The sequence below is a fragment of the Podarcis bocagei genome (genome assembly GCF_964188305.1).
Source record: "Podarcis bocagei genome assembly, chromosome: 15".
Lineage (NCBI taxonomy): Eukaryota > Metazoa > Chordata > Lepidosauria > Squamata > Lacertidae > Podarcis > Podarcis bocagei.
Window position 1 is genome coordinate 28,428,624 of NC_138141.1, and position 136,346 is coordinate 28,564,969.

The following is a 136,346-nucleotide window of genomic DNA, read 5'->3' on the forward strand; positions in this document are numbered from 1 at the left end:
GCGATGCTCGTACAGCATGAATGCAAAATAACTCCCATTGTTGCCAGCACAGCGAACACTTTATACAGTGCTGAGGGCTTCAGGGTGTGCAAAGCCCTTTTGCCTTGGATAAAGCATAAGGACATTTACAAGCCACTCTGGAGCCCCATCTCTTCCAGAATTCTGTTTGCACGAATGGCCACTTGGCTGCTCCAAAGGTGCTGACAAGCCATCAACCCTCTCCTGTTGTTTCTCTCCAGCACCTGCCATTCAGGTGAGGTAGTATTCGCATCAGCTGGATGCATTTCAATCTCAGAGTCATCGTCTTTTTGTAGGTTGCAATCATCTACATATGTCCATGCGTTAGGTGCCTCTCCACCTTCCCAGCTCATAAGGGTGGGCAGCTGGATTCTATTAGTTGACTTGAAAAATCATTTACTCTCATCTCTCAAGTTTGACTTTTCTCTGCCGGTGCCAACTTCCTTGCCAATCTCTGTTAATCTACAAAACTGGGTCAACTTCTCAAGTACGTACAGTATTGTCTTCCTTGAATATCAACTCAGCATACAAAATAACCTTTGGGGGCAGGGTTAGGTATCAGTGCCTATAAGCAAATCTTTTCCCATCTATGGGACAACTATTTAACTAGGGATCAGCATGAAGTTCTTCTCCAATTTTTTTGGAATGAACTTGGGAGAGTTCTAAGGGGTGGAAAGCTTCATAAAATTGATCTCCCCAACCCCCTGCCCCTGTCTCACCTTTTCTTGTTGCTGCCATTGCCTTTTTCATGGTCCTGAAGGTGGCAAACATAATTGCAGGAATTCTGGTGACTGCTAACCACCACTCCACCCCTTGCCCACAGCTGACTTCAGGGTGAAGGCAGGAATCAATACCACCGCTCAGGGCAAGGGGGTGTCTGAAATTTCTGGTGAAAATGGAAGTAGAAATTGCTCGTGATTGCTTATTTATCTGAAACAGAAATCATTTGAATAAATATTCACAAGTGATACAAAAAGATATGTAATCGATGGATGGGTTCCTCCTCTAATTTGCATTGTGTTTTCTTTACACGGAAATGAATGGGCTGGAATAACATAATGACAATGTGGTTTAGATAATTAATTAAGTTACACAATTTTGCCACAGTAGACAGCAATACGAATTTTGCAGTATTCGGTGGAAGACGAACTGCAGCAGAATGGAAGCAGCGCTGCATGTGGTGAATACAGGGCAGAACGGAAAGGGATGCCTGCTTACCTCCTCAGGGCACGACCAAGAAATTTTGCTGCCTGAGACAAAGGACAAGATGGCACCTTCCCATTCTACATGAAGCATCCAACGAGACCAGCATATGGATCTTACTTCAACACTAACAATGCAGGAGGTGGTTCTCCACCACATCTGGGGCATCAGGCTATCTCAAGCAGTGTAGAGTAGGCTAGCTTAGGGGGCTCTGAGAAATAGTGCAAGAAGCATAAGCTGCCTGGGGTGGCCTCACTCATCCAAATGATAGGGCTGGCCCTGCTCACACTCTGATTGGCTCCATGGTGATGCAACAAGTGCAGTTCTTCCTGTCCTCAGTGCACCGCCTGATTGGATGGGGCAGAAAATGCTGCCCATGCGACTCATAGGAACATGATGACCACTGGTGAATTCCAAGCATGCTTTATTCCACCATGCTCAAAATTATCAAAAGCTCCCCCCCCCAAAAAAAAGAAAAACACTTCAACTTTGCAACATGCATAAAGGGTGGCGAAATTGCAGCAAACATTTTGGCTCTGTCCTAGCACACGCGTGGTCATTGCACCCTCCCTAGCTCCATTTCTAAGAAGAAATATATACATCATCAGCCAGGCAGGGCAAGTGATTTGTTCAGCTTTGATTTCGGTTGCTTCCAGGCACAGGCAATTTAGCAACACTCCATCATTGCTATTCTGTTTGAAGTTCCAAGTGCAATAGCAACTCTAGTTCCAGACTTCTGGAATCCAAATCACATTCTGTAGCCAAGTGAGCAATCTCCCTTTCCCCAGCTCTAAATGCTCAAGGGAGGGGAGGCCCTAATTTTCATTGGGTGAAATGACCCCCACCACTGCCACAAACACTAAACCTGCAACTATGGATGTCTTAGGGTGAGGAGAAAAGAAATACTTATAGGTAGGCATGGAGGAGATGCAATAATTCACAGCTCTCAGACTTACATGCAGATCCGTTATCAAGATTTCCCACGTTTTGAAATTTTGTAATGCTGTTTCATTTCGTTCTATGGAGGAGATGCATACAAAAAAAAATGTATTTCAGGCAAAGGGCATTAAAAAAAAACCTGTTTACAAATTGCATACAATACATGCATACTTTTTGCTGCATTAAAAAACAAACAGAATTAGCAGAAAACAGGAAAGACCTATGCAGTGTGCCCACTCCAGGAGAGCTGAGGCTCTTCCCTCTCTCCCCCTCACACACTAGCTATGAGGCAGCTCCAAAGGTTTGACAATACATGATTTTTGCATATACATGTAACCCTTGTAACCGAACCCCTGCATAAGATGAGGGATTCCTATATATTTGTAAACATCTTAGGCAAAAGAGCATAAAGGAATGTGTCTATCAGGAGAAATTCATATTAAAAGGCGGATGGGTTTTCATTAGGATTTAAAAGGAAATTCATCAGCTAAAGTGGAAAACTGAAGTTTAGCTTTGAAGAAAGAAAGAGAAAATGAGAGAAACCTACATTGACATATTCGCCTATCCCCACCTATGAGATATGCGTATAGAATCAGTCCTCTGTTGTCAGGTTGGCAGGCGATTCCCTGTTATTTATTTACATATTTTAACAACCCCCGCCCAGATGATAAATTGCGAGAATTTGATTCCTGGCTGCATTACAGATAAGGAATTAGATGCAGGATAAATACTGGGCTGTTTAATGCTTTGGGGGAGGGGAAATCACTAAAACAACCCCAAAACGGCTGGAGTGACTTTGCTCAAACAATAAAACGCACTCTTGGTTTCAGTCCAAACATGGAGAACTTTTCGCCCCAGAGGAATCCGATGCAAACAGTTTATGAGCCACTTGAAAAGAGAAGGTAGTTAAGAAAAAAGCAGATGTCAAAATTTCTCACTGGCGCAAGAGAGCTCTGGAGTTTTAAATCTCATAGGCTTGCCTTGCAATCCCTGAGCCTGCTGCTATCTGCAGCGAGTGGAATATACCAATTTTTAATGGGGTGATTTTTTTTTGGAGGGGGGACGTCATTCCTGAGGCTGAACCGCTAATGGTTTCCTGGGCTTCAGCCATCACTAAAGGAGGGTGTTCTGTTATCTCTTGACGTTTCTGCCATTAGCTCCTGGCATCGGAGAGATGACTGGCAAGAGCAGACATTAATGCCAAGAGTCTCAAGGGCTGGGAATTCCTTTCAGGCCCCAAACAGCCAAATAAAGGCATGCTCCTATAGTCATTAAGGCCAGTAGGAAGAAGTGTTGGATTTACTAGAGACAGGGAATACAATCTGCCCATAAGCTTTCTTGTTGCAAACTTTCTGTTTCTGAATGATAGCTTTAATGGGTGATGAGAAAGGGGGTGTTTTCTTTCTGCATGAAAGGCATCTCACCCTCCCTGAACACACCTTTGTATCTGGGATATGTTGTTCATCATGCAGTGACCAAGATTGGTTGGTTGGTTGGAAATTCATTTGTAAACCTGCTCCCAATGTGCCTTATACACAATCGGTTTAAGGCAAGGCAGCCCCCCCCCCCGCACTGTAAAAGACATGGCACACAAGGAAAAGGGGATGAGGAGGGAGGAGGGGGTGGGGTGAGGAAAGCAACCCCGGGCACCAATTCTTGAAGTGGAATAGAAGTTCCCGTAATGACCAGCTGTGCTGGAAACAATCTCAGCAGCAAGTGCTGCCCAATGGAGCTGGACTTTTTGGCCTCCTTTCCATTGCTGCAATGGTTGCTGATGAATGACAAATACACAAGCTGCACAGTTCTGGAGGAGAAAATATGAAGCATGTACAGAATTCCATCAAACTGTCCCATGTAGTGAATCGAAACCCAGCCATACAAAGATATATTATTATTATTGGAGGAGGGGAAGAGCAGGGGAGATTAGTCTGTTGGTTTAACTCACTGCCCTGCCAAAATTCAGCCCATAAAGAAAAGCCTTGCAATATCAGAGAATAAGAAGAGCCCTCTTGGATCAGGCCCATGGCCCATCTAGTCCAGCATCCTGCTCTCTCACTGACCAACTAGATGCCTCCATAGGAAAACAGCAAGCAGGATTTGAGTGCATGAGCCCTCTCCCCTTCTGCAGCTTCCAGAAGCACTGCTGCCTCCAACTGTGTAGCGGAGCATAGCCGTCGTGGCTAGTAGCCATTGATAGCCTTGTTTCCCATGAATTTTTCTAATCATCTTTTAAAGTCCTCCAAGTTGGTGCCCGTCTCTTATTCCTGTGAGAGCAAGTTCCATATTTTATTTTATTTTATTATATAATTTTTATTGGTTTTTTAACATATCATTTTCAACAGTAATTAAACATACTTTTACATCTTATACAATTTTTGGACTTCCATCAATCATATCTGAAAATTTTCCAATCTAATCACTTAGTATACATTTCTTACTTTCCCTATTACATTTAAATTCTCATAACTAATATCTCTATTCTTTTTCTACTTTGTAACGTTTCATATATTTCTCCTTACAAAACTTGCGTAATTTGTTGATTACAAATGCTCTTCAAATAGTTCATATACTTATTCCAATCTTCTGTAAATCCCGCAGGTTTCAAATCCTTCCTGTCATTTTATCCAATTCTGCATAGTCCATTAATTTTGTCTGCCATTCTTCTTTCATCAGAATTTCTTCTTGCTTCCATTTCTGGGCTAAGCAAGTTCCACATTTTAACTATGCACTCTGATGAATGTTGGAGCATTGGTGTGTTGCACTCCCATGTCCCTAGTGTCAAGCCTTCCAGGGCACCACTGAAAAGGAATAAGGTCACTGCCCGATACTGCCAATTCCACCAACACAAGCCCCCACCTTCTGGACTCATCACAGACCGCCTAACAGTGCCTTTCAAAGGCCCCATCAACCCAGAAAGCCTGAATTTCACCTGACCTTTCCTGACGAATGGGTGCAAGGTTCTGTGCCTAGTTTTCCTTGCAATTCCCCTGTTGACCACAGCCAGGTGTGGAGCACAATCCTTAACTGCCAATCCTCAGGTCACTGATTCGATATTTGCCTCGGGCTCCGTTCCTGATAGCACCCCCCTTCCCATATTAGGGGCCTCCCGAGATGCTAAACGAGCAAAATTTTAAAGAACATTCTGTATCCTTAGGAAGTAAAATATACAGAAATAATAAATGGCAATAGTATGTAACCATCTGGTGCCTTTGGAAAAGAAGCAGCTCATTCAGCTGCAGGAAGCAGCCTGCTAAGATTCTTCCAGGGAAGACCCTGCAAGATGCCCCACCCAGTGAATTGCTGAGATTTCTATGTCAAAATATACACTTCCCTGCAAAACAGAAAACATATTGCAACGTTTTGACACCGCCAAACATCTGTCAGCCCAGGATTTCAGAAGGCAGCACTTTAAGGTTGCCTTTTTCAAAAAGTGACAATTTCTTTGGCAAAGGGCTTTTTATGGGTTTTTGGCCAAAGTTATGGAGCTTTTTAAAGTTTTGCCCAAAGCCTTTTTTTTTTTTTGCAAAACAAGAAGAAGAAGAGGAAGAGGAAGAAGAAGAGGAAGAAGAGGAAGAAGAGGAAGAAGAAGAAGAAGAAGAAGAAGAAGAAGAAGAAGAAGAAGAAGAAGAAGAAGAAGTTGGTGAGCTATTTTTGATGAAAATCACCAAAATCTACACTTCTGACATGGGCTGCTATATGTCCAGGTTTTCCCAGACTTTTCAGCGATTTCCACCCAGACACTGTTTCTGACCACCAAATCCCAGCTATGTCCGGGAAATTCCAGACACATGGCAACCCTACAGCACTTTTAAGAATTAGCAATGTCTACCCAATCCCCATTGCCTTTGTTTTTAAAGGAACCTCAGTACTGCCATCTATGAAGCATTTTATGCTTGGAAATGACTCCCAGCTCTAGGACTGCTTCACATGCCTGGCTTTGCACAGAGAATAATCCCTTTGATAGAAAAGAGCCAGGTGGCCCATCCTAGATATCAGGCATGTCCAACCAGTAGATCACGATCTACCGGTAGATCCCCGGCTGATCCTGGTAGATCGTGGGACCCTTATCGGTCATGGGATAAAATTAAGTTTACCAAAAGTTAGCAAATAAAAGCTGAAGAACTCTGGGCAATCCTACCCTGAAAAAGTTCAACAACTCTGGGCAATCCACCCACCCCATGCAAAATATTTGCCACCTTGAGCTCCTTGGAGGAAAACTGGATTAGAAAGTGGGTTATGTGTGACAAGCACACATGCAAGAAAAATATGTGTAACCTTTGTTTGTGTGATTGAGGAGGACTTGTGATCTTCAGTAGCTCCTCTGTGGTCTATAAACTGGAACAGAATGTTCTCTCATTTGTTAAGCGAACACCATTCGAATACAACAGATTTTTGTGTGATAACACACTGTGTTGTGTTACACGTACAAGTTTAGCAAGTGCATGGTTAGTTCATGGGTGAGCTTCTATTATTGATACCCATCATTAGGATCTTAATATGATCAACGGGTACAAATATTACTGTGTTTATTATTAATGTAAAAATGAGGTTGCACATTTATTTTATATCCAAAGTAAAGATTAAAATAAGAAACCCACTTGATGGTCTATTTGTGGAAGAATGGAAGCGCTTTTTGGACTATCTGGTGGGAGGGAATACCATAATCAGATGAACTCACTAACAGGATTTGAAATATGAGCAGCGATGGGAAATTGATAATATGTGAAAAAGAATATGTATTAAAAATGTTTATTGGAAAGTGTTATGTAAATGGGATGGGATTAAGAACAGCACGGAGGGGAAAGTGGGAAGTCAAAATTTAAAGAGAAATGTATAACAAATTTGGAATGTGGAATTTACAGTATATAGAAAGATTTTAAAGATTTGTTTTGTTTTTTTGTTTTTTAAAGATTCATAAAAATATTTTTAGCCAGTCAGCCCTTGCTGAGGGGGGACCACAATTATTATTTTTTTACCAGGGTCCAAAGCCACTGTAAGTAGCCCTACCCAAGTGGAAAAGAAACCCCCAATCTGTATACATAGGCCATATCTCTTTCCTCATATACTTGTAGCCTCAAATAATAATAATTTTTAAAACCCACACTCTCTCTATGTGTCCAGGCCTTTGAATGTGGAAGAAGGCATTACGAATCTCTTTGCCAGTTGCCCAAATATGTTCTGAATGCAATTTCTAACAGGAAACTCTGTTCTCCTCTCTTCCCTCCGCCCCCTTCCTTTGCTGTCACAAAGGTGGCAAAACCAGTTCCCACACTGAGATCACACTGTATCAAATGCAACACTCGGGGTGATAATGCAGGATTGGCAAAACGGTCTTCCCTCTGCTCTATCTGAAGGCTGGGAACAGAACTGTTGTGCCAAAAAAGCAACGGAAAGGATTTAGAGGTGGGGAGAATTTATTATTATTATTTATGTGTGTGCGTTTTTTTAAAACAATCACAACTCCCCATTCTCTGTATCAAACTCATTCTCTGGCCTGACTTATGACTGCTTACATAATGGCGATATTATTTATTAGATGGCAATGGAAGGGGTTTTGCTCTCTCTTTTTTTACAGGGATTCGGGAATGCTGGCTTGGGGCTCGTAATTGTTTTGCGATCCTTGCATAGAGAAAGAAAGAAGGAAACACATAGGGAAGCTCCCATGGGAACCCTTCGAGCAGAGAAAGTCCTCTTTGTTCACAATCTCTGTTCAGTCCAGCAGGATCATAAAGTGAGGAACAGCCTCAGGGCTCATCCAGACTATCCCCCTCTGGTGGCAAAATTCCCTATATTCTGAGGCCATGAGAAGAGCCTTCTGGATCAGGCCCAGGGCCCATCTGGCCCACCATCCTGTTCTCACTGTGGCCAACCTGACGCCTATTGTGAGAAACCCACAAGCAGGAGCTGAGCACAAAAGCAAGTCTCTCCTCCTATGGCTTCCAGCAACTGGCATTCAGGAGCATGGCTACCTCCAGTAGCCATTTTGTCTTCCCAGAAACTGGAATGTTTAGACATTTTTAAGAGACATCACCTTGCCAGCAAAGGTCCGTATAGTAAAAGCTATGGTTTTCCCTGTACAGTGGTACCTCGGGTTAAGTACTTAATTCGTTCCGGAGGTCCGTTCTTAACCTGAAACTGTTCTTAACCTGAAGCACCACTTTAGCTAATGGGGCCTCCTGCTGCTGCCGCACCGCCGGAGCACGATTTCTGTTCTCATCCTGAAGCAAAGTTCTTAACCTGAAGCACTATTTCTGGGTTAGTGGAGTCTGTAACCTGAAGCGTATGTAACCTGAAGCATATGTAACCCGAGGTACCACTGTAGTGATGTGTGGAAGTGAGAGCTGGACCATAAAGAAGGCTGATTGCCGAAGAATTGATGCCTTTGAATTATGGTGCTGGAGGAGACTCTTGAGAGTCCCATCGACTGCAAGAAGATCAAACCTCTCCATTCTGAAGGAAATCAGCCCTGGGTGCTCACTGGAAGGACAGATTCTGAAGCTGAGGCTCCAATACTTTGGCCACCTCATGAGAAGAGAAGACTCCCTGGAAAAGACCCTGATGTTGGGAAAGATTGAGGGCACAAGGAGAAGGGGACGACAGAGGACAAGATGGTTGGACAGTGTTCTCAAAGCTACCAGCATGAGTTTGACCAAACTGCAGGAGGCAGTGGAAGACAGGAGTGCCTGGCATGCTCTGGCCCATGGGGTCACGAAGAGTCGGACACAACTAAACGACTAAACAACAAATGTCTGGAATTTTCCTGACATTGCCAAAATATGGCAGTCGGAAGCAGTGTCCGGGGGGAAATTGCTGAAATGTCCTGGAAAATCAGACTGAGAACAGTGAAATAAAATAAGTTTCTTTTTACCCCCATGGCACAGGGGAAGAGAACCTGTGAGGGCCCTCAAGACACTGTTGGACTCCAGCTCCCATCAGCCCCAGGTAGCATCGTCAGTGGTCAGAGGATTATGGGAGTTGGAGTCCAACAACTTCAGGAGAGTGATACTCCCCACACCTGCCATAGCATGAGGTAACGAATTTCAGAATGGATGAATTGTGAAACATAGGCCACATCCACGTGACATTTCTTTTTAATTCAACATACAACAATGTTATACGGATAAGTAATGAAATATTGCACCCTAACCCAGAAGCTGGTATTTAGGCAATACATACACAATAACAGGCAGATAACCTAAGTTCTTATCCCAAACTTATTTTTGTACAGCAGGCGATAAACAGTTGATGTTAACCAAAATGTTTTATCTTGGGGGGGGGGGGAGTCCTCCATTTTCATTTTTAGCCACATATATAATAAAGCTGTTCCATTCCATTACAAAGAAATCTCTGTGTTTTAGGCCTTGCAACAATTTCTTTTTGTCATTTAATTTTTCTACAAGTACTATTTGTCACACTTTGTTGTGCCAATTTGCCAAGGAAGCACCTTCTAAATTCTTCGGGTACAAAGGACCCCTGACCGTTAAGTCCAGTCGCAGACAACTCTGGGGTTAGAATCATAGAATCATAGAGTTGGAAGAGACCACAAGGGCCATCGAGTCCAACCCCCTGCCAAGCAGAAAACACCATCAGAGCACTCCTGACATATGGTTGTCAAGCCTCTGCTTAAAGACCTCCAAAGAAGGAGACTCCACCACACTCCTTGGCAGCAAATTCCACTGTCGAACAGCTCTTACTGTCAGGAAGTTCTTCCTAATGTTTAGGTGGAATCTTCTTTCTTGTAGTTTGGATCCATTGCTCCGTGTCCGCTTCTCTGGAGCAGCAGAAAACAACCTTTCTCCCTCCTCTATGTGACATCCTTTTATATATTTGAACATGGCTATCATATCACCCCTTAACCTCCTCTTCTCCAGGCTAAACATGCCCAGCTCCCTTAGCCGTTCCTCATAAGGCATCGTTTCCAGGCCTTTGACCATTTTGGTTGCCCTCCTCTGAACACATTGTGGCTTTCATCTCACTTTACTAGCTGAGGGAGCCGGCATTTGTCTGCGGACAGTTTTTTCCGAGTCATGTGGCCAGCATGACTAAGCCACTTCTGGTGCAACAGAACACCGAAACCAGAGCAGCGCATGGAAACACCATTTACCTCCCCACCAGAGCAGTACCTATTTATCTACTTGCACTGGTGTGCTTTCGAACTGCTAGGTTGGCAGGAGCTGGGACCGAGCAACGGGAGCTCACCCCGTTGCGGGGATTTGAACCGCTGACCTTCTGATCGGCAAGCCCTAGGCTCTGTGGTTTAGACCACAGTGCCACCCACATCCCCTAATTCTTGCGGTATCTGGTTATTATGAGCCTGGCTGCTAGTAGAAGAGAACGCCGCACAGTTAAAGCACCATTCTACCACTTTAGCAGTTATGGCTTCCTTGAAATTGCAGTTTGTTAAGGGCGCTGAGACCTCCCTATTCCCCTCACAGGGCTACAGTTCCCAAAAGAGGGATTGGTTGTTAAACCCCCTCTGCTTCAAAGATTTGTGAATGCATTTATGTGTCAGGTGTTCTGGGTTGTCCACAGTTAACCCCTACACAAGAGTAGACCCACTGAGATTAAAGGGTGTAAGTTGGCCATGCCTTTTCATGTCAATGGGTATACTCTGAGCAGGGCTAGCATTGGAAACAACCCTCAGACCTTGCATACTGAGGCGTTCCTTCGCATTCCCTTCCCACCTGACCACTTGACTGGCTGATATTGGGCGCCATGTTCCATTTCATTCAATACATTTTGCCAGTGAATGCTTTTAAGGGCAAATCTATGCCTCCCTCCTTTTCCCTTTAAGTTTCTGCCTGATGTCATTCTGTCTAGCATCCAAGAGCTCAAAAACAGAGCTGTCCCCCCGGGAACGATTTCTGAAATAAACAGCCAAAAGGGCTGGGCTGGGGGAGGCACATAATACCCTGTTAAAAATTAATAAAACATAAGACCCACAGAGCCTTCTTAATAAACTCAAAAGCAACACACAGCCCCAAGACTTCAGAGGCATAGTACGGGACTCTGACATGCCACACCCCACCTAGGAAGTGTGTTACTTACTGCAGAAAGCACCACAAGCTTCCATTTAGCAATTAGTTCAATTTTTCTATTATTGTACTCATAACTGGGACCAGTCTTATCATTAGGCAGAGTGAGGCAGTGACCTCAGGCAGCAAATGCTGGGGTGTGGATAGGTAGTGGTTGCAGCAGCCTCCCCACCATAGCCATTGTTTCAGAGCCCCCCTGGACACTCCTTTCTGATGGAAGACGGAGTGGTGTCCACTATATGGTGAGACCTCTGCTCTCTGAGATGGTGGAACAGGCTTCCTCAAACTCGGCCCTACAAATCCCATGATCCCTAGCTAGCAGGACCAGTGGTCAGGGATGATGGGAATTGTAGTCTCAAAACATCTGGAGGGCCGAGTTTGTGGAAGCCTGTGGTGGAAGATGCTATCCCACCACCAGTGCTGAAGACAGAATCAATGACCAGCCCAGTTGGCTTAAGAATGTGGGATGGGAGCCACCATCTTGTCTTTCAACTCAGGTGGAAAAATACCTTAGGTCAGCCCTTACATGAAATCCAGCTTGACAGACACTTAACGATTTCACACTTAGTTTTACATATCCCACCTTTCTCCCATAATGAAACTCATCTCTTGGGTGGAGTATTTTTGGCAATGGAACCATATTCTGCAGGAGCTTAGCCCAGGATTGGGTTAAACCTGGTTTGAATCTCAATCACAGTTTCATCATTTGCTTCAGGCAACACCTTCCACTGAAATCAGGTGCCACCACACTAAAATATCAATTTATGACAGGTGTGTGAAGAACATTATTAAAACATTTGTTTCAAAGCAGTTAAGTGGGCACTTCTTCCATCGTGTTTTGTTTTTACTATAAAATGAACAATCAAACAGGAGATCCCACCCCAAGCTGAAATCTGGTGTGGTACATTCCAGCAACAGTTACTTCCAATGAGTCTGCTGACCATGAAGCTCAGCTGTGTGAATGTGTTCCAGAGAAAATGAAGGTGGGTCAAATTCTCACCCTCCATTTATTTTCATAAATCATGCTGGAAAAGGCAATAGATGATGCAACTGTAATGACTCCCCTTTTGTTCTCCTATAACTCATTGCAGCAGCATCTAGAGTTGTCCAACAACCAGAGAAGCCCCAACTGCTCCTATGCATTTATCAGCAGCTTGATTTATGTGCAATGGAGAGTGAAGGTTTTTAATGGACATTAATAGGGATATAAGCAGACAATCCTCCCCACTAATTGCAGTATTCATTGCAATCAGTACTGTTTCCATTTTGCTACAGTTCAGTTTCCACTAAAACCTATATTATTTTTCTCGCTATACGGTTTTAGCAGTAATGATGTATGGAAGGACAGATCACGAAGCTGAGGCTCCAATACTTTGGCCACCTCATGAGAAGAAAAGACTCCTTGGAAAAGACCCTGATGTTGGGAAAGATGGAGGGCACAAGGAGAAGGGGACGACAGAGGACCAGATGGTTGGACAGTGTTCTCGAAGCTACGAGCATGAGTTTGACCAAACTGCGGGAGGCAATGGAAGACAGGAGTGGCTGGCGTGCTCTGGTCCATGGGGTCACGAAGAGTCGGACATGACTAAATAACTAAACAGCAACAACAACATACACTATGGTCAAAACTAAGTTATTCAATTACTCAGTTAATTATGTAGTCGATTTCAATGCATTTCAATAAAATGCAAATGTCAACAGCAATGTAGAAAATAATGTAATTATTTATGCAATATGTTGCAAACTAAAAAAAAGCTAATACAGTGATTTGCATAAGCATTCACTTGCATGATTTCCAGGCAAAGATGCAAATCACAGCAATTTCAGCTCCCGTTTCTGAGTGACTTCCCCCAACATCTGTGCCTCCTAATCTTGCACAAGAGTAGACATTAGTTAAGGATGTTGGCTATGCCCGCAATGTCATGTTTACCAGAGGGAATCCACTGGAGACAGGGAAACATCAGCTTGCGGGCATCGATCAAAGATAATGAAGCTGTTGTCTTTGCCCACATGAAACTGGCAATTGAAAGAGTTGGGAGGACTGTCTGCTAGACGTAAACACTGTTTAAAGCAAGACAAACAAGAGAGTCACAAAATACTTTAAGTGAGATCCCGACCCCAGGGACACACTGGCTGTTATTCATGGCAGAAAAGTAAACGGAAAGACCTCTTCTGGATCTTAGGCAGGCTGCTTAACAACAATAGAAACAGAGTTTGCTAGTTTTCATTTATACACGTGGGACAGAGTCCTGCACTTTTCTATCAGGTGAAGGGCCATGAGTCAGTAGTGGAGCATCTGCTTGGCATGCAGAAGGCCCCAGGTTCAATCCCTCCAGGTAGGGCTGGGAGAGAACCCTGCCTGAAATCCTGAAGAGCCTCTGGCAGTCAGTGTAGGCACTATTATAGAATCATAGAATTGTAGGGTTGGAAGGGACCACAAGGATCCTCAAGCCCAACCTCCTGCAGTGCAGGAATCTTTCGTCCAAGGTGGGGCTGGAGACCAGAACCCAGAGATCAAGAGTCTCCACCGACTGAGCTGGGCTGCATTTGGATAGCACTCCGTTCCATTTTCTAAAATGCCCACATTTTATGTGATTTATCAAATGACGTAAAAGCCACTTCTGGATGTCTGGATGAAAAACGAGCAGAAATGTAATACTGCAGCTATGTGGGCTTTCTTGACAATTTTCTACTCAAGCATGACTCTGAATTGGGCAACATGGCTACACCTATGGTCTAGAGCAGCCTTTCTCAACCAGTGGGTCCCCAGATGTTGTTGAACTACAACTCCCATCACCCCTAGCTAGCAAGACCAGAGCTCAGGGATGATGGGAGTTGTAGTCCAACAACATCTGGGCACCCACAGGTTGAGAACCGCTGGTCTAGAGGAACATCAGAATTAATATATAGTGTATCATGCCACATCTCCCTCACAGAAGTGATAAGTTGTGCCAACTGTTCATCTGTTCTGATTTCTGTTCTTGGTAAAATTGGATCTCTCTTTTTTTGCCTTTTGGGGATGCCCATTGTTAGGGTGAATAATAATAATATACCCCGCCCATCTGGTTGAATCAGATGAGTTGCAATTTGGCAGGCTCCGCCTCTCTTGGGATCTCTTGTATCTAGAATGGAAGAACAGGAAGGTCCTCATGGATCATAGAGCCTGCCACTTCACACCCATCCACCCTGGAATATATTGAACACCTATTGTTAAGGCAATACTGTGTCCCTCCATAACTGAAAGAACAGATCCCTACCTGGCTATTAAACTCATGGGACACCAATTGCAAAGCAAGAGAATGCAACACATACCAGCGCTAGAATAGAGCCTTCAACAATGTGTAATAGTTGGCAGCATAAAGCTCTTGGGGAAAGATCCTTCAGTTTGAGAACTGGGATGTTAAAAGCATGTCCTATTTTAATGAACTTACTAAGTCATGCTGGCACAGGCAACATGACACAGTGAGTTTATTAAATTTTGCTAAAACTAGGAGAAGAAAAGAGAGGTCCAATTTCAGGTAGGGACGGGGGAGGAATTTGATTCAGCACACATTTAAAGACAAACCTAAATCATTCACACTTTCTGCAACAATACGCGAACACAGCAATCCTTCGTAATTCACACTTCTCCGAATTTTGCAATGCATTCTCCAGCTGAGTAACAAATGTGTATATACGGGGCAAAATGACATGCAAAAATGTGTTATATCATTGAGTAATTAATGTCATGAAAATGATACACTGCTTGAGTGTAAAAAAAAAGCAACAACCTCAAAACGGTTTACAAAAAAGATTTGAACCAAAAAATTATCAATGAGAAAAATTAACAACAGTAATTTAAGACTTCTGAAAAGTTAAAAAAAGCAATAGATTTTTTAAAAAAACTTGAATCACCTTTCCAAACATCTGGGAGGTATTCCTTCGGAGGGAGGAATAGGTATTATTCGGCAAAATTGTATACAAATGTGTTTTAGGAGAACTTCACACTAAAATGCTGGTGGGTTTTCCTGAGGAATTAAAAAGAAGAAGAAGAACTATGGAAACATGGAGATCTGAACCTCAGATTGGAAAAATGAGAAATTGGAGTAACCACAATAGGATTGTCTGTTCCTAATCTCTGAAAAGTTCCCCTGGTCATATAACACACCATTCAGTGCTAATCGATGCAGCTTTGATAAGGAAGCAGGACTGGTAGAATGGAGACCTCTAGAGCCATTGAGGGCCCCGCTCTGATTTCATACAGTAGGAAAATGTTGATCCAGCACAGAACTTGGCAGTTCGGCACAAACTCCAAATGCCTCCTAACACCGAGCCGTGTCACCGGATTATTCGCCACTACTGTTGCGCTGGCAGACAAGGTGTTTTGCAGCCGGTGGGCAGACTACCTCACACATAGAGACGCTAAGATGGAAAGTTGGACCCCTCACCCACAGTCCCAGCCCCACACAACTCTCAGGCAGTGTGAGAAATGAATTAGCTTCAGGAGGAGGAAAGTGGCCATCTGAAATCCCCATCTTCAGCAGCGTGATCCGCTTCCTTCGCAATGTCCCTCTGGACACAGTGCTCCCGTGTGATGGCAATATCAGAGGGACAGAGGTGACATCCGTCTGCCTTAAGCCAAGTTGGTGAAGGTTTCGGCAAGATGCCACCGGAATGCAAAGATGCTCCGTCATCCGCACACCAGGTTAATCTCTGTCGCAGGGGGAGCTGGCAAGCAAAATCGTTTGGAAGAGGAGACCTCCCTTCGCCCTGTCCCTCTCCTTCTCGTGCTGCACAAATCCCTTTTCCGACACGTGCACCAAACCCAAGCTGAAACGTTAGCACAGAAAACAGGTGATAAATCATGGGGCAATTGATTCAAACCCTTCCAGGGAATGGGAAACATATGGCAAAGCGGTTCTAATTAACTGTTTGATATGGCTTCAGTCAGGCCAATGTTTCACGTTTGGCTTGTTCCAGGGGCCTTCTCCATGGCAACTGACATTTACCGGAAAGCAAGAAAATCCTTCGTTCAAGAGACTTAAAGACACCAGTTGCAGTTCAGCTAAACCACAATTTTTTAAAGAATACTTCCCTCGAGGCGGTGCTTCCTTCAAGAAAGTACTCAATTCCCCATTTGGGGGGGAAACTAAACACAGTAAACCAGTCTTCTCTCTTATCAGTTAAACCTCCAGAGTTTAGTTTTTCTGGCGAATTACATGGATCCATTATGGAGGCTCTGAAATCCAACTGCATTGTGGTTTGGATGGAGCAGAGGAAAGCTGAAATCGAAGCAATGGGGTGGAGGGAACGGGGAATCCTGCACCCTGTTCCTCAGGAAAAACTGAGGGAATATCTATACCATGGACTTAAATGGGGTTAATGAATGAATTTCCCCAAAGTACCCTGGGAGTTGTAGGTCTTTAAGGGGTAGGTTAGAGGGATCTAACACAGGCGTAAGGAATTGTTTCCCTTATCGCTGTAGAATTAGCTGCATTCCAGCCATGAAGAAGTCAGCAATTTCGACACTCCCTATATACACTAGTGGCCCAAATGGTGGGAACTTTTTTGGGGGGGAAATGTATTTCTGGGGTTTGATGGCTCATAACACCACTTTTTTGGAGTAATACCATAAAATTATATATCAATGGAAGGATAACTTTGTTTGTTGCATTACATTCTTCATTAAATTATATTTAACACCACACACACACACACACACACACACACACACACACACTCCATCTATGCTGGCAAGAGGACACATTCCAGCCTGGCAAAAGCTTTTGAGGAGGGTGTTGAGCAGAGTCAGTGAGGTGCGTGGTCTAGAGAGAGTCCTGAGGGCCTGTTGGAGAGCCGTGGGGGACCACATTCAGGCCCCAGACTTGAGATTCCCCAGCCTTGGTCTAAAAGAAAGTTTACCACTCTGACCACATGGCATACAACAGCTTAACCCTTATAGTTCACCCCTCCACACACACCAAGTGCCTTGGGAATGTTAGTTTGAGGATAGTGTTCGAAACTTTGGCCATCGCCACACCATACATTTAAAACATGTGGCTTCCCCTAAGAATCCTAGCAACCGTAGCTTAGCCTTCACAGAGCTGTAATTCCCTGCCCCATTAAGAAACTACAGTTTCCAGGAACCTTGGTGCTTTAAAAGTATATACAGTGGACGCTCAGGTTGCGAACGTGATCCGTGCAGGAGGCACGTTCACAACCCGCAGCGTTCGCAACCAGCAGTGCCACACCTGCACACACGCGGGTTGCGTTTTGGTGCTTCTGCGCATGTGCAAAGCACGATTTAGCGCTTCTGCACATGCACGAGCACTGAAACCCAGAATTAACCTGTTCTGGTACTTCCAGGTTTGGCGCAGTGCGCAACCCAAAAACACGCAACCTGAAGCATCTGTAACCCGAGGTATGACTGTAGTGTGGATGTGATTCCTATTAGAGATCTCATGCAGAACTCTGCTGTCTGGGGAGGGAGAACGACCTTTTGATAAGTTGACCTGTGACATAGATATGCACTAGTTTTATAAATTTCCCAAGAGAGTGGCTGTCCCATGCTCCATATTGGTTTATCGGGATGAGCGCCATGCACTGATGGTGGCTAATGCCCCTTGGGACTGGTAGGGCAGAAGGCATGGAGCCCACCAGTAGATGGCGCCAGAGCCCATAACAGGCAGAGCCAACTCATTCTTGTTTTGTCCCCAGCTGCCTCATCCCTGCTGAGTTCTCCAAGGGCAACACCAAGACTATGGAGGAGAAACATAAGGACGTCAGAAGAGCCTCCTGCCTCCTGGATCAGGCTGGTGGCCCATTCAGCCCAGCGTTCTATTCTCACTGTGACTGCCAGGCAGATGCCAATGGAGAGCATGTAAGCAGGACTTGGAGGCAACAATCCTCTCTGCTCCTGAGGTTTCCTGCCAATGGTGTTTAGAATCACCCTGTCTCCAACAATGGAGAAAGAAGAGCAGGCTGACAGGCAGTGCCACACCCCAGTCGACTTATAAGTAACCAGGCAGGTGGGTGAGAGCTGGGTGAGGGTAGGGTGAGGTTGGTGGGGCAGGGCCTACTTCACCCTCAGGCGAAGCGCAATTGCTTTCAATTATTTATTTATTTCCAGTCTGTGCTGGCGGGATGCCCAGTTGCTCCCACAATGGGCAATGATTCCCGTAACTCAAGTCCCAAATACAGTTCCTCTAAGCTCGTGACACACCAAATGGCTGAGATTTATTCTCATCTGAATCACCGCAAACGGTGATCTGGGAAATGAGGCAGCGTGAGCGAGCGAGGAAACGCGGTCTTGTTCCGACTGCCTAGGCAAATGCAATGGCGCATGCAGCTCCCTCTCAAATGGCAGATGATTGAGATGTGGCGCACAGATCTTTGGCTAGACGGATCTCCAAAGATAAACACTTGCCAAATCGCGGAGCTTTGTCTGTCTGTCGGGACCACATTGCTACATGCACAAAGTTTTATAAATAGGTAGCAAAGATTGAATTCCGGGGGTGGAATTTTTTCTGGCTAAAGACTGTGCTCCACCATGGACAACCTTTCAGGGGATAGATGATAGTGGTGGGTGGGGCAAAAGCAAAAGGGGGTGGGACAACAGAGCTGGAAAGAGGGTGGGGCCAGAGAAAAATGGGTGGGGTCACGAGTGCAACTGCATTTGGAATACTGTGTACAGGATTCCACCTCGGAGATGATTGTAGAGTTGGATAAGGTTCAGAAAAGGGCAATTCCTTTTTTATAGGGAATGAATTAACATTGGAACTAGTTCCTTTTCAAAATGAACTTTCCATGCACAGGGACAGGCCATTTCCAGCCGCCTTGGAATGCTGTCTGACTGTGGAGTGGACAGAAAATATGGGAGGGTGAGGGTAGAAGGGCTGAAACCCTGAACAGAAACGCTCTGCGCTGCAAAATTTTGTTGCAGTTTCCCCTTTTGTTTCCACTAATTTTGAACATCTTGTCAAGGTGTGGGGGGGGGGGAGGGACTGAGCAGCATTTCACTGGAAGAAGCTTGTTTCGTCCTGTAAGGAATCCTGAGGACTGCCAAGAAAATATAATTGCTCTTAACTGTTTTCCACAATGGCTTGGGAAAGTGAGCCCGTGGCAGCGGCGGCGGGGGGGGGGGCTGTTTCATTTTCTTGGGGGGGGGACTTTGCTGATTTTTTTAAAAAACAAAAATTATTAACTCCTCATGGAGATTATAAATCATTATATGTTACAGGTATTTGGAGACTATAAAGTATATTATGGATATTACTGACCAGCTTCCAAGAAGAAAAAACTGCTCAGTTGCTTCAGCAATCTTTGCAGGGGCTGCTGTGCACATCGCTGGGGTTAGTGGCGTGGCAGCCTTAGAGGCGTGTTGGGTTTCCACATGGGGACATCCAGCTGGGCCAGATGGATCCTTGGCCTGATCCAGCAGGCCCCTGACACTCTTGTTTCTCAGTATCTTTTTGGCTAACTTCCCAAAAAAGTGGGGTGGAGGGGGGGGGCTTTGCTTCCTCTCCCCTCCCCCCTTCACTGGGAGAGCAGGTGCAGGAAGATAAGCTTCCGAAACGGGTAAGATTCTCTCTGGGAGAGGTTCCCACTCACTGGCCTCTGGGAGGTTTTCCCTGGCACTGGCATGACGGAGGAGGCGGGAGGGAAGGAGGGAATGTGGAAGTGTGATAATGCAGGAATGTGGCTGTTTCTGCACTGCCCTCTGAGGACAAGGGTTGGGAGAGTCTGGAGATAGGAAGCCTGGGAATTAACTCTGCGCAGGAAACTCCACCTCCCCCAATCCCTTTTTCTGCCTTTAAAATTAACACAGGCATGCTGGATATGCTGGCAAAGCACAGGTGTGGTGGGGTGGAAGGGCAGAAGTGGCTTTGGAGTGGGTGTGGGTCAGGCGCCATTGCTGGCCTCCAGAAAATCTGCCATTTGTTCAGGGCTGGTGGGAAAAAATGCCCAGCCCACTCCATTCACACACAAGCACATAGACACATACCATATTTTTCGCTCCATAAGACGCACTTTTTTCCTCTTAAAATCTATGGGGAAATGTCTGTGAGTCTTATGGAGTGAATGTGTGGACCTTGCGGCTGGGGGGGGGGACCCGGGCTTCCCCCCCAGCCCCGACAAGCTCCTGAGCAGCTCTGGGGTAGCCTGCAAAGCCTCCGCAGGGCAGGGGGGCCCTTCATCCCGCTGCCCTGGGGAGGCTTCGCGCTGCTATCCCTGGCTTTTGCGGGAGGTGGGGGAAGGGACAGAGTGAGGCTCTCTCACTTCCCCCACCTCCTGCAAAAGTCCCCAAGAGCTGCATATGTTTTTCTTGAATTCCCCCCCCCCAAAAAAAAGTAGGTGCACCTTATGGTCAGGTGCGCCTTATGGAGCGAAAAATACGGTACATACTGTTGTGAGTTTGGAAGGGGTGTGTAAGAGTCTGCACCCCTTCCAATTATTGTGATCCTGTATCTGTGGGGGGAGGGTTGTTTGTTTGTTACCTGACCTTCGCCATAAAGTCCCAGGGTGGGTTACAGCATTAAAAACAACACTAAAAGCCATTTGAAACAACCCAGAAAAACAAGGTGGGTCCCAAAAACATACACCTCGGACGTCAAAAGCCAGGGTGGAGAGGTGTCTCTTCAGCACTCGCCAAAAGCAGTCCAGTGAAGGCACCAGACACACCTCTGTGGGAACAGAGGTCCACAACTCAGGAGCCACCACAGAGAAGGCCCTCTCTGAGGGCAGAGAACTCTGATTTACAAATACGCAGGCTGAACGTGGTTAGACATACAGCTTAGACATCCAATAGGAAATCGAAGTGTCCCCTCCCTCAAATATTTACAAAGATAGGCAGTACGCTAAGTTGCTCTCAGAGCCAAAATTCAGCTCCTTGGGTTCCTCTATTGAGTACTGATCCTGACTTGCTTGCTCAGAGCCTACGAGGAGATTAGACTATGGGCACTTCCAGACTGTCACTGTTTTTGGGGTGGGATATTCCATCACATGCAAAATAAGCATGGGGGGCACCCCAGAAATTTTCCATTGGCAGATTTACCATGTATGATATGGTGCAGCTGAACAAAAATGCACATTATTTATACAAATATAGACAAATAAACATTATTTTCCATATTACTGTAGGTTTCGTTTCATTTTTTTTAAAAAAAGAATAATTTTATTTTTACACTTTATTACTGCTTATATTTTGAATTAGATAACTATGCGGACCCCAAAATCTTTTAACTGCTTATGGCCTCTATAGGTCCCAGTAGTGATGGGGAATGTCAGCTCCCTCATTATTGGGGGGGCTGGGCCCCCTGATTCAAGATATTGAGGGGGCTGGAGCCCCTAGTGCCCCCTATTCTTGGTGCCAGTGAGTATTCAGAAACATTGCTGTCTCCAACTGTGGCAGATTTAGGAGGCACAATTACAGTTAATGGGAGGCCTTGCACAAAACTCCCCACTTCCCTAAAAGGTTGGACTTTTTGCATGAAGGAAAAACAACAGGCAGATGCAGTGGAAAGTGTGGGATAGCACTCGTTTTGACACACCAACATCTAACCTCTCTGTAAGCAAATCAGAATAAATGCCTCTTAAGTAGCCAGCGTAATTTTATATCCCAGAAAAGCAGAATGAATGCTCAATCAACAGGTCCTCTGGAAGTGTTTGAGGTTTTTGTGGGGGGGGGGAGGTTATCCAACAGTGTGCATCCATTTTGATTTGCTCATGGGGTGTTTATACGCCTTCCTGTTCTCATCATTCCATACTTCTCAATGAATTTCCCCATCACTTTCCTAAACGCAAAAAGTCACTTTCTTTTTCAAGGTGGGTTTCTGGTGCCAGAGCAGCAGAGCACTTTACCTGTGCAAACCTAAATGTCTAGCATGCATTGGAATTCCTCCTGCAAAATTCTGACCGTCTTCAAGTGCCCTCTGTGTCTTTTTCTGCCTCTCTCCATCTGCCTCAAACTGTTATTTTGCTTCACAGACGAGACACCTGCATCACATCCTCTAGAACTCCAATCTAAGATAAAGTATTCTGGATTAGAAGAAGTCTTTGCACTTTGTAGAACTTTCCCCTTAGCACCAGATTCTTCCGCTCTGATTTTTTTTCTTTAAAAACATCATTGTCTTCTGGGAAAACATGTGTTTTCACCTCTAAGCCCCTTTCAGCCAGTGCTTCCTTTTTACACAAATACACAAACATCCTTTTTGGGAGGGTAGGTTGTTTATGAGGAGGCTTTAGTTTGGATCATGCAGCTCAAAGCAGCTTTGTAATAACCCTGTTAAAGCCTGAAGTTGACAAATACACACAAGCCTTCCACCCATGGAAGACGGGGGAAATGTATGGAGGAATAAAGATGAGCAGACACCCAGTTTTCACAGTCTGCTTAAAATGTTCCTCCTCTGAAAACAAAAATCAGAGTTGGTTGGTTTTGTTTGCAACGCAGGTGGCGCAGTGGTCTAAACTACTGAGCCTCTTGGGCTTGCCAATCAGAAGGTCAGCGGCTCAAATCCCCACAACGGGGTGAGCTCCCGTTGCTCTGTCCCAGCTCCTGCCAACCTAGCAGTTCAAAAGCACACCAGTGCAAGTAGATAAATAGGTACCACTCTGGCGGGAAGGTAAATGGCATTTCCATGTGCTCTGGCACTCATCATGTGACTCGTTGTACCAGAAGTGGTTTAGTCCTGCTGGCCACATGACCTAGAAGGCTGTCTGTGGACAAACGCCAGCTCCCTCGGCCTGAAAGTGAGATGAGCGCCACAACACCACAGTCACCTTTGAGTGAACTTAACCGTCCAGGGGTCCTTTACCTTTACCTTTTATATTTCTTTTACACTGCCTCTTTTAGATTTTTGTTACTGTGATAGCTTTTAATACTTGTAAAAACTTTATATGCTATTCATCCATTAGAAGCCCACTAGAGAGCCGCTGTGGTGTAGTGGTTAGAGTGTCAGATTAGGACCTTGGAGAGCAGAGTTCAAATCCCCACCCTGCCATGAAGCTCGCTAGGTGACCTCGGGGCCCAGTCACTGCCACTCCACCTGACCTACCTCACAGGGTTGTTGTGGGGAAAATACAATAAGGGGAATAATTATGTACAGCACTTTCAGTTCCTTGGAGAAAAAGGTGGGATATAAATGCAATGAATAAATAAAACATTTTGTTATTATTATAAATAATGTTATTATTATAAATGAAAAATAACAACACCTAGGGTTGCCATATTTCTAAAAGTGAAAATCCGGACATAAAAGTTGTTGAACTTTTCCCAGACATTTAAGCGATTTCCACCCAGACATTGCTTCTGACTGCTGAATCCCATGTATGTCTGGAAAATTATCGACGTATTGGGCAACCCTACAACACCAGCAATATTTCAGCATAGATAGGTGCCAGAAACATTGTTACATTACAATTACATTGCTGTATTTTATGACAACAGCCTTGCTTCACTATACAGTGGTACCTTGGGTTAAGAACTTAATTCGTTCTGGAGGTCCATTTTTAACCTGAAACTGCTCTTAACCTGAAGAACCACGTTAGCTAATGGGGCCTCCCGCTGCTGTCGCACCGCTGTTGTGCGATTTCTGTTCTCATCCTGAAGCAAAGTTCTTAACCTGAAGCACCGCTTTAGCTAATGGGGCCTCCCGCTGCTGCCATGCCGCCGCTGCGTGATTTCTGTTCTCATCCTGAAGCAAACTTCTTAACCCGAGGTACTATTTCTGGATTAGTGGAGTCTGTAACCTGAAGCATCTGTAACCTGAAGCGTCTGTAACCCGAGGTAGCACTGTATTTTATTATAGTCTGCTTATTTAAAATCACAGAATTGTAGAGTTAGCAGGGACCCCAAAATTCATCTCGTCCAACCTCCTGGGCTTTGAAGACACTCGAACTCAGGACAAAAGGGAGAAACATGCTAAGGGGAAGGCATGCTTGGCAAACTCTCACCATGATCAACTCCTGCCCGGAAACCAATGTCCCCACTGTGGAAGGATGTGTGGATCCAGAATTGGCCTCCACAGTCACTTATGGACTCATTGTTAAAACTGTGTTTATGGAAGACAATCTTACTCGGCTACGAGTGATCGCCAAAGAAGAAGAAATGGAGGAATCACAGCTATTGTATTTTATTGACTCCCTTGGGAAGAATTTTATGCTTAAAGGCAGTGTGGAAATTACTGAATTGTAGGGCAGAACATGGGGAAACCTCTTCAGGGTCAAGGGCTGCATTCCCTTTGGGGAAATGTGGTTGGAGGCGACAGACATGTCAAGGACCCAACTCCCCTCTCTCACATTCATATACACTCTCACCCTGTCTCTCCTTCCTCCGTTCAGCCATTTCGGATTCATTCTCCCTCCCTTCCCCCTCCTCTCCCTTGTCTTTCAGGGGCCACAAAAAAGAACCTAGAGGCTCACATGCTCCTCCTGGCCAGCAGGTTGTGCTCTCCACCCCGCTGCAAGCCGTGAAGTAGGTTCACCAGCTATCAGTTCAATCAATATGAACATTGGAAGCCGTCTTCTACTGATTCAGACCACTGGCCTACGCAGCCCAGTATACTGGCTGTCTGAATTGGCAGCAGCTTTCTGGGGTCTTTCCCAGACCCGAGATCCTTTTAAACTAGGTCTCCATCCGCACTGTAGGTGTAAAACAGTATCATACCACTTTAAACAGTCATGTCTTTTCCCCCCAAGAATCTGGGTGTGGTTTTTGTTTTTGTTTTCAAACAAGTCAGAGATGACAGAAGCTGCACATTTCCCCCAAGCTTTAACAATGCATTTTTATTTTATTTTTATTTTGCAGCAGATAATAAGATTAACACCCCTTCTAAATCTCCCTCCAAGTCTGTGTTTTTCAGCTAGCCTAATAGAATTATTCAGGGATCCTGTGGCATTATAATATCAAATGGTTTCACTAATAAGATTACATGTAGCATTCCAGAATATCTGGATTATTGGACGAGGCCAGAATGTACGCCTTCTCGGATGGTGTTACAACTCCAACAATCGCTTTGTGCATTGCGGTACATCTGACCTGCAGCAGTCTGTGAACAGCATAGCAAGCAGAGCCCAGCTCCTCCTCGTGTGGGGAGGGGGGGTGCTCCATTTGTCAAAATATTAGCTGGAAACAGAGTGTGATTGTTTGATGTAGATTTATTGGCCAAAGGAACAAATCAGCACTTCTCGCGAACTGGGGGCTCTCCATCTCTGCCGGTGATTTACGGCGACAGCTACCCACACGCCTTACCAAGCCGCAAGCTGGATCCAGAGATCCTTAGAGGGAGTTTAAAAACATTTGGCTGATTTATAGAAGAGGAAACAGCTTTATGTCCCTCTCCAATGGACTCTCAAATTCTGGCAATAAAGGCTAACGAACCTTCTTCAAAACAATGTGGTTTTTACTTTGCATAAGGGATAGACACTCTAAGGCTGATCTGCAAATGGCGGGTAGTGGGGGAAAGGTTTGGAAGTTTTCACAGTTGTCCTCAGGTTTGTATGTGCTGGAAAGGCTGAGCATAGCTGAGCCTCCATTTATTATTTCAGTCAGGAAGTGCCTTCATGCAGACTTCATAGTGACTGGAGAACATAAGATGAGCTGTGCTGGGGCAGATGAGAAGTCCACCTTATCCAGATTCCTGTTACTAACTTGAAGCTGGTATTATTATTATTTTAGTTTTTTAAAAAAACCTTTTTTATTTGTTTTCAAATAATTATGGACCTACAGAGACAAGAAAACAATAACACAAATTTAATAATATATCCAGTTAAAGGCAGGGCATATAAAAACAAAACATATTAAATTATAACACCCAAATAGGGATTCTTTCACTTCAATTCCTGCATTGCAGGGGGTTGATCTAGATGACCCTTGGACACCCCTTCCAACTCTACAGTACTTTGATTCTGTAGTAGATGCAAAAAGGCACATGCTGCTTTGCATTTCATGTGTGTGTGTGTGTGTGTGTGTGTGTGTGTGTGTGTGGTGGTTGACAAGCTGAACATCCCACTTTCCCCCTCTCTTACCTATCCTTAATGGATAGCTCAGATCTAAAAAATACTAATAAAGTTTATGTACTTTATTCAGTAAATTTCTGTACCACCCTTCATTCAAGGATCACAGGGTGGTTTACAAAATGAAAGCAAAAAATTATAATTCAAATGAGCACTGAAATGGAGAGAGTCCCTAAGTTGCTGGTGTCAACGTAAAACGTAACATGACTATATATTACAGAATGTGGCAGGTATGTAATACTCAGCCTGTTTAGCAATCTAGAAAGGCAATATACAAATTAAAAATGAAATGAAAATGAGAGGAGAGAGAGAGAGAGAGAGTCCTGTCTTTGTTTGTCTGCTGCCCACCAGTCCACTAAAGTCCATTTCTCCTAATATGTTGCAGTTTTGTATGTTATTTCTATGAACATCTTCATTTTTAGGCACGCTTCCCCCTAACATATGCATTTGGTCAACGTTGTTCGGATGGAGAACAGCATTGCAAAACTTGGAACAGTGCAGATTTCGAAGATGGCCGTGTGCAATTTGGAAAGATTTGGGTTTAAATGCATACCAAATCAAATTTCTCCTCCACCCCTACTCAGAAGACATGCACCATATTGCATGGTTAATAAACCTAAACAATGAACCCTGGGACCTGGGGACATTTATCAGATTGAAAACGCACAGTCAGCTCTCTGCCTATTAAGCTTCCATGCACAAAGAACCAGCCCATCTTGACAGTAACGAAATGTGTTTTCCTTACTTTTTAGGGAGGGGCCAAAGCTAAGGCCAAATATTAAGTACGAAGATCAAATACAATCAGGGGCCAAACGCTGACATCAGTTGTTTAATGATTATTTGGGTAACATCCGAATATCCAGAGAATATTTGATGCACGTACACACCCAAAAAAATCTGCAGACAAGAACTCGGAGGACAATCCACATTCACACTGCCTTAGAGCCACTATTTCAACTGGGATTCAGTTCTAAAACCCCTACATGCCTGCACTGGCTTAATGGAGTCCCTAGCACTGGTCTTCAGCTGGTGGTTTGGGATGCACTGGTGGGTTGCAGCCCGATTCAAGGTGCATCACAACAGTACCAACTTGCAAATGTGTGGTAAAGATGAAGAAATAGGGTCCCTAAATGCATGTTTGGGTTAAAGAGTCCTGGGTCTGAAGATACGTGGTCTTACCCTAAGGACATAAAAGCCGGCTGGAGTGCCAATGGGGCTTCCCCTTCCACCTCATTGTAACAAGCAACACAGCACAGCACATGGCTACCAACATACCTGAAGCCTTGCAACTACAGTGGTACCTTTGGTTAAGAACTTAATTCGTTCTGGAGGTCCATTCTTAACCTGAAAATGTTCTTAACCTGAGGTACCACTTTAGCTAATTGGGCCTCCCACTGCTGCCACACCACCGCCATGCAATTTCTGTTCTCATCCTGAGGTAAAGTTCTTAACCCGAGGTACTTCTGGGCTAGCGGAGTCTGTAACCTGAAGCATTTGTAACCCGAGGTACCACTGCACTGAAGAACCTCAAACTCGACCCTCGGCCAGAATGGCAGTCGATAGACCAAGGGACTGCCATGATGAAACAACAGCAAGCGACTGGACGACAGTAAAGAGGAAGACGAAACCACAGAAACGACATGACAATGCAAACCAGTACAGTCAAGCACCGCTCACAGAACCATCCCACCAAACATACACCACATGATGGCAAGCCAGCCTCAACCAAACCGACATACCATAGATTGACAACCCGGCAACAACAACCCCAGCTGAAGGAAGCAACCGGAAATCACCTCAAACTGATAGACTTGTGACCCCACTTCCCCTTTTCCTCTCCCACCCCATGCCATTAATAAGACCCTGCAGGATTAGGCCACTGGCCCACATACTCCAGCATCCTGTTCTCACAGTGGCCAGCCAGATCCCTATTGTAGGAAACTCACAAGCAGGACCTGAGCACAAAAGCAAGTCTTTCCTCCTATGGTTTCTAATAACTGGTATTCAAAAGCATTCCTACCTCCACCTGTGGAGACAGTGTGTGCCCATCATGGCTAGAAGCCATCGCTAGCCCTTTTCCCTTCCATGAAATTGTCCAGTCCCCTTTTGAAGCCATCTCAGCTGGTGGCCAATACCGTCTCCTGTGGGAGCCAGTTCCATTGTTTACCTTTGCAGACAACTTTGAGGAAAGAGAACCAAGGGCATAGTGATGCTGTAAAATGCAAGCATATGGATGCATTGCCTTGCATCGAAGCCTTTCCTGCATGCTTTGTGATATGATTTGCTTTTAAGCCATGAACTCCAGAGAAAGAGAGATGGCAGGGCAGGGGAAATGATATTGCATCATATTCCATGTGGTTCGTCTTTGCAACGGCTCCCTGTGAGCTTTCAACTAAGAGTTGTTAAGCAGATCACACGACATTAATGATAAAAGTATGGTCTTTGTAAACAAGGGCCCCCAGCCCAAAGCTTGGATCAAATCCCTCCCCTCCACACACACAACTGTGTTCGGTTTCAGAAGAGTTTAGTTTGGACATTTATTGGGCGAAAATGTAGTTAGGGTGAGGCGAATGAGCAGCAGGAGGAAACGAGCTTGAAGCATTCCCCTCAACAGTCCCGGAAAAACCGGGGCAGTGAACAAAATGGCCGCCACAATCTCACATGATTTTGGGCTGTGATCTCATCCCCCCAAAAGTGCTGGGGGACCCATGATTTTACTCAGGTCATGTGATTTGCATGGGGCAGTGACCCCAAAAGATGGAATCCTGGCTTTGGGCCATGTTGTGTTGGAGGGTATGGCTTGAAGATGGAGCTGCTTCATCTTGACTGGATATGTAGGCCTCTCTGCCTCCTGCAGTCCCACCAAAGGGTGTTAAAAGAACAGAAGGGTGGGCTGTGTGGAGAATTTAACATGCAGCATCTCTTTTCTAAAAAAGTTATCTTTCTAAAGACCCTGATGTTGGGAAAGATTGAGGGCACAAGGAGAAGGGGACGACAGAGGACGAAATGGTTGGACAGTGTTCTTGAAGCTACCAGCATGAGTTTGACCAAACTGCGGGAGGCAGTGAAAGACAGGAGTTCCTGGCGTGCTCTGGTCCATGGGGTCACGAAGAGTCGGACATGACTAAACAAAAACAACAACATTAATGCACTGCTTCATAGCCAAAAATGGCTCCCAGAGAGACTTGAATTGCATATTTATTCAAAATGCAACCAAAGCTATTCAGTTTCATTAATTCAAACAAAAGTGATGAACTTGATCCAGGGATACCAGTTTTTCAAAATCTGATAGCCATTCACACTGCCAGCCCCTCCCCCCTTCCGGCTGCCCCATAGTGTCCCCCAGGTGATCCCACTGCCCCACAGGGGACACTGCCATCCACTTTAAGAGCCACTGGATTCAACCAGGGATAGGGAGCCAGACATTGCTGGTCTCCCATCTCCCGTCAGCCTGAGGCAGTATGTCAAATGGTCAGGGCTGATGGGAACTGCAGTCCAACAACCACCCGAAAGCCTCCATTTATCCTGGACCTCCGATGACCCGGCTCTCTGAGGACAATTCTGCGAGGAGCGAGTTGTGAGATAAAACGGTTTTTTGAAAAAAAATAAAAATAAAAGCAGCTCAAGGACCAGCAAGAAAGAGGAATGTATTTTTGGAAAGAAGGCGTGCCCTGCTTGCCAGGAAAAACGACATTGTCCTGGGGGACTAGCTGCCTTTTGTGTAATTAGCTCATTTCCCATCAGCACGAGAGCCAGCCCCAATGCAAACCAAGTGTTGAGCGAGGTGCCTGCCAAGCGGCTGCAGAGAGTGCAGGCCGAGGAGGAAGAAAGGGGGCAGAGCTCGGCTCAGCCCACCACCCTCCCAACCACCCCGCTCCTGTGTCCTTGTGGTCTCGCTGCCACCCCTCAGCACCTTCCCGGGGCACACGAGCCGCCTGAGGAAGAACCAGGCTAGCAGGTGCAGGAAACTGTTTATATGGGAGTTAGGAAAAGATGAGGTTCCTGGCAGGTCCACGCAGCCTTTAGGTTTGGCTCAGGGCTCAGCAGTGTAAACTGTGGGATTAGAGGAGGGAAAACCACACACACCCCTGAATGCCGCAGCGAAAGGTTTGTGGCCTGCGGCAGGGCATTTGGTTTCAGGGTTTCTCCCCGTCCTTCCCTTCCCCTCCTCTCCAATGGTGGGTGGTGAGTGCGAGGGAGGGGAGACCAATTCAGTGGGGGGAAGGGACAAGTGTGCACCACCTTCTGCCTGTGAGAAAGCAGGCACCCTCCTAGGGAGGCCTGCAGAAGCGTCACCGAAAACGAGCAACGATATGAGGGACAAGAACAGGTCTCGGAAACCTGGCAGGCGCAAACATGGACACAAGCTTCAGGTACTTAAGAAAGGGGCGGAGAAGCTTTCTCAGCTTGGGGGGCCACATTGCCTTCTAGGCAAGCCCCTGAGGGCCATGTGGCAGTGGTGGGCAGGAGCAGAATCAGCAAATCCTCCTCTGTTTTCCTCCTAGGCAAGCAAGAAGCTTTATCAGAGTTCACGGAGACATTTTAGGCAGGGCGAAACCGTCAAGGTTAGTGCAAAGCAGGTGAGGGGCATGGCTTGGAGAGAAGGCTGTCCCCAGAACCAGGCAGAGAGGTCTGGAGGGTTAGGTTCTTATGGATAATGCAAGGATGCGGGATCAGGAAGGTAAAAGTGAGGAGAAAGAAAGAAAGAAAGAAAGAAAGAAAGAAAGAAAGAAAGAAAGAAAGAAAGAGGGGAAGGAAGGAAGGAAGGAAGGAAGGAAGGAAGGAAGGAAGGAAGGAAGGAAGGAAGGAAGGAAGGAAGATTCCCCATCCAGCAAAAAATAATGGATATCTGATTCTGAACTAGAGGCAAAAATGGGCTGGTGAAATATGCAACCTTATCAATTTGTCGGTTTGAGGTGCCTTAAATTCATCTCTTAGGGTCACTATTTAGGGGGGTGGGATTCAATCACACCCTGACAAATTCAGGCTGCACAGTTAAAGCCACTCTGAAGCTGTTGCAAAACAAACCCGATTCCCCAAAAGATCAAACTTTTTTTTTCCAGTAAGCAAAGTGACAGGGAAATGTTTGGGATGGAAAGTGTGGGATAAGAGCCCTTGTTTTTCTGCAAAGAAGTCTGGCCTCTCCGCAAACAAATCAGAACGAGGGTTCACTACACAGATTGCCTGAACTCGATTGTGATCCTGACCCAGTTATTTCACATTTTAGCTGGAAACAGATACTGATCTACTGGCGAAGCTGCAAAAAGCTACAGCTGTTTGTATGATTAAGTTCCATGTTTTGGAGTGAGCATTTTTATAGAGGCATAGGAAGAATCTGGGTGATTCGCCAGAGAGTTAGGTCCCTTGGAAGGTGGTGGCCTCCCCTCTATTGGAGGTTTTTAAACAGAGGCTGGGTGGCCATCTATCAGGGATGCTTTATGCAGGGATGCAGGGGTTGGACTAGATGACCCTTGGTGTCCCTTCCAACTCTACAATCCTTTGATTCTTTGGTTCAAAGCAACAGCCGCTTGTCTCATCCCTCTTTTTTAACAGCCTTCACTGCATCTTGTGGCTGTGAATTCCATAAGCAGTTTAGGGTTGCCATGCATCTGGAAGTTGCTGGACGTAACTGGAATTTGGCCGCCATGAACAGAAGTTGTTGAAATGCCCAGGAAAATCTGGATGTATGGCAACCCATGTCAGAAGTGTAGATTTAGGCGAATTCCCTTAAAATTAGCTGAACAACCTTTTTGTGTCCAAATTTTCACTTTTTGAAATATGGCAAACCTATATTTATATGCCTTCTGTTGTCTGTCCTTAACACACTTCCTATCAGGATCTTTGGGTGATCCCTTAGCTATATGGACATCTTTAGCAATGCCACCAAAAGTTCTTCCATAGCACTTTTCCGCTACCCAAGGCCTTTCAGACTACAACTCCCATCATTCCTGAGAATTGGCCATGCTGGCTGGAACTGATGTGAGTTGCAGTCCAAAAAAAATTGAAAGGGCATCAGGTGGGAGGAAAATCTGCCTTATAATGTATCTAGTGGCTTGGGAGAGGGGAAACAGAGCTGAGTGACCTTCCTGTTTTGCCCTCCAACCTGCCAAGACATCTTGGAAACCCCCTCTGCCATTTTCTTTGCAGGTATTAAGGGAGAAGCACTCAAAGGCACTGGGAACAGGAAGTCAACCAGACATGGGGAACTTGCAGTCCTCCAGATGCGCTTGGACTACAGTTCCCATCAGCATTGACCATGGGTCATTCTAGCTCAGGCTAATGGGAGTCATAGTCCAAAACTTCTGGAGGCCACCAGATTGGATAAGGCTATCATTCTATCGCTTGCAAGACTTGATATAGAGAAATGGACAGACCCATGTTTGGAATATTGTGTACAGTTCTGGTTATTATAAGGATATTGTAGAGTTGGAAAGGATTCAGAAAACAGCAAAACCAAAATTCGCAAATCCCCTGCGAGGGAAGATTGCAGTGTTGAGGACTTATTAGTTTAGAGAAAAGGCAAGGAAGTGATGATGTGACAGAAGTTTAAATGTTTTGCGTGGCATGGAGAAAGTGGAGAGAGAAAAGATTTTCTTCCTCTCTCATAACACCCAAGCTCGTGGGCATCCAATGAAGCTGGAAGCTGGAAGATTCAGGACAGAGACAAAAAAGGACTTCTCCTTTTTTGGACAGTACACAGTTAAACTGCGGGACTGCCACAGGATTCAGTGATGGCCACCAACCTAAATAGCTTTAAAAGAGGATTGGACAAATTCATGTGGGAGAGGGCTATCAGTGGCTAGCCTTGCTGGCTGCACTCTGCGTCCATTGACAGAGCTAGCAATGCTTCTGAATACCAGTTACTGGAAACAGCAGCAGAAGAGGGCTTGTGTGCCCGGGTCCTTCTTGTGGGTTTCCCAAAAGAGGCATCTGGTTGACTGCTGTGAGAACAGGATGCTGGACTAGATGGGCCATTGGCCTGATCCTGCAGGCTCTTCTTATGTCCTTATGTTCACACACCAAGTGGGTTGCCCTAATTTGCCCTTTTCTCTCTGCTCACAAAGGTTGTTTTTCCCCCCTCCTCCTCCTCCCATAGCTGGTTATTTTTGTTGCTTTCATAGATTTCAATCTTGCACTGAGCTGACCTCTAGCTGTTCCCTTTTCTTCATCGTCATTATTATGGTTTGGTTTGCATTAGCTCTGCTTCGTTGTTTATGGATGTCCTCCGCTGCTACTTACCAGGGCTGGGACACTGTGGCTTTTGCAAGGAAATCTCTTCAGAAAGAACAACATGAGCGAAAGACAGAGCACAGGGTCTTCATGTTCTCTCTTATCGGGGCCCCAGCAGAATCTCAATGCTGTTGAAGCTCTGCAGATAATTTATAGCAAAATTACTCCCTATCTCTCAAACAGGATTGTTAGGTAGGGGAACTGGGAGCAGCGACTTTGGTGAGCTTGGCTGAAGCAGCCGCCAAAATTCATTTAAAAATAATAGTTCCGTTCCATTTATCACCAAGTACTTATAGTTGGTTGCAAACAATGGGAGTTAGAGATATTCCAAACCATCACTATATCAAGTGTACATCTCTGTAATTTTCAGAGAGGTCTTGTTTTCCTTGTGGAGAGGATTGTATGACTTCCATGATCTTACATGGCAGGAGACCCCTGACTGTGGGTATCTGCACACAATGCAATGCCTTTTACAGTGGACACTCGGGTTGCAAACGTGATCTGTGCAGGATGCATGTTCGCAACCCGCAGTGTTCACAACCCGCAGTGGCACATCTGCACATGCGTGGGTTGCGTTTTGGTGCTTCTGCGCATGCGCGACCTCCGAAACCTGGAAGTAACCCGTTCCGGTACTTCCTGGTTTTGGAGCATCCATAACCTGAAAAAATGCAACCTGAAGCATCTGTAACCCAAGGTATGACTGTACTGCTTTCACAATGAAGTAAGGTCAGCAGCCGGGAGGGGAAAGAACAAACTGGCTCAAGGAGGTTGACCTTGTTGCTAAAAGCACAAGATGCTTATTCCTTCAAGAACTCCGAGTCCCAGAGGTGTCTCTTCCGTCACTGGCGTGTTGCAGCAACCACCCCCCATGCCCATTTGATAGATGGTCACATTGTAATGGAAAGCTTCAAATATGCATCAAAGAGGCCTTATGCAGGCAGACCATCCTTCTAGGTCAGTGGTGGTGAACCTATGGCACTTGTGCCAGAAGGGGCACTCAGAGCCTTCTCTGTGGGCACACACACCATCGCCCCAGCACAGAGTTCGCCAGACATTAATTGTTCAGAAGCATGCCAAATGCAAACTTTTACCTTTCAATAAAAAAAAAATTGTATCATTGAAAGCTCTGTTATTGTGTTTTTCTTTTAAGACAAAAGATGTTAATGTAGGAGTTGTTTTTTCTAAACTAAAACCTCAGTATTCAGGTTAAATTGCCGTGTTGGCATTTTGCAATAAATCAATGGGTTTGGGATTGCAGTTTGGGCACTGGGTCTCTAAAAGGTTCGCAATCACTGTTCTAGGTCCACATTCTGTTGCCAAGAGAGGCTAGTCAGAGATGCCTCCAGGGCCCACAAACTGGACAGGACACTGTAATGAGGAGGACTGCTGCATGCAGAAGGCCCTAGGTTTGATCCCTGGCATCTCCAGATAGGACTGGAGAAAACTTGAACAGAATGGCCTTAGTTTCTTATCATGCCATGAGCCATTTGAAAACCAAACCTTGCTCGTCAAGCCAGGCAGCAGAGTGGGACCATAGCTCAGTAGCAGAGGAGATGCTTTGAATGCAGAAGGTCTCCAGGCTCAATCCCCAGCATCTCCAGGTAACCCTGCATGAAACCCTAAAGAGCCACTTTGAGTTGGTGCAGACAATGCTGAATGAGAAGGACCAATGGTCTGCCTGGGTGTAAAGCAGCTTCCCATGACCCTCCTTGGTTGTTTGCCTGGATAGTTGGAGGTCCAGTGCATCTCAATAAGGCAGCACAGTCCTATGCATCTCTCAGCAGCTGTTAAGCCCCAAGAAGTTTAATGAACTTAGTTCCAGGTCACTGCATGTGGAATTGACATTTTAGCCCACATTCACCCCATACATTGAAAGCGCTGTGATGCCAGCATACACATTTATGGCTCCCCCCCCCAAGGAATTCTGGGAGCTGTGGTTTGTTAAAGGTGGTGAGAGTTGTGAGGAGGCCTTCCTATTCCCTTTGCAGGGATGCAATTCCCAGAGTTCCCTGGGGAAAGGGATGGATTGTTAAACCACTCTGGGAATTGCAGTGACTGGTCCAAGCTTCATGGCCAAGTGGAAATCTGAACCCAGGTCCTAGATCGGCATACCCTTCAACATTTCTCCGATTAAAACAGGGACGTCCCATTCCATAATGATAATTTTACTATTTATACCCCACACATCTTACTGGGCTGCCCCAGCCACTCTGGGCAGCTTCCAACATATACAACATAAAAAAAAACACCTTCCCTATGCAGGATTGCCTTCAGACGGCTTGGGGGTTGGATAACTCCATACTCTGCAAGATTTCACCAATGAAAATAGGGGCGTCCTATGGAAAAGCAAAAGGACACGGGTGGCGCTGTGGGTTAAACCACAGAGCCTAGGACTTGCCAATCAGAAGGTTGGCAATTCGAATCCCTGCGATGGGGTGAGCTCCCGTTGCTTGGTCCCTGCTCCTGCCAACCTAGCAGTTTGAAAGCACGTCAAAGTGCAAGTAAATAAATAGGTACCGTTCCGGCAGTAAGGTAAACGGCGTTTCCGTGTGCTGCTCTGGTTCGCCAGAAGCGGCTTAGTCATGCTGGCCACATGACCTGTACGCCAGCTCCCTCGGCCAATAAAGCGAGATGAGCACCGCAACCCCTGAGTCAGTCAAAACTGGACCTAATGGTCAGGGGTTCCTTTACCCTTTACCTATGGAAAAACAGGACTCTCCAAGATCAAATCAGAAACCAGGACAGCTTCTCTAAATCAGGTACGTCCCTGGAAAATAGAGACACTTGGAAGGTCTGGACCGTATTGGCTTTTGTCCATTAGGAAACAGGCATGGAACCATTCTATTTCACCCAGGAAATGACTTAAGTTGGCTGTTACTCAAGAGGAATTGGGCAAAGGGAAGGGGGAGAATGTAGCAAACTCTGTGGATGGTCAAAAGCTCTATTTTAAAAGACTGCCCCCAATCCTTGTTGCTTTGGGAACAACTGAGACCATTTTATAGTTTGTGGGAATCAAGTTAAATCCTTTGAGACAACCAAGCAGGATGCATTGGCCATTGTATGAGATAAGACCCCGGTTGGAAGCTTGTGAACATTTTTTCTGGTCTTTTTACAATGCCCTTGTGGGTTTTCTGTTACGTTCTGTGTTTTCTGTGTTTTTGTTTTTTTAAAAAAAATGAAGAAGAAACTCTTAAACTCTTTAAAAAAAAGTGAATGAATTATTGCCCTTCGATGTGGGCATGACTTGGCCCACACACCGACTGTAGTAAACATGCATGGCTGTGGTACTCTGTGACTTTTCTGTCTGGTGATGGAGAAGGTGAATTAAAACCCACGCATCCCTTTTTGTCCTGATGACCTGTTTTGACTCTCCACTTTGTCTCACTGTATAATAGACTGCCTGCTGTTCTTTGCAGACAATGAATGATTGGCTTTGAGAAGAAGAAGAAGGGAGCTGGTAAAAGCTCCTTTTGACATAGCCCGGGGCCCTGAACCACCCATTCAAAATGCCTCTGACAATGAATTTAATTGTGTGCTTCAGATCATCCGTCCAGCAAGGCTGGAGGTCCAGGCAAGGATGAGCTCTTGGAGTCTTAATACAGAGGGAGGACAGGGGCTGCTTTCTCCTTGAGGAAGCGATCATTAACCACCTTTGGTATTTCAGTTCAGAAATTCAAAACTGGTTTGGGCTGGGTCTCGATAAAACATTTTCACATTCTTAACTCCTCTCCCCAAACGTCTTTTGATTTCATACTCTCAAGAACGACTGGACCAGAGCTAAAATTGAAACAAAATTCTACTTGCTTATTTTTTTTGGGGGGGGGGGATGCAGAATTTTGGCCTTGAGACTTGCCCTCAAAAGTCAAGCCTATGATTCTGGAGGTATTCTTTTTCATAATCTGGTTATTGTGTCGGCAGGTTTCAGGGGTTATAACTGATTGATTAATTGCCTTTTGGAAGACGACAAAGGCCAGAAAATCCAGGGCAAGAAAGGGGTTGGTGTCATGACTGAACAAGCGAGTCTTCATTTCTGACCGAGTTCAGCCACAAATGACATTTCTCCTTTCTGGAACTGTTCCAGATCAGCCCAGAGAAGCAAAAAAAGAAAAGAAAAAAGAAAAAAAATCAGAGGGAAAGCCTCAAAATGGTCCAGGGGAGGGAATATATTTTTTTATAAAATGTCGAACATATTTCACTGCAGACCTTCTTGGGGGGTACTGAAAGAACAACAATCCTATGAATAAATAAATTTCCAATCTACAATTCAGACCATTATATACATAATAACTAATTCTAAGTATTAAACAACCCATTATTACTACACATATATCCCAGCTTCCCTTCCCTTCAAGGAGCGCAGTGTGGGACCCATGGTTCTCCCCTTCTTCGTTTAATCCCCACAACCCTGTGGGGTGGGTTAGCCTGAGAGGCAGTGACTGGCCCCTAGGGTGACCCAGTGAGCTTCATTGCTGAGTGGGGATTTGAACCCAGTTCTCCACAACAGTGGCGTAGCGTGGGTTGTCAGCACCCGGGGCAAGGCAAGTAATTTGCGCCCCCTAACCCATGGATTTGTGCCCCCTAACCCGTGGATTTGCGCCCCCTAACCCGTGGATTTACGCCCCCTAACCCTAACCCCCAGATGTTGCGCCCGGTGCGGCCGGACCCCCCTGCACCCCCCACGCTACGTCACTGCTCCACAATGCTAATCCAAATCTCTAACCACTACACCCCACTGCTGATATGCCTAGAATAGGACTGTGGAACCTCACAGGACTCTCTATGTGCCCTCAGGACTTGAGAGAGCCATGACCCTCCCCAGTTCACATATTCCCTCCGCAGGCCCTTTTTCCTGACTAGAAGGCAACTTGGAAATGTGAATGGCTCTGGTGCTCACTTCGGCAGCACATACACCAAAACTGGAACGATACAGAGAAGATTAGCATGGCCCCTGCGCAAGGATGACACACAAATTCGTGAAGCGTTCCATATTTTTAGGGCAAGACCTGCCAAGGAAAATAAAGAACTTATTTATGTATGCAACAACAGCGGCAAAAGCCTTGATAGCACAAGGATGGAAGAATGAGGAAATCCTGACTAAAGAACAGTGGCAAGAGAAATTGATGAACTATGCAGAACTGGCTAAACTGACATACAAACTGCGAGATAAGGACAACTGTGACTTCCAGGAAGGATGGGAACTTTTTACAAATTACTTAAAAACAACAACAAAATGAATTGGACTCCTTGGCAGGTTTTGAATAAACATACACAGATTTATTGATTGTTAACATAGTAGACAGATAATATAAGGATTTAGACAATTTCAAAGTATGCAGAGAACAATATGTGCTGAGAAATCAGAGAGAGGACCTGAGGGAAGTCTCAGGGAGGGGAGGAAGGGTTCGATGGAGAGGTGGAGAAAAAAAGGGGGAAATAATGAATACGATATGTTTTGATATTTTGTTATGATGAAATTGTTATATTTTTTTTAAAGGAAATGTGAATGGCTCTGGGGTTGCCTGGAAAAGAGGGGTGTTTGTATATACAAAAGTAAAATAAATCCATTGCTCTGCCCAGTTTGGTATCTGGCCTTGCCCATCATTGACATGTGACCCCCCCCCAAAAAAGGTTGCCCCCCCAAAGGACACACCTTTGTGCTGAAAAAAAATCCCCCACCCCAAAACCTAGAATATCCTATCCTGCAAGCTGGGGTGGTCTATAAATAGGCAAAAGAAACAAACAAGAAACCCTAAATCTTAACTAAGCATAGTACAAACCAGTATCAATTACATTAAACATTAATTGCTTTTCACTACAAAACTCAAGCCCTCTACATTTCCCCATGAGAAAGTCAACGATAAGCTTGCAACTTGCATGCATTCCACTTGCATTCCACTTGTGCACATTCAGCTTTACAGGTGTGATAAAAAATAAAAAGGGGGCAGAAAGGGGGCAGGGTTCTGGGGGGAAATGACATTAGCAATCCCACCTATCATCAAACCCGATGTGTTTTGACTATATGCTACCTAATGCTATATGCTATCTAACGTGCACCTGAATTTTTGAAACTTTGAAACCAAAAAAATGTATTTGGTGGCAAATGTAAATGCGCCATCAAATCTAATGTGCACCGTAATTTTTGCTATGTAATTTGGCCCCAAAAGGTGCACATTGTTTTCTAGTAAATATGGTATCTTGGCTTTAGGCGTGATCCCTGGAACGTAACCCCCACATAAATTGTGGGATTGCTGTAATTGTGGATCCCTTTTTAGGTATGTAAAAATAGGCATATACACAACGGATAAGAAAATGTTGACTTCGTAGAACAGGGCCAAGAGACTGTGGTCCTCCAGATGTCAATGGACTACAACCCCCATCATCCATGTGGACTGTGGCTGGTGGGAGTTGGAGTACAACATACAGTGTTTGTTCTGAAACCACCAAAGATCACATTATTTGGCATCCCAAGGAATCCGTATCTTAATGGTGTTACTGATCATGAGCTCAGAAAGGTGGGAAACCTTCACCACAGCCCTGCAAGATAGGTTAGGCGGAGAGAGAACGTCTGGCCCAGAGGCATCCAGTGAGCTTCATGGCTGATGCAGAAGTTTGTTCTCCCCAGCCAGAGTCCAGCATCCAAACAACTGCATCACCCCAGCCATAAGTGTCTGTGCAAGGTTGTGTTTTTGAAATGCCAGCCCAGTGATTAGTGTCCAATAGTGTTGGGGAAGAGGGCCTGGTATTCACCCTCTTCCCCAACACACACACACACACAGCCCTTCATTTCTCCTCACTTCTGCAAATCGCACATAATTTCAACCTTGCAGCCGATCTTCGTTTAAGCAAAAACATCTGCCTAATGTATATAAATCTCTCACCCTGCAAAGTCCTGGCAATCGAGTCTCCCCACCCCCATGTTTACTCACATCAGGCTTGTTTAAAGTCACCTTTGACAGTCGAACAAATGAATGCATTTTTCTCCCTTAGCGTTCAGGCAAATCTCACGTTTCCCCAAAGGAGACCTGGCACGGCCGATTTGAAGGTTGAGAAGCTAAAGGCCCGGTCAGCAGAGCAGGTTGGCGGTACCCGTTTTTGAATCACATTAAAAGCAGGCATTGACCTAAGCCCAGGCTAAAACCTGTAGGATTTCAGGTGAATTTTGGGGTGCTTGGTGGGGAGGCAGGAGGAGAAATTCACTTACCGCTTTCCCTCTGCCAGATGGCACCACCTGCTTTACAGGTTCACTAGTGGCTCCCATTCTCTTTCTTTCCCATAATGTCTGTGTGAGCAAAGCTACCTCACCCCATAGTGCAGGAAAGCTATTTCTGCCTGGGGGCCACATTTCCTTCTGGGCAACCTTGTGAGGGCCACATGTCAGCAGTGGGTGGGGCCAGAAGCAAAACGGGGTGGAGCAACAAACAAAAGCTATGTAGAGCAGGCTAGTTTCTACATGCACTCATCTCCGACTTCCATCCAGACAAGGAAGAGGCATGATCAGAGCTCAGGGACATTTTCCAGCCAGGCAAAACACTCTGAGTGTGAAGCAGGGTTAGGGAGGGGTGTGGCTTGTGGAAAAGAAATGTGTCCTAAGGACCAGACTGAGAATTCTGGAGGGCCACACTCAGTCCCCAGGTCTGTGGTTTTAGGAACAAATGGCAGCCATCAGCGAGGATATCATTTCTTCACCCAGAAGGCTCCAGTGAAACCTAAGAAACTTAGGTCTACAAGATCAGGGCAGAGATATAACCACCAGCCCATTGTCCCTGACTTAGACACTGGTTCCTGGGGGGCTTGGCACTTCGGGCCCCCAATATATTTCTTCTGAGAGGACCAGACCTTCTCAATGTCCAGAGGGAGTCATCAGGACATCGCACGACGTCAAGCAGGGCCCCCTCAATCAACTTGAGAAGCTGGCACCTCTGGCCCCTGAACATCCCTGTATGCTGTTGAGTTCTCTGAGAGAAACTGAGGCACTGAATTGGAGGGGGTGCCACTGAAATGGGAGGGGGGAAACCCTATCACCAGCACCATCTTGACTTGGCTGACATTTGAGAGGAACGTCTGAAAGAGAGAGAGCTGCATGAATGCATCTTTTGCCTAAAAACACTTAAGTTTGGCTCATACTTTGGTCAGCTCTGGGTATTTACCCTCCATTTTGCTTGCCAGAAAGCAAGGAGCCAAACCAGAGGTGGGAACACCTAAGGGACCAGCTGTAGGACCACCGAGAACACAGAGCTCAAGCTGGTCAGGCGAGGTGGTTAGTGATAGAAGCTGCCTTTCGAGGGCCTTGTTTGAGTTTCCATTTATTTACCTTTCCTGGAGTTAAGTTCTGGGCTGGAGCCATTCTCTGAACTTCTAATGAGAGGCAAGATTGGATCCAGAGATTAGGTTTCCTCCTGCGTTTCCTCAAAAGACAACCCACCTTTGGCAGGTCAAGACGGTGCCAAGATTCAAAAGCTCAGCTGATGAGGTGAGGAAGCATTCGATTGAGCTGGGCTTCAAAAGCATGAATGAGAAACATCACTTTGAAGAGCGTCTTGAAAGAGAAAGTGGCCTGCAAGTGCTACAGAAACACCTCCCCCCCCCCCTCTCTTCCTGAACCTGAAGGGGATTCAGGTTACCCAAAGGAAGGAAGGAAGGAGACCGCATCAAAAGGAAACCTTTGGACATCTTCATGTGTAAACTGGAGCCTGTAATGTTTTGATTCAGATCCATAGCGAGGCGCCTGACGTGTCATGAACTTCAGCCATAACCTGGGCTGAAAGCGATCAGGAGATTTTTTGCTGCTCTCAGTGAAAATAAATTTCCTTTCTCACATTGTGTTATATGCAGGGAAGGTAACTGTGTGTGACAGGGTGTAATCCCAAGGGATTTATTAATTACAACCCCCATCACAAAAGTAGTCTGCATACACTCACAAAAATTAGGAATAATAATAATAATAATAATAATAATAATAATAATAATAATAATAATAATAATAATAATAATAATAATAATATACAGGACTCTTTTTCAGCCGGGAATCACCGGAACTCAGTTCTGGCACCTCTTGGTTGGGTGCCATTGCCATTATAGGAGAACCAGCGAGGTATTTGTGGTGACTTCCAGCACCTCTTTTTCTAGAAAAATTGTGCTTTATAGGGGTCGCGGGTGGCGCTGTGGGTTAAACCACAGAGCCTAGGACTTGCCAATCAGAAGGTCGGCGGTTTGAATCCCCATGACGGGGTGAGCTCCCATTGTTCGGTCCCTGCTCCTGCCAACCTAGCAGTTCAAAAGCACATCAAAGTGCAAGTAGATAAATAGGTACCACTCCAGCGGGAAGGTAAACGGCGTTTCTGTGCACAGCTCTGGTTCACCAGAAGCAGCTTAGTCATGCTGGCCACATGACCCGGAAGCTGTATGCCGGCTCCCTCGGCCAATAAAGCGAGATGAGCGCCGCAACCCCAGAGTTGGCCACATCTGGACCTAATGGTCAGGAGTCCCTTTACCTTTACCTTAGTGCTTGATAGATACCTTGATACAGTATTACATTTATTTATTTATTTATTTATTTATTTATTCATTCATTCATTCATTCCCACCCCTTCACCCTAAAGTCCTGGGGCAGATCACAGCATTCAAACACAATATAAAAACAATTGAAAACAACTAACACAAGAAGAGCTCTGCTGAACTGTTTCTTTGTGACTGCAATGGGAGCCCATTGTTTGAAAAGGAACTTGCGGGGGGGAAAAAAAAATGCCAGCGAGATCCCCATTCCAGAAATGCACATATCTGTAGTTTTCCAAGCCTGGAAGCTTAGTTGCGTTGAACCTCTTTCCACTGCTGGGACTTGGATGAGCTTCCCCTCACCCCAACCCTCCTCCTTGCTTGTACTCTAGGCCCCCGGCTGCCTTGCTATATAAGGGAATGAAGAACGAAACGGGAACTGCATTTTCACAAATAAACACACCGAAGGATGGTTCTCAGGGAGCAAGAGCACTGACCGGGGGGATGCTGACATTTCCCAGAATCCTTTGTGCCTGGAACTTGGACCGTTCTTCTGTGTCTGCTCTGTCTATTAGGAGAAGGTTTTCCGTTACTTCTTACCGCATGCTTAGGACTGGTCCAAGTGTGTACATAAGGGAGAAATGTTTGGTTTGGTGTCACTCAGAACCTTTTAACTTTTGGGGGAGCGGGGAGCTTCAAAAAAAAAAGCAGCTTTCGGGAAAATACTTTGATGTAAAAATAAATATCTTTATTTATTTTTTAAAAAAATACCGTTGAAAACACAGCTTTCCCAAGGACTGGTAAATATAACCCGTTCAGAGAATGCATTGCGACAAAATGTAGCAATGGTCATTAGCAAATACCCCTTTGAGAAATGGGATCCATGAAGGATAGCCTTCCATGGGTCATCAAAGTTTTTCTGCAGGGAGGCGACTTTGGGCAAAATGTCCTCAGTGAGATCCCTTTCCCGCCCCCCGCCCCCACCTTAGCATGGACCCATATCCTTCTCAACACTGTCTCCATTACCCTGTCTGTCTGTCTGTCTGTCTCTCAGAGGAAGAGTAAGCCATGCAAGAGGTACATGCTGCATTATTTCCTCACTCTTCTCACCAAATTTTGTAGTGCAGGCCCTCCAGCCAAGAAATGTGATCACAAATGCATACACCAGGGCAAAGTACGCCTAGAGATTGCCTGCGTTAGTGAAAACGGCATACAAGAGTGCCTCACATACGAGAAAATTGCTTTGCAAAAATGCACATGTAAGTCAAGATTCCCTACAAAAATATGCATTTGAGTAGAAATGCCTGTTAAAAGACTGATGAATTTTGATGAGGACTTAAAAAAAGGAAACCACACACAGAGACCGATGTGGAAATGTAGAGAGCTGAACTTAACATAGGAAAAAATGAGACAAAGAAGCCAAAACTGCCAGGTTCACGCATCCCTACTCATCGGCCGTTAACTTAGCTGTGTGTCCCTTCTGACTCTAGAATCCCAAGAGTCTATGAACTTAATTGAATTTGCTAGCATGAGGCCGGGTGATGGTCACTAGACAACAGGTTGAGTTGTATCACACCATTTCAACAGTCATGTCTTCCCCCAAAGAATCCTGGGAACTGTAGTTTGCTATGGGTGACGAGGGTTCTCCCAGAGCTACAATTCCCTTAACAGACTACCAAAGGGGAAGCTATGGCTGTCCAAGTGGTATAAGAGCACTTTAAATGTATGGTGTGGACAGGACCATGGTTAGCATCGGGTCTTTCCTGGTCCTTGTTGGAGCTATGAATTGACCTTCTGTATGACCTTCTGTTCTATTCTGAAGGAAATCAGCCCTGAGTGCTCACTGGAAGGACAGATCCTGAAGCTGAGACTCCAATACTTTGGCCACCTCATGAGAAGAGAAGACTCCTTGGAAAAGACCCTGATGTTGGGAAAGATGGAGGGCACAAGGAGAAGGGGACGACAGAGGACGAGATGGTTGGATAGTGTTCTTGAAGCTACCAGCATGAGTTTGACCAAACTGTGGGAGGCAGTGGAAGACAGGAGTGCCTGGCGTGCTCTGGTCCATGGAGTCATGGAGTCGGACACGACTAAACGACTAAACAACAACATGACCTTCTGTATGCAGGGACTTGGACTAGATGACACTTAGGGGTCTCTCCCAATGCTACAATTCTAAGAGTGACAGCCCCTACCACTTCAAGTCTTCACTTTCCAACAAAAATCCTATACAACTGATTTACACATTACCCTGCAACCATTCTGGCTTTACCCCTGAATGCAGCTGTAGCTAATTCCTGTTCTTTGATGGGCAAACCCGTTCTATAACCCAAGGATGGGAGACCTGCATCCCCTGCAACCACTTTCTGGACTCTCACCTCCCATCAGCCCTGACCAGCATTGCCGACAGTCAAGGAGGATGGGAGCTGTAGTCCAGCTTCTGCAGGGCCACAGATTCTCCCCCATGCCTGTCATAACCTAAACTGGCATTCGTACGGACTTCTTCGCAACTTATGCATTTGAGGTGTAACAAACAGGTGAGTCAGACACTTGCTTGTCACCCTTTTAAAAGCGCAGTGTGGGAAGTCTCAAAGAGCACCTGAGATGATGGGAACCATCCACAGAGGACTGAGGTTTGGGTGCATTCACAGAGTTAAAGTCAGCAAGGCCAATTTTTGTATTGTGACTCATGCAGAGTTTATTATTATTATTATTATTATTATTTATTTATTTATTTATTTATTTAGGTCAGGTGGAGTGCTGAACAACGGCCAAAAAGACTGGATAGAAATTGCAAATCAGAATGGAAAAATAATTACATCTTGCATGATCCATAAAGTTACAGGAGAAGCCTCCTAGCTACCACTTCCTTTAAAGTCTTTTTTATTATTATTTCCTTTTATTGTGAGGAGTATTTGTTTCCTGGCAGGGGATCAAGCTAGCCAGTTTCATCCTTCTGCGGAATTGTACTGGATTCCCAATGAGAAGACACCCTGCCTCCCTTTTCCCAAACGGCTGAGCGTTTCACCCAAAAGGGAGGCTAGATTTCCTCCCAAATTACATTTCATTAATAACTGCCGTTGTTATTGCAAACCGGGATTCTGCAAGGCATTATTTCTTAATCTGGAGAAGCAACATTTCAGAAGCAGTGGAAAAGTTCCCCGTTATCAGCCCTGAGGAGGTTCAGAGAGGAGAGATTAGCCTGAACAACACAGAGATCTTTTGCTCGGGAAAGAAAAATAGAGAATTGCTAGGCTGGAGTTATGCGAAACGGGCCCTGGAGGGGACAAAAAGAAAACAGTTGCATCTGGTTGAAAGATCAACAACAGTCAGGTGTTTATCTTGTAGTCAGTCCTGATATACTTTCATGTGAATTCTTAAAAAGAAATCAGCTGAATCTTTTTCTCAACAAGCCATCATTGGACTAGCACATATTTACATCTAAATATGATGTGCATCAGTCTACAAGGCAGAACTCTTTCCTAAAGTTTGGAATCCAAGCAAAACACTGAAAAAAAGAGGAATGTGGGGCGTGGGCAGGCTCACATTGCTTTGCACGCAGGAGGTCCCAGATTCAGTCCTTGGCAGCTCCAGGTAGGACTGGGTGAAATCTCTCTCTGAAACCCTGAAGACACACCTCCACTAATGATGCCCAATGTTCAGCTAGATGGACCAACAAATAAACACAGTTGCTAGCTGACTGCTTGAGGGAGGAAACCCAAAAAAGTGTATGGGAGGGCAGTGGCAGAGCTTCATGCTCTGGCACCGGGGGGGGGCAGAGAGCAGGCGGGAGCGGGGGCGGGGCTGTCACGCGTCCTGGGGGCAGGGCATGCCGCCTGCAGTGGCGTGGCGCCCAGCACAGGCGGGGGGGCAGCCGCGATGACACCCTACTGGGATAGCGCTGCCGGGGCAGTGCGCTCCCCCCACATTCCTCTTCCTCCGCCAGTGCGGGAAGGAGGCATGGAGCAGAGGACTCTCTGAGGAGGCGCTGCTGAACAGGAACGTTCCATGCTGCAACATTTTGTTGCTGGTTTCACTTGCGTCAATAACAACTCGTTTCAAGATGTAATCCCAAGCACTTCAGTAACATTTCAGTTCCAGTTTCTTGGCGGTTGGAGGGGGGGGAACATCAGGCTGAAAATGTTATAGGGTATCCAGCCAGCCAGCACTTTACTGGCACAGCCAAAATGTTATCCTCTTGGCCAGTTGCCAGATTTAGAGAATGGAAAGAATGGCTGCAATTTCAAGCCGGGCCATTCTTGAACATGTGCACGCTATGCTGTAGCTGAGCATGCTTCTGCACTGAGACATCGCCTGGGGTGAAGGGGATGCACAGTGCATTCATGTAATCCAATGGTTCCCAAATTAGCAGTACTGCCCCCTGGGAGGGCTGGGTTACCTAGGTGGACTCTTAAGAGGCAAGGGGGCAGCAGTGGGGCACTGAAGATGCAAATGACGACCAGACCCTGAAAAGTTGGCCTCACTGCATCAAGTTCACCCATTTTAGTTTTAATTGGATTTTGAATAAATGTGCAAATAATTGTTACTGGTTCCTTGCCCCACCCAAATAATTTTTATTGATTTTCATGTAAATACAAGAGCAATATACAACTACAATAACTTGTCCCATCTTATTCAGTTTCATATGCGGTACACAGTACACAAGCAATACATTTATTTATGCTTTATCAATTCAGCTACCCTCTCCGCAGATATTTTGGAATAAAAGTATCTTCTGACTCATTTCTAAAGGAAAAGACAGGAAGCCAAGTCTCGACAAAAGTGTCTATCCTTCAATTACCCATCTGTGGCGAATAAGGCATTCCAATGGAGCCACATTCCAAATATTATTCAACCAGATTTCAATGGGGATTTCTATAGGTTGTTTCCAGTATCGGGCTATTGTTAATTGGGCTGCTGATAATAGAAGAAATACTAAATCTCTGCATTTAAGGTAATTGTTTAAATTTGAGTGTAATGATAACAAGGCAAGAGCCAAATTGGGATTGCTGTGGAATTTTAGAAATAATGTGAAACACCTTTTTCCCAAAAGGAGTATATTTTTACAGTTTTGAATCTTGCTGTGTTTTTTAGATTTTTTAGAATCTTCTTTAACCGCAATTCTGAATGGTGGTTTTGATAGGGTAGGAGGCACTTGGGATGAATTCCTGGAACCAATGGGGGAAATGCCCTGAAAAGGCCTGGGAACCAATGAGCTCATGGCCTATCATTCCATTCCCTCCCCTCCCACCTCCTGACAGCAGCTACTGGCAAAGATGTGGTACAGACACTTAGGCCACAAACACACCATGCATTTAAAGCACTGCAAACCACTTACAATAAACTTAGCAGGCACACAGGTCACTTGGTCACAGTCTTCCCCACTATGGTGAAATGTATCAGAGTGCTAGTTAATTCTGCACCTAGGAATTAGGATATGCAAATATTATGCCATTCTGTTTTGACCAGTTTTAGAGTAGGGCTTGCCTAGGACTTGCCGATCAGAAGGTCAGCAGTTCAAATCCCTGCAATGGGGTGAGCTCCCGTTGCTCCGTCCCTGCTCCTGCCAACCTAGCAGTTTGAAAGCATGTCAAAGTGCAAGTAGATAAATAGGTACCACTCTGGCGGGAAGGTAAACGATGTTTCCGTGTGCTGCTCTGGTTCACCTGAAGCAGCTTAGTCATGCTGGCCACATGACCCGGAAGCTGTACGCCGGCTCCCTCGGCCAGTAGAGCAAGATGAGTGCCACATCCCCAGAGTCGTCCATGACTGGACCTAATGGTCAGGAGTCCCTTTACCTTTTAGGACAATGCAGAAGAGCTTGCCCAGGATGCTCTGCTTGGGTCCATCAGTATTTCTTGTAATAACTTCTTTCCCTTTGAGCAAAGCAACTCTGCAAATGCTCAGAGGCCCTTTGTCCTAGGTGTGCAAGTTTCTTTAAAGCAAGAGGGCAGGTTGCAGATTGTTGAATCTTCAGAAAAGGACAGAGGGAAGGCCAAGTCTCATGCATCTTTGTAGATCACACAATATAGGTGTCCTTACAGTCTCTGCTTCGTGTTCTCCCCGAGACATTCACTACCATCTCCATCTGCCTTTCCTTGATTTTGCCATACCTAGGGGCAGAGGAAGGGGGCCGTGGGGGTGGTGCACCCCGGGTGTCACCACTGTGTGGGGTGACGAAATGCCGGGTGGCACTCATCGTGGGGCCTGCAGCGCGCCCCAGCCACACGTCTCTCCTGGGAGAGAGGCAGTGGCTTGGGTGCATGTAGGCTCCACACTACCCAAACGGTCCACCCACTGCCTCCCCCCACAGCTGTAGGGCGGCTGAGTGGGAGGAGACAGGCAGACTCCAGAGGCCCTGTGGTGCGCCCCACCCCATGGCTTCCTCCGAACGGCTTCCTCTTCTGCTGGCCATACCCTGGAAAACCAAGGTAATTTTTTTGACCTCATTGCATGCAGCACTGAAGGCTGGTAGGGAATGGAAGCACCCAGCTTCTTCTTGCTTGCAACACTATGACGCAGCACGAGACGAGTGTTTTTGCAGATGCTAAGAGCCAAATCTGTTCAAGTGGCAGAAATAGATTGCATTTGGGCACTGTGCAAAGTGCGGAGACTCCCTAGCAGGCTCAGCCCGCCTCCTCGACTTTCCCCAACGCCGCACCAGTCCTTTCCAATCTGCTAAACCACTGAATTGCACTTGATAGCTATTACATGTGCAGCCCTGCCAAAATCAGCTCCCGAGGGTGACCAATTACACACACTTTCTCAGACTCGCAGAAACTTTTTATCGGTTTGACCTCGCTTTAACAGGCCTGGCCCAACCTTTCCCTTAATTCTCCAGAGTTTTCCGCAACCTCCTGTATCCCCTTTCCCCCAGACCTACATGTTCCTCCTCTCAACAAGCCTCCCAGTTTGTGCCCCCTTCAGCCCCCGAGAAAAGCCTGCGCCTTTGGCCCGCTAAACGCACGAAGGGTCTCTCCTCCCTTGTAAAACAGCTTCCTCCACCCTCTCATTACTCATTCCGAGCTGTCTCAGGCGTCACCAGTGAGGCCATTTAACTGCTCCCAGTTGAAAGCAAATTAGGCAACCCAAAGTAGCTGGACTTTCTGACACCCACAACAAGGTCAGCACAGCTTACAAATCCTTAGATGTGAGACACTCTTCCTGGAGCTTAGATTTTGGAGGGTTTTTGGCTTTGTTTTAAAAAGGTGGGTCTCACCTTTCATGGGGTGGTCGTGTGTCCTGCTTTGCAGGGGACAGTCCTCTGTCTGAAGGGCTGCCCAGTGTCCAAGTCCAGTTTAAGGTTAATGAGCTGAAAAATACTCAAGAGTCGGGAGTGGATTTCATGCTCTTTATTCAGCTCAAAGTGGTGAGGAGGAATGAAAGTCCCCTCAAAATATCTGCTTTTTATACATTATTTACACAATGGGCTGCACATGATTGGCTAATTCCGGAATTCTCCTGTAGGCCAATCAGGTTGTGGATTCACTTCCATGTGGAGCTGGATTGGGTGGCTCCTGCAGACCAATCGTACTGCTGCATTGTTCTAGGACCAATCAGTCTGCTGCATTCTGAATCCTATTGTTCTAGGACCAATCAGACTGCTGCATTTTGGATCCTATTGTTCTAGGACCAATCAGACTGCTGCATTTTGGATCCTATTGTTCTAGGACCAATCAGACTGCTGCATTTTGGATCCTATTCAACTCAGTACATAACATGAGCCCTGTTAGGAAGAGAGAGAAAAGCTAGGAGCCTTGATGTTGCCCAGGTGAGCAGCACCTGGGCAGCAGACCCAGCATGTTTCCTAGGGACAGACGTGTTTGCCACTATGGCGAGATGCATTTTTATTTAAATGGCAGTCATTATTTCCAAAAACTGGCATCTTTTTATTAGATTTGCATTCCAGTCTTTGTCCCAAAGGAGACCAGGACAGCACCTCTACACCTGGTTGCGTCTGTGCAATCTCCAGAGTGGTTTAACAATCAATCTCTCTTCTCAGGAAACTCTAGGAAATTTAGCTCTGTGAGAGGGGAATCAGAATCTCCTAGCCATTCTCAGCATGCTTAACAAACTACAATGCCCAAGATTCTTGGGGGGGGGGGGGCGGGGAATCATAGCTGTTGATAATGGTATGGTACTGCTTTAAACATATGGTGGATCAGGCTACCAGTGGCTCCCAACCACAATGGCTTTGTTCTAAAGTGGTATAATAGTCTTGTTTTGTTTTTAATATTTTTTATTTGTTTTTCAAAAAGAAATAACAGAAAAAGATGATATATATACACCCAAAAGCATATCAAATCCAAAAAAATTGAGATTCTATGAATGTCACAACTTCCCTCCATCTCGTCCCTGGGTCCTTCAAATTTTCTTTTCAACTGCATATCAATACTATTCCAGATTTCACAACCCATATTATCTTTAAAGCCTCCTTAAATTACAGTGGTGCCTCGCAAGACGAAATTAATTCGTTCCGCGAGTTTTTTCTTCTTGCGAGTTTTTCGTCTTGCGAAGCACGGTTTCCCATAGGAATGCATTGAAAATCAATCAATGTGTTCCTATGGAGACCGTCCGGGGACAGAGGGGAAGCGCCGCGCGCCTTCCCCTCTGTCCCCGGACCTGTTTAAAGCAAGGGGCGGCGGGGAGAAGATTGCTTCTCCCCGTTGCCTACCCCGCAATCTCCGGGGACAGAGGGGAAGGCGCGCGCGCCTTCCCCTCTGTCCCCGGGCCTGTTTTAAAGCAAAGGAAGGGGCAGTGGGGAGAATCGCTTCTCCCCGTTGCCGCCCCTTGGTTCAAAAGGGGTCCGGGGAGAGAGGGGAAGGTGCGCGCGCCTTCCCCTCTGTCCCCGGAGATTGCGGGGCTGGCAACGGGGAGAAGCGATTTTCTCCCCACCGCCCCTTGCTTCAAAAGAGGTCCGGGGACAGCGGGGAAAACGTGCTGCGCTTCCCCGCTATCCCCGGAGCTTGCGGGGCAAGCTTCGTTTTGCGAAGCAAGCCCATAGGGAAATGCGTCTTGCGAAGTGGCTAAGAAAACGAAAAACTCCTTCGTCTAGCGAGTTTTTCGTCTTCCAAGGCGTTCGTCTTGCGGGGTACCACTGTACAAGTGTTCCTAAAATCCTACTAATGTTTCAACCTGTTTACAATAATTTTGTAAATACATAATAAACATTTCCCATTCTTTTTTGTATTGGTTGTCATCTTGATTTCTGAGCTTCCCAATTAATTTTGCCATTTCAGCATAGTCCATTAACTTGGTTTGCCGTTCTTCTTTTGTCTGGACTGCTTCTTCCTTCCGTTTCGGGACTAACAGCATCAGGGTGGCTGTTGCAACATACATAGACAGCTTCCTTTGATCTTTTGGGATCTCTGTACCTATAATTCCTAACAGAAAACCTTCTGTTTTTTTTAATAAAAGTTACTTTAAGCATTTTTTCCCCATTTCATTATAAATCATTTCCCAGAATGTTTTGACTACCTTACATTTCCACCACATGTGGTAAAAGGTTCCTTCTGTCTTTTTACATTTCCAACATATATTCTATATATTTTTGCTAACTCAACCGGGGTCAAGTGTCACCGGTACATCATTTTCATGTAATTTTCTTTCAGTAAAGTACATGCCGTAAATTTCAAACCTGTCTTCCATAGCCTTTCCCAATCTATCATTTGAATATCTAAAGTGGTATAATAGTGATTTACATCCATGGTGCAGATGTGGCCAGATCTGAGCTTTCTGGACGCATCCCATATCATAAACTCCCATTGCTTTTCTGGTTGTTCTGGCCTTTTGCCCTTCTGGTATCTGTCACAGGAGTCTGAAAGATTTCTGTTTGCCTCGTTGATCATGCCTGGATTTTTGCTTTATTCTCTTTATCACCGGTTCCTTTGTGTGTTGCACAGGCCATGTGGGAAACCGTGGCTTTGAGTCTTATCTGCTCCCTGCATTCACTTGTGCTTGCTGAGATAGTTGCCAGATGGATATGGGATGCCAATGCCAAGATTCCTGCAGGCCACTTCCGGGAGGTGTTGGGCGCTCCCATACGGCAACAGGCGAGAGGAGCCCCTCACGTGTGCACTACAAACATGCAGTGAAAAGCTTTCTCCATAGAGAAATCCATCTCTGGTAAGTGTCTGGACCTGTATATAAGCCAGCCTTCATAGCAAGGTGATATGAGGTCAACGCACTTTTACAGGAATCAGATAGCATTGTATGACCTCCCTATTTCCTTCAGAGGCAGGTAGCTCCAGCTTTTCTACAATCCTTTCCCTCACAATTCTTTTCCTATCAGCCAGGCAACAGGCAAGCATCCAGAACAGGTTCAGAAAAGGTCAACCCAAATGATGAAAGGGATGGAGCAGCTCCCCAGAAGGAAAGGTTGCTGTTTTGGGGACTTGGAGGGGGGGCAAGTAAGAGGTCAACCAGGCCATCTGCTTGGCCGCTGTGAGAACAGGATGCTGGACTAGGTGGGCTACTGGCCTGATCCAGAAGGCTCTTCATATGTTCAGTCCATGCAGACAGTACTCATCAATAGTATGACTGAGTAAAAGGTGGCTTCCTGTGGCTTTTTAAAAAAAAAACTTTTATTGATAAATGCAATACTTACAAGCACAAACCAGAACACTAAACACACTTATTATACATAGATACATTCCTGTGACTTTTTAAGGTTTGTGTCTAGGTTGCAATTAGGCCATCCCAACTGCAGAGCAGAGGGCTTTTGTGTTAACTCAGTAGTGCAAAAGCAAGACTTTGTCCTCCCCTTCTTATCTTTTTCTTCCCTAAACAAATGACAACGTGGGGGACTATTTCAGTGGCATGAGGTGCAGGTGTAAATTTATGAGGTGGAGCAACCAGGTGCTCCCATGACAGGCTCCCTCCGCAGGGAGGCAAGCTGCATCTGGGCCGGGTCTTTGGGGCTGGGAAGCTACCACCACCTCTTTCTTCTCTTTGTGGCCGGCGAAGGGATGCCCACTTCCTTGGGCTGGCTGAGAGGGAGGGAAGCTGAGGCCATTGCCATTGCCCCCCCCCCATGGACAGAGGGAGGAAGAAGAAGGCAGGAAAGCACTGCTGGAGCCACATGCATTGCCAAAGCACCTTGCTGCAAGGACAGGAAGCTGAGGCAACACCACGGCGCTCCTGGCTTGGTGTTTGCCTGTTTTATCTCTGCTCCCAAGTTTGAGCAATTTTGGAAGGAGATGCTCCCTTGATTAGATGCTGGTCCCAGTGAAAGGACTGACTACCGGCCAGCCCCCTTGCCCCGCCCTGGGCACAGGCAACCCACGCTATGCCCCAGAGCTGGCTGCTTGCTGGTTCAGATGCCCATCTACCATCAAAGATTCCAGGTCTCATTTATGCTCCAGGCCTCCCTGGTTCTTTGTAGTCTTCCATCTGGCACCTCTTGGGAGTGCTGAATTCATTTACACTCCCTCTCTTTATCTTCCCCCTCCCAATATCAAACATTTCAAAAATAAATGGCTGAACCAAAATTAAATTACTCTCACGCCGCCTTTACATGCATTTAACAGCCTCGAGGGCTCGGCATCTCTCTGCTGAGGTCAGTGTTAATTACACTAAATGGAAACCCCCGGCAACCACATGGCAATGGGGGCGTCCATCAAAAAACCTACCACAGTCAGCCTTGACCACAACAGCAGGAAGATTTACCTAGCTAAAAGAGTTATAATCTTTCACAGCTGCTTGCTTTTCTCCAGTCCTTTGATTCCCCCAATATGTATAAACTTTGGAAGCATGTAATAATCTCTTATCATGACAACAGTCACTCGTTGATCAAATCCTGGTCAACAAACCAGGTAGTTTAGTAGTAGAGCACGTGTTTTGCATGTAGAAGGTAACCTTTCAACAGTTTGTTTTCAGCCCCAAAGGCACATTCCTCCATTGTCTCCCGAGACAGGCAGATGCCAACAGTAGACCAACAGGATCACAGGATCATAGAACTGTAGAGTTGGAAGGTACCATGAGGATCATCTAGTCTAACCCCCTGCAATGCAGGAATCTTTTCACCCAGAATGGGTCTCGAACCCACAACCCTGAGATTAAGAGTCTCATGCTCTACCAACTGAGCTATCCATAGACCACTTGATTGTAATAAAAACTTCAAAGAGGTTTACATAAAAAAATAAAACAATAAAATTATTGGTAAAAACAGTTAAAACAACTACAGTGGACCCTCTAGTTACGTACCGCTCTGTATATGAAACTTTCAGGTTATGAACGTGTATACTTCTGGGTTTTGCCGCGCGCTCATGCGCAGAAGCACTCAACAGCACCATGCACATGCGCAGAAGCGGCGCCTCTGCCTACAGACTTTTCAGGTTGCGGACGGACCCCCGGAATGAATATAATTCGTATCCGGAGGGTCCACTGTATTTAAAACATGTTGAATACTTAAAATCAGCAATAAACAAAAAAAAAATCAATACAACATCATCAGGCTTAGGAAAAATACATGAACACGATATCATTTAAAACACACACATAAATATTCGCCTTACAGGACAAGGATGGAGCAAAGTCCCCAAGAGTGAGAAAGAAGATGCTAAAGACTGGTCCTCTGAAACAACCTTTGCAGCTTCTAGCATTGTCCAAAAGACCAGGGTCAAATTACTTAAACATTCCAGAGTGACCAGCCAAGAGGGTGGTAATGAATGAGAATAGGAAATGAGAGTTGAGGGGGAGCTGGGGCACTCAGCATCTTGGTGACTCCTATGAACTGGGCCCAGTTTGCTCCCCATTTCAACTTGAAGTGTTTTCTCCTCCTTACAGCTCATCAGGGGTTACATTGGACGGATGGGTGGGATTCAGGCCAGATCATGTTGTGACATTCCCCCTTCAAACACCACCACAATTGCCAACCATTAATAGCTTTCTTGGCTGCTTCAAGACCAAGTCTTGTGCAGGCCAAGAAGAGGTCATCTTTCTTGCCCAACGTCAGGTTTTTCCAGGTCATGAACTAAGCTGCCTTGTACGTAGGGACATCCAACTTACTACTGACTACTATATTGACCAGCAGCATCTCTCCAGGGCTTCAGAAAGGGCGTCTCTCACAGCTCTACCAGGAGATGCAGGAACCTGGGGCCTTCTGTGTGTGAAACAGATGCTCCCCCACTGAGGAAATGCAAAACTCCCCCTGAGGAAAGTAATGGGGCTGATTTTGGAACTCTTTTGGCTTCAGTTATTCCATATTTGGGTCAGTGATTCACTTGTTGCAAAAACTATTGACAACCTGAGACTTTGTGGACAGTCCTTCTCTACCCACCTAGGGAATTTCACCAGGCAAGTGGAAACTCTTTCAACTGCCCTTGAAGTTCCTCACATGCTTCTCTTACAGTGCACTTCCTTAAACTTCCTCCTTCCATGAGGCTCATATTTTAGTGGTGAATTGTCCTTATTCATACTCTGTTTTACTGAATGAGCATTTGTTCTGGTTTTAAATTGCTTCAGTTTCTTGCATTTTATCTTGTCAAGTCACTTTAATACTTTTTCTTTCATAAATGGTAAATGTAATCAGTATTAAGACTTTTTTAAAAAAAATCCAGTACATATACGAGTGCAATCTAAATTTTCACATTTTGCTTTGAAATTCGTGTTAAGCGAACTTTCAGTGACAATTCTTTGATCCTTACAGGGAGGTTTCCTGTCATGGATGAGAACACAACTGGAAGGTATGAGGCACTGCAAGGGGATACATCTGAATATATTCTGTAGCATGGGGTTACTTGGGCCAATGTTTTATTTTTTGGTGTGTGAAATTTAGAATAAGTGCGCAGAAATTCTCTGCATCTGGTTGTGCCATGTGGAAATCATGGCAAGGGGGAGATCAGCCTGGCTTCATCCACTGACCAGTGAAGGAGTAGCTGCTCCTCTGCTTGCTTTCCTCTTCCCTCCTCAGTCCTCTTTTCCTTTTGTGTCATGTCTAATCAATTGCAAGCCTGCATGTCAACAAGAAATGACTAAATTTGCACTTCTTGAAGCAATGAGAGAACTAAAAAAAAAGCTGCCCTTTGAAATTTTTATTTTTAAAAAAATGCAATGCAGTTCTGCAACCAGTATGCACCAAAATAAATATATTAGGGGAAAGTGTACATAGAAATGCATATATCAGTGAAAATAATATACAAAGGGGAAAACCCTTGCAAAAATGTGTTTATTATTCAAAATTGCATTAAAAATGTGCTGATTTGATGAAATCAGTTCTAAAATGCTGGTGAGTTTTCATGGGGATTTTAAAACCGATGGAAAATTGCTGCAGAACAGTGGAGAACTGAATTTAATATTTTTTTTTTTAAAAAAAGGAAGAGAAAAGTGAAATTTACAGATCATCGCTCCCTAGTCTATCGACAGCCCATTTGACTTTCACGGCATCCATTCCCATTTTTTGAGATGCCTGAAGGCCTAATGTGCAAAGTAATCAAATTATGGTGCTGTAGGTATATAATAATAACAATAATAGTAATAGTAATTTATACCCTGCCCATCTGGCTGGGTTTCCCCAGCCACTCTGGGCAGCTCCCAACCAAATATTAAAAACACAGTACAGCATTAAACATTAAAAACTTCCCTAAACAGGAACATCATATTTTTTATTTTAAAAATTGTTTAAATAGAAAGGTTTATAGCTGCCAGCAGTGGCTTCTCCCTGCTGTGTTTTGCCTCCAGTTTGCTGAACTATTCAAGTGAAATAAAACAGCAGAATAAGAAAGCTGGCCAGACAAATATGGCCACCCGAGCTTGGCCTGGGTAACAGCAGCACAAACCTTTGGGGTTACTCTGACCTTGGAGTGGAAGAGCAGTAGAGGAGGTTCTGCTTTTTATGATAAACAGATTGCATTTGCAAAATTCGCTCCACCCAGAGGAATTGCAGCAACAAGTTTGACTCTGGGAGAGAGAGGGGGGCGAGATAAGGCTTTCTGAAGATATGCACGCTGTCAGAGCTGCTTGAAGATCCTAGCTCACAGAGGATCACGCTAGCCAGCGATCATTAAGTAAAAGTCTTTATTGAATTACAGTTTCCATTCTCACGCTGCTGCGCGCAAACTCTACGTCTAGTAGCTAGATCGGCGAAGCTCCGTCTGAGTCTCCGCCCCGTGAGCACCAACTTAATATCCTAGCCTTGCTCCACCTTTTCCGCCTGACTGTCCTCCTCTGGGTCCCTCTACCCCCCGGGGCCTCCTCCTTCCGGGATTCTTCTGACGCTGACCCGGACCCTCCTGCCTCCTTGCGCCGGGCTTTAGGACCTGGTTCCCTTTCGGGGCTGCTTACTGCGCCGCCTTCCTCTGCATTTGAACTTGGCGCGCGCGCCCAACCTTCCACCTTCCTCTTAACCGTTTCTTCGCTCCCCGATGGAGGTGTGGCCACTCCTGACTCATGCCCTCCCTCCTGTGGTGAGCTGCCAGCGCTTCCCCCCTGGCTCCCTTCCTCTTCCCTGCTTCCTGGCGGTGACGCTGGTCCCGATTTCCAGCTGCTCCCCCCTGAGTCCCTTCTGGCTCTATCTTCCTGGGGTGCCCCCCTTGCCCTGGCCACTGGTGCTCCTTTCTGTGAATCCTCTGATTCACTGGAAAGACTAGGAGATCTCGGGTCGTCGTCATCACTCATCTTTTCTTCTGCCTCCTCCCCTTCGCTCTCTGTTTCCTCCCTTGCCCGTGCCTCTGCTCCTAAACCCCTGACATCCATCCCCCCCTCGAAGCCCCCCATTCCCCCCTCCCCTCCTTCCGGTGCTGGAGCTGGGGGCTGCTGTTGCAAAGGGACGAACGTCGGATATCGGTCGCTTCCCGTGGCGGGCCTCCATCTGAAGTCTTCCGGTTCTTCCTCCCTGCTCTCGTCGACGACGGTCACCTCCGCTTCCATCTCTGTGCCGCCGTGCTCGAAACCAGGGTCGTCCCCGAAAATGTCCATGTCCGTCTCTCCCTCACTTCCTCCTGGCGGCGTTGCTCGTCCTGAGCATTCCAGCCACTTTCTGCGGAACTGCTCCTCTGGCCTATCGTCCCACCAATACGAGGGTTCTGAGGCGGATCCCGAGGGTGACCCCTCCGGGGAACGGACGTCTCGTGTCGGTTCCTCGTCCGAGTCGAACCCCCGGAACGTGCTGGCCGAAAGCGTGGGCGTGAAAAGCCAGTCGTCGAAAAAGTCTGCTGGCATAGGTCTATGTGGGAAGAGGGCATGAAACTCGTCTTTGAGCAGAGGTTCGTCTAAGGCGTAGCCCGGCACCCAGCTGTTCGCACTGGCCGGGGTGCCCTCCTTGGCGAGAAAGTATTCTACCCCCTCTTCCCCCCATCTGGAGTCCAAAATCTCCGTGACTTCGTTGATGCGCTCCTTCTGTGCCACTCCCGCGTGCCCTGTTCTGTCTCTGGCCGGACTCGGCGCCGTTCCGGGTTCCTGGAACCTGTGCGGTGCCTTGTAGGGAGTGAGCACCGATCTGTGGAATACCGGATGCATTCTGGAACCCTCCGGAAGTGCCAGTCTGAAAGCTACCGGGTTGACCTGCTCTTCGACTTGGTAGGGCCCCAGTTGCTTATGCCCTAGTTTCTTCTTGGCCAACGACCTGGCCGGCACTGCGTGGGCTGCTAACCAAACCCAGTCTCCCACGTGGAGCTCTTCTCCAACCCTTCTGTGCTTGTCTGCTTGTACCTTGTATGCGTGCTTGACCAGCTCCAGGTGGCGCCTCAGCTGATCGTGGACTTCCTGCAGCTCCGACGCGAACGCATCTGCTGTCTGCGGCTCCCCCTCCCCCATTCTTTCCAGTCCCGGGAAGGTTCTGGGGTGCCTCCCGTTGTTGGCGAAGAACGGCGTGACCCCCGTGGACACGTGCTTCGTGTTGTTGTAGGCGAACTCGGCAAGCGGCAGGTAATCCACCCACGTCGCAGGCTGTTGATTTGCATAACATCTCAGGTACTGCTGCATGATGGCATTGACCCGCTCCGCTTGCCCGTTGGTCTGCGGGTGTCTCGCCGACGCCAGGTTGATCTTGACGTTCAGGAAGCCCATCAGCTTCTGCCAGAAATTCGAGATGAACTGCCGCCCCCGGTCGGACAGAATAGACCGTGGCAGACCGTGAACCTTGAACACGTGGTCTATGAACAGTTTGGCGGTTTGCTCCGCCGTGGCCACCTTAGCACACGGAATGAAATGGGCCATCTTGGAAAACAGGTCCACCACCACCAGCACTGCCGTCTTGCCCCTTGAGCTGGGCAGATCCGTGACAAAGTCCAGGGCCACCCTTTCCCAAGGTTCGACCGGAGTTTGCAGCGGTTCCAACAGTCCGGCCGGCGGTTTGTGCACTGGTTTGGCCCTCTGGCAGGTGTCACACCTCGCCACGTAGTCTGCGACCTCCCCTCTCATTCCAGGCCACCAGAAATCCCTGGCTACTAATTCCACCGTCTTCTCCTTGCCAAAGTGCCCGGCCGTGGGCGCGTCGTGCAGCTGCTGCAGCACCTTGGCTCGAAGTTCGTCTCCCGGCACGTAGATGGCCCCTTTACGGATGAGCAATCCATCTCTTAGCTGGAAACCGTCGGCCGCTGCCTTGCCCCTTTGCACCTCTGCCATCTTTGCTCGTGCGAAGGAGTCCCCCTGCAACGCTCGTCGCACCGCCTCTAGGTCCACGGTCGCCGCGGCGCACGCCCACACTGTCGGTGCGAAGATGTGCATGGCGGCCGCTGGTGTTGCGTCCTCCAGATACTGTGGCTTACGGGAGAGAGCGTCTGCCATGATGTTGGTGTCCCCCGGGACATACTCTATTCGGAAGTCGAAGTTCGCAAAGAACTCAGCCCAACGTATCTGCCTCTGATTCAGGAACTGTGCCGTGCGCCAGTGCTCTAGATTCTTGTGGTCCGTGCAAACCTGCACCGTGTGCTTGGCGCCGATCAGAAAGTGCCTCCACGCCTTGAACGCTGCGTGAATGGCCAGCAACTCCCTGTCCCATATGGTGTAGTTCTGCTCGGACTTGCTGAGCTTCCTGGAGTAAAACGCTCCCGGTCGCCACACCCCCTGCGGGTCTTTCTGCAGCAGGACCGCCCCCACGGCTCTGTCCGAAGCGTCTGTCTCCACCCTCATCGGCTTGCTGGGGTTGACATGAAGCAGCTGCTCTTCCGACGCGAAGAGACGCTTGAGTGCCTGAAAGGACTGCTCCGCCTGCTCTGTCCAAATGAACTTCTTTTTCTTGGAGCTAAGCGTGTCAGTGATGGCCGCCGTCTGCATCGCGAAGCCCTTGATAAACTTGCGATAGAAGTTCGCAAAGCCGACAAACCGTTGGACCTCCTTCCGGTTGCGCGGGCTCTTCCAATCCAACACCGCTCGAACCTTGGCGCTGTCCATGGCGAGCCCCTTGTCAGACAGCTTGTAGCCCAGAAAATCCACCTCCGTCACGTCAAATTGGCACTTCTCCAGCTTGGCGTAGAGCCTATGTTGCTTTAGCCTGCTCAGCACTTCCTTGACGTGCTTGTCATGCTCCTGCTGCGACTCCGAAAAGATCAGGATGTCATCTAAGAAACAGACGCACGTCTTGTAGAGAAGTCCCGCCAACACGTGATGCATAAATGCTTGAAAAACGTGGGAGCCATTTTGCAATCCAAAAGGCATAACTCTATATTCGTAGGTCCCCAGTGGCGTGAACATGGCTGTCTTCCACTCATCACCCTCCCGCATGCGAATGAGGTTGTACGCCCCCCGCAGGTCCAACTTGGTGAACACTCTGCCCTTCCGTACCTTCGCGAGGAGGTCGTCAATTCGGGGCATGGGGAAGTCCGATGGCCTAGTCACACTGTTCAAAATCCTGTAATCCACTACGAGTCTCTTTTGGGGCGTGTCCCGCTTCTTAACAAAGAATACGGGACTGCCCCCCACTGCCTTGGACTCCCGGATGAAGCCGCGCTGCAAATTATGATCAATGAACTCCTTGAGTTCTTGCAGTTCGTCCTCTGACATGGAATACAGTTTCCCTTTAGGCAGCGCCGCCCCCGGCAGCAGGTCAATTTTGCAGTCATATGGTCTGTGAGGGGGTAGCCTGTCTGCCTCCTTCTCGCAGAAAACTTCCAAAAATTCAGCGTACTTGTGGGGAATCGCTTGCAGCGTGCCTAGCAGCAGCTGTGACTCCTCTTCCTCTCCTTCCTGCCTGGGCACGATGCAGTGTTCAGCACAAAAGGAAGAGCCGAAGGTCAGCTGCCTCTGGTACCAAGCCATCGTTGGGCTGTGCTTGTCCAGCCAACTCATGCCCAATACAACGGGCGTGTCAGATAGTTGAGTGACGTTGAAGCTGATGATTTCTCTGTGATTCCCAAGTCGCATCACCATTGGTGGCGTCTGCTTCACCACTTGCCCCCCGAGCAGCTCCCTGCCATCCACCGTGACAACCTGCAGGGGCAGTGTGGCTGGCAGCAACTGCACAGCGTGCCTGTCGACAAAGTCCTGCCCTATAAAGTCCGCATTGCTGCCTGAGTCGATGGTGATTGGCACGTCTATGGTGATTCCATTGGGCAGCTGGAGAGATGCTGTGAGCCGCACTACTGGTTTGGGCGGGAGGGGGTTCACGGGCTGCAAAATTTCTGGGGACTGCGTCACTAACACGTCTGGCTGGGCCCCAGTGCCTCTTCCTCCAGCCAGACTGCGTCGTTTCCCTGCTGTGGTCCTCCTTGCTGCGTTGCTGCAGTCACCATTGCTGAGGCTGCAGTGAGCTTGTGGGGCCTCTGGGGACACTCTTTTGCCATATGCCCTGGTTCCTCACAGACGTAACACTTCCTGTTCCCTCTAGGAGGCTTCGCTTTCACTGCTGCCGGTGCTAGGGCTCTGGTTGCTGACTGAGCCCTTGCACCTCCAACCTCCATAGGTTCGGCTCCTCCTCCTGGCGGAGGCGTGGATTGCGCCCGCGCTGCTTCTCTGGGAAGGAAGGAGGGGCCCCCGGCTGGTTCGCGCCCTCCACGCCCTTCGTCCCTGCTCCACGGACGTCCTTCCAGCCTCACCCCCACTGCCAGTGCCCTCTGAACGACCTCCTGGGTGGTTCGGGGTCTCTCCCCCCTCGCGATCTCATCTTTAATCGAGTTGTGCAGCCCCTCCCAAAAGAGGTCTCTTACAGGAGCCGAATCTCTGTCCCATTCCAGGGCACTGACCAAGGCGAAAAAGCGGGCATGATACTGCCTGACGCTGGCCCTCCCTTGTCTCAGCCCATGCACCTCCTTCCGTGCAAGATCCACGTCAATACTTGATAAAAAGCACCCATCCATCGCTTTAATAAAGGCATCCGCATTCTGGAGCGCCGGATCCTTATCTCTCCATAAATTGCGTAGCCATGCTTTCGCATCCCCATGCAGATGGGACATGATGAACCCCACTCTCTCTTGTTCATCTCTAAAGTCTTTATGCAGCAGTTGCAGTGCGCACAGTACGTCGGCTCTAAAGTTGGGATACTGTTGCAGGTTCCCATCGAAGTGAGAGACTAGCCCGCCTGCCCGTCTCGCCAACCCAATTCCCTCCTGCCGGGGTGTCTGCTTTGTCAGCACGTCTAACCTGACCTGGAGATCCCTGCAGGCGGCAGCTGCCTCCTCCTCTCTCTTCCTGGATGCGAGAACCTCGGCGTTCAGTTGTGCCACTGCTTTTCTGAGGTCCTCTATCTGCTGCTCAGCCGTCATGTCGTCTGCCGTTCGTGAGCTCGCTAGTAGGCACCTGTTTCTCTCCCCTCCTCGAGGCTGTAGATGCCCACAATGATGAGACGGAGCTTACTGTCAGAGCTGCTTGAAGATCCTAGCTCACAGAGGATCACGCTAGCCAGCGATCATTAAGTAAAAGTCTTTATTGAATTACAGTTTCCATTCTCACGCTGCTGCGCGCAAACTCTACGTCTAGTAGCTAGATCGGCGAAGCTCCGTCTGAGTCTCCGCCCCGTGAGCACCAACTTAATATCCTAGCCTTGCTCCACCTTTTCCGCCTGACTGTCCTCCTCTGGGTCCCTCTACCCCCCGGGGCCTCCTCCTTCCGGGATTCTTCTGACGCTGACCCGGACCCTCCTGCCTCCTTGCGCCGGGCTTTAGGACCTGGTTCCCTTTCGGGGCTGCTTACTGCGCCGCCTTCCTCTGCATTTGAACTTGGCGCGCGCGCCCAACCTTCCACCTTCCTCTTAACCGTTTCTTCGCTCCCCGATGGAGGTGTGGCCACTCCTGACTCATGCCCTCCCTCCTGTGGTGAGCTGCCAGCGCTTCCCCCCTGGCTCCCTTCCTCTTCCCTGCTTCCTGGCGGTGACGCTGGTCCCGATTTCCAGCTGCTCCCCCCTGAGTCCCTTCTGGCTCTATCTTCCTGGGGTGCCCCCCTTGCCCTGGCCACTGGTGCTCCTTTCTGTGAATCCTCTGATTCACTGGAAAGACTAGGAGATCTCGGGTCGTCGTCATCACTCATCTTTTCTTCTGCCTCCTCCCCTTCGCTCTCTGTTTCCTCCCTTGCCCGTGCCTCTGCTCCTAAACCCCTGACACACGCACATAGAGAATTTTAGGAAGGGGCAGAGAAGTGAGAACCATGGCCGGCCCAAGGCATTTTGATGCCTAAGGCAGAATATTCCCCCTGGCAACCCTTTCTAGTGGGAGCTGGACGTCCCCCCAGACCAAATGGAGCGCAAATGATGTGACAAAGCACACTATTCAAAGTAACTTGTTGTGCGGCCTTTCTGTTCGTTAACCACCACCCCCAAGCTTGTTTAAACATCTTGATTCATTATGTTTAGCAAGAATGGTTGCAGCAGCATCTATGGAAGATCTTAAAAGGAGTATTAGGTAAAGATAAAGGGACCCCTGACCATTAGGTCCAGTCGTGGCCGACTCTGGGGTTGCGGCGCTCATCTCACTTTATTGTCCGAGGGAGCCGGCGTACAGCTTCTGGGTCATGTGGCCAGCATGACTAAGCTGCTTTTGGCAAACCAGAGCAGCGCACGGAAACACCGTTTACCTTCCTGCCAGAGTGGTTCCTATTTATCTACTTATATTTTGAGGTGCTTTCGAACTGCTAGGTTGGCAGGAGCAGGGACCGAGCAATGGGAGCTCACCCCGTTGTGTGGATTCGAACCGCCGACCTTCTGATCAGCAAGTCCTAGGCTCTGTGGTTTAACCCACAGCGCCACCTGCGTCATAAACTAGAAGCCAGTTGAAGATCAACCTCTATGCATGTTCCAAGACAAAGTGATCAGACTGAGGGTGGAAGGAAGCTCCCCTCCTGACCCCATCATCAACACCACCTTTGTCACTTGTCATTCCCTCTGTTCATTCCTTATCCCAAGGCCCCTTTCCCCATCTCTCCTAACTAAGGCTGTGAGACCACTCCCATGGCTCACTGAAGTCTCAAGGTTTCCTTGCCCCTCCCCTAGTTGGTAGAGGGAGTGTTTGAATCTGAAGGGGGGGAGATAACTTTACAATTATTGGTGGTGGTGAGGATGATGATGCCTGCAGCTTGCAAATTATTGCAAAGCCACTCTGAGGTTCCTGATGGTGATTAATGCTTAATGTGTTGTGATTAATGACATCAATGGGACCTACGCCTGTGAAATCACCAAAGGCCACTTGTAGGTCTCAGGTTTAGGTTCTGAAATCTTTGGGATGCTCCTGACCTGGGAATCCTATACCTGACCTCAGACCCCATCATCCTACGCCCTCTCCAATCCTGCAAACAGCCCCCCCCCCGCAATGTTCCATGAAAATATACTTTCTCTTGCACCTCTCTCATTGCTCTCTCAGATACGTATACTGTTTGAGCCTCAATAAATAGAATAAAATACAAAACTCCAGCCTGTAATAACAGCCAAATTCTGCTGCTAGAGACCTCTGCTTCATATTGCCTCTTGTTAGGGCCGGCCCCTGTAGAAGAAAGCTCAAAAGGCACAATGCAGAAGCAGTGGCACAGTCTCCTGCTGATACATGATCACGGCCAAGTTGGCAATCAGCGAAACAGGGGAAATTCTCAGTCAGAGGAAATGGCAGTTTGGGGACCACATCACCTGCTTCATCCATTGACAACAATGCCTACTGAAAATAGCCACTCTCACTTGAGTCATTCATAATCCCCATTGTTTCACAGGAACACTGAGCACACCGGCTTCCCAAAACCATGGGCAGCTGAGTCACATGTGCCACACACAGGCAATCCGTTCTCCTTGCTCTTGCTGGTAAATTTCCTCATTGGCACCATCCTTTTCCTTGACCCCCCCAACCTCTGTGGAGATTCAGGCTTCCTGTACATGATTGTTTATTATCCTTGCAGCCCACCCTTCCTCTAAGGAGTTCTGCCTGGCACAAAACAATTTCTCCCTTTCCATTTCTAGATTGTTCGCCAGTTTGCTTTGCCCAGTGTCTTCCAAGACCATCCCTCTGGTTTAACTAGGAGAATTTTTCCAAATTCCAAATTCACTTTGAAAGTGGAGTGTTTCACTCCTGCAAGTTCATTTGCAACTTCGCTTTTCCCTGCAATGAAACACTACAAAAGGAGGTATCTTTGGTGACTTTACAGAAGAGTGCACCAAGATTCTTTCAGTGCAATGTTTTCTCTAATTGCAAATGCTCACCGCTCCCCTCCCTATGTGTTGGTAAAACACCACACAAAAGGCATCTTATTTAGGATGCCATTGCAAGGAAGCCTTGTTCAAACTGTCTTCAAGGGCACCCCTTACAAAGCACATTACAGTAATGAAACCTGTAATCAAGGCACATATCACTTGCAATCATCAGTACAATCGCACCAGATGTTGCCTAGCAACCACTGAGATTGACATGATCCTTGCGAGTAACTCAAGCGCTGATTGGCTGTGTGGTTCTGAGGGACTTCCCCCCCGCATGTTTAGTTGTTTAATATCTTCTTGCAATGAATGAGGCATGAATCCTGTAAGAATGACAAAACCTCTTAATTATATATATATATATATATATATATATATATATATATATATAGCCTTAGCCATGTGGCCATAGCATGATATACATTAAAATAACAACATAAAATGGGGGTGGGGAGGTAAAGGTAGATATCGTCCTGGGCGATTACTTAGAGAAAGAAAAAAAAAACTGCTGAGGCTGGAGGAGGACCGTTAAAGGGTCCTTCAGCTCCTCAGATTTGTCCTAACTCGATTGTCCTTGTACAATAAGGCTACTTGGAATTTCATTCGATTGTGCGGCGTGTCGACTGCAGCTGTGGTGTTAAGGAAGAAGTTAGTGCCGCTTTCCTCTTCATCACACTAAGCAGGAAGTTAGCTGTCATCTCGGTAATCCAACAATCAGAATCCTTCAAAAAGAGGGACACTATCCAAGGCTGGATTGGTAGATGGAATTTATTCACGAGAGGAGTTTTTCTCCTCGCATTATGTCCTCATTTTGTTCAGCCTATCCAGTATTATCCTTTCCTCTCTGGACTCCACCTGCATTGTTTAAGTGAATACAAATGATCCTATAGGCTTGTGAAAGAGTAAGCTCATTGTTATTTGGAGGGAACCTCACAGAAAAAAAGTGGGAAATTACCCATTGATATTCTCATGACACGAAGAAGTGCAGAAACCACCAGAGATTGGCTGAGCTGCTCTGATGTCATGGAACAGAAGGCAACAGTGCCTCTTGTGTCATTGGCTGAGCTACATACGTCCCTTTGTGGGCTGGACGCAGGTGACGCTGTGGGTTAAACCACAGAGCCTAGGGCTTGCTGATCAGAAGGTCGGCGGTTTGAATCCCCACGACGGGGTGAGCTCCCGTTGTTTGGTCCCAGCTCCTGCCAACCTAGCAGTTCAAAAGCACGTCAAAGTGCAAGTAGATAAATAGGTACTGCTCCGGCAGGAAGGTAAACGGCATTTCTGTGCGCTGCTCTGGTTCACTAGAAGCAGCTTAGCCATGCTGGCCACATGACCAGGGAGCTATACACCGGCTCCCTTGGCCAATAAAGTGAGATGAGCGCCGCAACCCTAGAGTCGGTCATGACTGGACCTAATGGTCAGGGGTCCCTTTACCTAAGCTTAGGAAAGATGGGGCAAACAAAGTCCAAGCACAAGAAGGCAGACAGAAAAAGAGATTAACAGTAATCCTTCAAGTGAGTTGATTGGTTTGGCTATGTGTTAGTTAATGGGTTAATTGGTGAGTTATGAGGTGAAGGGGAGGGTCAGATGCCTTGTCAATCAAAGAATGCCTTGTCGAAAGGAATTGCTGAATTAACTAACTGAATTGGAATACAAAAAAGGGAGGTGTGAGGAGGTCAGGGAAGCAAGGAAATGAATGTAAGGTGGAAAGATTGATGTATTTTTTTAAGTGTTTTTTATCTGTTTTTTGTATTTTGTATTTTTCTTTTATTCTTATTTCTGTCTTTTTTTCTTTTTTCTTTTTTATCTATGTAATATTTTTTTCTTTGAAACCTTAATAAATATCATTTAAAAAAACACAAACAAACTGAGAAACTTAAGAAATTAATAGTGGGGATTTGAAAAGCGAAAACTCCAGGGGGAAAAGCTGGAAAGAAGGGTCTGGGAAAAGAAGGAATACAGAGAGGAGAGTTGTGCATGGCCAGGACAGCTGCTGAAGAACTGAGGAATGTTCAGGTTCCATACTGACTAGGGGTGGTAGCCAACTATCACACCACATCAGCACAAGGATTTCTGGTCATGCAACAGGACCTCCCCCCTGCGCACTCCCCACACCCTCCCCACATCTGCTCCAGAGGATTGGGGGAACCCCAGAACTGATAAAGGGGACATATAGGGGAGGAGAGGGGGAGGCAGTCCCATTGTGCAAGCAGAAAGCCATGTACTGGTGGAAGTCTAGTGCTCCTTCAGAGACAACCCTCAAGAACCCAGCTAAATCTTTGACTGCAAGCCTCTGCTGATATATATTATGCTGCCTGAGGATGAATTCCAGTGTCACATTTTCCCCACCACAGAGGAACACCCGTGGAGGAATGCATGGGAAGAAACAATGTTGACAAATGCAGAAATCCATGTGCTCAACCACACACACAACAGGGTGCAGACATCTAATCTCCTGCCCACAGATCTTTCCCTCCCTGTCTTGATGTTGCATCTGAATGTAAGATTTATCCATGAAGGGAGAGGAAAACGTCTCATTAGATCCAGCTTTGGAATAGTTAGAACCAAGCTTGCATTTTTCTTGCTGAACTTTGCTCAGCAGAAAAATGAGGGCTGCTTTTGAGATTCTCCTCATCCAAATTTCTCATCTCACTGTCCTTTTGAATAACCTGGTCTTCTTTCCAAAATGGAACAGATGTATCTGCTGATTGTCTCCATTGTTGTTTTTCCTGAACTATGCTGACAGGTGCAGTTTGCTTTCAGATTTTTATAGAACTGTAGAGTTGGAAGGATCCCAAGGGTCATCTAGTCCAACCCCTTGCAGCGCAGGAACCACAGCTAAAGAATCCCGACAGATGGCCATCCAACCTCTGTTTAAAAGCCTCCATCAAAGTCCACCACCATCCGAGTTAGTCCGTTCCACTGTTTAACAGTTCTTACCATCAAAAAGTTGTTCCTAATGTTTCATCAGAATCTCCTTTCTTGCAACTTGAACAGGCTCAGGTCCTATCCTCAGGAGCAGCAGAAAAGATATTTGCTCCATTTTCCAGTTGACAGCTGTTCATATATTTGACTGACTATCATATCGCCTCTCAGTCTTCTCTTCTTCAGGCTAAATATTCCCAACTCCCTCAAATGTTCCTCATAAGGCTTGGCTTCCAGACCCTTGATCATCTTGGTCTCTCTCCTCTGCACAAGTTCCAGCTTGTCAATGTCCTTCTTAAATTGTGGTACCTAGAACTGGACACAATATTCCAGGTGTGGGCTGACCAAGGCAAAACAGAGTGGTACTGTTAGTTCCCTTGACCTGGACCCTATTCTGTTGATGCAACCTAGAATTACGTTAGCAATTCTGTTTCTTTATTAAGTGCCTTTCTTATGCAATGAATAAAACAATCAATGTATGCAATGATAAAACACTGCAGAAAAAGGTAATCCTGATGCAGTTGTACATACATTGAGGCTATTTTTGGAGAGACACCTGCCTCATCTGACTAACATTGGCCCTCCACAGACTTTCCAAGCCTTGTAATGGGCAACACCACGGGCTTCTACATTCTACATGCAAGGCACATGTCCTGTCACCATGCAGGGGCCTTTCTGCCTAATGGTTTGCTAGAAGAGAAGGCCATATGTTCTTAATAAAGCTTGTTTGTCACAGCAAAATGGAACATATGCAAGACCTTTTTTGGCTGAAGACAAAATTATCAATCATTTTCCGTGAATGGTTTAAAGAGGATTTTGGTAGAGGGTGTTGCTATTGGAAAAGGATAGTGGTTTTCCCACCCCCATCTTTACGCAAATAAACCTTTCTGTCTCTGCCACAAAATTGAGAGGCCCTCTAAATTTGCCAAATTTTGCAATAAAAAAAAGAGAGAGTCTCCTTTATTTTGGAGCGGAGTACTTTTTTTCCTAAGAGAGAACAGGATGAAGAGACTCCCCCTCCCCTTGTTCTGTTTCAGATAAACTTCTCATCACAAACACATTCTGAAGAGAAATGTGATGGGGCTGAAGCCCTTATCACAAGGCTGGAGCCAATTTTGTTTCCCAAGAATAGACTGTTTCATCCAGGATGTGCTGGGGGGAAAGGTGGCAAGAAGCTGGTTGAGTCATCTTCCATACCTTCCAAGTGTTATGAATTTCCAGAGACTATCCCAGAATTACAGAAGCCATCCCAGTTTCTGATTTGATCTCGGAATGTTTTCCTTTTTCCTCTCCTCCACATTTCGAAGAACAATTAAAAGTGGTGTGTGTGTGTGTGTGTGTGTGTGTGTGTGTGTGTGAGAGAGAGAGAGAGAGAGAGAGAGAGAGAGAGAGCGCAGGTGCAAAAATGGAGCTCTGTTTATACTAACAGTAAAATACCTGCACCAGACGAAGCCCTTCCTATAATTTTGAAGGCAGATGTCACCAATCCGCTTTAATTGCAATGCTTTTGCCTGGCTAGAATGTATCCTCGAAGCATGATGATGTCACCTTGATTATCTGACGGGAAAAACATGGGTGGGTGGGTAGGTGGGGCTGGCACCTTCATTCTGCAGTTTCTATCGTTTGCTGAAGGCACATCGGTTTACACTGGCCTTTGACACTTGAGAGAGATTTTTTAGAACCTACCTTATTCTTGTGACTAACTGGTTTACAACTGCTTTTAATATTGTATTTTAATCTGATGTAGGCTGCCATGGGGCCTTATGGTGGCGGAAGAATGAATGGTGGCCTCCAATGACATTTCAAATGTTGCATCTCTCTCAGAGATGGCATTCAAACCTGTGAATCTTGCATGGCTAGCAAGTCGTCTGCAAAGTTAAGAGCAGCATCCATTGATGCAGCCAGTTGCCAGTGGCACCCAGAATGTTATGCAGCAGGGAGTGAGGGAATCTTGCTCTTGCATGGAAAAGGGTTGCGTGGCAAGTCCCCTCCCCCATGTGAAATGAAGACACTGGACACAGTATTTAAGGTTAATGGGCATAAAAGGCCACAACTTTATTGATTACAGAATTGGAAGGTATTGGCCTTAGGCATTGGCTCCTATCGACTACCCGGCATGGGGACCGGGAAGGGTTGTCCACAAGCCGTGGGAGTCCTGTTGAAGTACGCCAACTAGGATCCCAACAGGTGTCACCGCTCTGGGGCGTGCCAGAGGCCCTTACCTCCCTAGGTTTCGGATAAGGCAACGCCCCCCGGAGTCCTCTACCGGACTACCCTTTTCTTTTGGGGAAGGTGATGGTGTTTCCTTCCCCCTTCATTTGCATAACAATTGACCCCTGCCAATGCCTAACCGCCAACACTGAAAAGTTGTGACGTTTGCCACGAGGTAGGCGGAAAAACCAAAAGGCTCGAAGAGTGCCAACTTGGAAAAATTCCTACCAGGCCCCTTGCAGCGACCAACCGAAGTCCATAGCAAGGTCAAAGCTGCCTAACCTAAGGGGTGGGTGGGATGGGAAAAACCGCTCAGCTGGAAGGGGCAAAGAGGGCAGTCCCCGGGCGTGCCTAGCCTTAAATAGGCTAGTCCACGCCTCCCCGGTCCGCTGATTGGCGGGCCGGGTTGCCGACACGCCCGGGGATTCCCTAATCTCGCGGGGGCAAAGGCAAGCCCCCGCGTGGGATGTGGGAGGGATTTCTGCCCGCAACCCCCTCTCCTCCCAGGTCGGAAATGGCTTTCCTCAACCCAGCATGTAAAAACCACAGGGCTAATGTTTATGGGGACAGAATTATGCCAGCATGTAACTCCAGTGCTTCAAAGACTGTGCAGGCTGCCCACACTACTGGGACAGATTCAAGGTTCTTGTATTGATTTGTAAGACCCTTAACAATTTGGGCTCAGTATACCTCAAGGGCCACCTAATCCCTTATATCCCTTCCTGGTCACTGTTAGTGGTCCCACAGTAGGGACGCGGATGGCACTGTGGTCTAAACCACTGAGCCTCTTGGGCTTGCCGACTGGAAGGTCAGTGGTTCTATTCCACATGTTGATGGTGAGCTCCCATTGCTCTGTCCCAGCTACTGCCAACCTAGTGTTTGATAGCATACCAGTGCAAGTAGATAAAGAGGTACCACTGCGGCAGGAAGGTAAATGGTGTTTCTGTGTGCTCTTGTTTCTGTCACAGTGTCCCATTGCACCAGAAGCCACGTGACTCAGAAAAGCCTATCTGTGGACAAACGCTGGTTCCCTCGGCCTTTGACTGGACTTAACCATCCAGGGGTCCTTTACCTTTTTTTTTTTAGTGGTCCCCCATGGCTCAGATGCACAACCCATATCCACCGGAAGCCATGCACGTTCAGTCTTGTGAGTCCAATTTAGTGCAACTCCCAGCCAGCTCAAGCTGTTGAACTTCCAGTGCCCACTGAAGACATATTTTATTCCACCCAACATTTTAATTGACGTTACAATGTTGGACTAGGATCTAGGTGAGAACAAGGTTCAAATCCCCACCCCCTTGGGCATGATGGTCACTGGCTGACCCGGGGCCAATCCTTGCCTCCCAGCCTTACCCTGCCTCATAGGACTGTTGTGGGGATTTAAAAAGGGGGGAGAAAACCATATACTGCACTTTGAACCCCTTGGAGGAAAAGGTGGGGTAGAAATGCAATGAATGAATGAATAAATAAATAAATAAATAAATAACTGGGTCTGATTTTAGAGTTTTGACCAATTTTTACCTTTTCTGTAGTCCGTGCCATGCACACCACTTGTAGGAAATCAGAATATAAACAGTATAGATAAATAAAATACAAACTTTTTGAAATCTGAAAGTTCTTAATATAGATTATAGAAGATGCAATGTGCCCTTCCGTGATTATATGTGCACCAGGACCCAAAAAACTGTGCAACAGCCAAATTGTTTAAATACTTAACAGTTTTATTTTAGGTTTGCTATCCACACACAAACAGCAGAGACCAACACATAGTATACATGGTATACACAAAGCAGCCAGTACAATAGGCATTTCCATCCTTTTGCTGTATATCTTGCAAAAGAATCATATCTTTAACAAAAATTAAAAGCCCCTCCCTTCCCAAACACACTGCAATGGGCAAGGATGTCAGTGCTGCATAGTTGATGGAAACCAACCGTTTTGATAAAGGGAAGCCTCTGAAGCCATCAAAGGCTGGATTACTGGGCATGGGAGAAGACAACAGTTTAAAAAAAAACCCAACACAAATTAAAATGCATTTTCAGAGAAGTCAGAAAGTCAGTTTGAAGTCTGTACAAGTCACAGATGTGATATCTGCATTACAGAATTAAGAGCACATCCTTCTGTCTCCCCCAGAGAGCTGTAGTTCTGCAAAAGGGTGGGATTTCTATTCAAGGCTCCTCCACGCCAAACTACACCACTGCAAGTAAATTTGCAAGGTGTACTAACCCATCATACCACATGTAACTCTGCTACCCCTTTGTGGTTCTTTTCCTTACTCTTCACTGGCAGACAAGGCAAGCAGCTACTTGCAAGCCTGGTAAAACTGGTATAAATGCAATGTACACCTGTGGTGTACAAAGACCTAAAGGTACATGTGGCCTCTAGATGTTATTGGCCCCTATCTGTGATTATCCTTGGCCACTGGCTAAGCTGGCTGGGACTGATAGAGTCCATCAACATCTGGAGAACTACAGGTTCCCCATCTCTGTCATCTAGAGCTCCACTAATACGTTTTGACAGGTGTAACTGGTTGCCCAGAGGAACTGCCAAGACTAGAATTTTGAAGGCATGGATCTAGAACTTTGGCCACATGGTGCTTTTAGAGAAGAATGTCAACTGGGACCATTTTGCCCCACCCAGTGACTTTCCCAATGTCCTCCATGTTGTAAATATAGCTATATCTATCAACTTGATACCTTCACAATTTTTTTGTTCTCACCATCTATAGAAGAAAATAAATAAACCCAGAAGTTCTGATTCCATTCTCAAGTTCTTCGAATATTGCTGCAGATCTCTTGGTTTCAATGGAACACACCAAGTGTGGGTGGACAAGCAGACTATCAGGCCCAGCGACCTGAATTCACAACCTCTCTTAATATATAATTCCATTTTACAACCTTGTAAACAATCGGTTAAGGAAGAAGTGGGAATGCCACTGGTTTTAGTCAACAGAAATCCCCATCCCCAAATACCATAGAATCAGCACCATTTTGAAATCAAGAGTGCCTCTATTTGCTACATGTGGCAGAGAAACAAACAAAGTGGAAGGGACTCTATCAAGATGATGAAGGGTATGGAAATGAAGCCTTATGAGGAACACTCCCATGAGGGAGTTGAGCATGTTTAACTTGGAGGTGACTGAGAGGTGATATGATAGCCATCTTCAAATATCTAAACGGCTATCACATGGGAGAGGGAGGCAGCTAATTTTCTGCTGCTCCAGAGAGGAGGACCTGAACCAATTGATTCAAATGATAAGAAAGGTGATTCCAACTAAACCTCTGGTGCTAAGAGCTGTTCAGCAGTGGAATGGGCCATCTGGGAACATGGTGGATTCTCCTTCATTGAAGGTTCTTAAACAGAGGTGGAGGTGGGGCTATCTGTCAGATCCTTTCACTGTGGTTGCTACATTGCAGCAGGCTGGACTAGATGAACTTTGGGGGTCCCTTCCAACTTTACAATGCTATGAAAGCTATTGACCACCTTACATCCAATGAAAATAACTTGGAGAGAAAGGTGGTGTTGATTCACCCATTTGCAGACACATGAAAAGGCACTAGCAGAGTTGAACTGAAGGGCATAGGGGCACTAAGACATGGGTGGGCAAAAGGCAGATTGACTGGGAGATCTCTGGCTGATTTGCTGTTTAACAGCAGCAACATTTTTTTATTGGGGGGGGGACTGCCATTCCCTAGAATTTCAAACCAGGGCTTCTCCCAGTCCAATTTGGAGTTGCCAGGGATTGAACCTGGGACCTTCTGCATGCCAAGCAGATGCTCTACCACTAAGCTATGGCCTCTCGTCCAATGGTGGGAACAAGCACGCGATTCTCACTATAAGGGAACAACCATAGCATTCCAGCCTGGAGAGTAAAAGACGAAAACCTTAAGGTGCAATATCACACTAATAAACTCCATATATCAGAAGTGGAGTAATGGGGACCACCTCTTCAGTATATCCTTAGTATAATGGTTGACTTAGCCCCAGGCATCAGAGCAGCCGTAAATATCCACCTGACCGTATGATTTCCCCCTTCCCTGCAAATTGTTCAAGTAGCACACAAGGATGGCTGCAGGAAACTCAATTTGGCCCTTAAAGATTTTTCATGCACAGTACAAAGTCAGCTTGGCAAATATCCAGAGCACTTCAGAGAAAGAGGCGTTCAGATTCACAGGTATTTTGCAGAGGCTTACTGCAATCCCTGGAAATACTCATAATACAGCAATGAATTTGGAAGAGGTGTGGCTTATGAATAACTCCTAAGAAGAGAAGAGAAGAATCTGGGTTTTCTCACTCCCTTGTGCATGTGTTGGAGAGATAAAATGCCCCCTCAAACTGCTATAGGGGTTGTTCCAAGGGAAATAGGCAACAAACAAATGGTTTACTTCAACCAAGAAAGACAAAAAAGAAAAGAAAAAGAGGTCAAGCACCATTTAAACCTACACGTTTGGCCCGTAAACATGAACAGAAGTAAAGCAACCCATCCATCGTCAGCCCTGCACAGAAGCCGGAAAGCAACAAGGGGGTGGGAATTTCTAGAGACCCACAACGCATGTTCAGCCTTGGAGGTACCTTACTGTACCGGTTGGAAAGCCTTGCATTTTGCTGTGGGTGCAATGGTAATCCCTTATGGTCCTTTACAATGGGAGGGTGTTGGGGTCCCCAATAGGAGATAACCCCTTTGTATTTCGGAATAGGCTGGGGCCATGACTCTAAGGAACGGCCACCATTGTCTCTGGTCCATCTTGGACGGCAATTTCTCTCAATCTCCGATCTTGCCTTTCTACTTCATGACTGCAGGTTGTGCCATGCGAGGCAGAGATTGGGTGGTTTGGCAGCTTCGAGGTAGTTGTTTATTCCTGCTTCACCACTGAGCGCCCAGATCATCAAACCCTCCTACTCAGCCCCTTCTCATTGGCACTCTCCCTTGCTTGCTCTCATTCTCTCTCTCTTTTGGCCCATTCAGAATCCTTTAGTTCGTCCAAATGCACTATGTAACAGATCCCACTCCACTCAGTCGACTTCCTTTTCCCTCCTTCCCTCCCCCCGGAGGCTATTTTTGTTTCTTTTTTTTTTTACACTTTCAGCCACTTGATCATCAAGAGCCAGAATTATGCTCATTAGGCCTTGGTCAATACGAGGGTCCAGCCCGGTCAGCACGGCCTCAGGGTGCAAAAGTCCAGCTCCTGTGGCTTCTTCCTGAGGTTGCAGCGGTCGCGGGGCAGCAGGACGGCCCCCCTGCCCATGCACTTCAGCATGCGTCGCTTGAAACCCCGGCCACATGTTTTCGAGCATGGTGACCAGGAGGAGGCCTCCCACACCGGGCAGGGGTCCCCACATATCCTGATGTCAGTGGGCCGCTGAGTGGCATCACACGCAGAGGCCGCCTGGCCAAGGGCATCGCGACACTGCACCATGCGCTTCTGCAGCCCATTGCCACAGGTGACCGAGCAGTCTTCCCAGCTGGTAGTGGCCCACTTGTAAGAGGGGCGTTTGTAATCCGGTCTGCCAGGATCAAGGCGGTTGGAGAGCGTGAGGATGCTGTTGGTGAGGACTGGCGGGCGCTTCCCATCTTTGCGGTATGAGGACTTGTCCTCCCTGCTTTCTTTGGGCAAGTAGAAAGAGTATCGGACGCGAGGCGGGGTCATCTTCCCCACGGACAACACTTCCACAGTCAATGGTTCCTGGATGGGCATAAAGGCTTGGAGGCTCTCCACAGCTGTCCCGGTTCCACTGTAGCGCAACACGCTCCCCTTGACCATCAGGTCCCTCTCTACTGCTGAGACGATGAAATGCCCGTTCAAGAGGTATTTGCCGTGCCCGTTTTTCACAGCCAGGTAGTTGTCATCACTGACCAAGCCCTTGTAGCCCCGCTGCCGGATGTCAATGCTGGAAGCTCCAGCTGGGATGAGCACCACAAAGTTGTAGCCATGCCTGGATGAGAAGGGAGGGGGGGATTAGATGTGATACAAGTTAGCAAGTTTGCACATCATAGGGCTTGCATAGAGTGCAGAACTCAGTCTCAGAATACCTCAGGATGGAAGTTTATGAGCCAGTTGGGCCAAGAATTAGCAACCGCATCCTCAAGCAGTTGATGGGAAGACTACATCCTAGCACCACCACCGCCCCACCCCCCCAGGCCTGCTGTGAGCCTTTGGTGTCAGGAGGCTGACATCACACATTTAGAGCACTATGATACTACTTTAAACAGTCATGACTCCTTCCCACCCAAAGTTTCCTGAGAACTGTCCTTAGTTAATGGTGCTGAGAGTTGTTCGGAGACCCCGTCACAGATCTGCCATTCCCAGAGTGGTTTAACAATCATTCCCTCTTTGCAGGGAACTCTGGGAACTGCAACTCTGGGAGGGAAATAGGGGTTTCATAAAAATGCCTAGCAAACCACATATCCCAGAATTCCCTGAGGGAAGCCATGACTGTTTAAAGTAGTATCATAGCACATTAAATGTATAGTATGACTGTCATTCTAGGGCATTGTGGGAAATTTAAATGGAGGCTCACCTTCCAGTGCTAATCAAAGGGCCACTGCCTGCCCTCCAAGGGCCCCATAAGAGGACATCAGCTGAAACTGGCCTTGAAACCAGCATTTCCATTCTAAACTAGATGCCGATAGTCATTCTGCAACATAAATTGCGCCCTCTCTAAGAAAGCTTAAAATAAACATACAGAAGATGTCTTGAGCTGGGCAGCAATAGTAGCCAATGTGGCTTTGCAACTCCCACCATTCCTGACTGGATGCAGCTGGTGGGAATTGGAGTCCAACAGCATCTCCCCACCACCACCACCCCACTCTAAATGTTGATGCTTATTCTCCATTATTCCAATCTAGCCTCCTATGGACTGAATCAGACATTTGTTGGGTGTAGCTCTGTAATGTCTACAGAAAGCCCCCCAGGATCTCAAGCAGGGCTCTTTCCCAACACTTTCCCACAGCTCAGGGACAGAGCATCTGCTTTGCATGCAGAAGGTCTCAGATTCAGTCCCTGGCATCTCTGGGTAGGGCTTGGACAGGTGCTGCCAGTCAGTGTTGACATCCCTGAGCTAGATGGACCTATGGTGAGACGTGACATAAGGTGGTTTTCTACATTGCACGTCAGAGATCTGACCTCAGGCTTTCTGGACACAAACTGGGTGCTGCCGCACTTAGCTGTGTCTGCATTCCTCTCCATGGAAGAAGGCAGAGGTTTTTAAAAAAGAAGCTCACTCACATGGGTTTGGTGAACAAGCCAGAGACCTTCTTGCAGGTCTTGTTGTCTCCGCCACACACGCCACATTTGTCATACTTCTTTTTGGAGCCCAGTCTCCCATCGCATCCAGCCTTGATACATTTGCCCTGGACGCACAGCGAGGTGGAATCTGGAGAACATGGCGTGCCATCCACCACCTGGGCAGATAAAAGTACGTACTTATTCGTGCAACACCTAGTTAAACAGGAGGCAGTAGTGGCCACCAACCTAGGTACTACCTAGTACTAGCCATGCTCTACTTCCCGGTTGGGGTCACCAATGCTTCTGAAGACCAGTTGCTGGAAATCACAGGAGGGGAGAGAGCTCTTGTTCTCTGGTCCTACATGTGGGTTTCCCACAGACATCTGGTTGGAAGGCAGGTATGCTATCATACTCCCCTTGAAAGAATGGCACCATGACCAGAACTAGTCCTGAACAATAGCAGAACACAATGCACACTTGTACTGGAATGCAGAATGCCGATCTTCCACCCATGAAGATGGAATGGTTTGGGACACACCCTTTATGTTGTGTTTGCATTCCACTCCAGCTGTACCAAATGTGTGGGGTTAAGGGCAAGTGAAGCATCACTAGGTTGTAGGTAAGGTAAAGGTAAAGGTACCCCTGACTATTAGGTCCAGTCGGAAACGACTCTGGGGTTGTGCGCTCATCTCGCTCTATAGGCCGAGGGAGCTGGCGTTTGACTGCAGACAGCTTCCGGGTCATGTGGCCAGCATGACTAAGCCGCTTCTGGTGAACCAGAGCAGCGCACGGAAATGCCGTTTACCTCCCCGCCGGAGCAGTACCTATTTATCTACTTGCACTTTGACATGCTTTCGAACTGCTAGTGGGCAGGAGCTGGGACCGAACAACGGGAGCTCACCCCGTCGCGGGGATTCGAACCGCTGACCTTCTGATCGGCAAGCCCCAGGCTCTGTGGTTTAGACCACAGTGCATGATTCACGCTAATCCAGATTACGATCCACATCATTCAGGTGATTCCAGAGTATCTCCATTTAGCTCAACGGGGAAAAATTTATTTCTATTTCAAGTAACATTTCATTAAAACAACTTCATATGTTCTTTCTCTGATGACAGTTCTTTCCAGTTATTAATTCTCATTGGTTCTTAGTTGAAAGTTTGCAGAAACACATTATCGCTGATTAAATTTTGCACTGCATATAATTCCCCTTCTGCAAACAGCCATTGCCCCCACATCGGCCTTCCTCTCCCAATTTACCAAAGAGACCACGGTTTGGGATCTCAACTCACCTTAGGAGCCAAGACGTAGAAGTACCCGGTTCCATTCGCTCTGCAGATCAGCTTACACTTGTCGCGAGGAGACACTCCGGAATACTTGGGGACCCAAGAGACTGTGGCCGTGAGCCGGTTTGTGCTGTGGTTGTAGCCATTGAAAGCCTCACACTGTTCTTCCCGAAAGCTCTTCCCGGGGACTGTGTGGAAACAATTTCATGCAGTTAAAAAAAGAAAAAGAAACAACCCTTTGGGGCTGATTCACACATGCAAACAAGTTATCAGGTTATGCCATCATGTAGCGACTCTCCGCTGAGTGTCAGAGCCATCCCCAGTGTTTGACCTGCCATGTCTATTTCACACATGCTCACGATAGTAGGCAGTGGTTGAGAAAAATCTTTGAGGCCTGTGGCCCTCTAGATGTGGTTGAACTACAATACCCATCATCTCTGGCTATTGCTATTGCTTGCTTGAGCTGATGGGAGCTGGAGTTGTCCAAAGGAACATAGAAAGCTTGGCTTATATTAACTCAGACTGTTGGTCTATTGGGTTTAGTATTGCCTACATGGCTCTCCAGGGTTCAGACAGAAGTGTTTCCAGCCCAGCCTGGAGTCTCCAGGGGTTGAACCCGGGTCCTTCTGCATGCAAAGCAGATGCTCTGTCACCTTCCCTGCCCCTGATTTAGGGTCTCCTCCAAGTGACCATTGTTTTGAAGAAGGCAGGTCACTTTGCTGCATGCATTATATGATGCAGGTTACACTTGAAGGAGGGCCAAAGTCTCATAAAAGAAGCATGTCGTATAAATGAGTTTACATAGGCAGAGCAGGGATACAAGAACCTGTTGCCCTCCAGGTGAAGTTGGATTCCAGCTCCCATCAGCCCCAGAGAGCGTGGCCCAATGGTCTGAGTCTGGTATTTAAGGTACAGTTTGGAATGACTGCAGGGGACCAACAAAGTACAGTGGTGCCTCGGGTTACATACGCTTCAGGTTACAGACTCCACTAACCCAGAAATAGTGCTTCAGGTTAAGAACTTTGCTTCAGGATGAGAACAGAAATCGTGCTCCGGGGCGCGGCAGCAGGAGGAGGCCCCATTAGCTAAAATGGTGCTTCAGGTTAAGAACAGTTTCAGGTTAAGAGCGGACCTCCGGAACGAATTAAGTACTCAACCCAAGGTACCACTGTACTGAGTTTTGACATTGTTATAATTCGGCTACTGTTGGGGGAATATTGGAAAACTAATAAAAATTTATTTGGAAAAAATAGCACTGAGTTTCATTTCCCATATATTTTTAATATGAGAAATCATATACTATATGTTTGCTTTTACTATATCCTGCTCTTGTGATTTATTTCCCCCCAGAAGTCTCTCATCCAGGATTTGCCTGTCTCATCATCTGCTTAGATTCATCGGTGCTTCAGCCTCAGATATTTATTAATTATTATTATTATTACTGAATCACTCTTCTTCAAACATAGCACAGGGCAGTGTACAACAAAATTAAATAAGTAATTAAAACAACTGCAAAATGAAAATATGCATAAAGGAACAGTCACAAATGTTCAGTCCACACATTGCTGTCCAGTGACAGGCATTGTCAATCATTATGTGGTGGTGGCAGCAGAAGCTGGTGCAGGTGGCAAGAAGATGCTCCGAAACCATTCACTGGCTCCACCCAAGCTGCAGCCTCAGGTGGTCTCAGACCATTCGCTGGCTCTCAGCCAGACCCACCCCTTTGCAAAGCTCACCTGAATCAGAGCAGGGATCCAGACTGCAGGAGCGGTACTTCACTCTCACTCCTTCGCAGTACTTCCCTTCGTTGGCAGGGGGCGGGTTGTTGCATTCCCGCTTTGCCAGCTGGACTCCTCCGCCACAGGTCCGAGAGCACTGGCCATAGGGCGCCCATTTCCCCCAGTTGCCATCCACCTGCCAAGGCACAGCGCAGAGAGGCAGACGTGAAACCCACAGCCAATACCACGGCTTAATTATATTCATCACATTTCTACTTAGAATTTTTCACTAGCCTTGATAAAAACAACAACAACAACATGAACTTTGTATGCCATGGTATGCTCAAGCCATGTTAAGCAAGAAAAGGCTATCTTTTGAGCATGTGCAAAACACCCTTCTATGTAGTCAGTAGCTTCAATAATATTATCTCCTGCTCTGCAAGCAAAGGACAAGAAAGCAAGCCAGCAAGCAATTAATCAAGTCAGTTGCTCATGCAGTGCCCAACAATTCAATCTTGCATTGCATTGATGGGTAACCTGTGGCCCCCTTCAGATGTCAGACTCCAACTCCCAACAGACACAGCCAGCACAACCACTGACCAGGGGATGATGGGAGTTGTAGTCTAGCAACACCTGGAGAGCCACAGGTTCCCCATCCCTGGTCCAGATATGGCCACACTTGTAGATGACATGACATGCAGTGCTATTTTTCTTGAAAAAGAGGTGCCAGAACTCATCATGAACACCTGACAGGTGCCGGAACTGAGTGAAAAAGCCCTGATGACATGCAATTATGAAAATTCATTATGTAATTAAATCAATATGTAATTAATTTAAACCCTTGTGATGGGCTAAAATAGCACTCTGGTACTCTGGATGATGGTGCTGATGCAATCATTGTACAGTGGTACCTTGGTTTATGAACTTAATCCGTTCCGGAAGTCTGTTCTTAAACCAAAGCGTTCTTAAACCGAGGCATGCTTTCCCATAGCAGCAGGGGACTCAATTTACAAATGGAACACACTCAACAGGAAGCAGAACATGTTCTGCTTCCAAGGCAAAGTTCACAAACCAAAATACCTACTTCCGGGTTTGCAGTGTTCTTAATCCAAGTTGTTCATAAACTAAGCTGTTCTTAAACCAACGTACCACTGTAAAAGTCTGCAGATGGCAAGCATCCTCTCCAGTAGCACCCCTTCTTCCTCACACAAGAGGCAATGCCTCTTCTGATGCCTGCCTGCTAAGGCACAAGCATGCAACACTGCTTTCTGCTCAGAAGCTGTTTTTATTCCAGTGCAAATGTGATCAATTGATCCATCGACCAATCCACTTCAACCTTAATTGTGTGCCCCTCCAACAAAAATCAGGCACATGCAACGTGGAGCAAGGATTGAGATCAGCACTGCACAAATTGCAATCTGCTCTCGCTGCTAAGCATCCCAAACATACAATGGCAAAAAAATAAATAAATAAAAATCAGTGGAAAGAAAAGGGATAGGTTTCTAGCATCACTACCTCTGGGGAACCCCTTCATGCAGAACTTGTGAACTCCTTGATTCTGTGCAAGCATGCAGTTAATACTGGGTGGAGAATTCAGCGTTTTGAGAAGCTCAGCTTTTAGGGTTTTTTTGTTTTTGTTTGTTTGTTTGTTTGTTTGTTTGTTTAAAGCAAGTTTCTAGCTGTTACGCCTGTAAAAGAGGAAGCGTGTCAGTGATGACCAGTGAAATCTCAGAAGCCTGTCAAAGATTCAAATTCTCTAAAGCCCTCGGTTTAGTCAATGGAAGAGGTTAAAATGTGTTTCACACATCTGTTTCGTTTACATGATTTAGAGCTTTGTAACACATAAGTCTAGACCAGGGGTCAGCAAACTTTTTCAGCAGGGGGCCGGTCCACTGTCCCTCAAACCTTGTGGGGGGCCGGACTATATTCTGAAGGAAAAAAATGAACGAATTCCTATGCCCCGGAAATAACCTAGAGATGCATTTTAAATAAAGTCACACATTCTACTCATGTAAAAACACCAGGCAGGCCCCACAAATAACCCAGAGATGCATTTTAAATAAAAAGGACACATTCTACTCATGTAAAAACACGCTGATTCCCAGACTGTCCGCAGGCCGGATTTAAAAGGTGATTGGGCCGGATCTGGCCCCCGGGCCTTAGTTTGCCTACCCAGGTCTAGACCTCCACAGATATCAGCCCTCCCCAAACCACATCCTCAGTACGGAGCCAACAGGTACTCACCCGGTACTTACTGATGTTATGCCTCTCGACACAGACACCCTTCAGGCAGAACCTCCCTTCTCCACAGCTGGTGCCATCCGCCCAAGGGAAGTGGCGAGTCTGGCACATGATGTGTCCCCGTGCCTTCCCTGTGCACCACAGCTTGGTGCAATACTGCATGTATGGGCAGGGCTTGGAGCCCGTGCCAAAGGCCAGCTCACACTGCTGGTTGAGGTTGTAGTTGGAACCAGGGAGGTCTTCAGGCAGTGGGATGGGCTTGGTGGGTTCATCCAAGAGGCAGTCGCCTGGAAGAGGGAGGAAGAGGAGGGGAACGGGGAGGGAGTCAGCAAAAGAGAGACTTCATAGATTTTGACAGCTTCCCCAGGAAAATAAGTTACCACGTTCCTAAACAGTCTGGCTTTCTGCCGAACTCTGCTAACGCCTGCACACAGCTCCCTTGGATGTATGTCGCAGATGTCGTACAGAATGGCTCCCAGAGGGACTGTACAGAAAATCAGATCACTTTCAACATGATTATGAGACCTGCGGTATATAAATTCAACAAATAATGACGATGTTGATGATGATGATCAAGGGCACTGCTCTATACTACCTTGGTCAGAATACCTGAATACCTGAAATACTATGTCCTGTTCTGGCGCCACAGTTTAAGAAGGATGTTGACAAGCTGGAAGCTGTGCAGAGGAGGGTGACCAAGATGGTCAAGGGTCTGGAAACTGGATATGTTTAGCCTGGATGAGAGGAGATATGTATAGCCATATTCCGATATCTCAACGGCCGTCATGTGGAGGATGAAGCAAGCTTGTTTTCTCCTGCTCTGGAGGCTAGGACCTGAAGCAACGTATTCAAGTTACAAGAAAGGAGATTCTGGCTAAACATCAGGAAGAACTTTCTGACAGTAAGAGCTGTTCAGCAGCAGAATGGACTCCCTCAGAAGGTTGTGGACTTTCCTTCCTTGGAGGTTGATAAGCAGAGGGTCCCTTCCAACTCTGCAATTCTATGAAAAGAAGCCAGTGAGAAATTCAAGACCCGTGAATGTAAGTCAAAGGCTTTGTATCCAAATATGGCAAGCGTGGCTAATCTGTGGCCCTTCAGATGCTTTTGGACTCCAGCTCCCATCAACCCCAGCCAGCCTGGCCAGTGGCTAGGAGTGGTGGGAATTGCATCTGGAGGTTCCCCAGCTCTGCTCTGTGGGTGTCGTTCCAGGATGTGGTCTCAAGTCACATGAAACTAAGGCGGGGGTTCCCACATGAGGAACCACCTAAGAACTCTAGGAACCTCTCCTTGAATTTCAGTAAAGATGAGCTACAAAGGAAATAAATTAAGTGCATTTTAAAGGTGACAGTCCATATGGAACTTGCAGTCTCAGTCGAGGGAACTCTGCCCTAAATTGCAATACTAGCTCAAATAAATAGATTGCTCAATCCAGAGACGGCCAGTTCCATCTTGGGATGAGTCTGTTTCTAAAAAAAAAAAAAAAAAGGCCCTGATTTGTTTTTATTTTTTTAAATGGCAAACCTCGCATCGTCAAGAAGTTGTTTTGGCATTGTATGTCTCTCTGATACAACAAAGTCTCATGTTTTGAATCATCATCTACAAAATGGAGGTGGCACAGACCTCGAAGGACTATACCATCTTACACCTGCAAACATGAATCGGAGCTGGCAGGAAAAGAGTCAGGGGAACCAGCTCCCCATTCCCACTCACACACACCAAAGCCCAGTAAGGCCTTCCTTCCAGGAGCAGGTAAGACCTTCCTTTACTGCAGCGCTTTCAACCAACTGGGTCTGCTAAAATGCTTTCCCCCATCTGCTGATTGCTTACTTGTCCATTTTACTTTTATAACATTTTAAAAAATAAATAAATAGATTATTAGTTGATCTGGTGTTTCTGACTTGCAGTATTATATAGTATACTGCTATGGACATCTGTATTGGAAGGGGATGTAAAAATCTCACGAATTAAATTAATATAGGAAGGCTTCAAAAACCAGTGAAAAAGAACTGTCAGCTGAGCTGTCGTAACACAATTCTGGTAACACAGCTGTTTCAAGCAGCATTCAGGTTTTACATTTTTAAAGACTTGCAGCCCTCCCGGTATAAACTGTTTAACAAAACCAGAGGAGCAGGCCAAGTCATCTGGGTCAGGGCTTGATGACTCCAACCTTGGAGGCAGTTGGAGTGAAGCCTCTCTGACATCCCTTGCTCTCTAGGCCCATCATTTGCTGAGGCCTCATGCCTCACACTCATTAAAAGCAGAGCCGCACCACCATTTTGACCGTACAATAACATGGTAGTGATGTACAGAACTCACTGGAGAAGTTCCCCTAGCCTTGATAAAAGGTTTTGATTGACCGGCAATGACTCAGAAGTTTTTTCTCAAGCAAGAACCTTCAGATTCACTTTAGGCAAAATCCTTTGGCAATTCTAATCCCAGGTCCCAGCAACTTTGTGCAATAAATAAAGGCTTCCTTCACCAGCTCTTAGATTCCCAGCAGTGCTAGCAAGGAACAAAGGATGGCACACAAAGTATACAGTTTGACCAACAATACACATTCATATTTTCTGTGGGCCAAAGTCTGTAGAGATCTGCAGAACCCCTCTGGGAAATTTTGTTTGTCTTACTGAAATGGTTGGGTGCTCCACCACCAAAATCCATTGGGGGCTTTACCTGAGGATGAACCTCCAATATCCACCTTAAAACTACACTTTGGGCAAAATTCAGCTGCAGCTCTATAGAAAGGTGGTGCCTTATATGTCAATCTTCCTGGCAGCTTCTGGCCAAACGTTGGTCTGGAGGCAGGGAGAGACTTGCGCTCATATCAAATGCCATGACTGGATGACAACCAAGAAGCAAGGAGGACTCGGTTCACTGGCGGTGGAAGAATACAAGTGCTGCACTCGGAGGCCTCCATAGGTTTTCTCTTCATAAGCTCCAGCCTTCATCATTGCCAGGGAGAAGAATGGGAACTGCGGAGCAGAAGCTTTGGCCTAACCAATCTCCTTGGTCTTCCAGACATGCCATTCCACTGCTATCCTTCAGGCCTGGAAGAACGCTCCTATAAGCTCCCCTTTGCCTCCTTGTTTGTGACTAAAACTATTTAGCATTCGCTGCTATGGACGCCCAGCAAATTTCAAAGTAAGGTACCTCCTAATTCTGGCTAGCTTTGACAACAAAGCAATACACAGGGTGGCACCCAGGCCTGGCACCCAAATGCCTCCTTTGCTCGCCCCTTTTCACCTACCTACTCCCTATCCCCTGCTCACCATATCCGCTGTCCAGGAAGTCGGTGATGATGGCAGCGCTGCAAGCCGACCAAGGGCTGATGCGGTCAATCTGGATAAGAGTAGGCGACATCATGTGGTTGGTCCTCAGCCTTCCAAAGACCTCCTCACAGACCTTCACGTTGTCATGGGGCATGTTGAACACGTGTCCTAGAAGGAGAAACAGTTGTCGTTTGAAAACCATGGAGAGTATCTCCAGCAGCCTTTGGGAAACAAAGTTCACAGTGAACCAAAGTGTCCAACCAATCACCTCTCCAGTGATTTCATGGGGGGCTGAGTGTGGAATCTAAATTATTTGGTCAGCCATAGGGATGGAAGAATCTGGCGATTTCAGTTCTCTCCGTTTCTCATGTTTCCGTTCTTAAATTCCCACGCTTCTACGGCAGGTTGCATTTTTTTAAACTTAAAAAAAATATTATTGCATTTTAGTGCAAATGTCTCCTAATAAACATTTATTTATTTATTTATTTATTTATTTATTTATTTATTTAAAATGTCAAAGTGGGGTACAGCATGTTAAAATCAATCAATCAATAAAACATTAGCCAGGTGATGTTCCTCCAACCTCATGAGGAGCCTCTTCAATGGGGCTGGTGAGTGTGGGCCCAGCCCCCTAGGTCAGGAGGAAAGGGCCTTGCAGGGAGTGGCCTTCATGCCTCACAGCCAGGCAATGTTTCTCTGGCCTCAAACATATTTTTGTATGCAATTTTGAACACATTTTGCCTGCATTTTTGTATGCTATTTTCACAAATATATTCCTATTTAAGCACACTTCCTTGTAATATATGCATTTTTGTAAACACTGTTTGGTTGGGGAACTGCATCATAAAATCCAGACGAGTGCATATTTTGAAGGATGTCTGTGTTTCAATTTTCATATTGTTTCAGAGCGTGTGAATTGAATAGATTTGGCTTCAAATGCAAACTGTATCAATTTACTCCCGCATCCCTAGTCAGTCACCAAACTCCATACAGAAATTTGTTGTGGGTTTGCACTTCAGATTGATGATAGCAGACATTGGAGAGGCACCCAGCACATTCCAGGGCCACTGCCACCCTAAACCCAGGAGTGGAAGGAGACCAAGTCATTGACACAACATCTTCCAGGGGCATTATTTGCAAAGAAGATATGGGTGTCATGGCAGCAAAAAGCCTTAAAGGAAAAGAAACAGGAAGGATAGATGCCTCATCAGTTTCTCCTCATATAATGCTTTTCACTATTGTATGCATGTATATGGACACTCTACAGCAATATATGCATTTTGAATGTATTGCTTTCCTGGCAAATTGCATTGCAAGATTCAGAGAAGTGCAAATGTCAAAGGATGGCTCTGTTTTGGTTTGTGTATGGTTTGGGACAATGCAGATCAGGTAGGGTCATCTTTTGCTTGGAACTGAATCCAATTTCTCTCCAGCCTGACCAAAGGTGGGTCACAACAGCAGCCCTATAACCATAAAGATAGACGGTAAGGAATTAAGAAGTGGGTCCCCAAACACATGCACGGGCAAAAGGGGGGTCCTGGGTCTGCGAAGGCTGAGCACAATTAAACTACACTAGTCTACACTGTGGGATATTTACACTGCAGTCAAACCAACAATGCATGTTTGCTAGATAGGCACATGAAAGGAGTGAAACTCAGAGTTTTCCTGAGAGCCACTCTCACTGTGCCCTGACAGCCACATATTAAAGGTAAAGGGACCCCTGACCATTAGGTCTAGTCGTGGCCGACTCTGGGGTTGCAGCGCTCATCTCACTTTATTGGCCAAGGGAGCCGGCGTACAGCTTCCGGGTCATGTGGCCAGCATGACTAAACCGCTTCTGGCGAACCAGAGCAGCGCACGGAAACACTGTTTACCTTCCTGCTGGAGCGGTACCTATTTATCTACTTGCACTTTGATGTGCTTTCGAACTGCTAGGTTGGCAGGAGCAGGGACCGAGCAATGGGAGCTCACCCTGTCGCGGGGATTCGAACCGCTGACCTTCTGATCAGCAAGTCCTAGGCTCTGTGGTTTAACCAACAGCACCACCCATGTCCCTAGCCACATATTACACATCCTTAAAATTTCATGCAGGGGTCTCTGCCAACCCTACTGGAAACTGCACCTGGTACCTTCTGCATGCAAGGCTGATGCTGTACCATTGAGCTATGATCCTTAGACACGAGAGATGCCAGAAAGCCACTGCCCATCATGGTAAACAATACTAGGCTAATATAACGTTCAGAACAAGGCAGCTTCAGGTGTTCATTGACGTTCCTTGAAGCTTCCCATCACACACCCCAGATCAGATTTCCCTAAGCCTGTCCAGGATGCTCATTGCACAACCCCTTTTGACTTGCATCTTGCGGCGGATGCCTGCACAATGTCTGGTCAAACACAGCTCATCAACAGCGTACTGTGGCCCACGAGGGGCTTGATAAACCTCTCCTCTTTGTCCTGGATGCGTGGGCTAGCAGAAAACAGTCTGAAGAGCAGCGCCAATGGCTTGGCAGGCCCCCGAACACACAGCTGGTAGACTGTGGCTTGGCCTGGTGGGTCACAAGTGGTGTCTTCGCTTCTTCCATCACCCTCCCTGCATAATGCATAAAAGAGGCATCTCGGTCGCTCCTGGGACTCCCGGCTCTCTGCAAAAGCCTGCAAGTAAAGCCTTTGCTCCGTTGGATCTGCTTCCTGGCTCTGCGTTGTTTCTCGCTTCTCGCATTCTAATCAGATTGCCCCCCAAAGGCAGGGGGAAAGCTACACCAGATGCGTGTAACCCTGCCAGGGTCGAGCCTCCAAGCCAGCCACATCCTGGCCAAGGTTCACACCATCTGCTTTGTGTGTGGACACTCGCCCTTGCAGAAGGCAGGAGGAGGAAACCTGAGAATCGGAGGGAGGAGAGGGGGAGACAAGAAATGATTTCCTCCTTCCAACTCCCCAGCTACCCGGAGAGGAAGGTCCTGCCACAACTGCCCATTTCCCCTGGACGTCTGAAAGCAGATGCCTCCTATGATTGGGAAAGCTGTTAAAATCAGGGCTACATTGTTTTGTTTTGTTTAAAAAAACCAAACCCACAAACCCCTCTAAATCTGACACTTGCCAAAACCTTAACATTAAAACCAGGCAGCAAACTTGCAATGTGAAGATTTGATTCATCCTGCAGGCACCTGCATCCCTGGGCATCTGTGTTAAACATACAAATATGTTCATGGGGAAGGACCAGAACTCAGTGGCAGAGCATCTGCTGGGCATGCTGAAGGTTCCAGGTTTGGTCCTCAATGGCACCTCCAGGTAAAGGTGGGAGAGACTCCCCTGCCTGAAGAGCTGCTTGCAATACTAAGCTAGATGGACCAATAGTCTGACTCGGTATAAGGCAGATTCCTGTGCCTTACTGGACCAGCATCCTGTTTTCTGCAGTAGGTGAATTGATGGCTTTGGGAACACCATGAGCAGGGCCTGAAGGCAATAGCCCCTTCCTGCTGTCAGTGGCATAACATGGGTTGCCAGTGCCAGGGGCATGGCAGGGGTGGGTAGCAGGGAACAAAACAGAGCACGCATGTGCATTCAACTGTGCATCACCCAGGAGACTGAAGCCACAGAGATAAGAAAAGAAGAGTAATTCTGTTGTCTGGGGAGGTCACTTGCTGGTTCACTGGTTTTCAACAGAGCTCTTGAAGTGCACAGCTGTATTGAGGCAGCACCGGCTGTTGAAATTGTGCACTCCTAAGAATTTTGTGCCTGGGGCAACCACTCTTGTGCCCCCTCACTATGTCACTGCCTGCTGTTGCTCCCCATCAACTGATATTCTGTGGTCCCCAATCTTGGAGGATTGCATACTGCCATCATGGCAAGCAGCCATTGGCAGGCTTTCCCTCCATGATTTTCCTCCCTAATCCCTCTTTTAAGCCACCCAGACAACTGGGCATCACCACCCACAACCTTGTGGGCAGCAGATTCCACAAATGAGTTATGCACTGTAGTGGGAAGATGAACTTCCTTTCGCCTGCTTCTGCATCTCCCGCTGTTCAGCTTTATTAGGTGACTCCCAGTTTTAGCATTCTGAGAGAGGGAGGAAAACTGCCTCTCAGTCCTCCACACTAGAGATAGGGAACCCTTTTTCAGCCTGAGGGTCACAACCCCTCATGGGGAAACTTCCAAGGACCACATGCCCTTGGATGACCACCAACCTGGGTAGATTTAAGAGAGAATTGGACAAATTAATGGAGGAGGAGAGGGCTATTCATGATTACTAGCCACTATGGCTGTGTCCTGCCTCTGCAGTTGGAGAAAGCAATGCTTCTGTGTACTTGCTGCTGGAAACCACAGGAGAGGAGAGTTCTCTTGTGCGCAGGTCCTGCTTGTGGGTTTCCCTTTATGGCATCTGGTTGGCCACTGTGAGAAACAGGATGCTATTATAGATGGGTCATTGGCCTGATCCATCCCAGGCTCTTCTTATGCCCATGGTGTCCAGAGACAAAAGTGGGCAGGGCAATAGATGTGGCTTTTCCCCTTTGTACAGTATGCTCCAGTATGTGCAAGAGACCGAGGTTTCTATAGAGCAAACAGTCAGGCAATGTGGCTTCATGCATCCAGGCTTCCAGCAGGAGCATAACTTCCACTTACCAGAACAGGGCAGGGTGGTGAGATCCAGGCAACGAAGTGTGCCACTCCATCCTGACTGCCACCCTGCCCCACCCCATCCTGGTAATAGCGCTGCTGCTTCAGGGAGGCTGGCGCCGTCATGGCATCACGGTATCATGCCAGCCACTCCTGATCCTCAGACATGTCTCTCCATCCTCCATCGAGGCAACAAAGAGGCGTTATCACCAGCCAGGTGCTGTTAAGAACACAAGAATAGCCTGCTGGATCGAGCCAATTGCCCTTCTCTAGGTGTGGCTCAGAGACAGTCCCAAGACCAGGTGGAGAAGCCTAGAGGGCCCACATCCAAATCCCTGCTCTAAACCATACATAATTTTATAAACTTAGATACAACCCACGGCCGGGAGGCAACCTGAACCAGGGGCTCCTCATTTGCACAGCTGAACATGTGTGAACCAGCCCATTCCCACCAGGGAAATCTGATTCCTGGCAATTCCATTTCCGGCTGTTCAAATAAAAATTGCGGATGCAGAATTTGTTGTGGCACTAATTAAAAAAAAGTAACGAAAAAAAGCAGAGCCTTTTCCTGTTATCCAAATGAGAGTCTAGCAATTTGGCTACGAATCCTGTTGACAATCTGGCATTCCACTTCTCCGGATCTAGGTGTGTGTCGAATGCGTCCTGGCCATGACATGTTATTTCAGGATTTCTAAAGCCTGGGAAACGAGGTAGTGACCAAGCCAGAGCAGGCGAATTTGTGGCTTGGGCTCCCTTGTCTTCCCAACAGCTGCTTTCCCAACAGTTTAACTCAAACCTCCCTGCCCCTTTGGGAATAAACTTGGCGTTTTTCTCTCTCTCTGACACACACACAGGGAACAAGGCTGCAGTCTCACTTGCTTTCTTTTTCTCTCTCTCTCTCTCTCTCACACACACACATGTGGAGTTTCCCAAGAAAGCTATTCTGGAAGCTTTGCTGTTGTCTAAACTTCCTGAGCAAAGTAGTCATAGTTTTTTGTTTTTTTAAATCAGGCTCATCTCCAAATTATGGATTAAGACTGACTCTGACTCTCTCTCTCTCTCTCTCTCTCTCTCTCTCTCTCTCTCTCTCTCTCTCCATGCATACGCATGCAAACATGCACGCGCGCACACACACACATATATATATACATAAATGGGTCCAATCCTGTGTCTCCACTTCCCCCTGGTCTAAATCTGCTTCCCAGGTGGAAACCACAGACAGGGGCTCTGCCTCTTTGCTGTGGCTTTGGTTTAAGTGGCCACTTCCTAAGCCACAGGATGATGAATGGAGGCTTCGAGCCAAGAACGGTCTGGCGAACATTTGAAGGAGAGCCGGCAAAACCAGACAGATGCAATAGCTCAGGCAGCAAAAGTACGCTTTTCTGTGGCACTGGATAGATAGCAATATTCTGGGGGATCCCAGCTCTGAGCATGTTTACACACGTGCCCCCTTCCTGGCACCCGAGTTTGCTTTCGTCTTCCTCTGCCCTCCTCCCTTTTTCCATGTGCGTTGTGTCTTTTAGATAGAAAGCCTAAGGTTATGAGTTATCTTGTTTGCTTGTTACTATTGAACTGCAAGCTGCTCTAGGAACCCTTTTGGCAGAAGAGTGTGGGGTCAACAGTATAATTATATCATATAAGAAATGACAATAAGTAAATGATGTCGAATGCATTTTCAGACCAAATCTCATACTTTGCCAAAGCTACTACTTACCTAGCTCATGAGCTGTAGTAAAAGCAGAGGGGAGGCCATCGTCCTCAATGACAGAGCAGCTACGTTTGGGGTCACACATGGTGCCGACATCTGCCATGCCCAAGGTGTCGCAGGTGGTAGCACCACACAAATCCTGCCAAAGACAAAAGGGTGCTCTTTAATCTCATGGCAAGAAAGGTACCCGGGGTTGTTGGCTGCTGCAGCCAAGGTGGTTACAAAAGAGCAACTTTGCTTGGATTGAGTTTGGCCCAGAACATGCACTTTCAAGTCAACCACAATTTATCTCTTTTATTCGAGATACAATCTTTCCAAGGTGGTTTACAACAGAAGAAATAGTTGTGATTTCTGCATCACGGGGGGTTGGACTAGACGACCCTTTGAGTTGCTTCCAACTCCACAATTCCATGAAATAAAAACAACAGCAAAGAACGAAAAGGTATGTCAGCAAGCATTTCAGCAGAAGAACCTAAAAACTGAATCAGCATACAGTCAGGAAGCCTTGCACACAGAAAGCCTTGTGGAACACAGAGACCTTCAATGCATGTCTAGAGAAGGTGAAAAGAGGGAGTCCATTGGGAAGGGAGTTCCACAGCTGTGGAGACACCACTGAGCAGGCCTTGCAGCTGCCAAGTCTATACTAACTAATAATAGCAACAAGCAAGACAGCAGGGTCTCTGAAGCTGATCACAGGCACGGGGATCAATGGTAGGTCCAACTGTCCATACCAAAGCTCTACATCCATAGAAGGGAAATGTTTTGCCAATAAGAGTCATAACTAGGGATGGGAGGATCAGTCTATTTTGGGTCTGTGTCGTTCTCACACACGTCTCTCACAGTCCATTGGGAAGGGAGTTCCACAGCTGTGGAGACACCACTGAGCAGGCCTTGCAGCTGCCAAGTCTATACTAACTAATAATAGCAACAAGCAAGACAGCAGGGTCTCTGAAGCTGATCACAGGCACGGGGATCAATGGTAGGTCCAACTGTCCATACCAAAGCTCTACATCCATAGAAGGGAAATGTTTTGCCAATAAGAGTCATAACTAGGGATGGGAGGATCAGTCTATTTTGGGTCTGTGTCGTTCTCACACACGTTGACTCAAATGCCCATTCTCTTGTGTTTTCTGCCATTGCTTTTAAAACACATAAAGTCTGCATTTAAGTGGTACGCCTTTCCTCCAAGTATATACATTTTTGCATGTGCCCCCCCCCCCATAACGCACAATCATTTATGCATTTTTGCAAAATTCTGAGAAATGCTCTGTCTGCAGGATAACTGCATTCCAATCCACATATTAGTCTGGGAAGTAAAAAATTAGACCAGTTCACTTTAAAATGCAATCCAGATGAAATTCTACAGCACCTCCCATCTTAACTTCCTCTATTGGCTAATTATTGTGAGTAGAAAAATAATATCCCTGAGCCAACCGACTCTCAAAGTTTGGGATTGTTAAAATAGATACAGAGGAAAATTAATCAAATTGAGATGTGCGATTCAAATTTGGTCTACTAGATGCAAAAAAAATTAAAGCAATGTGGACTAAAGTCTGGGGATTAGGAGCCCCAAATCTTAAGCTTATTAGTTTCATAATAGATCTGACCCTGACTACAGCAGTCAGGCTATCCCTGTCCAGGAACAGCCATTGTTGGTGAACCAGACAAGCTGGGAAAAGGCACGCCAAGCCATGGAGGACACCTGCGATTGCTAACCCCTGCATGTCACATTCACACTTTAAAATCCAAACCTGGGTGTATGCTTTGTGGAGCAGCTCAGGTTAGTAAACCTGCCGTTCTGAGAATCCCTTGTACCTGTGGAAAAGCTGGAAAATGGGGCTCTCAGTGGCTGGACATGACTACCTTCTGTAGCACAGGAGCCAAGTCCTAGGGGCCAAGGTCCCTTCGGGCCCCCCAAATAAAATATTTGAAGTTGCTGGGGCCTCCCAAAATTGATGGGTATTGCCCATTCAAAGGGTGTGTGCATGCTGTATTTTGTGATCAATTATGCAAGGTGGGGCTTACCTACCCCCCCCCCCAATATTTTATTCAAGTTGGCAACCCTGTTCTGTAGCACAAGAACAGGGCAGGAAGGATTATTGGCATCAAGGTGTGGAAGCAAGAGATAGGTTTCAAAAATAATCGAAAGAACTGGGCAGGGGATGGAAACCCCCCAGGGCCAAAAAGGGAAGCGAGACGGTTTTGCTTTCAAAGCTTGGAAGGGCTCCTTCTGCAATAGAAGAGGCCGTCCCTCCTGCTCTTGACAAGGTGCTGCTGATAGACTTTCCAGCTTTCTTTGCAGCCAAGGAAGCAGGCGAAAAAAGGCCACATGTGTGCGAGAGATGCTCTCTCGATCGGCAAAGGGCGAGCAAAGAGGAAAGAGTTTTGGCTCCCCGGCTGGAAGCCTGGAGGTTAGCTACTTCCTTGCAGCTCTCGTCCTCTCATCTCGCAAGCATGAAAGCCCCAGGCCGTGACCCGCCCAGCTGGAAAAGACAAGAGCATCGGCCTCCAGCGTCAGAGGCACCGTGGGGGATTTCTGCCACATCCTCATCTTAAGCGATAAGCCCCCTTGCTGCTGTCAGGAGCCAGGGCTGACATCATGGCTTGCAGATGTTGCCTGCCGAGGCCAGCGCGTGAGCTTCAGTTAGGGCAGTGCCGGCATGAGCGTTCTTACAAATTGCTTCCATATCCTCCAGTCGCAAGACAAGAGTGAACAGATTCAAGGCATGCCCTCAGGAACGATGTTAAACTAAAACAACAATGGGAACGCGTGCTGTCATGTTCCGCGATCACAATGTGGAGCCCAAAGGAGAGGGTGCAGAGCACAGCAGGTTATGGCAGGGTGGAGAACACCTTAATAACACCTTACCCAAATGTAGCATAGCATATCCTCTTGGGGTTACACCAAGGTCCCACCTCCTCTTGTGATCATTTTGGATTTTTTTTGGGGGGGTGGGGAAAATGAAAGAAAAACCTTGCTGCATCAGGCCAATGGCCCATCCAGTCCAACATCCCATTCTCACAGTGGCTGACCAGTTGCCCACAAGCAAGACCTGAGGCCCAAAAGGTCTCTCCCCTCCTGTGGCTTCCAGCAGCTGGCATTCAGAAGCATTGCTGCCTCCAATTGTGGCCGCCATGGCAAGTGGCGCTGATAATCCTTCTCTTCCAGAAATTTGTCTAGCCATCTAGGTCAGGGATAGGCAAACTCGGCCCTCCAGGTGTTCTGGGACTACAACTCCCATCACCCCTGACCACTGGTCCTGTTAGCTAGGGATGATGGGAGTTGTAGTCCCAAAACATCTGGAGGGCTCTCTTGTCTCCAAAGAGAGCAAGTTCTGCCTGAAGGCCTTTCTTTTATCTGTCCCGAATCTTCCAACATTCACTGGATGTCCATGAGTCCCTGTGTTATGAGATGTCCATGAGTCCCTTCCTCTAACCATCACTTCGGTTACCCTTTTTCAACTCTATTGCATCCTTTTTTAGGTGAGACAACCAGAACTGGAATACACTGTATTCAAAATGCGGCCGCAGCACAGATTTGTCATAATAATACTGGCAGTTTTGTTTTCGTTTTCTGAAAACAGGTGACCTAACTCTACATCACTGCGTCTTTTGGCGATTTTGCCTATTTGTGAAGAGAGCCTTTCTTCTGTCGAGTCCGGAACGCCCTGAGAATCAGCGCCATGCCTCTGCACCAGCAGCGCACAGTCAGCTGACGGGATGATCCCGCCAGGAGAGCATTCCTTTCCAAACATCACAGAGGTGGCTGACCTCCAGGACTGGGCTTGCATCCTGAGTCATCCAATCCCACTCAGGTCCCTGCGTGTGCTTCTCCTTCTCAGAGGCAAATGCAGCCTCCTCCTTTCCTGTGTGGATCATTTCCCTTTGAAGTGCGCCCACACAAGAGAGTGAGGTGGGGAGAGAGAGGAGGAAGATAAATGGCTGCATGGAATTCACACATGGGCATTCTTCAACCTTTGGGGAAGATGCATCGTATTTCAACGCTATCGTCTTCTGCAATCTCGCCGACAGCTGAAGGAATCCAGGATGAAGATGCTCGGGATGTGAGCCACCAGGAGCCGGCCGTGATAAGTCATAAATATTACACAAAAGAATCAGGACTGGAAGAGATGGGATACCAGTGGGCTAACTAATGCTCGTGGGGAATGGTTGGGTGGGAAAGCAGGGAGCTCAACAGTAGGTGGCGCCAGAGCCAATAACAGGCAGGGCCAACTAATTAGAGCAGGCATAGGCAAACTCGGCCCTCCAGATGTTTTGGGACTACAACTCCCATCATCCCTAGCTAACAGGATCAGTGGTGAGGGATGATGGGAGTTGTAGTCCAAAACATCTGGAGGGCTGAGTTTGTCTATGCCTGAATTAGCGCTTCATTCCTATCCTCTGACTTGCTGAGATCTACAAGGGCAACACCAAGACCTGGCATCTCCAAGCCCTCCAGATGTTTTGGACTACAATTCCCATCATCCCTGACCACTGGTCCTGTTAGCTAGGGATGATGGGAGTTGTAGGCCAAAACATCTGGAGAGCAGCAGGTTGGGGATGCCTGACCAAGACTAAGGTGGAAGAAGATGGAACCAGGCAAAGGGCCTTCTCGGTAGTGGCACCTGCCCTGTGGAACACCCTCCCATCAGATATCAAGGAAATAAACAACTACCTGACTTTTAAAAGACATCTGAAGGCAGCCCTGTTTAGGGAAGTTTTTAATGTTTGATCTTTTATGATGTTTTGGGAGCCGCCGAGAGTGGCTGGGGAAACCCAGCCAGATGGGTGTGGTATAATTTACTTACTTACTTACTTACTTACTTACTTAACTTATTACAGCCCATGCTAGCGCCCTGGACTGCGGTTGGTGGGATGGTGCCCCCATTCGCCCAAATGATTAGCATCCACTGGGATACTAGTGCACAAACAATACAGCTGTTTATCTTAAGGGTGCCATAAGACACTCCCTCTCCCTCTCCCTCTCCCTCTCCCTTTCCCTCTGGAATTTGCTTCTGCCAAGGTAGCCAAGATTCCTCTCCATACTGGATGCTTTTTTCTTTTTTTAAAAAAACATAATTTTTATTAGCAGGCCAATCCAATCACATTATTTCCAAATCATAATTCCAAATTATACAGCCAAATTTTTAAATTTATTGGGGGTACCCATACATCAAGCTCCGAACGAGGATCAAAACATCACTTCTGTTCCTGCTTTTATCAAACAGTTCTATCCAGATCTGTCCAGATAGTCTCTTTATTATTTTCTTCGTCTTCTTGTTGTTATCATATATTCCTTTCTTTGCGATCTCTGATAGTCTTCACAAGCAGTTTAGAAACAAACAACATCTACGTGGGTTTTGCACAGTCCAAAAGTCATATCTCATAAGGACAGCCGCCATTCCTCCCCTTCTTCAAAAATTTATCCCCGGTCTGTCCTATTAATTCTCCCAAGCTTGCCACGTATTTCACAAAGGGGCTCTGCCAGGTTATCACATTTCAATCCATCATTCACATTCCAATGACCCTGGTCCTCCTCCCCTCGCTTTTCTTCGACAAGCCTGTCTTAGCAAGACGCCATTAAAAACTGTGTCATAGAATTTTTTCTCCGCTCTCCAATATTTACCAGTCCTCTCTTCAATCAATAATTCACTCCACACAGCTCTTAAATTCTTGCTTGCGATTAGTAAAAGGCAACGATTCATCTCTTTGGGGTGGAGGTTTATAAATACTCACATAGGCAAAGAAAATAAAAGTTTTTTCCTCCAACCCCCCCCTCTTTTTTCGCTCCGCACGTACCAGTCTCGTAATGGTGGTTCATCGCTTGATTCGTCTCCTCCCGTCACTCCAATCACAGAGATGCATTAATCAGCAGCCTTATCTCTCGAACTTTGCTTGATGTATGTGCTTCAGCTTCTTTTCCAATTATATATTTCCAATTATTTTTCCGAGCTGAAGCAAACCGGGGCGCTGATTGGAGACAGCTTCAGGAAGAGCCGACTTCACAGAGGGCTTGTGCCAAGTGATCCTCACCCCCGTCTTTCGAATCGGGGGGTGCATTGTGACCACCGCTGGCAAGGCAGCCCCTCCCCATATCCTTGGGGGGGTAGGAAGACTGCATACTTCCCATAGCAGCCTCTTAATTACTTCGTGTGGGTCAGAGAGATGTTATTGTCGGCCATCTTCCAATGCGCCACCTGGTGTCCCCCCCTCTCCATGCTGGATGCTAACCAGAGAAGCCCTTCATCATTGTGACCCAGAGAGAGCTTTCCATTGTCTCTGTGCAAACTGCCTCTACCTAGCCAGCTCATGCTCCTCTCTGTGGCAGATGATGGTCAACGGAGCAGATAATCTGGCACTGGCTTTAACCAAAAAAATAAAAGAAAGGAAAAGGGGAAAGTGAATGGAGAGCAATGAGCCAAAAACTCTCTCTCCTGTTAGGCAATCACTGGTCCTTAACAGCAATCTGGTAATGCAGTTCACTGGTGGGTCTAGAGCCACTACATGTAACTTTTGGCCCTTATGCAAGAGAGGGACATGAGATATCTTGCCCCAGTAAGATGACTGAAGGGTTACTGGTGTTGTAAGTAGAGAGGCGCCTACAGGGCTGGCTCTAAAGGCCACATCCACACCATGCAGCCAAAGCATGATGATCCCACTCTGAACAGTCAGAGTGCCTTCCCTCAAGGAATCCTGGGAGCTGTAGTTCAAGGGTCCTGAGAGTTGTTAGGAGATTCCTATTCCTCTTGGTACAATGCAGGTGGCGCTGTGGGTTAAACCACAGAGCCTAGGACTTGCCGATCAGAAGGTCGGCAGTTCAAATCCCCGCAACGGGGTGAGCTCGCGTTGCTCGAAAGCATGTCAAAGTGCAAGTAGATTCAATAGGTACCACCCCAGCGGGAAGGTAAACGGTGTTTCCGTGTGCTGCTCTGGTTTGCCAGAAGCGACTTAGTCATGCTGGCCACATGACCCGGAAGCTGTACGCTGGCTCCCTCGGCCAATAAAACAAGATGAGCGCTGCAACCGCAGAGTCAGCCACGACTAGAACTAATGGTCAGGGGTCCCTTTACCCTTTACCTTTTTATTCCTCATGGAGAGCTCTAATTCCCAAAGTGGTTTCACAATCAAGCCCTTTTCCCAGGGAACTGTGGGAATTGCAGCTCAGGGAAGGGAAACAGGGAATCTCCCTAAAAACTCTCAGCACCCTTAACAAATCACAGCTCCCAGAATTCTTTGCGGTGGAGCCATAACTGCTTAAAGTGAAATTGAAGTGGTTTCAGTGTATGGTGTGAATGTGGCCCTGGTACCCCTCAAGGCACAATGGAGCCCCAGGGCTTTCTCTGCTGAGTCCCAGGACTCAGCTACGTTAGTCAAGAAACAGCGTTTTGAATACATTATAAACATGCAACCCCAGATGGCACCAGAGAGCAAAAATAAATTTCTAAGCAAATTTCCATAGCGTTTCTTTTGTTTCCTTGATTTAATTTCTGGCTTATTTATAGCATTTTTTCCTGTGTGTAGATCCACCCCCAGGGGCTAAAAGGGATCACATGAGGTCAAGGTGAGGCAGGACCCCTGCTGCCACATCTTTGCAGAGTATGAGGAGCATCAATTGCATCTTGATGACAGGCCACTTATGGGCTTGCACTAAGGAGCTTTGACTGGCATTTTGAAGCAAGAGATTGGGGGGGTGTTCCCCAGGGGCTGTTTTCCTGCAGCCACAGGGGATGGGAATCACATTCATCTCACTGTGATAGATGGACTTCAGGAGGAAGCTAAGCTCATCCATCAGCAAGATTGCCATGTCCTGCTTCTCAGGAGATCAAGATGAGAATTTACCAAATTCCTTGGTCAGCACCCATCTGCGCCCATTTTCTGGAACAATTCAGGCACGGTGGCAGCTAGCAGGAGAGGAACATGGGTGGGTGGGAATAAACTCTCAGCTCACAAGACAGCTCTGTTGATCACACTTTGCAATGACCCATGTTAATATAATTTCCATGTCAACCTGCCAACTCCACAGAAGGTTTACAGCCAAGGCCATCATGCTGAATACATCCCTTTGCAAAGTGAGGAGTTTTGTTGGACTTCAGCTCCCATCAGCCCTGGCTGGCATAGCCAATTGTCAAAGATGGTGGGATTTGTAGTTCAGCAACAACTGGAAGATCACAGATGACCCCCACCCCTGACATACACCCCTGACATCCCCTGAAAGGCATGGTTGTTTGTGGTTATTTTGGAATCTCACACTGAAGAATCTAAGCTTTTGAGATTTTGTTAGTTTAAGGACAACGTTCAAGCCCTTGCACATGCAAAGATAACATCTGAGAACACACAGTAACTTCCTGTGAGAGGCTCCAAGTTCAGGGTCACTGGACCTGTGCCCTGTGTGGCTAGCAGGCTAGCCATTCCTCCCTCATGGTATCCAGCTACGTTGCGCTCTCTGTTCATCCTCTAGTCGCTTTCACCATTTACGCCCACTCTGAAATACAACATGCCTTGCCAGAGAAACTCCAAACCCTGCAAAATAACTTAGCCACCAGATTCAGATTGAAAGTCAATCTTTACGTTTCAGAAAAAATGTATGCGACAACATTCTTTAGGGATTATTGGTGTAGGATTGCCTGCTTTGGGTTATAAGGTACACTTACCTAGGAGTAAGCCCCACTGAACACAGTGGGAGTCACTGCGTAAGATTGCAATGCAAATATCACCCCATTTAAAAAAAATAAAAAGGTGTCTTTGCATGCAGAAATCTAGCACACAAGAGAAAGGACCAGGGTAGAAGCTTCCTTCTGTAAGTGTTAGCTTTCTAAGTGCAGGGAGTTTGGGTTTGTTTGCTTGTCACTTTTCTATAAAGGGGGGCATTTTAAACATGTCATTCAGCCCCTCTCTCAGGCTGATGTGGCCCCCTCGTTATGCTGAATGTATAAATAGGTTTGTAAGCAGGACCCAGAAAGGTTGGGGTTGGCTGTCTCAAGCATCATGTCCTGTGTGTGGCCTTCTCAGAGGCATATGGGTAGCTTCAACTGAGAACATAAGGAAAAGCTAGCTGGACCCCCTTGGTCTGATCCAGGAAGGCAGATCTTAATGCTCACAGATCTTCCCTGCAAAGTCTATGTGGATTCTCACCAATCTCCAGAAACGTTTTCTGCATATACTCTTCCACACCTCTTCTGTTGGAGAAATGCAGCCCACAACAGTGAAGCCAGGGCTGGTGGAGCTGTAGACCCACAGGTGCTGTGGGATGATAACTCCCATCACCCCTGGCTATTGGCTATGTTGCTTGGGGCTGGTGGGGGCTGGAGTCCAGTGTTATCTGCAGGGCAGCCCAGCTTAGTGTTGAGGCAAAGATGCCAACTGTGGACACAATCCTAGCTTGCCCCTGCTCCTTGTCCAAACATGCAGCCCAGAGGAAGCAGAGCATGATGGGTCTTTAGTCCCTGAAGAGCTTCTAGGTTCATAAAGTATGGTCTACAAGTCGTACCTTAGTTAATTGGAGAGGGAGAAATGTTGCTTTATGGGAACAGCAGAAGAGCTCCGCTGCCAGTGGCCCATCTTGACAGGCATCCTGTTCTCAGGTGCCCCAATGGGGAAGCCCTCATTCAGGACACCCAAACACAAGAGCACCCCCCCTTTCCTGTGGTTTCATCAACTGGTATTCAGTTGCCTGCCTCTGACCAAAAAATGCCTCTGACCAAAAAATGGAAGTTGGTTATTTCTTTTGCCTTACTCATTCCTTTTTTCTTCATTTTAGTTCTCCTTGCCATGCAAGCTGAAAGGATCTCTTGGCTTTTTGCCTAAGACTTGCACTGACATACTGACCCACTTTCTCTAGTGAGCCTTGCCTCCTGGTTGCAAGCAGAGATTAACAAGGAGATTTTAACAGGCCCTCCTTTAATGCCCCCTTGCCCCGCCCCAGGTCACCCAAAGTCATTTTTCCTTGGAGATCATACGACCCTCGTTGACCTAGCATGCAGCTTGTGAGGACAGGCCCTGGATGCGGTCTAGTAGCATCGCTTGAGGTCGCTGATGGATAGTAAGAAGTTAAAAGAAAGCCTTTTTTTTTTTACAGGAAAGGTGCCTTTCTGTAAACAAATTGTAAGTGAATTGTGTAGTGCTATGACAGAAGGTGCCTATAGTAGCTTTAAGTCAGCTGCTGTTTTCAGTCAGACCACTCCCTGCCCTGCTCACATTTGCAGTATGGAAAGAATAAGACTGGCCTGCCTCACAGGACTGTTGTAGGCAGAGAGATGGGCAGATCACTCTATTTCCTGACCACGTCTGTTTTGCACATGTTCATTCATAGGTTTTCCCCATCCCATTTCCGTATCGACCTGCCCATTTGAAGATGTAAATCAGGTCAATGTGCATCAGAATTTATGAATGCCGAGTTCCTCGGGCATCCCAAGCTAGGAGGAGTCCTGGGATAATGTATATGAAGTGCCTTTGCCTCTATATATCTGGCCTGTCCAACAGGTCGATCATGATCTATTGCGGGATCCCCCCCCCAAAAAAGCTCAACAACTTTGTTTCCCAGCTCACCCTCCCCTAAAGAAAGCTCAACAACTTTGATCAATACACTGGGTAGATAGATCACTGCCAGTGTGAGTAGATCACAGTCTCTTGGAAGTTGGATGTGCCTGCTCTATATAAATGCTAAATATTGTTGATTGCATTTACACCGTGTTTTCTTCTGTTCTCCAAGCGGTGTACAGAGAACAAACCACAGAACTGGACCTCACCAAGACAGCATTCTGATGTGCCTTCAAGGTCCTGCACATGGGGATCTTCCTAATATCACTTTAAAAGTCACTGTTGGTGCATTTCCCCAAGTTTCATCATGCAACCAAGCACCTTCTAATTAGAGTAGTGAATCATATGGATTGGTGCCCTCTTTTGAGTGAGCTGAGTGTTTTGCAAACATTATCTTGCTGCAATCCTAGCACCCATCCTGTAAAGTAGGCTCAGTATTATTATTCCCAAACTGCAGGTATGAAAGGGTGGCTTAAGATCACCCAGAGAGATCTGGGAGATTTCTGCAGGAGAGGACTGTTGTGCTCACATCCTGCTTGTGAGCTTCCCATGGGCACATGGTTGGGCAGTGTGTGAAACAGGATGCTGGGCTCTGTTCTGATCAGACAGGGCTCATCCTATGGGGCAGAGTTGCAGCTGCTGGGCGACACCATTACCACCAAAGAAGGAGACTTCCAATTCATACCTGCTTAGAAGATCAGGATGAAACAACTGGAGAATAAAGTCAATTGCAGCTGCCTCCACAGTAATGTAATAAGCTGCCTAACCCTGAGTCAAACTATTGGTCCATCTAGCTCTGCACTGTTTACACTGACTGGCAGCAGCTGCCTCCAGGATTTTAGACAAGCTGTCTCTCCCAGTCCTAGTTGGAGATTCCAGAGATTGAACCAGAGATCTTCCACCTGCAAAACAGATGTTCCGCTACTGAAGTGCAGCCATTCTCAAGTTTGGTGCTACTCCTGAACTGAGTAACCTGTCTTTTCCAGAACTTCCTGATACCAGAATGAGAAAGCAAATACCCCAACCCGCCCGCCAGCTGCTCTGCACGGGACTTGTCGACTGCCACTGCAAACTGCCTATCAATTAGCTTGTCGCCCTCCCTCCTTTTTTAATGAAACAAGAGCTCGGGGTTTACGCAACAGCCTTTTTGGCAGGCAGATACATTTTGCGGTATCAAGAGACCACAGATGGAGGAGTTCAAGAAAGGCAGATGTCTCCATTGATCCAGTGCCCTCACATTGGGGTTTGAGGAATGCGTGGCTCAGTAATGCGCAAAAAATGCAAGCTGGCTATTATTCGGAAGATGGGACAAGGCCCCAGGAACGCTGCAGCACAAACTCTCCCCAAACATAACCCCGTAGGCTGCCTTTTTCATACTTGTGAGCTGCGTACCAGCTACACCTTTAAGGCACATTCAAGGGACAGTCTTTCCTTCAAAGAATCCTGGGCACTGTAGTTCGCCCTTGCAGTGTTACAGTTCCCAACAGCACTTATCAAACTACAGTGCCCAGAATTCTTTGAGGCAGAAAATGTGCTCCAGATGTGCTTTAAAGGGACAGTGTGCACACAATCTACATCTTCTTAAATCAGGCAGGTTCTGATCCAAAAAACTGTAACCCCATTCCTGGGAAGCATCCCCAATAGATGCAAGGTATTTGGTTGCCTCCTTCTCAGAGGAGACCTGCTGAAGTTAGCAGACATGGCTCATTCATTTCAAAGGGCCTGCTATTGAGTAGGACTAGCATTGGACACAATCCACAGATGCAAAGAGGAGAAGCCGCCTACTCTTTTGTTGTCATTGCTCACAACCGACCCAGTGGGAGGGCCTTGGATTCAGTGGCACACAACTCAAACCCAACAGAGTAGAAATGGTTCTGGATTCTACCATTGTAGTCTGCAGTGTGAGGTGGAGAGAATCACAGAGCCGAAAGCTCCTGCTTCCGCAAAAACAAAACACAAAAAAAAACAGCAACAGATATCAAGGGAGGAAGTGTTCTAGTCACACCTTCTCCCTGACATGTTAGTTTTCTGGATGCAATGATTTTTGTTTTATTTAAGTCTGGCTTAAATAAATCTTGCATTGCAGGGTGTGGACTAGATGACCAGTGGCACCCCTTCCAACTCTACAAATTATATTCTATGATTCTATGTTTCCTTCCAGCCTCCCTCCCCCATCAGTCTGAAGTCGCATGACTCTGCACCCACGTTTATCTTCTCCATCTGATGTTTGTAAGGATCAGGACACGCAGCTCAGGTTGAACTGAAGGTCAGCACTAAATCCGAGCCTTGGTAGTCATCACATTGCCTAAATAGCTACAAACTCATGGAGCCCAATTTCCTGCGATTCCAAAAAAGTGTTTTATTTTGGAACCTACTCAGTGGAAATCCTCATCCTGAAAAGGAAAGGGAGTTACTCATCTGCTCCAGGATAGAATTCCACAGAATCGGGAGGAAAATGAAAATCTAAGACACCTTCCTTTATCTATTAAAAATATGTATTCTTCCTCTTCCACCCCTTTTTTTTTCTTTTTCTTTTCACTGTTCCCTTGGCAGTTGCGAGGCTGAATCACTCTTTCGGATTCCTAACATGCAGAAACTGTTCTTTTCTCTCCCCCTTTTCCATAATGGCAGCTTTTTGACAATCCGGCAAACAATATCGCATTTGTCACATTCACTTCCGTCGCCACACTGCTGGGATGCAGCAGCTGGGGGAAGCCTTGGCTCCCTCCTCCCAAAGTCGGTGGAAAAGTTCCAGGTCTCGTTTTCAACAAGGCAAGGGTCTCATGCGCCCGAGCCACATCCTGCTCTAATGCATTCCATCTGAGGCTCCTGCTGTCCCAACTCAATAGACCAGCAGAGAAGGAGCAGCCAAACCTGGCTTGTTCCAGCCTGATATCATGGGAGGAATTGAGGGGACAAGGGAAGGAGGGTTCGTCACAGGGCGGAGTCCCATGTTCACTCACCGCCTCAAAGTCTGCATCTCTTTCTAGGAGTTTTACAGTCCAATCCCACACATGTTTACTCCCAGTGGTGCATCAGAGGGAGGATGTGAGGGAGCACAGTTTGGGGACCTTTTTCAAAGCATGAGTGATGACATCAACTATTGCAGCACCAGAGGAATTGATAGACTCTATTTTCTTCAGCAACTGAATGAGGTTTCAAGGTTGTCGTTTCCCCCACCTCCAGGATTTGTGGGATGTTAGCATTGAGGAAGTCAGAGAACAAGAAAATTAATCAAGGCTAGGTACTTCCTTCCATTTCTTTGATGAGGTATCTGCTTCACACCAGTCAGATGGGAGCATTGTTGTTGTTGTCGTCATCCTCAACATTTCTTTGCAAGATAGTAGCATTTCTAATTGAAAAGGCTGCCATTGCAGCTGGCAGAAAAACTTGTTCTTGAAGCTCAGTGTGTTTTCCAAGTTGAACCTCTACAGTCAGAAGTACCACGGAACTCAGCTTACTCCCAGAAAGTGATGCACGGGATTGCAGTCAATGCCATGAACAATGGTCTAACTTGTGAGTATGTCTTTGGTCTGGCTAGGGACTAAAGGAACACACAGTCCCTATAGCTGTACTGCAGGGGTGGCGCATGCAGGGGCCAGAGACAAAATTGGGAGGAGCAATGGATGTGACTCTTACTTTTTTACAATAAGCTGCATACTAGCCAGGCAGAAATCAGAGGTTTGACACACCTGCACCTGTCCTGTCCTCCATCCAGGCAAGCAAGGAGCAGGATCCAACCAGGCAAAAGCACTCAAAGATGCCATAGAACAGGCTCATTTTGTGCTTCGGAAGGGGAGATCTTTGGGGGCCAAACAGAAGGACCTGGATGGGGCGCATTTATCACCCAGGCCTGAGGTTCCCCATCCCTGCCATAGGAGTTGCCATCACGATGCATTCCTGCACTTCAGAATTTGCCATCGCACCAATGTCTCCTCTCAAACAAGTCTCACTGAATTGCATGGGACCCTTCTCCAGGTGAGAGTGCAAACGATTGCAGCCTCTGCCATGTGTTAGGAGGGCCATGCCTGTGACATGAGTAAAAGTGACAGGCCACCCCAAAACATCGCTGGGTCTGCTTATCCATCCCCCTTGTCCTCAACCCCTTCTCTGAGATTCGCACAAACAGAAGTGCCTATGGAAATTCGCAGAACGGCTCAAAGCTCTGGAGGGGCTGTGCCTACCCAAAAAACAACAACCCAAGTCTAGGTGTGAGTCATGCAGGTAGCTGCGGTCATTTGGCTGTAGTCATGGAAGGGATGAAGAGGGATGGAGTAGTCTCTGAGATATTTCACACACATGAGTGGTCGTGTGTGTTGTGCTGCTACCTTACATACACAAATACACAATCACGATGCCTTTCATTCCTACCAGAAGGTTTTTTCTAATCTTTCTCCATCAGCAAATGGAGATGTGGCCCTCCCTATATTCATTGCATCACTGCGATCATTGAGTCATCTAGTCCAATGCCTTGCAATGGAGGAATCACAGCTATTGTTGGAAATGATGGGAGCTGTTGTCCAACAGCAATTCAAGGGCCAGACTATGGCCACGTATCTGGGGTTAAGATGGCGAGGCATTTTTTTGCCTGAGACCCAAGGCAAGAAGCACCTCCTTAAACTTGTCTATCACAGCAGCCAGCCGCACAAACACAGAGGAGGAAGCCTTCACTTAGGCAACAGAACCCTGGAGGAGGAGGAAGGCGACGAGCAAATGGTAGAGATGGAAACAGAACAGTCAGAACGTTTCCCGGTACAAGTTTGGCCAAAGTTCCTGCCGTGACAAATGAGAAATCCCAGTTGGATGCATACAAATGTTTCCTGCGAGCAAAACTGGGAAGGCTGCCATGGATCAGAACAGTGTGTGTAGCCAAGGTTCAGCCCGAGGATGACAAGGGATTCCTTGAGGAGATTTCCAAGTCAATCACCTGCCTGAAGCCCGTCCAGGTGTAGGGAAGCAAAAACCACTCGTTCTTAGGCGATGATGGCTGCTGAGCGACCGGGTCTAGAGGGAGCAGTTGCATTCCTGTCGGGCACGAAGCCCACAGCATCAAGGAGCAATCGCAGAGGATGCTGAGGCTGTCAGCATCAACATGGAGATGCAGGAGACCAGGGACTACAGAGGGGAGGAGTTAGGAACAGGCCCAGGCAGGTTTCAAAATGAGAGCCAGTGTGGTGCAGCGGAAAGAGTGTCCGACTAGGACCTCAGAGACCAGGGATCTAATCCCCACTTGGTCACAAAGCTCACTGGGCGACCTTGAGGGCCAGGCATTGCCACTCAGCCTGACCCACCTCACAGGGTTGTTGTGAAGATGAAATGGGAACTAGAACCTTGGAAGTTTAGAGCGTGTGTGTGTGTGTGTGTGTGTATACGTGAGCACACACACGCACACAGAGATATAAAATATTCGAAGATCAGGGTTCCAGTGTAGTGGTTAGAGTTTTGGATTATCATTGTGGAGAACTGGGTTCAAATCCCCACTCAGCCACCGAAGTTTACTGGGTGACCCTAGGGGTCAGTCCCTGCCTCTCACCCTAACCGACCCCACAGGGTTGTTTGGAGGATCAAATGAGGATGGGGAGAACCTTGAACCCCTTAGAGAACAAAGTAGGAAATAAATGCAATAAGTAATAGATTCCAGAAGGAAATGCATGATGCATGTCAGCACAGATTGGTCCATTAGGGCAAATTGGGCATTGTCCGCCAACCTTAGGCTGCCCCCACCTGCCTGCCTTCCCACTTACACCCAGTCCAGGGGTGGCGCTGCCTGTCACCTTCCTCCTCCATTGTCTCAGAGTTGCCCTTTCTAAAGAATTTCTAAAGAAACTGAGCAGGAAGGAGGAGGACAAGGACCAAGCTAGAATGAATTGGCTCTGTCTGTCATTGGCTTTGGCACCACCTACTGTTGGGCTCCCAGACTTCTACCCCACCAGTCCCCATGGACAGCAGCCGCCACTGATCTGACATCCCTGACTGCCGTGAGATTTCCACTGACAAACTAAGGACTTAACTTTGCTCTCTCCGCTGGATTTCACAAACACCACCCCAAACAAAAAAAGGAACAGCAGGAAAGGAAGTAGCAAATCCTTCTAATTAAGCGGGGGAAATGCAGGAATGTTTATTTAAGGGCAAAGTCGTGCAGCCAGACAAACTTAACTTGTTTACGTCCACTGTAAACGGATGTTGACATGAAAAATTACTCTGGGGGAATAAATCCCACTTCACACATGAGGCGAGTGAGAGTTAACAATTTCTAAAGAAAGACAGTAGATTAGTGGTGGGGGAGACACCCCAATTGGTCTCAAGTTTCCCAAACCTCATGCAATAGAGGGTTCTGCAAGAGATTTCAGAAAGAGATTGGTGCTCTGCCCAGCTGTTTGTGGGGGAGTCCAGAAAACAAAGCAAATCCCTGGCTCTGTGTGACCAACAAGAACATGAGAAGAGCTGGATGAAACCAAGAGTCCATTGATCCTAACTTCCTTTTCATAGGACTTCCCTTACAGCAGAGATAGGAGTTTATGGCCCTCAATATGTTTTTAAATTACAGCTCCTATCATCCCAGGCCAATAGCTCATGCCATCTTGGGTGGAGAGAAGCTGGAATCCAACAGCATCAAAGGTTCCCACCGCAACTACATCCCACAACAACAGCTATGCTGTAGGTAGACTGCCTCTGAATATGGAGGGTCTCCATTTAGCTATCAGGACTTATGTCAACAGCCATAACCATTTCATGGTGCAAGGAAAACCTATGAATTCACTATGCAGGGAAGGAGGAAAGAGATTTTTTTTTTCTTCTGTCTGCTGAATCTGCTGCCAGTTAATTTCAGTGGGTGATCCCAAGTCAGGAGCTGAACCTCTGATGCTCCAGGGGCAATTGGACTTCCAGGTTCCTCACCCCTGCTCTACATTTTATCACCCTAAGGGTCGGGGGAGGGGAGGGGATGCATCTCTTTCCACTTTCTCCATAAGTTTTCCTACAATTTATGTATCTCCTACTATGTAAAAAAATGATACGATTTGAAGCTGAACGTTGGAAGATTTAGGACGGATTTTAAAAAACACTTCTTTATGGAGTGCAGACTTAAACTGTGGAACTCCCTCCTACAGGAGGCAGTGATGACCACCAATTTGGATGGCTTGAAAAGAGGATTGGATAAATTCATGGAAGAGGAGGAGAGGGCTATCAGTGGCTATGAGCCAGGATGGTTACGCTCTCCCTCCACAGCTGGAGGCAGCAATGATTCCGCGTACCAGCTGCTGAAAACCACAGGGCTCTTTTGCTCAAATCTTGCTTACAGGTGTTCCATAAGGGGCATCTGGTTAGCCACTGTGAGAACAGGATACTGGACTAGATAGGCCATTGGCCTGATCCAGCAGGCTCTTCTTATATTCTCAATCGCCTCTATTAATTGCCTTTTTCCTCTTGAAGTTTTTTTAATTACTCTTAAGGTGCAACTACAAATGCATCCTGCAATGGTTTTCTCAGCCACATCATGGCAGGCAAACCGAGACACTGCATTGGGTAATTGGCAGCTCTGGCCCAGTTGGCAGAGGCAGGAAGAAGAGAAGGAGGGAGAGACAGAAGGAGGAGAGAGGAGGAGAATCGTGGCTCCGCCCCGCCCAGCGAGATGCTTCACTGGCAAAGGGCAGCTTCTTGTCACAAATGACTCTTCCTGAAGAATGTCTCTCTCTTGACCCATTTACTGGCCTCGCAAAAAAAACTGTGCCAACGGGTGTTTTTTCTCTACCCTCTTTTTTTATTTCTTTCTGGGCTGCTGTTCAAAAGGAATTCCATGTATGCCAAGCTCACAACCCACGTGCTCCCCTCTGAGATGCAACCAAGCAATTGGGGTGGTGGTGGCAGAGAGCAAGGCTGGACTGCGTTCATCCCACGCAGAAGGTCCCAAACCCACGTCCCCCTGGCAGCTTCAGCAAAAAGACCAGAACATTAAAAGTGAGCCCTGCTGGCTCAGGGATCATGCCAATCTAGTCCAGCATCTGGTTCAGTGGCCAGCGGGATTCTTATCTGGGGAAACCTGAATGCTGGAGGCAGAGTGCAGCCATCATAACTGGGAGCTTCCTTAAGACATCAGGGCTGTACTTGCCCGGGACCCACAAAAGGCACTGCCAATCCAAGCAGGCAGCAGTGTAGTGGGCTAAACAAAGGAGAACGGCATCAGAGCAGCTTCCCAGATTCCCTGCACTTCTCTGGAAAAATCAGAAAAGCCGAAAGTGACCAGCCAAGTAAGCGCTATTGCTTTTCATTTGGGCAGGCATCTTCTCGTGGCTCATTCGGGGCAGGTGCAACCTAATCCTGAATTAATTTGGGAAGAAGTCTCCACCCGTTGAAAACAAATGGGGCTTATTCCTAAGCAAGTGTGTACTGGACATGGTAGCCTGAAGGTCACTGAGGCCACAGCAGCCTTCCTCAACGTGATGCCCTAGAAACATTGGACTAAAACTCCTACCAGCCCCTGCCCTGCATGGCCAAGGGTGAGGAGGTGATGAAAGCTGTAATCTGACAACATCTGAAGGGCCCCAGACTGGACTAAGGGAAAGGGGACTAATGGGGCTTCGGGAGGAATCAAGAGTGGTGCAGTGGTTAATGTGTCAAGCCAGCACCTTGGGAGATCAGGGTTCAAATTCTCACTCAGCACATGAAGCTCACTGAGAGACCGTAAGCCAGTCACTGCCTCTCAGCCTAACCTACCTCATGGCGTTGTGAAGATTACAGTGTCAGACTAGGACCTGGAAGAGATCAGGATTCAATTACACATTTACACGTGCGCACATACACAAGTCATGAGTCTCAGTGTCTGACCTTGGGCCAGTCACCTCACAGCAACCCTACCTCGCAGGGTGGTTGTGGGGGTTAAATGATGGAGGGGAGAACCACACTCGCCACCTTGAGCTCCTTGGAGGAAAAGGCCGGATACAGATGCAATAAACCAGAACCCCGGACCATACATACATAGAATGTTGGATTAGTAAAAACCATCATCGTTACAGCGCCTCCTGCTGGCCAAGGAGGGGAATCGGCCTCACCCGCGCTGGCGTCCAACCTCAAGGCTCTTCCCTCCAAGGACCCATTCGTCGCCCCTGCAGGGACCACTAGGGTGGAGGTGAGACGCACCCACCCCGCTTGGCAGCACCTCCTGGTCCTCCTGCCCTGGAGGACGAGCCGGAGGAGCCATGAGGCAACCCGTCAACCACCCCGTCAGATCGCCCCCACCCACCTGCTTCGTGAAGAGGATGGCGGTGTCCCAGTACTCGGGGTGCTTGTCGTTGCCCTTGTTCAGTTTCTTCTGCCAGGCGCAGAAGTTGCGCAGGCTGAGGGCGGCGTTGCTCGTCACCTTGGGCCCCTTGTCGTCCTGCCCGATGACCAGGAACTTGACCACGGCCAGCTGGATGGGGTTCTGGATGCTGGGGTGCCGGTAGAGGCGCGCCGCCGTGGCCATGAGGGTCAGCAGGTAGTGCTGCAAGTCGCCGCCATGGAACTTGGCCATGGACTCGTCCGCCACCACCAGCGTCTCCACGTAGCGCGGGATGGAGACGAAGCGCTTGGCCCGGGGCGGTGGAGGCTGTGGCGCGTGGCCCGTCCCGTTGCGGGGGCCCCGTCGGGCCCCGGGAGCCCCCTTGTACTTCTCCAGGGCTTGCAGGATGGCCGGGTTCCAGCCCGAGCCGACGCCGCAGCGGGAAGTCGGGACGGCGGGACCCGGCGCGCTCCGGCGCTGCAGCAGGTGCTCCCCGGGGCCGCTCCACAGCGCCCGGTTCCCGCCGCTGTTCTCGACGGGGCGGATGAGGTACTCGGTGCCGCGGTAGCCGAAAGCCCCCGTCAGCCCTCCGCAGAGGCTCAGAGCCGCGAAAGAGTCCGGGTCCGCATTGACGTCCCCGGAGTAGAAGCAGCGGCGCAGGTCTCCCTCCTGCTCGGCCGCCCCCGCCGTCGGGGCGCTGCCCAGGTACTGCGTGGCAAAGGCGGGCGCCAGGAACTGGGCGTCGGGGCGCAGGTGCAGGTAGAAATCCTGGTGGAAAGCCGTGATCTGGAAGGTGGCTCCTTGCCCGGCAGGGGTGCCCTCGGGGGGGCCATGGAAATACGGCCGGCCGCCCTCCGGGGACGGGTCCAGGCGGATGGGGGTGACCAGTTCCGTCTCCGCCGGGGCGCACAACCCTCGCAGGACGGTCAGGCAGAGCAAGAGGGCACCCCGACGGAGGAGGAGCAGGAGGAGCGGCATGGCGCGGCGGGGAGGGCGCGGACCGGGCCGGCCGGGGCAACTGCAGGTCCTCCGCGTCGGGGAGCAGCCCGCTGCCCGCTCGCTCGCTCGCTCACTCACTCAGCGAGGCATCGCGGCCGGCGCGCTCCTGCTACCACCCCCCTCGACGGTGCCTGGCTTTGCAAACAGGCAGCGCGCTTGCTAGGAGAGCTTTATATACATCGCCGCCGTGTGCCAATTTCTGTCCCTTTTCTTTTCTTTTTTTATCAAGGCTTCGGAGCCAGAGTTGCTTTTCCTTCGCCTGCTGCTTTTTTCTCCGAGGGGAGGTGCTGAAGGCGCTTATTGGGCCTGCCCTCAGCCACTTGCAGCTCGCCCGGTGCCTCCTAGTAGCGCGCTGCGGCGCGCTCGCCTCGCGTTTTAAAGAGCCAGAGCGAGTTTAGCTGACTTTTGCAATTATGGGGCTTCCTCTCTCTCTCGCTCGCTCGCTCGCTCGCTCTCTCGCTCAGAGAGTGAGACCATCTGCAGCGTTTGCTGTTCTTTTTCCTGCCTCCTCTGCAGCCCCTTCGCCCCACTCCAGCGCAGCCCCTCTCTCATTGAAGTTCTTCAGTTCCACTGACTCTGCTTTTTTTCACAGGGCTGTTGTGTTTGTGGCCAGATCTTCTGCGTTTTCCTGAACCCCAGGAAAGCCTTGACAAGCCAAAACAGCCAGCCAAAAGGATGTTTGTGTGTGCGTGTATGTTTTTTTTTCCAAAGAAAGATGCACTCTGAATGTGCCAAAAAGTGCCTTGGGCTGCTGCATTCCGTCTCCCTTCTCTTCATTAGCCTTCGCCTTATCATTTCCTACTTGGAAAGCACTCTGTGTGCACTTCTGAGCACCGCCTGTTACCGGCCGCTTGCGATTGAACAAATAACCTTTTCCATTGTCCTCGTTCCTTCGTCCGCAGATATTCCTTCTTTATTTTCACACTTGTGTTCACACACACCTTGCAGCCTAGAGACAAAAGACCTTGCAGGTGTAGCTCAGAACAGTGTGACCACCATGGAACTGTCAGAGAACAGGGTTCAAATCCCCCCATGTGGCCACGAAGCTCACTGGGTGACCTTGGGGCCATTCACTGCCTCTCGGCCTAACCTACCTCACAGGGTTGCTGTGGGGATTAAATGAGGGGGGAGAATCACTTTGTACCCCGCCTTGAGCTCCTGGGAGAAGAAGGTGGTTTAACAAGAGCCAGTATGGAGTCACGAAGAAATAGGCCAATTCTTGAGTTGCAAAGGCCTGGGCTTTGACTGTCGCCTCGCCTACAAAGTCCAGAGACGGACTTAGAAAAACCTCTCTTGCTCACACAGCCTCAGCCCCTCATCAGAAAAATGGGCGTAATTTTCTGCTGATCAGACTTTCATGGACTGTTGTGAGGACTGTGACAATATTCCTGTCTGTCAGGGTTTGGAGGGTGCTTCCCGATGGGTGTTGATGATGGAATTCCCTCGGCAAAGAGGTGTGTCCGGCACCTTCATGAGGCAGTTGTTTGCCTTTATCCTGGCCCTTGATTCTATTTACCTGCCTACCTATCCATCTGTTTCCATGAGCAAGCCAATGCAGAGCTTGTCTAAGGCCCAGGGGAGGAGTCTTGCTAGAAGAAAGTTATAAACTCGCAGTGCATTCCTGGCATGGTGGTGTAAGTCTGGCTAGGCCCTAGGAAGGGGCCTCCAGTCACCCGGCCTACAACATTGCCATAACCCACTCAGCCACTTCTATCAGTGGAAAGGACACTGTTGCAGCTGCCACCCAATACCTATTCTGCATTTGTAAGAACTCAATCATTTAGTGTGGCAGCTCTAGCTCTTTGGAACTCCTTGCCTATTGAGATCTAGCAGGTGTCTTCCATCTATACTTTTCCGCACCTGATAAAAACATTCCTGCCCAGATGCTTAGAAACATGTCCAGATGCTTAGAAAGTTGTGGTAATTTTAATCTGTTTCAGTGTTTCAACTTTTGTATGTCTCATTGTAAAACGCTTTGGTTTCTTGGGGTTGTTTTTTTAAAACAAAAAACAAGCAGTGTATAAATTTTATGAAACAAATATATATGGTACACACTATGTGATAATGTGCATTCAGTGCTGCAGGCAAGCGCCTTTCGGGGGTGCTGCACACACAATGACATTCCCTATGTTGTCCCTGTGCCACACTGTTTTGTCAACCTAAATCGCGTTCGGCTGAGAAGTTATAATCCGTTTTGTGCCAATGAGAATGCCTTTCTCAAGTGCTTACTGCCTACGTGTGGACACAGAAAGCATTTTCTCAGGTCCTTTCCGATTGGGGCAGACCCACCAACGTTGCAGGACTGTGCTGCTCCCACACACACACACCATGTTAAACTTGTGCATGAATGAAACAGCTTGTATTTCTCCTCCATTTCACCCAATGTTCTCTTCCTGGGGGAAATCCAATTGGAAAAACCTGCTGTTGCCAGTGCCACATCTGCAATATCTCAAGGACCCATTTGCAGTAAGAAACCCTCTCCCCACCTGAAAGCACCCCCAGAACACTGGGGAACTAGTGCTATATGAATGCTCAGTATTATTTTCAAGTTGTCTGCAATGAATTGTAAGGGAAGCATCCATTTGGATGTGAAAAAGTCTCCATGGGATTCGCAACCCTCCAGTAACCTCTTCTTATCACTAGCAACATCATATGAGCTTTGTATGCTGACATCAGCAGAGGAATGAGAGGATGCTGTCTGTTGCTTTTCCTTGCAAAACAGAGCAGAGAGAGCTGGCCAAAGCATAAACAGAAAGAAATGCAAGACTGAAAATGGTTAACTCCCATCCATAGTTGAAACAGACACAAAGGTCAGCCATTTGAAAACTGCAGAGGAGGCGTTTATTAAGCAATCTGAAATAATTAAGAACGTCCCTTCAAAAAATACAAGACGTCTGCATCTTGGGATTATACCATGTGATGCAATCCTATATATAAACCATATTGAGTTCAGTGGCACAAACCCCCATGTTGTTTGTAGGACTGCAGTCTTTTCAGAAGATGTAAAGTATTTCCTAAACACTGACAACAGCTGGTTATAGATCAGGCTTATTTAGTGTTTTTAAATTGCTCAGGACTTTTAAAGACATGATAAAAAGAGGGGGCAGTTAATAGGTATTGTTTTATTCGTGGTTGATGTCTGATTGCGTGTATTGCTGTACATTCCCTTCATAGTTTATCTGAGCTGGTGTGCATGGTCAATTAAATAAAGTTTATGGATATGCAGCAGATAGCAGGGAGGAGGAAAAGGCAGGTTTTGACAGTCTGCTGGACAGGCATGCAAGATGGAAGAGGAGACTATAAGGTTCCATCATCAAAGGGATGTAAACATGACCGCTTTGGGCACTGCATCCTGCCAAGGTCTCCCCTGTGACTTGCTGTTCCATCCCTGTGCCCTGATCAAAGCAGGATTATTCCTTCATGAAGATGAATCATTCATTCATCTTAAATATTATTCTAGTCACATGGTTGAAAGGCTTTCTGCTAGGAGAAGTGATTTATTTTTATTGATTTATTTTCAAAAGTTCCATCCCACCTACTTTACCAAAGAGACTTGAGGCGGCTAATGAAAAGTAATAAAAACAGAATAAAACATACACAATCCCTTATATGATTATTATCATTATCAAATATTTATTTACACCCCACCTTTTTCCTGGACAAGGACTCAAAGTGACTTACAGATCAAATAAGACCAGCTAAAAACACAGGGAAATAACAAAAGGTCCTTTAACTTTAACAGATTTTAATGTATTTATGTAGCTTTAATTCTATCAGTGTTTTATTGTTTTTTTAAAGCTACATAAATACATTAAAATCTATTAAAGGTAAAGGTAAAAGACCCCTGGATGGTTAAGTCCAGTCAAAGGCGACTATGGGGTTGCGGCGCTCATCTCGCTTTTCAGGCTGAGGGAGTTGATGTTTGTCCACAGACAGCTTTCCAGATGATGTCTAAACTGCTGTTGGCACATGGAGAACCATGATGAGTGCCAAAGCGAACAGAAATGCTGTTTACTTTCCCACCACAGTGGTACCTATTTATCTATTTGCTCTGGTATGCCATTGAACTGCTAGGTTGGCAGAAGCTGGGACAGAGCAATGGGAGCTTACCCCATCATGCAGATTCAAACTGCCGACCTTAAAATCTATTAAAACCATACCAGTAATTACAATAAAAACAGCAGGGCACCAATCATTTCATTAAAAGTACAGTGGTACCTCGAGTTATAAATGCCTCAGGTTACAAACGCTTCAGGTTGCAAACTCCGCTAACCTGGAAGAGTTACCTCGAGTTGAGAACTTTGCCCCAGGATGAGAACGGAAATTGTTTGCCGGCGGCGCAGCGGCAGCAAGAGGCCCCATTAGCGAAAGCACGCCTCTAGTTAAGAACAGCTTCAGGTTAAGAATGGACCTCCAGAACGAACTCAGTTCGTAACTAGAGGTACCACTGTAGTTATTTTCCAAAAGCCTGTTGGAACAAGAACATATTCACCTGCCGGCAGGAGGACAAGGAGGGGTCCCGTCTAGTTTCTCTAGGGAAGGAGTTCCGTTATACTGACCTCTGACGAATGACTTATCAATATGCAGTGTATTTTAGCAAATTTCAGTAGCACAGAAAGAACATAAATAACAAAAGATCTTTTTTATGAAAAGGAAAAGGAAAAGGAAAATGCCAGGCCTTCTCCAATCACCTGAAGCAGCATAGCGATGGAGCCTGACAACCCACACTTGGCAAGGTAGGTGCCACAACACAAAAGGCCCTGCCACTGGTTGCTAACAGCAGCCTTGCACCCTGAGGCCAAGAGATTTGAAGCAGGGGCTCAGATGGCAATCAGAACATGCAAGGGAAAACACATAGGCGCCGACTCCATGGGGCTTGAGGGGGCTCGAGCCCCCTCAAAAAAATTTTTGGGGGGGCTCAGCCCCCCCAATAATCTCGGGCGGGCGCCCTTCGAGGAGAGCGCCGTCGCCGTCCCCAGCCTCCTCCTCACCTGCTCCTTCGCCAGCCAGCCAGCTGCGCGCCCTAATCGGAGGCACTGCCGGAAATCCCGCGAGAACAGGGGAATCCCGACTGGCCACACCTCCCAGCCAGCCAATCGGCTGTGTGGCAAACCCAGCTCTGTCCCCCAATAGAAACTACAGCCAGGGAGCTGTCCCTCAGCATCTGCCACCTGAGGCACTTGCCTCACTCTGCCTAATGGTGGCAAAAGCACTGGGAAAAAGATGTCCCAGGTCCCAAGCCATTAAAGGTTTTCAAGGTGAACCACAGCACCTTGAATTGAGCCCAGAAATTAACTGGCAGCCGGTGCAAATCACATGGGAATAGTTTGATAAAATCAAGTTGGCCAGTTTCTGCCAGCAATCTGTGCCCCTTGACACCTGCCCCACTCTCACACACACCCTGTGGTGTCCGCCTTCCCCGCCCCTGTGCAACACGTTTGCACATAAGTCACGTAGTCAAAACCAATGCTTGTTTTTATTGCCCTGAAATGGTTTAATGGTAAATGAAGCCGTCCTTGCAGACAAGCTGGTTTCTGCTTTGATTTAAAGATTTGGCAGGGAGACAGCTGCAGCTGAAGAATTTTATGCATTTCTGAAATCTAAACCAACGGGGCTGTCTACCAGGAGGTTGAGAGAGAGCTTTCCCTCCACCCCACAAGCCTGTCTCGCTAGCGCATAAAATTAGAGATCTGTTGCTAGTGCTCACATCAGCCATCATCAAGGCCTCTTTTGGGCCAAACCTGTGACCCACAAAAGCTTTCTGAGCAACTCAGAGCGAGTGAATGGTTGAATTTAGCTAATGAGCTCAGTTACTTGAATGAACAGTACTTTGCGGATGAAAAGAGGGAATTTTATTCAGCTGCACTTACAGGGCTCAAGGACTTCAGAGACTTAACAGAACTTCCCCACCCAGAAGCACCTCACTCACTTAGAGAAAGTCAAATGTTCCTTGTTTGAAAAGATTCTCCCTTATTCTGGGACGTGACAGTTTATTGCTGGAAAAGGAAAAGGGGGGAAAAACGAATGAGTATAGCTGAATGGGCTGATTCAGTAATTGCATATTTGACGTGTGGTTTTTTTAATTGGAACTGTCTCCTCCGAAAGAGTGCTGGGCCCTAATTGTGTGTACCTCTTGAGTTGCATGTCAGATGATCCTTCAGAGACAAAAATGACATTCCCATCATTGGTGGAAGGGAGGGAGAATGGAGGCAAGTGGGGCTCCTCCGGGACCTTTCTCAGAATTAGAGTGATGATGTCATCTGCCAGAGCACTGGGGTCATTGAGGGATCCTCGTGGCTCTAGCAAGTGAATGAGGGGATAACATGGCTTTCAAGTTTTATCATTTTTGGGTGGGAGGTTAGCATAGAGGAAAGCAGAGGATGAGGAGATGAATGAGGCAGAGGCTGGGCCTTTCTTTCTTTTGATGTAGAAAGGGACAGACAGTTTTGAATGAAGAGTTTCAGTGGTGGCACTTCTTTGCAAAGTTGTCAATACAGTAGTACCTCAGGTTAAGAACTTAATTCGTTCCGGAAGTCTGTTCTTAACCTGAAACTGTTCTTAACTTGAGACCCCACTTTAGCTAATGGGGCCTCCCACTGCCACTGAGCAATTTCTGTTCTCATCCTGAAGCAAAGTTCTTAACCCGAGGTACTATTTCTGGGTTAGCGGAGTCTGTAACCTGAAGCATCTGTAACCCGAGGTACCATTGTATTTCTTGGCAGGGGGTTGGACTCGATGGCCCTTGTGGTCTCTTCCAACTCTATGATTCTATGATTCTATGATTCTAATTAAAGGCCAAAGGTGAGAGCTCAGGGCATTTAATATACAAGGTCAGAAGGAAGCTCAACTGAGCTCAATGAAATTTACACCGAGAAAACTCTGCACAGGGTTGCAGTTACGCTGATCCCAGACCAGCGGTCAGCAAACTTTTTCAGCAGGAGGCCGGTCCACTGTCCTGCAGACCTTGTCAGAGGCTGGACTATATTTTGGAAAAAAATATGAACGAATTTCTATGCCCCACAATTAACCCAGAGATGCATTTTAAATAAAAGGACACATTCTACTCATGGAAAAACACCAGGCAGGCCCCACAAATAACCCAGAGATGCATTTTAAATAAAAGGACACATTCTACTCATGTAAAAACATGCTGATTCCCGGACCGTCTACGGGCTGGATTTAGAAGGCGATTGGGCCAGATCCGGCCCCCGGGCCTTAGTTTGCCTACTCATGTCCCAGACCCTCCAAGTGTCCCTATTTTTCAGGGACATCCCTGATTTAGAGAAACCGTTTTTCCTTAGGCTGTCCCTATTTTCATTGAAGGAATGTTGAAGGGTCTGGAGTTATCCGACCCCCAAGCCATTCCTGTATAGGGAAGTTTTTTAATGTTTAATGTTTTATTATGTTGTTATACATGTTGGAAGCTGCCCAGAGTGGCTGGGGCAACCAAGTAAGATATGTGGGGTATAAATAGTAAAGTTATCGTTATGGAACGGGGTGTCTTGATTTTCATCGGAGAAACGCTGGAGGGTATGTGATCCTATTAATGGGTATTATGCACTGGTGTGTGTGTGTGTGTGTGTGTGTGTGTGTGTGTGTGTGTGTTGCAGGGAAAGTCAACATGATACATTCCAGATTTTTTAGACTATGATTCCCATCATCCCTGACCATTGGCCACACTGGCTGGGGCTGATAGGAGTTGTAGTCCTAAAATCTGCTTACCCATCCCTGATGCCATTGGATCAATATACCTACAACAGGCTGGACCTTTCCCACTCTGGCCTAGTGGGTCATGTTCAGACTGTGAGCTGGAGGTTCCCCACCTATACCCTAAGCCCCCGCTCCTTTTAAAAACATTTCTGACTGGGTACTTCAAGCAGTGCAAGGAATGTGGGTCTTGCCATCATTTTAACATCTCCAAATAGCTGCAAGTAACCCTTGTCCAGGATTCTGTGTAGGGGCTCCGCTACCGCCGCCTTATGGGGAAGGAAGGAATGGTAAAAGTTCAATAGTCCCAAGAAGGCCTGAAGTTCAGTCTTGCTCTTGGGCGCTGGGGCATCACAAATGGCCCGTACCTTGTCCCCAGTCGGGTGGACCCCCTGTGCGTCCACCATAAATCCCAGAAAGTCCACCTGAGGCACTCCTAGTAGACATTTTTCCCGCTTCACCTTGAGACCCGCCGTCTGGAAACGGTGCAGAACGGTGCGGAGGCGGTCCTCAAACTCCTCTGGTGTGGGCCCGGCAATCAACACATCATCGAAGAAGGGGGTGACGCCAGGAATCCCTTTAAGGAGAGAGTCCATTAGATTCTGGAATATGCCTGGTGCCACGCTGACCCCGAATTACAGCCGCTTTACCCTGAACGCTCCTCTGTGCGTCACAATAGTCTGTGCCTCTGCTGTGGCCTCATCTACTGGCAGCTGTTGATATGCTTGGGCCAAGTCCAGCTTGCCAAAAATTTTCGACCCAGCCAGGGTGGCAAGGACATGGCTGACCACTGGCACTGGGTATGCGTGGGCCGTGAGGGCCTTGTTTATGGTACATTTGTAGTCTGCGCAGATACGGACCGAACCATTAGGCTTGACAGAAGTGACGATTGGGGTTTCCCAGGGGGCATTAGGCACCGGCTCCAGCACTCCTTGCTCCACGAGTCGGTCCAATTCCTCGTCTATACGGGGTTTCAAGGCGAATGGGACCCGGCGGGCCTTGAGCCTGACTGGTCGTACTGCAGGGTCAAGCTGTAGCGCAATGGGGGGGCCCGTATACTGTCCCAATTTCCCGTCGAAAACCCCTGGAAATTCCTTGCATATGGCGTCCACGTCCACTTGTAAGCTAGTGTGGTTCACCCCGGTGACAGCTAGCCCCAGTGGTCCAAACCATGCCAATCCCAGTAAGCTAATGTAGGGGCCCTTGACCACAAGCAAGTCCAGTTGCCGCGTCCGCCCTTGGTATTGCACCCTGAAGGTCCCCACCCCCATTGTGGGGACCTTACGTTTCTGGAAGTCCCGTAGGGTGAATGGGGCCGGCCTGAGTTTGGGACCCCCAGTAGGACACAGTTTCCTTAAGGTCCTTGCCAAGATTATGGATAGAGTTGAACCCGTGTCAAGCTCCATGCGGCATGGGGCCCCCTCTATCTGTACCTCTACATAAATTTTCTCTACGTTGGGGTGGGGCAACTGGTATACCTGGCAGTCCGTGAGCTCCGTCGAGTTGTCTTGGTGCGTTGGGCCCCGGGACCTGGGGCTCTTGGGTTGGTCATCTGATGCCTGGTGTCGGGTGAGCCGAGCCCGACACACCCAGGCGATGTGTCCCGATTTTCTGCACTGCCTGCACTCTGCGTTGCGGAAACGGCAGGTCCTCCTCTTGTGACTCTCCCCGCAGCTTGCGCAGTTTCCTCCTTTTCGTCGAGGCAGCTGTGGTCTGTGCGCTGCTTGAGTGCGCTGCTGTACTCGGTGCACCTCCTCCCTGTCGGATCCTGAGTCGTCGGTGAGGTCTTCGTGGTGTACCCTCGGTTGGGATGGCAGGCTCGGCCGTGCCTCTTGCGTCGACCTCTCGGCAGCTTCCGTTGCCAGGGCCTCCTCCAGAGCGAACTGGAACATTAGGTCCTTCTTAGCATAGAGGCGTCATTGCAGCTTCTCATCCTTCAGGCCACCGACGAGGCGGTCACGAAGCATGTTCTCCAGCTCTGAGAAGTTGCAGAACCGGGTGGCTTGGCGGAGAGAGGTCACAAACCCAGTTACGGTTTCCCCAGGGGCTTGTCGCTTTGCGTAGAAGGCATTTCGACGAGCCACCACTGAGGGCTGCGGCGAAAAGTGCCCCTTCAGCTGTTCCATTATTGTTTTGTATGGAACAGTAGCGACGTCTTCAGGCGCAAGGAGAGCCCGGGCAATTTCAAACGTCTCCTCTCCGCAGACGCTGAAGAATATCGCCCTCTTCTTGGCGTCTTCTTCGTCGGTGACCCCTTTGGCTTCTAGGAGGAAGGTGAAACGGGAGGCGTACGCTTCCCAGTCTCCAGATGCTGGGTTGAATGGCGAGAAGCTGCTGTTGGCTGCCATTCTGAGTTCCTTGTGTCCCGGAGCTGAAGCCTGGATACACTGTGCGAGGCAGCGGTGCGGCAGGTGGCGGTGCTGCGGTGCTGTGTGTGGCAGTCAGCTCAGCGGGATCCCACCTTTGTCGCCAGTGAAATATACTCAGAGTCGCAAAGTGATTTCATGCTCTTTATTCAGCTCATAGTGGTGAGGAGGAATGAATGAAAGTCCCCTCACAGTATCTGCTTTATATACATTATTTACACAATGGGCTGCACATGATTGGCTAATTCCGGAATTCTACTGTAAGCCAATCAGGTTGTGGATTCACTTCCATCTGGAGCAGGATTGGGTGGTTCCTGCCAACCAATCATACTGCTGCATTGTTCTAGGACCTATCAGACTGCTGCATTCTGAATCCTATTGTTCTAGGACTAATCAGACTGCTGCAATTTGGATCCTATTGTTCTAGGACCAATCAGACTGCTTCAATTTGGATCCTATTCAACTCAGTACATAACAAAGTGCATTGTGGGTAACTGCTTGGAGCACCACTGCTGCCACAGTTGTCTATTACTGGAAAGCCCACCAGGGCCCAGTGACAAAAGAGGGGGGAGGAATCTGCTAAAATACACTTGCATACTGTTCAACATGTGCTCTCATGGTGCCCCAAAATGCACCATTGGATGTTCACGAGTTAGTGGGTTGCCATATGTCTGGATTTTCCATAAAAATAGCTCAAAGAAGGCAACCCTAAGTTATAGTGTTATGAGGGGGGGGGCATCAGAATAAGCCTCCGGAAGAAATCCTGGCCCTCCCCTTGTGTGCAGTCAACTTACCGCCACTGTAGCATTTGCACAGATCTCTTTTCGCCACCCCTTAGTTTTTGTATTTGTGTTTCGAGTACGGAAGGGTAAAGAGGAAGGAGAGGGGAGCAGTCGAGGAAAAGGTCATTAATTGCTAAGTCAACAGGAAACGCCTCCCCTTAATGGGCACTTGGAGACTTTTTGGCAAAGGTTGAATGAGGACTTTGCCGAAGGAGGGGCAGAGAAACACAATGGGCAGGTCAACTCCATCCGGCAGAGCACCGACTCTTGAAAGGCACCTGATAACGGGCAGACCCATGAAAGCAAAGCGCTTTTTAATTGTATCATTAAGGGCAGAAATACACACTTCAGCTGAAGAGCAGATAAAGAACATTTCCTCCTCCACCCCAAAAAGGGAAATCCTGGGAACCGTAGTCTGTGAGGGAATGTGAGGGGTGAACTAAAGTTCCCAGGATTCTTTATGGGGATGAGAAATGTGCTTTCAAGTTACGGTGTGTGCACAGCCACAGTACATCAAGAAGACTAATGGTTTATGATGCAGAAGGTGAGGTCCTACGGCCAGAAGATTTCATGTGGACTGTCTTAGATGTTGGTGGCTGTGGCACATTATGACGACGTGTGAACATGTTCCTCATCTGTGCCAATTCATGGAAAAATATCAATTGCCAGGTGGAAGGTGAGAGGACTGAAACTGCAGTTCCTGCTTTGGTTACATTTTTTGAGCCAACGTTTATGATGAGGGGTGTGGACTTCAGCTTCTGATGGAGAGGAACATCTGGAGAAGGATTCAAGAGCTCATGGCAAAATGCTGCTTTTGCCACCTAAATCTGATTTCGGCTTGTGGGGTGGGGCAAACTATGATAGATTAAAATTACACTCCAGCATTACTGCGCCATTTTCTTCATTCTGAATCATCAAACCACCTCCAGTTCACAAGGGACTGTTTAAATCAGTTGACTCATCAGTCAAAACCATGAAAGTTAGTTCTAAACCAATTTTCGACCAATCATCTTGGCTGAGTGCCTTGTGACGTCGTATATACCCTTTAACATCACATCTCCAAACAATTTTTTTCATAACGAAGCAAACTTCCATAATTTTGGGGTACCTTTGCCAGGGACCACCAGATAAAGAGACCAGGCACAAGGCCATTGGATAAACTAAAGTTAAATGTATTGACATAACTACATCAAGATCTGCAACTCAAAGTCTGTGTGGGCTTAACTAATCTGAGGAGCAGCGAAGAGGGAGAAATTCAATTCAGTTCCCATTTAAAAGTGAACTGAAGCAAATTTGAATTTTCCAAACATAGCTATCCTTTGAAATTCACATTTCTCCAAAAATTTGCAATGGAGTTTTCTGGCTAAGTAAATCCAAATTACCCTGCCCTAATCTGCAAATCAGAGCACTTATTCTGGATTCACATTCACCCTCTTCTTTCTCTGACTGCATCCATCTTCCCCTACTACAAAGGCACATTTCTGTCTCTTCTGGAAGCCTTGTGTGAAATGTCAGTAATTTAAAGCCAGAAGAAAGATGAGAAAAACCCAGAGATCTCACCCTATATTCTGCTTCGAAAACAACAATCACTCTGGTTTAATATAGCCCTTTCAAGAGTTCCAAGCCAAAGATAGACTGGAAAGGGCTTGAGGAGCTGAGGAAATGTTCTCTTTGTCTCTCCACTCCACTTGCCTTCACTTGAAAGGCTGGCAGCAGCAAGAAGCTGGATACCGGCCCAAGAGTGTGCAAGGGACATTCTTCCTGTTGCCTGGGCCAACAGCTCTCAGGCTGACCAAGAAGGATGGCTTCTTGCAATGGAACAAAATCAAGCCCAACCTAAATGTAATCAGATGCTTGTGGGAGAGCTGCATCATGGGACTTATGGCCATTTCATTCATCCCAAAGTGGTAAACTTTGTCTTGCTAGCTAGCAAGGTAAAAAAGGCAAAAGGTAAATGACCCCTGGACGGTTAAGTCCAGTCAATGGGGTTGCGCCGCTCATCTCACTTTCACGCCAAGGGGGTTGGTGTTTGTCCACAGACAGCTTTCCGTGTCATGTGGGCAGCATGACTAAACTGCTTCTGGCGCAATGGAGCACCGTGACAGAAACGAGAGTGCACGGAAACGCCATTTACCTTCCTGCCGCAGTGGTACCTCTTTATCTACTTGCACCGGTATGCTTTCGAACTACTAGGTTGGCAGGAGCTGGGACAGAGCAACGGGAGGTCACTTCATCACAGGGATTCAAACTTCCAACCTTCTGATCAGCAAGCCTGAGAGGCTCAGTGGTATAGACCGCAACGCCACCTGCTGTGCCAGCAGACACACCCAAGTCAGGCTCCCTAGTGAGCATTTTTGTATGAAGCTGTAGCCTGAAAAGGCAGAGGGATTATCCGTTGCACTGAGTTTTCAAGTCTGGGACATGGAGAGATGGTTTGCCATAGTGGGAGCTGCATTCCCCTGGAAAAATCAGTTCTGTATATCCTGGGTTGAACCTTGTCCTTGGAGGCTCAGGTGGTCTTGATGGCAAGGAGAGGGGTTTTTTCCAGCTCCGGCTGCTCCACCAGTTTTGGCCTTTTTGGACAGAGATGACTTGATCACAAGGGCTGCCCTTGAGGACAACTTGGAAACTTCAACTGGTCCAATATGCAGAGGCCGGTTTACCAGCTGGGGTTCCCTTTAGAACTCATATCACCCGTTTTATTTTTTAAAAGTTATGTTGGCTGCCATTTTGTTTCTGGATCCAGTTCAAGGTGCTCACACTAGTGTTTAAATCCCTAAATGTCCTAGGTCCCAAATAAATAGGAGATGGCAGCCTTCCTTATAGACCCTCTTGGGTCTTGTGATCAGTGGTGGGTGGGTGGGCTCTTGTTGGTTCCACTATCTTCAGAGATTCACATGGGTGACCTCTAAGCTTTGGAATTTCCTCTCCACAGAGGTGCATCCACCACCTTCATTGGACAGCTATTGTTGTATGCTGAAGACACACCTCTTTGTCATGACCTTTGGCTACACACACACACACACACACACACACACACACACCACACACACATGGAGCCATTCTAGATACATTTATAATTTGTCTAAAACTGTGTTTAATGCTGCATTTTTTATTGCTGTAACCCACCTTGGGAACTTCTGGTGAAGGACAGCTAATAAATATTACAGTAGTACCTCGGGTTACAGACGCTTCAGGTTACAGACTCCGCTAACCCAGAAATAGTTCCTCGGGTTAAGATCTTTGCTTCAGGATGAGAACAGAAATCATGCAGCAGTGGGAGGCCCCATTAGCTAAAGTGGTGCTTCAGGTTAAGAACAGTTTCAGGTTAAGAATGGACCTCCGGAACGAATTAAGTTCTTAACCCGAGGTACCACTGTATTCTTATTCTTTGATAGCCAGCCCACCCCCCATAGCTGCAACCCAGACAGAACTAGGTTCCCTACTCCTTCCACCTCTGCCATCTACCCAGCTGTCTTCCTACCCACCCTTGCTCCTTCCTGGTAACAGACCCTGGGTTTGCCACCTAGTGTGCTTTCAGTCCGGGTTCCCTGACTGGTACACTAGTACGGCCCAACCTTTTTCAAACACCTGCTTGCCATGTTCATTTTGCATTTTTAAAAGCTACACTTAACACATCCTCACTACATCTAAAACCACATGGTTACTGCTGCCTCTCTCCACGATATGGCTGCCTGTGGCATTCTCCAGCTTCGCCTTTGCAAATCTAGCCAGCCACTCTGCCAGGTCCAACAAACAGGGAGAGCATGTCATGGTTACTAAGCAACCATAGGAGATGCTCCTCAGTCACCTATGCGGCTGGAAAGCACATCCTGGTGTTGCCTAGCAACCACAACACACAGTCCTCCATTTTCTGGAGTCATCAAAATGGTCACCAAATAAGGCAGCAGTGACGGTGTCAGCCTTGGCCATGCCTACAAAGCCCCAAAAGGGCTTATATTAGAAGAGCAACAGGATGCCCATCAGATTGGCTATTTATTTATTTATTTTACTGCTTTCCAAATCTGTACCCTAGAACATCTGGGCAGACATCCTATTAGACTGAACTGTAGTGGGTCATCTCTACCAATTGCAAAGGGATTGTTTGCATTTGGGGAATTTAAACAACTCCAGGTGATGGATTTAGAGTCTTGAAGGTTCTTCCCTTGCAGCCAAATAACACTGATGTTGGGTTTTTAACATACCTTGAAAACCACAGGCTTGTACTGCATTAGGGACTTACAGTGTAGCATGTTTTGCCAACAAATAAATCAATAAGCAACACTTGGGATGAGGAATCTAAGGAGGGTGCAGGTTTTTCTTACATCAGCGTCTAGCCGGTCTGTCGATTTTTTATTTCATTGGCCCCAAACTGAGACAGTGGCATTTCATCAATAGTACTGTGCAGTTTCCTTCAACAGCCTTTGAGAACACATTTGAGCAGTGAAACGGCGAATGTCAAAAGTAATTCATATTGGCTCTTACACCATGGACATTAATTGCATGCAAAGGTTCCTGGTGGATAACTGAGATGTTCTTACAGAATGAGCTAGCCAAGTGATGTTGGTGTATCCCATCCCGTCAAGCCCCACCCACCAATGTGGATGAGAAGTATCGTGTTTCAAGATCCATAAAACAGAACAAGCTCATGTGTAGATGATGGCACACAAACACACAGCAATTGATCCAGGTGTGCGCTTAAATGCTCTGGTGTGGACACGACCTTTGTATGAAATCACCAATTGCATCGAAGCCTTGTGAACCACAGAAATCCATACTCTAAATAAGATAAATGCAAAATTCAGGGTTATTACTAGTGTCAGCTTCTTCTGATTCATCCCCTGAACATGTTAAAAAGTGCTGAGTGTGAGCCACCGCACTGGGAACATCTCACCAACCACAAATAGTTGACTCATCCACCAGCGACTCAAGATGTTGCTTTATTTTGCTGCCTGCTTGGGATTGCAGAAGCAGGGTTTCTGAAGTACCTGGCAGGGCACAATACAATAACAAAATTGCAGAAGGTACCCCCAAAGGTCATCTAGCACAGCCCCCCTGCAGTGCAGCCATCACAGCTAAAGAATCCCCTGACAGATGACACCCCTAACCTCCGTTCAAAAACCTTCAATGATGGAGAGTCCACCGCCTTCCAAGGGAGTCCATTCCACTGTCATATAGCTCTCAGCAGCAGCAAGTTCTTCCAAATGTTTAGTCAGAATCTCTTCTTCTATTTTATTTTTTATTAATAATTTATTTACAACATAGTCCACATCAACTCACACATACAAACAAACCCACCACCATTGACAATTTAATTATCAAAATTAAACTCCTATCCCCTTACATAAAGAAAACGTAATATAAAAATAAAAGACTTCCTTTATCCTGTAAATGGCCTCCTTATTTACTTCTTGTATATATTTTTTATATGTGATTATTACAATTTTTCCTAGTTATGAGTTTTAAAAACCACAAAGTCTCCTGTAAAAATTAATTGAAACAAGTCCAGATATATATTTTGGGGCACTGTTTGGTAAAGTAGTCTCTGCATTTTCCCCATTCTTTTTGAAATTCTTGTCTGGGTTGTCCCCTAATTGTCGCTGTTAATCTTGTATTTTAAATCCATTGGTTCAGATCGCACCCTCTGGAGCAACAGAAAACAAACTTGCTCCCTCTTTTGTGTGACAGCCCTTCAGATATTTGAAGATGTCTATCATGTCACCTCTGTGTCTTCTCTTCTGGCAGTCTGCACTCAGTTCAACAGATCACAAGGTATTCAGATCTGATGCAGAAAAAACCACAGAAGTTAAAATGAACTTTGAGAGTAGAGCTGTTATTCTAGGTTAACTGACTGCATCCAAATATGTGCTGTACTGATGAGAGCCCACAGCTCCCAGACAATCAAATGCAGGGCAGCTTCTTCCCATTTAACAGTGCATGCATCTAAAAGTGTAATTGATGGATGAAACAAAAGCGTGTTGAAAGGACAATGCATTAAGGCCGCAAATATGTGTTTGCAGACACATCGTAGCACATGACAAAATGAGTGGTAGCCTTCTGCTTTATGCAAACTCAGCAGCACACCTGGGTTAGTGGCCTAGAGTTTAGCCTGGGGAGGGGAAGCATGCAGTATTTGGTGGGAGGGGAGCAGATCTCCTACCCCTGGGATGGGAAAAAGTGCTTAGAGCTGGGTGTGAACCGCTGAGAGGTGAGCTGGGCCAAAAGACAGATTGGAAATGTTTGGCAAGGCTGTTCTGTTTTTGCAGCAAAACAGTCTCCCACACATTGGGCCTGGGACTGGGGTTTAATAGACAACCCCGGAGCGTCCAGCCAATATTGATATAGCATTATATTGCACACACTTGTTCGGCACAGGGTTCATTCCAGATTAATAAGCCTCGTGCTGAGTGTCCCTGTTGGAAGTGCGTAGGCAGAGCCCTAGCTTGGGTTGGAGGAAAGCTTGCCTCTCCAGTATTGCAAAGCAACAGACCACAAGAGGTTGCTCAAAGTTTACACATCTGGAATAAACCTGGCTCTCAGCATGTTTGCAACCCAAATACCAAGGATGTACACTTATGGGCCAGGCCAATGGTTTTACAGTTCATTCCTTTTTCTGAACAGCCTGTAAACACAGCAACCACACAACCCTCCAACTTTCGGAGCGGGCCGAGGATCATTAGGGCTACCCCGGCTGCTCACGCCCATAGAACATCTTGGATGTCTGAAAATGAGAGCAGGCCTTTGCACAGACAGAAGGCTCCTGTGGTCTCTGGATGACTCTGCTCTGAACCTAAGTTTGGTCCAGTGTCACCTGGTGCCTGTTGGACTGGTGGGTGGAAGGCTGGAGGCCCAACAGTAGGTGGCGCCAGAGCCAATGACAGGCAAAGCCAACAAATTCTAGTTTTGTCCCCATCCTCCTCCTTGCTGTTCCCTACAATGTAAACCATGAAGCTAAGGAGGAAGAAGAAGCTAGCAGGCAGGCAGGGCCGCCACCTGGGCTGGTTCTAAAAAAGAAGGCAGATAGATGGCAGACTGGGGTATGGGGGCAGCACCCCACTATACCACCCAACATTTGGAGACCCAAAGCTCATCTTCCAAGATGAGCTGCCATGCAAGTCATGTGACCCAAGCATTGCTCTCGCCCCCCAAAAAGCACTTTTTCAGGGTGAGAGCGCAGAGCAAGAGTGTGTGAGATCACAACCCCCAAAATGGCTGCGAAATACTGGATGTGCCCCACATGCCCTAATGCACCAGCCTTAACTTAGTTTGTCAGAGGTGATCCAAGGAATGTGCAGCAGTACTACAACCAGAACACACATCTTCTATATTTTAGGATGAGGATTGGCAGCTGACAGTCCTGGGGCTTAATCTGTTCCATGCCCTAGCATAGACACCTCTGATCTCAAGGAGAATCCCTTATTTTGGGCATCAGCTGCCTGCTAAGAGTAACAAGAATGTGGAGAAAGGTGGTCCAGTAACCATTGTATAACTGGTCCTTTAAACCAGATTTTGACAAGATCCTTCATCAAAGGCTCCTTAGTAACTTAGCAGACAGGGATAAGAGGATGAGTTCTCCTAAAGATTCCTGTCTAGTTAAACAACAGGAAGCAGAGAATAGGAGTAAACAAGTCTTGAAATAGAAGGAAGTAAGGAGTGGGGTCTGTGTTGGTTATTGGTGCTTTTTAACTTCTTCATTTGGAATAAAGTGTGAGCCATGAGACAGCCAGATTTGTGGATGACACCCAATTATTCAAGATGGTGAAAGCCTAAACAGACTGTGAACTTTCCAGATTGGATAAATAGGCAACAAAAATACAAGTGGTAAGAGACGCACATTGGGACAATAATAATAACAATCCTGATTTCGCAACACTGATGGGGTTTGAACTGCTAGGGAATATGCAAGGCAACTGGTGACATTTTGACTCAGCAGGACTGCAATTTTTAACCTTGTTGTTTTGATCGCAATAGGGCTTGTGCAACATTTATTTAGGGCAGTGTGCTGTTACACATGCACAGAATGTCTTTGTCTCCTGGCTGAACAAAATATCTTTTTCTTTGCACATCTATGGGCAGGTGCAGAACTTCCATATAAGAGAATCCAATAAAGATTTTCACGAAAAGATTGACTCCATACCTCTTATTTTGAAATTAAGCCATACCATGTGACATAAGTTTTTGAATTCATCTTGATTCCACCTGCACATCCATTGCATTAAAACTAAGCCTACAAAAACGCACAATGTCAGGGACACTTGCTCCTAGTTGGATGCAGTCCCCCCCCCATCAACTTAATACTTCCTTATCCAAAACATTCTTTTCTCTAAACTGACAAAAAAAGTATTCCAACCAACAGACCCCCAAAAAAGTAGAAGTTTATAAAACATTACACAGTGTAAAGAAAGATGGAAATAACTTTTCCCTCTTGCTTTCGTAATGCAAAAACTCTGAGCTCATCTGATACACTCACACAGTGGCAGGAGATAAAAGGTAAAGGTAAAGGGACCCCTGACCATTAGGTCCAGTCATGACCGACTCTGGAGTTGTGGCGCTCATCTCGCTTTATTGGCCGAGGGAGCCGGCGTACAGCTTCCGGGTCATGTGGCCAGCATGACTGAGCCGCTTCTGGCGAACCAGAGCAGTGCACGGAAACACCGTTTGCCTTCCCGCTGGAGTGGTACCTGTTTATCTACTTGCACTTTGACGTGCTTTCGAACTGCTAGGTTGGCAGGAGCAGGGACCAGGCAACGGGAGCTCACCCCATCGCGGGGATTCAAACCGCCGACCTTCTTATCAGCAAGTCCTAGGCTCTGTGGTTTAACCCACAGCGCCACCCACGTCCCTCATGTCAGGAGATAGCAGGCAGGGAAAAAAGAAAGCACTTCTGTGCACATTACATAGTTCAGTTATAGCAGGAGTGGGGAACTGCATCCAGCCAGAGAATCAGATCCATAACTGGTCCACCTTCTGTGGGCCATTTTTGACAGGTGGGCATCTGCAGGTAGGTCTGGGGAGGACCCCTGTTGAAGATCCACTGGTGGTCAGTATATGCTGTCCTAGTTGGACCTATGGTCTGGCTTGGGATAAGGCAGCTTCCTATGTTGACCATGGAACAGACTGCCTAAGAAGGAGCTGCTTTGCAGGGGGGTTGGACTTTGGGTCCCTTCTAACTGTACAATTCTCCAAGGTGGGCTCTCCTTCACTGGAGGAATTTTCCATGAATGTTGGGTGGTCATTCTGCAGGGATGCTGTCATTCCAAGGTTCCTGGGATGATCTCCAAGGACCCTTCCCAACTCTGATAATCTGTGTCCTTTACACTTGCACACATTGGCCTAGTCAGGGCAAAGGGAGAAGCATCCACTTTGCTGCGTTAACAGTGCAAACCTTTGGCAGTTTTCTTCCCTTTTGCGTTTCAATGTTTGGCTTTGTTGCAGAAGCTGAACCAGTGGTGAATGAGGGGGCAGTAGCCGAGGGCCACAGTAACTGGAAGACTCTGCCAAAGCATGTGGCTGTGCCCACCAGGAAGGAGGAGGTTAAACAGCCCTTTTGCTTGTCTCTCCTGAGTGTGAGTCACTGGGCTAAGCAGGTGTTGCTGTGGTCCTCTTCATTTCAAAGACCCTCTTAAAAATTAGTTGCAGTTGTAAGTCGAGGGATCCCACCAGGATTTCCTTTTTCAAAGGAACATCAAACCACATTATACTAAACTAGAATAAAACAAGAGTGCCCCCTGGTGCTTACTTAAATATAAATTTATTGATTAATTTATTCTTCTTATTATTATTGTTATGACCCACCTTTCCTACAAGGAGCTCCAGGTGGCTTACCCAGTTCTCTCCCTACAACAAGGCTGCAAGGTGAGTTAGGCTAAGGCAGTGTGGACCAAGCCCATGAGCTTGAGGACCGGGTAGGGATTTGAGCCCTGGTCTCTCCCAAGTCTTAGTCCAACACCATAACCACTGCACTACACTGGCTCTCTTAATCGTGCACTAAGGCTGAACCTCTATGCACACTCATTGAGGAGTCAGCACCATCAAACACAGTGGGACTTACTTCAACAGCGACTTGCATAGGTTGTCCTACGAGTTGCTTTAAGGTCACATCTCTGTATCTGCAGCAAAGCAAGAGAGAGCAAGGAGAAACACCCCAGCTGTTATAACTGGGGAAAGTGCTGTGCTGCATATCTGCAATTCAGCACTCCATGAGAAATTAAAATTCTAGGTGTTTGCATTCCATTCTCCTATCCCCTGCCCCATTCCTAGCAAAATGTCCATCTTTGTGGCAGATTGGGTCCCTGGAGAGCTGCTACTCCATCAGTTAGAGCCAGAGCACACTACCTGTTGCAGTGGGGTGGGGGCCATGTTCTGCTCTTCCATTATTTTATTTTATTTTATTTTATTTTATTTATTTTATTTTATTTTAACAAAACTTAGATGCTGCTTGATTGTAGTAAAACCTCTAAGCAGTTTACAAGAAATACTACAATTATCAACAAAGCAGTTAAAAACAATAAAGATAGACAATAAGATAATTCAGATTAACAGTAAAAAAAAGAAAAGAATCAGATCAACATCTGCATGTTTGGATACACTCACCAAAGCAAAAAATGTATTAAGCGGGCACTGAAAAGACAAGGGCAAAGGCGCCTGCCTCATCTTAATAGGCAGGGAGTTCCAAAGTGTAGGTGCTGCCACACTAAAAGGCTGATTTCTTACAACTGTGAAGCAAACCTTACGCGGCCCCCATAACACCATCAGTTCTGCAGATCGGCTGTGGGCACATGTGCTGTACCTACATTTCACAACAAACCAGAGAGACAACACTGACATCTGGTGGTGGCTTTATGAAAGGGCAACAACAAATTGGCTCTGTTATCAACGGGTGAAGTTGTTTAAACATAAAAAAATTGTAACAGTCACTGGACAGGGAACGGATTAAGTTAAGGTCTTAAAATCTGGGTGTTTTAGGAACTGTCTTGCCAGAACATTTGGCAGGCTTCTGTGACAGGGGAGAGCTGTTCTGTTCCTACTGACATTTGCATTCCAGGCTGAGAGTGCCATCA

General features: G+C 47.1%; 1 protein-coding gene across 1 annotated transcript; it reads right to left on the reverse strand.

Moving 5' to 3' along the window:
* Positions 1-73,280: 73,280 nt before the first annotated feature.
* Positions 73,281-116,428, reverse strand: ADAMTS15 (ADAM metallopeptidase with thrombospondin type 1 motif 15). Its single transcript, XM_081172489.1, has 8 exons — positions 113,415-116,428; positions 93,647-93,779; positions 87,319-87,486; positions 84,053-84,336; positions 81,827-82,004; positions 80,097-80,278; positions 78,807-78,982; positions 73,281-77,514 (listed from the first exon to the last, which is right to left on the reverse strand). Exons 1-8 carry the CDS (start codon positions 114,408-114,410, stop codon positions 76,734-76,736), a joined length of 2,898 nt encoding a protein of 965 aa, XP_081028615.1. The 5' UTR covers positions 114,411-116,428; the 3' UTR covers positions 73,281-76,733.
* Positions 116,429-136,346: the final 19,918 nt, after the last annotated feature.

Excerpts from the sequence above, each read along its gene's own strand:
- ADAMTS15 (XM_081172489.1), bottom strand. The coding sequence starts at position 114,410 with ATGCCGCTCCTCCTGCTCCTCCTCCGTCGGGGTGCCCTCTTGCTCTGC. Across the intron at positions 80,279-81,826 it reads GGATCCCTGCTCTGATTCAG|TCCCCGGGAAGAGCTTTCGG; the intron begins GTGAGCTTTGCA and ends GTTTCCACACAG. Across the intron at positions 78,983-80,096 it reads TCTACGTCTTGGCTCCTAAG|GTGGTGGATGGCACGCCATG; the intron begins GTGAGTTGAGAT and ends TTATCTGCCCAG.